Here is a 144,179-nt window from a genome sequence, read left to right as displayed (position 1 = left end):
TAGTAGTAGTAGTATTTATTACATACATATTTATGTTTGATTTATTAAAAGCTTAGATTTGTCCACCTGTTAGGGTTTGGCCCATGTAGAGCACAGCACATGTGTTTAGATATAACAGTTTTTTTGACCACATTTCATTATTATTGTTTATTTACTCATTTGCTGGAAATTAGAACTGAATTTAGAAATAGTTTTGGAACAAATCTTTGCGCTTAAACTAAATTAAATATGTAGGCTGATGTATGTCTTCAGTGGAACAATGTTTCATTACTCCATGATAGAGAGAAAAAAAATGAAAGTAAAGAGGCTAAATGTAGGAGACTCATTAAGAGAATTAGCACAATAAGTCACTGCGGCGCAGAGCGTATTTTTGCATAAATAGCAAAAGTGGATTTGGACATGCCCTTAATGCTTTTGCGCCCTGCCCTTTAGACTTTGCGCCTAGATCATTAAAAGGGAGCCCACAGTCTTTGTTTTTGTTTACTCCATGTAGTTCTGAGAGCTGAGATGCATGTTTTGATTTTCTCAGACACAACAAGGTAAGTGCATAAAGGTCACTCTCACACACTCACATACACACGCTTTAACTTGCTGTTATATTCCATATAAAATCCAGAAACTCACAATTTTTTTGCACAGGCCTATCTAAAGGGTCAGTGGTGCCAACTGATGATCAACAGTAAAAATTACAAATTTGACGTCTTCCCTACAGGGAAAACCACTAATATCACAAATGCCTGATTCAATGGTGTCATGGTTTTGTAATCAAAATATGTGGTTATAAAGGAAGTCAATGTGGCAAAAACAGCCACCAACAGTAAATTAGGGAGAAAAAAAGCGAAAATTAATCAAAAACAATATATCAAAGGCAATGTTGTTTCACAATGTCCAAGACTTTGATAAAAGGTTAAAACAACTCCAGTCCTCAATTACTTTTTATATTGAAAATACACCAGTTTGTGTGTTTTTCACCATATCAGTGACAACATTTATGAATATTGCAGTTAAGGAGTTAAAATCCTGTACATATCTATGCAATTTAGTAGTTTTGATCAATTAACAGATTTATGCAAAAAAAAAATTGAAAGAAATGTTTATCTAATGCATTTTTACAGCAGTTTAATTCAGTGGATGTTTCAATCCCGAACATAACAAAAGGTTAGTACATTTGCCCAGAGTGTATTGTTGAGTTTTAAAAAAAATCAAAGCATTTTCTCTAAAATATCTGTCTGAATAAGATTTGTTACTAAAAATCATTCTGCTAGCTAAAACGCAGAAAGTGTTGGTGCCAAATTAAGACACAAAATCACCCCAGAGTGGATGAAAACATCCCCCACAGCACATAAGGGTTAATGAGAATTATGAATATTATTTATTAAATTACCTATCAAATTGTATTTTATTAACATCTACCCCTACCCCAACCCTAAACCCAATCATGACAGTAATAATAATAATCATTGTGCAGTGTCCCAAAAGTTTTGCTACAGTATATGTTGTGCGCATCTGCAGCTGTATCCTATCTAGACTTTACCCCATTAGGCACCTGTTTACTGGGCCTGACAGAAGGGTGAATGCGCAGTTCGATGATGGCCGCTTTTCCACCGCCATCAAGCAATCTGCTGCGAGAGACGCATTTATCCAGGTTCCACACTGACAGGCTAATCAGAGAGATCAAATCAGCAGCAGCGTGATGAACATACAGCTCAAGGCAACCGCCTCGGGGAGCAACTATTATAGCCATTAGCGGAGCTTTACCTCACTAGCTAAATCTAGGATCGCTACATAGCACGCTAACCTTCAGACTAGCATCAAGCATAAGCGTGATTGGTATCGACGTAAGAGATGTGATGTGTGTGTGTGTTTGCAGTTTTCTCTGCTGCTCGTATGAATGAGGCTGTTGTAAAATGTCAGAGCTGCACATTACCTCATGCGTTTCAAAAACAGCCCCTTTAATGATGTTATGATGAAGTTCGACAACTAATTCAAGTGCGTTTGTGAGCTAATCTCTTTATGATTATGGCTTTTGGCAGAAGAGTCATGTCTTTTTAAGATGAGGGGGCACGTGCCAGATCTGAGTCATTAACTTTACAAACTTAACAAACATGAGTGTCTCTGACAATTAAACCAAGTTATTGTTAATTCACATTAAATAAGATAATTTCACTTGGAAAAAAAAGACTTTTGCTGCTTGTTCAAAGAACTTCTTTAAAATAAGCTGAATCAACACAATTATTAAGATTTTTTTTGGCACAACTTATTTGCTTTATGTTTTTTCCACTTTACTTTGTAATTTAATTGGTTTGTGTTGGGACAACAAGAAATTGTGTGGAAAAAGTATCAATTCTGTGATTTAAAATGGGCAAAATCAATGTGATTCATGATTAGAATTATGCCTTAATCCTGTAAGATTCTTGTGTTTTGTGTTTGAATAAGGAAGTTTCAATGCAATTAATGTTGTCAACATACTGGAATTCGATACCAATCGATACTGAATTTGTAAAAATGTTAATTTCCCACTAACATTTAAGAACTGTTGAACGCGTTCCTAAACAGCGCTGATTTACCATTGGGTTCGCATGCTCAACAGAAATGACCATGATTGGTCGTGAAGGTCATCAGTTCGCCGAACTTACCGCTGTTTACTGAGTGTAACCACAGATACAGGGACTCCGGAGTGTTTTAAAGCTGCTTATAGACAAACTAGCCCATCCAAGTGACTTTGAAACGCTCCAGTGTCCCTGTATCTGTGGTCACACTCAGTAAACTGCAGTGAGTTTGGTGAACTGATGATCTTCACGGCCAATTGAAAAATATTACAAGGAAGTTCCATCCCCTCTCTCATATTTTAAAAATTAAATTAAATTAAATTAAATTAAATTAAATTGGAAGGACATCCACTGTGTAAAACAAATGCCAGAATAGTTAGTGGTTCATTCTGCTGTGGCGACCCCTGATAAATAAGGGACTAAACCGAAAGAAAAGAAAATTTTGTATAGTTTATTAAATAGAATTATTACAAGGAAGTTCCAACCCTTCTCTCATATTTTCAAGAACGATAAAAAAAAAATCAAATAAAAAGTACAAAAAAAAACATAAAAAAATATAAAATAAATTTGGATGGGCATCGGCTGTGTAAAACATATGCCAGAATAGTTGGCGGTTCATTCCGCTGTGGTGACCCCTGATAAATAAGGGACTAAGCCAAAGGAAAATTAATGAATAAAATAAAATAAAATAAAATAAATAAAATAAAATAAAATAAAATTAAATTAAATTAAATTAAATTAAATTAAATAGAAAGGGAATTCTGCTTTAAACATATGCCTGAATATTTGGCAGTTCATTCCGCAATGTCGATTTCTGATAAACAAGGGATTAAGCCAAAGGAAAATGAATTAATAAAATAAAATAAGTTCCAAAGTGTATCCGCTGCATAAAACATATGCCGAAATGGTTGGCGGTTCATTCTGCTGTGGCGACTGCTGATAAATAAGACAAAGTCAAAGAAAAATTAATAAATATTATAAAATAAAATAAAATAAATAAAATAAAATTGAAAAGGCATTCGCTGCATAAAACATATGCTGGAATAGTTGGTGGTTCATTCCCCTGTGGCGACACCTGATAAAAGGACTAAGCCGAAGGAAAATAAATGAATATATTTTTTTAAATAAATAGAAAGGGAATCCTGCGTAAAACATATGCCGGACTAATTGGTGATTCATTCCACTGTAAAGATCCCTGATTAATAAGGGACTAAGCCAAAGGAAAATTAATAAAATAAAATAAAATAAAATAAAATTGAAAGGGCATCCACTGCATAAAATCATGTGCCGGAAAAGTTGGCGGTTCATTCCGCTGTGGCGACACCTTATAAAGGGACTAAGGGACTAAGTCGAAGGAAAATTAATAAAACAATATACTGTATTTTATTTAAATAGAATCTTTACAAGGAAACTCCTCTGTCATATTTTCAACAATAGGGTATTATGACAAATATTGAAAATAAAAATAAACAGAAAGAAAATTGGTTATAAACATCAAAACACGACTCCCGTCTGAAGCAGTGAATCTCCTAACATGACACAGTGGTGTGTGTTTATAGAAGCCCGAAGCCCACAACCCATCGCAGGCGTCCTGTGAGCTCCTGGGAACGGTGCCATGCTCTCCGCCTCAAATCTCCACACCAGCTCATAATTACCTTGAGGATTTCTCTTTTTCTGTCCAACTTCTTGCTCTTTGCCTGGTTGCCAGCTCCTCAGATGTCGCTGCAGAAGCATGTCATTAGCTCAGTAGTGTGTGGACGGGCCTGAGGAGAGAGTGTCTACGGCCTGTTGTCTGTCTGCCGCATGCTTCTGGAGATGCTTCTTCCTATTTTCTGTTTTTATTTGTGTGTGGAGAAATTTATGTCTTCTGTTCATTCATTTACTTTTCTTCACCTTTATCAGCGGTCGCCACAGTGGAATGAACCGGCAATTATTCCTGCATATGTTTTTTGCAGTAGATGCACTTAATATTTATTTTATTTTATTCATTTTCCTTCAACTTAGTCCCTTATTTATCAGGGGTCGCCACAATTGAATGAACCGGCAACTATTCCTGCATTTGTTTTATGCCGTGAGTGCCTTTCCTATTGTTTTTTTAATTTGTTTCATTTTATTTTATTCATTCATTTTCCTTCGGCTTAGTCCCTTATTATCAGGGGTCGCCACAGTGTAATGAACCACCAACTATTCCAGCATTTGTTTTGTGCAGTGAATGCCTTTCCTATATTATTGTGCTTTATTTTATTTTATAATATTCATTAATTTTTCTTCAGCTTAGTCCCTTATTTATTAGGGGTTGCCACAGCAGAATGAACCGCCAACTTTTTCAGCATATGTTTTACGCAGCCGATGCCCTTCACATTTAATTTTATTTTATTTATAAATTTTCCTTCGGCTTAATCCCTAATTTATCAAGGGTCGCCACAATGGAATGAACCACCAACTATTCCAGCATTTGTCCAATCCTTTTCCTATTTTATCTTTTACTTTAATTTACATTACTTTATTTTACTTTATTTTATTCAGTCATTTTTCTTCAGCTTTGTCCCTTTATCAGGAGTCGCCACAGCAGAATGAACCGCCAGCTATTCTGGCATATGTTTTACACAGCAGATACCGTTTGTATTTTTCTTAAAATTTTATTTCATTTCATTTCATTTTATTTTAATTATTAAGTACCTTATTTATCAGGGATCGCCACTGCAGAATGAACCGCCAACTATCCCGGTATATGTTTCACGCAGCGGATGCCCTTAGTATTTTTTATTTTTATTTATTTTATTTATTAATTTTCCTTTTGGCTTAATTCCTTATTTATCAGGGGTTGTTACAGCGGAATGAACCGCCAACTATTCCAGTATATGTATTATGCAGTGAATGCCTTTCCTTTATTATTTTACTTTATTTTATTTGATATTATTTATTATCTTTCCTTCTGCTTAATCCTTAATTTATAAGGGGTCATGACAGCAGAATGAACCGCCAACTATTCCGGCACGTTTTACGCAGCGGATGCCCTTTGTATTTTATTTTATTTTATTTATTAATTTTCCTTTGGCTTAATTCCTTATTTATCAGGGGTTGCCACAGTGGAATGAACCACCAACTATTCTGGCATATGTTTTATGCAGTAAATGCTTATCCTACTTCATTTCAATTTATTCACTAATTTTCCTTTAGCTTAGTACCTTATTTATCAGGGGTCGTCACCGCAGAATGAACCACTAACTATTCCAGCACAGGTTTTATGCAGCAGATGCACTTTGTATATATTTTATTTTATTTTAATTTCCTTTGGCTTGGTCCCATTATTTATCAGGGGTCGCCACAGCAGAATGGACTGGCAACTATTCCGTCAAATGTTTTACGCAGCGGATGCCCTTCCAGCAGCAACCCAGTACTGGGAAACACCCATACACTCTCACATTCTCGCACACATACACACACACACACACACAAACACACACACACACACACACTATTGTGTATTTGGCTACATCGTAGTTGTTTAAATGCCTAAAAGACTTTACTGATTGTTTAGTCATCGGAAGTTACTTCCATAATTCCCGCAAAGCATCATGGGATGTTGAAAAAAGGCAGATGAGGACACATGCCAGAGTCATTCAGCTTTTTTGCATGGTCAGATTATAGAATCTCTCATTGTCTTCATGTTTCTCTCACATTTGGGCTGAAACGTAACTCTCTTTCATGTCTGTCCTGTGTCTGTGTGTGTGTGTGTCCTCTCCCGGCCTTTATCTATTAACTATGGAGCTATCAAGTTCAGCTTTCCGCCCAAGGGAGGGCTGTTGTGGTTAATCTCAGTGGTCGTCACTCGTGGGCTCAGGTTGAGATGATGAGACCATGGCATTGTGCTGATGATGATGTATGGAGCGGTAATCCAGTGTTGAGGAAGCTACTTTGAAACCGTAGCTTGCCAGTTTATCCGTCATTTAAAGCTGCGTAATTTAAACCTTTAAAGTTCAAATGAAATTAAAACTAGCCATATTGAGTTTGTTAGCTCACATTGCTAGTTTTGTGGTGAACAATTTATCTGTGCATTTCATTAAGAAAGACAAAATTACTTTGCTCTGTTTGTTTTAAGTTAAACTCTCAGATTAGGTTTGTCTAAGACGAACTACCAACCTACGTCACACATGATGTCACACGGGTTCCCAGTTGCAAAAAGAGACCGCTGAAAATGGTAAACATGTCATGTTGTGTGGTAGGATACCAAATTCGAGGCCAAAAATAGAAAACTTAACATTTACCGTACACCACACTGATTTTACAGCCTACCGCAGACATCTTTGGCTAAAAAGGAGCTGATTGAAATGATGACTTAATTAAAAATGCTGCAGTTCTCATGTTAAATCAGGTAAGTTCACGCTATGCTGAATCATACACATTACTCGTGTTAGATTGCAGCAATGATTTCAGCAAAAACAGTTAAATATGGTGAATTAAACTGCGCACACTGCATGCTAAGAATGAAACGTGAAAGTGTAGGTTATTAAGGTAAACTTGGTTTTATATTCACAAATTCATTCAGTGACAACTTGTGACACACTCCCTATGTTGTTTACCACGGCACTTTGAATATTCGGTCTGAAATAACCTGCGAGCAGTGTTGGGCAAGCTACTTGAAAATGTAGTGAGCTAAGCTATTAGCTACTCTACTTAAAATGTAGCTTAACTACACTAAAAGCTACCCCCTGGGAAATGTAGCGAGCTAAGCTAAAAGCTACATGGCAAAAGTAGCTTAGCTACATCTATTTGTACAATTTTAATTTTTAAATCGAAGTAACTGAAATCCAAGTCAATCATATCTTAGTGATTGATAAAACTGTCAATGAAACATAGAGTCAGAATAGTTCAGTTCAGTTATTTACAGTAAATAATATGCTGGACCAAACAGAAACACACTATAGTATATAACAGCTAAAACTTAAAATCCAGTAAAACCAGGTGTCACATTTAAAATACTATAGTCATTTATAGTAAAGGGAAATATGGATTAAGCATTATAGTGTATATATATATATATATATATATATATATATATATATATATATATATATATATATATATATATATATATATATACAGTAGTGTATATATATATATACAGTAAAGTAATTGTATTTTTTGAGCACAGCATCAGAAATCACGTTATTGCATTGTAATGTACTTCTCGAGGTATGGTCATGAGGAATCCTGCTTCATAAATAACTCCTCTCCCTCAGTCATCTTTCCATCAAGCAAGTTTCACCAGCGGTGGCAGTAACGCACCAAAAACTTTGTTGTTGAACGCTGTAAAACAGGGAGAAGAAGAAATCCTCCTTGTCGCCATCGTATGGATTTACTGTCATCAGCTAGACACCGGCCTCACAGCTCCGTATATGTCAGTGCCGTCACTTATTGATCCGCGATCACTAAATGTAGCTTGTGTGGATGCTACTGCGCTACTTGCCTAATAAAATAGCTTCGCTACTGAAAAGCTATTTGATTTAGAAAGTAGCGATGCTACCACCACGCTACTGAAAAATGTAGTTAAGTTAGTAGCGTCACTACTTGTAGTGAAAACAACATTCCCACTGTTTATTTGATTGTGAACAAGGTTGTACTTTGATAGTCATTGGCTGCTAATATGATTTCGCTATTTAGAGTTTACAAATAATACTTTTATGAAATTATATGATTAAGGAAAAAGTCTGAATGTGCGAATATAAAGTCAACTTTACCTCTCTGTGTAAGTTCACATAACCTGCAGTACAGGTGCAGTTCGCTGTCAGAATGCAGAAGTTTTGCTTGTTGATGATTACCCAGGCCTTGTATAACGTTAGCTCTGTCTTTTTTCCTTGTCTTTGGCTAGGCAGAACCTCGGTTTTTAGCACTACAAAGTTTTGAATCTGGTAATCATGGAAAATGATTTCTTGCACACGACTACACAGAACAACATTGTAGGCATCGAAAGACTTGTAGGCCTCTAACTTCTCTCTTAAAATCACTTGAAGCTTCAATGAGATTGTTTATTTGGGGCTGGATGCTTGGCCATTTTGTCTTATCTAATATTCATTGGGGGTTGCTATCGCAAATGGACCTGTCAGATGAACGTCGCTCACTTTAACGTTAATTTTGCTGAATTACTGTGCTTATCACTGGGTGACAAGCTGTTATAATATGGTGAAAGCATTATGTTTATATAATACATATAGTATGTTATCAATATAACTTATTTCTAACAACAAACTCTGTACCGCAGCGGATGTCATTCACTCTCTGTAAATGCTACCCCTTCCGTTTTTTCTGCCACCTTGCTGCACGCATCCCTAATGTTTACAAACATGGTAATTTGTCTATTGGGTGTGGCTAACATACTTAACCACACCCCTCCAACTGTAACTAACCGCACCAAGAGGGAAAACCAACTCTAGTGCAATTCAAACTAACTAAATAAGGCCCTTAGTTGTTTTTACAAATTTAAGTTGTCCTAAAAAACAAAAAAAATGTGTTTATTCAGCTAATTTTAAATAAGTAGTTTGAACAAGCAGCAAAAATATTTTTGTAGTGTAAATATTAAGACTTCCACATATTTTTTTCAAGTTCTATGACTGACAGAAGCACAGAATCTCTGCCTGTTTGTCCGTACAGCATTCCTCCAGAAGCGCAATATCAAAGGCTCGTGGAGAGTCTTGGATGAGTGAAACAGACAAGCTTTCATATATGCCATCTGACTGGGGACTCTAAGTCCGTCATTTTTCTGTCATGATCCGTGGGATTATGGAGCGAGGGGGAGGTGGGCTTCTCCATGCGGGGGTCTAAGATATCAAAGCCGGAAGGGTGTATGGAGAAGAGGGGAGCAGGGGGAGACGGAGGCCTTTGTTCCAGCTCCACCCCAGGATTCCATGAAAAGATCACCAAGCAGCCTGATTCGTCACGGCCTCGGGCTCTGCACTCTGATTGGCTGATCCGAGCGGGCAGATGTTCCGGCTGCAGCAGGGGGTTCGGAGGATTCCAACTCTACACTCTCACCCCACAGGCAGCCACATACACACACACGCACACACACACACACACGATGGACAACTACTGCATATTCTCTCACACACTTTAAAAATGACTTTTGCTGCTTGTTTAAACTACTTATTTAAAATGAGTTGAAACTTTTTTAGGACAATTTAATGATTTTATGTTTCATTCACTTAAATAAAAAAAAAAGTAACTGATTTGTGTTCAGACATCATGAAGGAATTGTGTAGAACCCAACATTTTTTACAGTGCACACACACACACACACACACACTGAAAAAAATGCTGGGTTCGACACAATTCTGTTACTGTAAAACAGTGAAAATCACTAAATGAAATAAGTTTGTTTAACTTATAATTTTTATTAAAAGGTTACTTTGACTCCATGAAAAATAAATTATTGTAACTCATGAACGGATCGTATTAAGCAGAACTCAAATCGAACGAGTAATGAATGAAATAATTATATGTTTGTGTTAACTCTAATGCTAAAAGCAATACTAAAGCGTTTGAGTTGCTAAATAGTTGTTTGGATTTAATTCGTTGCATACATAAAAAAATTAGGTTGCCCCCCAAAAACAAACAAACTCATCCATTCATTATCCTTTGGCTTAGTCTCTTTATTTATCAGGGGTCACCACAGCGGAATGAACCACCAACTATTCCAGCATATGTTTTAAGCAGTGCATGTCCCTCCAGCCACAAGCTTTTAATGGGAAACAACCTCACACTCTGACATTTACATACTTATACACTACAACCTTTTTTGTTACCCCCATTTCACCCTGGTCAATTTTAGGATTTTAATTTTAGGGGGGCTCAGCTCTTTATAAGGTAAAAAATAAATAAATAAAAAATACATACATATATATATAAAGCCTAAAATTTCATTTATAAGTAGTAATTTAATAGTGATATGGTATATAATAATGGTATTATAATAGTTTAATATGGTAGGGTTGTATACTTGTATTTCACTGTATTACATAGACAGGCACAGCCATTTGAGTTCTGACTAAGCCAAATATGCTCTTCCCACCTGTTTACTGTAGTAAAAACCACTTTCTATATTCAAGTTCCTTTTTTTGTTTCCATGTATTAAATAAATAAACTTCCACTTTTCTAATTAAATGACATAAAAATAAATATATATTTTTAAGCTTACAGGCTAATTCCAACCCGGGCTCATTGTGGAAACGTAGCCCCGCGGACGTTTCTGCGGACCGCAATTTACGTCCCGGGAGGTACGTATTCGAGCGGTTTTTTGTTTTCGCGGATCCGCGAGAGGCCGCTGTGCGCGCTTTTCCGTGTCTCGGGCACCTCTCGGGAGCCGTTCTCGTGCGAAAAGCCGCCGGATCAAAAAGCCCTTGATTTCGACCACGTTTTCGAATCCCGCCACGTTCTCGCCCTTATTTTTCGGATTCCGTTTTTCGTCTTACCTGATTTCCGGAACCTGCTGTTCCCCGGACTCGATCACGGTCATCGTCCACCGCGGCCGGCTCCGGCTCCTCCTCCGGGGCCTCCGCTCCGCCGACGCAACGCTGTAAGCTAAGCGAACAAACTGATTGCATCGGGAAAGCCCTCCACTCGGAGGCGAGCCGTTGGCCGGCGAGCGCGAAGAGGAGGGACGGAGCGGCGCTACGTCGCCCGCAGCGTTCGCTCGAAAAAAAACAAACGCGGCCTTCACGTACCTCCGGCCATGTAAATCGCGGTCTCCAGAAACGTCCGCGGGGCTACGTTTCCAGAATGAGCTTGGGTTGGCTAATTCACATATTTCACGATCTGAAAGATAATAATAAATAAGAAGTATTTTTTTAATTTTAGACAACACTTGATGTTTCTGTCTTTGTCAGTGACTCAGTGACAGTGAAATTGAGTGGTTCTGTCACTGTTTAATCCTTTCTGTGCAAGACTGTATGGTATAGTTAATGTCACACTAAGTGTTTAATATTGGTAGTTCATTTTAAAATAAAATAGTGAAATGTTCGTTAAGAGTTACATTTCTCGCTGGAGGAAATAGCTGTGCTGATGAGGTGAATGCCAAGAAAACCAGACCGATCCTTCATGACATTGGGATACAGGTGATATAAGTTTATCTATATCAAAGAACTGAAAATTAGCAGATATTATAACAATTTATCAATAAACACACACCTCGTTCTCTCGCTGTCCACAGCTGTGGTTTGCTGATCAAATGAAAAACAAGAAACGGAGAGGAGCCGAATTCTGCTGCTGTTTTCTTATCAAATTTAAAGGGGAATGAGGCGATAATGTAGTGTACAGTTTATGAGCTGATCGCAAAAGTTTTTCAAGAGTTCAAACTTAGCTGATAATCAAAGAGCGTAATTGGCATGCTGTCCCGGGACAGAGCCCTGAGTTCATAATATCGTCGAGCCCGGGGCTCCCTCGCGTTAGAAGGGCAAGAGGGGACTTCGAGCTCAGGTAGGTAATAATAATAATTTATAATTCCTTACACTTTCTGGGCACTCAAAGTGCTTTACACATAGGGGGGAATCTCCTCATCTACCACCAGTGTGCAGCATCCACCTGGATGACGCGATGGCAGCCATTTTGCACCAGACCGCACACCACACACCAGCTGATTGGTGGAGAGGAGACAGAGTGATTAAGCCAATTATGATATGGGGATGGTTACGATGCCATGATGTACAGAGGCCAGTAGGCAGATTTGGCCACGGTGCCGGGGTTAAACCCCTACTCTTTTTCGAAGGACATCCTGGGATTTTTAATGACCACAGAGAGTCCGGACCTCGGTTTAACATCTTAACCAAAAGACGGCGCTCACTGAGCAGTTTAGAGTCCCTGTCACTATACTGGGGCATTAGGACCCACACAGACCGCAGGTTGGGCACCCCCTGCTGGCCTCACTAACACCACCTCCGGCAGCAACCCAGCTTTCCCATGTGGTCTTCCATCCAGGTACTGACCGGGCGCAGCCCTGCTTAGCTTCAGTGGGCGACCACTCGAGAACTCCCCTGCTTGTCGCCATGTGAGAAGTGTAAATAAAGGTTCTCTTGAGTGATAATTTGGTTTAGTCGATTGACTGTGGTGTATGTTTTTAGACAGTGGGAGGAACTCGGCGGAAACCCACAAGAACACGGGGAGAACATAGAAAACTCCGCACAGAAACGACAGGGGGAACTTCAAAACGAACATAACTGGAGTAAAAAACTTTGGTTATTTAACAATTACAATTATTACAATTTATTATATAATTGTTATTTATAATCCATAATCATCTGATAGAGCAGATTACAGAACTAATGAGGTGCCAGCCGTGTTGATCATAAGCACGTGATCCTCTCGAAATTAGTATATAAATAAACCACACTAGGGGGGCTGAGTAGAAATACTCAGGCCTAGCAACTCTCATGCTTTGGACTGGTGGGTGGGGGAAACCTGAGAACAGGGAGGAAACCCACACAAACACGGGGAGAACATGCAAACTGCTAAGTTAAATTTTCAAACTAAATAAAATATAACCCAACTTTACTCCATATTTGTCAACATTTTGTCTAGAAATAACTCATTTTACGCTGCACAGTTTAAGATTTCAGTCAGATGAGAACATGTCACTTCTTCATGAAGTCCTAGAGAAGTCTAATAGCTCACAGGACAGCTAATTATGCAACTCTGACAAACAAAATGAAGCATCAGATGAAAAACAAAAGCAGATTTGTCTACCCTACATGTCCCGTGTTCACAGTGTCTGTGTTGTGTTGTTTGTAAATCAGATTGTTTACGTAGGCTATTATTAAGTGCACTTTCCTGTGTTCCAAAAAGCACACTCGCATGAGACAGGAACATTAAGCAGATGTCCGCGGACAGACACACAGAGCAATTTGCCGGGACAAAATCACAGAAGAGAGATACAGAGTCATTGAAGCCAGGGAAATCTGCGTAATTGTGGTAGGCCTGATTAAAGCCTGGGGTCTAATGGGGAACATGGGGAGCTCTGGCAGGGTAAGTGGAGATACCTTATCTCAGCAGATCGCAGCCGGTCACTATTTTAAAGAATTCCCACAATGCAACTCTTCTTTCGGCTATGTAAAAAACACTGGAGTTATCACACACATGCACATGCCACTGAAGTCATACACTGCTGGCATCTGTATTACTATCCCACCCACCCAACCAACCACACTTAACTTAATGTTAGCGGCGCACCCGCTACGCATGCAATGACTCCAAAAAGTACACTGAATAGAACCATTTGCAGTGCCAACGGGGCTTTATAAATGAGCGTTCTTGTAAGAATTATGGATCATTTTATAGCATTTGTGTTGTTTTCTTATTGAGAAACAAAACAGATGTAGGATGCACTCATGGTGGCAAGTCAATTCATAATCAGAAGCAGGCTGCCTAGTTATGTGAAATATACAGTTGAAGTCTAAATGAGTAGCCCTCCTGTGAATTTTCTTTTTCAAATATTTCCCTAATGATGTTTAACAGAGCAAGGGATTTTTCAAAGTATATCCTATAATGTTTTTTTTCTTCTGGGGAAAGTCTTATTTGTTTTATTTCAGCTAGAATAAAAGCATTAAAAATAAAACAATTTAAGGTCAATATTATTAGCCCCCTTAAGCAATATTTTTTCAGATTGTCTACAGCAGTGGTTCTCAAACTGTGGTACGTGTACCACTAGTGGTACGCGAGCTTCCTTCTAGTGGTACGTGAAGGAATTAAATATGTCGTATGCTACATACATTTAAAAAATTATCAAAAATGATTTATACATCAATGTGATGACATATAGTTTATGAGGTCCAGGCAACATCCCCAGGTTTTAATGAATTGGCTACTATATGTTAATACTTTACATTTAAGTACAACAGATTTTTTTTTTTACTTTTTAAGAACAGTAATCTACCATTTTTTACTTTTAAAAGCACATTTTAATTTTAAATATTAACGTTTTTAGTTTGTTTGTTTTACCTATAAGCACAGTACAGTGTTAATGTTTAGACTATTTATAATGTTTAAAGTGGCTGACAATAATAAATATTCTTAATATTAGAAATTAATTTGCCACGTTTTTGAACTGTGCAGAGTTGTAGCTGCTTTACCGGGCCTACTACGCTACTGTATTTCAATACTGCTCATTATGGTGGTACTTGGAGAGACAATTTTTTTCTGAGGTGGTACTTGATGAAAAAGGTTTGAGAACCACTGGTCTACAGAATAAATTATTATGTTTGAAAATGTGTTGAAAAAATCATCATCGTCACCCATCGTTAAACAGAAACTGGGGAAAAATATACAGAAAGGGCTAATAATTCAGAAGGGCTAATAATTCTGATTTCAACTGTATATATGGCAGAATATTGATGGAATATACACTCACCGGCCACCTTTTTAGGTACACTTGTCTAACTGCTTGTTAACACAGATTTCTTATCAGCCAATCACATGGCAGCAACTCAATGCATTTAGGCATGTAGACGTGGCCAAGAAAATCTGCTGCTGTTTAAATTGAGCATCAGAATGGGAAAGAAATGGGATTTAAGTGACTTTAAACGTGGCATGGTTGTTGGTGCAAGATGGGCTGGTCTGGGTATTTCAGAAACTGCTGATCTACTGGGATTTTCACGCTCAACCAACTCTAGGGTTTACAGAGAATGGTCTGAACATGAGAAAATATCCAGCGAGCGGCAGCTCTTTGGGCGCAAATGTCTTGTTGATGCCAGAGGTCAGAGGAGAATGGCCAGACTGGTTCCAGCTGATGGAAAGACAACAGTAACTCAAATAACCATTCAATACAACCGAGGTAAGCAGAAGAGGATCTCTGAACGCACAACATGTCAACCCTTGAGGCGGATGGGCTACAGCAGCAGAAGACCAGCTCCTCCTGTCTGCTAAGAACAGGAAACTGTGGATACAATTCACACAGTCTCATCAAAATTGGACAATAGAGTGGAAAAACGTTGCCTGGTCTAATGAGTCTCGATTTCTGCTTAGACATTCAGAATTTGGCATCAACAATATGAAAGCATAGATCTATCCTGCCTTGTATCAACAGTTCAGGCTGGTGGTGGTGGTGGTGTAATGCTGTTGGGGTTATTTTCTTGGCACATTTTGGGCCCATTAGTATCATTTGAGCATCATGTCAACACCACAGCCTACCTGAGTAATGTTGCTGAACATGTCCATCCCTTCATGACCACAGTGTACCCATCTTCTGATGGACACTTTCAGCAGGATAATGCGCCATGTCATAAAGCACGAATCGACTTAGACTGATTTCTTTAACTTGACAATGTGTTCACTGTACTCAAATGGCCTCCACAGTCACAAGATCTCAACCCAGTAGAGCACCTTTGGCATGTAGTGGAACGGGGGATTCGCATCATGCATGCGCAGCCGACAAATCTGCAGCGACTGCGGGATACTATCATGTCAATATAAAATAACTTGAAGTGTTTAAAATTAGATTCACATTGATACTCTTATATGATGTTTTTACAAATCAGTTTCTTTTAAGTCCTTTTTTTCCATGTTGTGATGGTTAAAAACAGGCCGTTCCTGTTGTCAGCCGCAGGTCAGAGGTCAGTAATTGCAGGGAGCAGAGAAGACTTGTCTCAACCATTCACAATCAACCAGCAACACACAAACACAGTCTTTCAGAGCAGGAACGGCATGGCGTGACTAACTTTGCCGATAAAAAGAGAGCAAAAGAAGAAAGATGTTCTGGATGTGGTTATCGGGCATCAGGTTTGAGAGATAACAAGCCCCAGAGAGCCCGTCCACCTCCTAATGGCACATGACCAGAGCTCCACCCAGGGTCGCCAGCAATTGAAGTCCGAGCCAGGAAGGCACATCTGGCCCTTATTTTATTGGTGTTCAATTTTGCGTCGGTATGTGGAGAGGGCAACAAACAAAGCTCCAGTCCCACCCTGTTCCCATATTCCTGCCTGCCTGCCGCCACCAGCCCCCTACTTTCCCCCCCTGGGCCTAAGATTCATTTTAACACACATAGGCTCGGCGCACATTAGCCTGTATAGGTACAGATCTTATATTGAAGTGGAATTCCGGAGTAGCCCCCACAGGGTAGATGACAGGGTTTATTTAAAAGAAAAAAGGCAAGGAGGAGACTTCAAGTCTGAAGAGGATATTAAAAAAATACACAGGAGGAAAAAAGCACCCCTCCGGCAGGAACAATTTTGTACCTTTCCAGCGAGACGCAGTATGTGCTTGACTGTGCAAAGACCTGCAAAAAGAGCTACAATGCAAACTATTATTGTCACCTGCCAAATTTAAGCAAAAAAAAACTGAAACTAAACTAGAGTGAAAGTGAGAGGGAGTGTGTGTGAAACGTGAATGCAAAAAAACACCTAATGAAAACCAAATGCCAGCCTGTCACCTATATATCACCCATCTATTCCGCTACAGGATGCCATGAACGTGAATAACAGCCTTCCCTTCTTATCCAATCTCCACTCAACTCCCTCTCACTTTCCTTCTTTTTCCTCCAGTCTTCCTTTCCCGTACTTTGATTACATTTTTATGAAGTAAAAACATCCCCTGCTAGCGAGAGTCTTGAAATTGTACTGCACGTTTCGGTTACCTTCCATTTCTAATGGCACTTCAGTGAATACTGGATGGCAGTCAGTTTTGGATGTGTGTTAACATGTTGCTGACTCCTCCTGTAGAGGCTGTACGCCCTTCATAGTAACTACTGTGTGATTCAACATTCAATTCTTCTTTATTTCCATAGCGCTTTTACGATGAAGATTGTGTCAAAACAGCATAACATAGAAGATTATAGTGAGTTGGAACTGTGTCAGTACAGTTTTCAGAGGTGTTCTATTCAATTCAGAGGTGTTCTAAGTTCAATTTAGTTCCGTTCAGTGTAAATTTCACTGCTGAAAGTCTAAACACCAGTGATGGGTCGTTCATGAACGATTCGTTCTTTTTGAACAAATCTTCAATATGATTTGGGAACTACGAGTCCTCTCAGGGAGTGATTCGTTCATCCGCACATTTGTGCAGGTAGTATCGTTAATTTCAAGTCTTCATCACATTGGCAGAAGCCAATAATATGCGTTTAGAGCTGGAAAAAGAATTGATCCGCTCACCTCTCGAGTCCTCTATCGGGTCTGAGTCACTCGTTCATCACGGGCCAATCATACGCGTTTAAAGCCAGGAAAAAGAATTGAACAGTTCATCTCTCGAGTCCTCGGGTTTGAGTCATTCTGTCACGTGATGAACGAAGGATCATGGCTCCTATCGGCTTAGATTGTGCATTGATTAAGATTGTATGTGACTGTCAGTGTAATGTGAATGAACCCCTGACATTTGAAGACATGAAGAGTTGAGCTGAGCAAAGTGACAAAAATGCCTTCATAGACAAAAGAGCAGGTAAACATTGAATTATTATTTTCTCCTTGTTATATTCTACTTATGACTTATTCGTCGTGAGATCAACCTTTTGGGCTAGTTGTAGATGTGTTTGGAACCAATTCGTAACATTTTAATAATATTTTGGCAAATTGAACCAAATGAACGAAATGACTCGAAAAAAGATTCGTTCATTTTGATGAACGATACTCAAAGATCTGAGTCAGTAAAATGATCCGAACTTCCCATCACTACTAAACACTGAAGAGTAAATCCATTGATGTGCTGCTCCACAAGTCCCAAACCAAGCAATCCAGTGATGACAGCGGCGAGAAACAAACTTCACCGATTGACGAAAGTGAAGGAAAAAACCTCAAGAGAATTCAGGCTCAGTTGGGATTAAAAGAGCTGAAAACTACTAAATTTAACAATAGTTTTATTTCTTTGTTGTTGTTGTTGAAGAGGGGCACCTCAATAATTGTGATTATAATAAGTTCAAGACAGAAGGGAAGTTTATTGTAAAGTAATAATAAATCAATTTATATTATGCAAAGCAACATACACGGATGAGATTACAGTCACCCAAATGGTGAGAATGATTGAATGAAATGAATCGTTTGGTTGTTAATAAACGTGCATTATTTAGTTCATAAAGTAGACTTCTTTTAATTGATCGTCGTTTAGACGATGCAGCAAAAAGGCACTGGAAAAAAAAAGAATGATGTGACACTTCTAAAATAATTGATTCCTCCAAATTTTAAAGAGCCCATATTATTGTTTTTTGAAAATGACCCTTTATGCAGTGTGTAACACAGCTCTAGGTGAAGTTAAATATCCAGTTTAAATCTGAAGTGCGCCCTATTTAAAACTATTGATTCATCTTTAAAAGAGTCAACTCAGAGTGGTTCGAATGAATCGCTGCTGTAACGAGTCTTTAGCCACGTTGACGTGACATCGATGCAGAACTCAAGCCTCGCCCATTTGTTGCGTGTGCAGACCCAGGAAAATTTAAACCCCTGGCCCCGCCCACAAACACTGTAGAAAGAAAAAGAGGAAGACAAACACTAGCAGATCCCTGCTGAATCATGTCACGAAGAGGCTGTGCTCTGAAGTGTGAGGGGAAGTTAGTTTTATTTTCCCTACTCAAAGATGAGGCTGTGAAGAGTCAGTGGTTGAAGTTTATTTTTGCAAAAATACCTCAGCATTATAGCCCCAGCCTTGTGCTGTGTTCCCGTCATTTTTCTCACGAGTGCTTCAGCAATCTACACACATATAACGGAGGACTCAACGGCCATTACCTAAAGGAAGGATCAGAAAGTCTATTGATGTATGGGACTTTGTCAGAGCTTGACAGGAACTTTGTAGTACACAGTTCATGGACCAGTTTCTTCCTCCACTTCACAAGTTTAAGTAACCAATTAAAATGGTTGCCTCATTGTTTTCTCTAGCTTGCAAATGATGTATTTAATTGTGTTTTCTTACTTGTAACCACTTGTGCTGTATCTGGTTAAGTCTTTATATTCTCATATCGCGTCTAAACCACGTTGAAAACGCAGAGTGTGCCGCTTTTTTACAGATTTAAACCTGTTGCTATGGCCACCGTCAGCTGTTCCTACACTTGTGCGGCGGTCAAGTTTCAAAATAGTTCAGGTTTTGCCGCTGTGTGGATTTATACTGATGGTTACAAATAGAGTAATATGCTGGTGTTAACCTGCATTGCTTTAATGCACTCCTGCATTGGGCTCACACACACACTCTGACTACTTCAACAGTGTTGATAGTGTGTCAACAGACCAATCAGCGCAGATTTGCATCACGCCAAGGAGGTGTTTGGGAATATATGAATTGCTAAATGAATCAATTGGGAGTCGCTGGGATAATTAGGTACAAAATAAATGCATATTATAAGACAATGACAGTGTTTTGTTTTTTTACCTTGCATGCATATCGGCCTGTTGTTGGAGACCCTCAAAACCAATATATGACCTTTTATAATGCAAAATAGGGGCTCTTTAACTTTCTGAACTAAGAGGTCATCTTGATCTTCTGTTGGTCTCACGCATTCATATGATGTGAATCTGCAGTTCAAAGTTCACTAGACTTTAACTTTACTTCGCAGTGAAATGTGAAATATCTTTGAACAGGCTTGCAATTTTGATATGGTACATTCCCGTGTGCATGAATAGAAATCAATGGGACAAATAGGGGCTTTAAAATTGTTAACCAAAAATGGCGCAATTAAACTTTTGTTGGGCAGCACAGTGGCTCAGTTGTTAGGACTGTCACCTCACAGCAAAAAGGTCGCTGGTTCGAGTCGCATCTAGGGTCAGTTGGTATTTCTGTATGAAGTTTGCATGTTTTCCCCGGTTTCCCCCATTGAATGAACTAAATTGGCCATAGTGTATGAATGTGTGTGTAAATGTGAGAATGTATGGCTGTTTCCCAATACAGTCATCTGCTGTGTAAAACATATGCCAGAATAGTTGGTGGTTCATTCCACTTTAGTTACCCCTGATAAATAAGGGACTAAGCCGAAGGAAAATGAATAAATGAATGAATAAACTTCTGTTTGATGTAAATTGAAGTAGCTTTTTTCACAATAGTAGATAGTAGAACAGACAATGCCCAATCATAATGCCTAACCTGTCCACAGACCCCCAGATTATTTATTGACCCAAAAAGTCCAAAAGTAAAAGAGTGTACAATAACGACTGATTGAAACAACAAGTGTGAAATACAACAAACCTCCCTTATTTACTTGTGATCTACTTGTGATCTTAATTACTGTTGTAAACAGGAACCAAATGATGACAAAAGTTCTTGAAGAACTCTTATCCCACCAGCATTTATATCTCCAGAGATCTTTTTTTTCCGGAGATCTCCTCTCCACCATGGCTAAACACATCAAATATCTTCTGTAAATCTGGCAGATTACATCACAACTGAGGTTATCAGTCAGTCTCTAGTCCTGGTGCCACCAGCCAGCATGCAGGAAAGACAGGAAGTGAAAACTGTGGAAATCAGAGACCCTCAGGCTGAGGGTGGAATTGCTCAAGAGGGGAGGAAGGATACAGACTTCATACCTTTCTTCTTTCATCCTTTTTCTCCAAACTTCTTTCACTCTCCGTTGGGTGAAAGCAGTCTTTTTGTCCGGCCTGATCCCTGAGGTTGGATAGTAGGCACAGATAAGGTTGGAAAGACTGGATTTCTTTCACACTTTTCTCTAGTTGCTAATCTGCTCCAGCACAGCCAAACCACACAGTCCAGTATTAGCTTTCCTGCTGAGACCAGCGCTACGCAGCCAATGAATATTAGCATGTTTGTTTTATTGTCCGTGTAGGTGAAATATCCTGAATTTTAATAGGAAACTCATCGTTGAGGTTTTGGCCAGTGCACTGCACTTGACCTAGGAAAATATGTACACTGTAAAACCCAAAATGTCAAGGTATTCAAACCATTTGAGGAAACCGATTGCAACAAACCATTTAAAGGGCCATGAAACCCCCTCGTTTCAGCAGGGTGTTTTCACACCTCTACTTTGGAAAAAGTCAGAAAAGTGGGCGTGTCCAGCTCTGTTTAGGGGGGAGTGTCGGAGGAACTAAAGTGGGATGGTGTGGGAGTGTCTATTTGTGCACGCGCGAGTTTCAGAGTCAAAATACAAACTCCACACAGAAAGGAGAAAGTGATGGTGTTTAACCTACATGGACATCTTTAGTCGAATTATTTGCCGAATTATTAAATGTTGGACTTTAACTGCAGTTTGGCTCTTTCATTCAGGGAATTCATTCATGCCCCTCGCGACAAACGAGATATTTGATTCGAGGAACTGCTGCAAGCGTGTATTTTTCATGCAATGTTTGATACCGCACAGCGAATGAGAGAAAAAAACCTCAGCATTTCCCGGAAACTTAGATGCGCACAGCAGGTAGCATCAGAAAGCCGCGTGTGTTATTCCGGTCACAAAATGCGGTGCTATCATTTCTGCACTCAGTGCAATAGTTAACTTAATTCGATACGAACAAACTGAATAAACAAAGAGCACTGGTCACTCACTTACCAAATCTGTAGAGACAGGACAATCACCAGCAACTAGAGCCGCGTCTTTATGAAGAGAATACTACAAGCAAATCCAGATTTCAGCGTTTGCAGATGAGAACAGCTCTCAGGTAAACAATAAACCTCCTTAGACACGTAAGTTATTGTTGTCGAGCGTCGCGTACACTGTTAATCCACACGTGATCCAGCTGAGCTCTCACAGAGAGAAAATGAAAACGAAACTTAACAGCAGCAAACTATAAAAGCAACACTTCACGCTTGTTTTGCCAACACAACGTGGCGTCTTTGTGGTGTAAACACGGTGACACAAATGAATATTAATGAAGTTGCACAATAGAGCGCGCTGATTGGTTTAAACCAAGCCTTACTCATGCATTAATGCATCACACTGTAAGACGTAATAAGACTCACTCAGGCACAGACGCCCAGTCTGCACGCTGGAATACACGCTATTATGTCATGACCGTGACGCAGCTTCAAAAATTCGTTTCAAACAGGAAGTACGAATTTGCTTGAAATAACGCAAAAACAACCAATTTACACTTTTTAGTGAAATATAGGTGTCCTAATAGTGTTTTTAGCAGTGTGGGACACATATACGACTGTCAACAGCTCAAAAAATGTGTTTTGGTGTTTCGTGACCCTTTAAGTTCAAAAACTAATCCTAATGAGTGCTGTGATCTTAATCCATTTAAGTAAATTAAGCAATTTAAGCACAGTAAACCCCGATAAATAAAAAGAACTTAAATCAAAACCCAATAAGTTTTGTTTTAAAAATTTTATATTTAATTTGTAAAACCCAATTAGTTAAGGCAACTCAAACCTTTTGAGGTAACAGATTACAACAAACCATTTGAGCTAAAAACTAATCTACATGAGTACTGTGAACCATTTAAGTTGAAGTAATGAGGTATTTAATTCACTCATTACCTTTAACATTGAGTTCAAAACTCTTTTTAATTGAGTAGAATTAACTTTCAGTAAATTTTGAGGTTAACTACACTCATTTCTTTTGATAAAGTTGACTGTTGGGTTTTACAGTGTACTATATCATTGCAGATTTATCAACAAGCACTTACTTGAAGCTAATCATTATGTTCCACTGCTCATTTGGGTGTGCCAGCAGTTTTAAAGAATGAAGAATGACGCCTGAACTGATGGAAAAACAAGCAAACCACAGTAAACTTAAAACATTATCTAATGCCATACTGTAGCTCCATGACACAGCACACAGTTCTGACACAATGTATGAAGTCATATGAATGATATGAAAGTCTCTCTGTGCAGTTTGGCCAGAAGAGAAATGGTTTTGCCCAACTGAGCCTGGTTTCTCTTAAGGTTCTTTTCCTTCACTTTCGTCAATTGGTGAAGTTTGTTCCTCGCCACTGTCATCAATGGCTTGCTTGGTTGGAACTTGTGGAGTAGCGCATCGATGGATTTTCTCTTCAGTGTTTGAACTTTCAGCAGTGAAATTTAAACTAAACTGAACTGAGCTGAACTTCAACTCAAAAAAACTGGACTGACACAGTTTCAATTTACTTAAACTTCTATGTTAAGCTGCTTTGACACAATCTACATTGTAAAAGCGTTATATAAATAAACATGAATTAAATTGAATCGTTCAGCATTACCTCAGGCTAATAGGCTACGGTGCAGTCTTACCTGCATATCTGCTACCACTCTTTAGCTTCCGTTGCACTAGCCACCAAACATCATTCTCTCTCCATTTATTACCTTAATTTAATGAGGGTTTTCCCTTCGTAACCTTTCCAGACTGATTTACTGCCCGCCAAGCTGAGATCAGAGAACCAGGCACTATAGGGCACTCTAGGACACCCCGCTGCCCCTTCCTGAATCCAAGCACTGGGCCGATAGAGGCTAAATGCAGTGTAATTCACAGCTGGGCCCAACATGGTGAGAGGTGTGAACACTCGCGTCTTAATGAGGCAAGAGGACAAGCGGTTTAAAACACAGGTCAGAGGTGGTGGGAGTGGGGCCAGAGAGACTGGCTCTAATACAGGGGAAGTGGATTAATGGAAGAAAGGAGATTAGGACTATGTGCTGTAACTCTTAAGAGAAACACATCGTAGGCATGGAACGGAACTTTTGATGGTGATGATATGGGGCAAACTGCGAACCAATTTATTTTTCAGTTGCAGCAGCTACACCTCAAGAGTTTCTGCAGGTCCATGATGGTCTAATGCTGACGATACACACAGAAACCTTTTGACCAATGTTGCTGGGCAACTTTGTCCTGGTTGCCCATTTATGGCATCATTTCCCAGACACTATGAAATTAATTAGGCTAATGGGTTACAAAAATATTAATAGAAAAGTAAAAAAGCAACATTACTTTGCAAAATTGCATAACAAGATTGCACAGAAAGGTGCTGTATGTATCATCAGCACAAATCATCTATATTTTGGTGATTCAAAGAGCCACTGATCTAAAACAAGAACCTACGGTGTAGACTTTAATACCCTTTATTGTGAATATCCACCAGCTCAGAAAAGAAAGGCCTGAAATGGGAAACAATTGATCATACCTGGATTCTGGTCAGATACTTTTGGGATTGTATTCACCAACCAAATGACTACATTGCGATAAATGGGAATACGTACATTCTTAAGATCCTGATATACTCACATGCATCTTAGCTTTGAGTCTTTGTTTAGGGGAGAGCAGTCGTACCCAACTTCCTTCGACTTACCTGGCTAGAAGTTACTAGTATACCTAGAAAGAGCTTGATTAGCTGGCTGAGGTGTGTTTAATTGGGGTTGGAACTAAAATATGCAGGACACTGGCCCTCCAGGACCAAGTTTTGGATCCTCTGAGGTAAAGGTTTGAAGCAGGGGTAATGTTAACCCATAATCAAATTTGGCCTACTGCTTTTGACCCATATTAGTGCACACACTCATTATGAGTGAGGAGTGAGAGCACATACAAACACACTCTGTGAGCAGACAACCAGACAACCCAGGTTCATTCAGAAAACGTACCCCTATATACATTGCTGGAGAGGGCGAAATACGTCCCATGAGCTATGTTTTTTGTAGTTTTTGTTTTTGTGAATCCTCCAGAGGCCACTGTGGATGATTTTTGAGATCTCGCAAGTGCCATTCACGCCTTCGCATAAATCCACGAGAGGCCATTGTTGACTGACTGACTGACTGATTGTCTGACAGACTGACCAATCGACCGACAAATGCTCGTCCTTCCCTAAACTCAACCAATAGTAATTTCAAAAGCACTGATTGACCTGCCCACCCCCTTACCTAAAACCAACTGACAGTTTTAAATAGCAATCCAGTAAAAGAAAAAGCCCTCACCTGATTTTTACCATGTTTTCAGATTTTACCACATTGTCACCCTGTTATTGTTTATTTTATTTTTTGGCTTCTGTTTTTGTTGTACCCGCTTTCTGGAACTGTTATTCACCGGTCTTGAACCCCATCGTCATGGTCAGCTCCTCTCTGCATCTCAAGTCCGCCGAATTACATAGCGAGCTACTGGACAAACTGGTAACAGTGGAAAAGTCGTCCATATGGAGGTAAACTAGTAAAATCAGCTGGTAAGTGTGAAAATGGACTGCTTCATATTGTCCTGCAGCATTCGTTTTAAAGACATACTTCTGGCTACATAATTCGCAATCTCCAGAAATGTATATAGGGGTACATTTTCAGAATGAGCCTATGTTGCAACCAGAGCAGTAGTCAGCTATTGCTTCCAGCGCCCAGGGCAAAATTAGGTGTGAGATGCTCAAGAGCAGCTCAGCTGGGTGTCAAAAATGGGAGAGGGTGTGATTCATTCACTCATCCCACCTTCACCTCCTGTTTGGACCAGGAGTCAAACTTTCAACTTTTGGATTACAAGTGTCCTAACCATTAGGCCTCAACTGCCATGTTAGTTAAGTAAACATCCCAATGCCAACCAAGCTACTGATATCAGTTAGGATCAGGTCTCAAACTCAATTCCTGGAGGGCCGCAGCTCTGCATAGTCTTGCTCCAATCCTGATCAAACACAGCTCATCCAACAAATAAAGGTGTTTATGACTCTTTTGAACACCTCGATTATTTGGATCCGCTGTGTTTGATAGGGTTGGAGCAAAACTGTGCAGAGCTGCGGCCCTCCAGAAATTGAGTTTAAGACCTATGGTTTAGATCAATATGTAAACACATTCTGCATGTTTTCCTCTCAATCACAAAATAATGTACAACTAAAATTACAACAATTAGATAACAGCAGATAAGAAAGCATCTGATAATAGTATTGTGGGTGTTTGTAAAAGCTCTGCATTTCAGCACTCCAGGCAAAAACAAGTCATGTTACGTTGAAAGCAAGTTTCAAACTCGTGTTAGCAAACTCTTATATTTGACCTGCTTTTGTTCATAAATGGTCACAACAGCTTCCTCTTTGATTTTACAATACATCCAAATCTAAATTCAAGAAATTATTTGGGGAAAACTCTGCAGAAGTTAACCAGATGTCATTCTAGAGGACAAACCGATATCTCTGAAAACAAAAACCATTGTAAAGCTGTCTTAAAGATGTTCTTCATCAGTTCCCTAAAGGTTAAGTATGCGATCAGGTTCAATTCTGCTTATTTATGGGGGCTGTAAGCTGGTCGTGTTTCTAGAAGAGGGGGGCATGTGAGAAATGTGTTGTTTTTATGGTGAAAGCTTTGGGTTCATGGCTGTACGATGACCAGCAGGGTTGCCAGGGTGAACTCATTTGGACAGTCACACTCCCTACAACAAAACTGAGCCAATGGAATCAATTTTACACTTGAGGAATGTCTGGATAGCTCCTCCATGAAAAGACGGCAAACATTTCCCATGATGCACTGCGGCAGACCATTATCAAAGACTGATAATTGTGAAAGTCATAACCAGACTTTAGGGCACATTAAGGATGAACTTGCAGTTTCTGTATTCACCATTTGATGTTGTGAAACAACAACTGGAAAACAGGGATGAGACAGAACTATGTCAAGGGGCCATGATTCCCTGATTTGTGGGTGCCTGTTAGCCTTTTCACCCAGAATGCTTACCCTCTCGCCCTGGATCATCTCAATAACTCCCTTTCCCCTGACGACTCCCAGCAGCACCATCAATCTGTCCTACGCCAGGATAAGAGACCGTCCTGTCTCCTGCCTTACCTCGTCTCTATTTCACCCGATTTGCGTCGGGGGTCAAATTTCCAATGTGAAAGTCAAAACAACAACCTCGAAACTGCAAAAGAAACATGCCTCATATCCATTTTAGAACCAAGTCAGTTTCATGGCTTGTGCTTACCACAATATGTTTGATTTGAAATTTGGGACTCTATGTGACCCAGGACCAATAGTTACAGATAGACTTTTTGGGTCAAATTGTTAGATTTTTTTTTTTTTACTTTTATGTCAAAAATAAAAATCATGTTCCAGAAATAAATAAATAAAAAATAGGGCGAATAATGACTTCAACTGTATACATGATTAGTCCTTGAGTGCATTCTTATTTTATCATAAATACAGCTAGGATATTAACTTTAGTATGTTAAGGATGTGACCTTGCTGGGTTGTACAAAGTTGTGTTCAGGCAGTCACCTGACCTGACTCTGTAGTAGCTTTACAGAGACGTCAGGACAGCACTGTTTTCGAGCAGAGCAGGGTTACAGCAATATACACACTGGGTGGGCTATGAAATACTGTGAATGAAAGCGAAGGCACGAGAGAGAGAGAAAACGAGAGCGTGGTACTGAAGGCCGTGAAATACGTGCCTCAGTGGAAAGCGCTCTTTATTTACTTTTAACAGGCCTGTAAACTTACTTTCAATGCCCCAATCAGGACACCATATAAGCCTGGGCTACCCAAGCCAGCAGTACAAGAGAGTCCGGTCAGTGTTCAGTCTGTACTTGCATTCGACCAATGGGCAGTTTATAATAACTACAAAGGATAAATAGTCCTCACTTTAGATTAGGTCACAAAACTGGATGAAGTTGAGTTAATAAAGCATTTATTAACATACAAAGTAACTATTATTATATGCCTGAGTAATAAGATACATTGGGTGTACTAATTTTGGACCGTTATCACAAGTTATTATGTTTAGCTCCAGATTTGATTTTTATCTAATGTATATTTGTAACCCTTACCGGTCCTACAACACCCAACCCACTCCAAGCTAGGATCGAACCGGTGACTCTTATCAAAGGAATCGGTTGCTTTAACAAGAAGGCTAAAGACCATGGCCTTTAGCATTTGTTGCTAGAGCACCTTCTCGGGTTCAGAGAAGTGATGTTTACCTGAACAGCACTTCACTAGCTGGCCTCTGTTACACTCACCCTCCCTATACCCCACTCCTATCCGGTTCAAGGCACCAATGTAACCAACCGATAACTTTCCGCATGGCAATCGGTTGCTTTAACAAGAAGGCTAAAGACCATGGCCTCTAGCGTTGTTGCTAAAGCACCTTTTCGGGTTCAGAGAAGTGAGGTTTACCTGCACAGCACTTCATTAGCAGGCCTCTGTTACACTCACCGTCCCCTATGCCCCACTCTCATCCGGGTCAAAGCACCAATTTAACCAACCGGTGATTTTGTGCATGGGAGACATCTGCTCTAAATAGGAGGCTAAAAACCATGGTCCCTAGTGTTTGTTGCTAGAGCACCTTTTCAGGTTTAGAGGAGTGAGGTTTACCTGCACAGAGCTTTACTAGCTGTTTTCTCTTACACCCCCCCCCCCCCCCATACCCCACTCCCATCCAGGTCACGGCACCAATGTAACCAACCGGTGACTCTCCGCATGGGAGTCGTTTACTCTAACAAGAAGGCTAAAGACCATGCCCCCTAGTGTTTGTTGCTAGAGCTCCTTTTCGGGTTCAGAGGAGTGAGGTTTACCTGCACAGCACTTTACTAGCTAGCCTTTGTTACACTCAGCCTCTATACCTCACTCCCATACAGATAACAGAACCATAGTAACCAACCGGTGACTCTCCGCATGGGAGTTGGTTCCTCTAACAAGGAAGCTAAAGACCATGGTCCCTAGCAATTGTTGCTAGAGCACCTTTTCGGGTTCAGAGGATTGAGGTTTACCTGCACAGCACTTCACTAGTTGGCCTCTGTTACAATCACGCCCTTAAACCTCACTCCAATCCCGGTCACGGCACTAATGTAATCAACCGATGACTTTTCGCATGGGAGTCTGTCTCTTTAACAAGAGGGATAAACACCATGACCTCTAGTGTTTGTCGCTAAAGCACCTTATCGGGTTCAGAGAAGTGATGTTTACCTGCACAGCACTTCACTAGCTGGCCTCTGTTACACACTCAAAAAAAATTTGTTGTATGAACATGATTTAATCGTGGCACCCTTTATGCATCTAATCCAATCAAGTAAACCTGAACTGCTTTGAACATGTTGTATGAACACAAAGCACATTTGTAGATAAAACATGGTTTCAATATGTCAGTCTAACTTCTTTGCAACTAATTGACTCAAAATGTTTGTATTGTGTTATTCTAATTAAAATGATTCTAATTTACTCAATGTAACACTAAAGCTTTACTTTAACAAAATTATGTCTTGTTAAATCAGCTAGTAAATTTCTTGTTCAATATTGTTGTTTAAATTACATTTTTTAAATGACAATACTATGAAGCAAGATTTAAAATTAAGTAATTCAACACAAAAAGGACAGAAAACATGTTTTATATATATATATATATATATATATATATATATATATATATATATATATATATATATATATATATATCTTATCTTTTATATATATCTATATATCTATATATATATATATATATATATATATATATATATATATATATATATATATATATATATATATATATATACATATCTTTTATTATAGCCTTTAGCAGGCACCAATCACATTTAAACAAATTTCTTCTTTAATATTCTGATACAAAATGTTACATAATATCCAAAATTGTAATATGTAATATAAAATGTATAAGAAACATTTAGCCAATAAAATAACCTTGGCTCTTAAGAAAACTGATCCCCAAGCAATATCTGTAGGACGTTAACATATATTTTTTTTACCAATTGAGTTTAAACAGCTTTCTTCACTTTGGTACTCCTATTCAAAATGTAAAAGTATAAAATGTATGGGAAACATATAGCCAACAACATAACATGCATAACATTCAAGCTTTTGGGAAAACCAATTCCCAAACTGTGCCGAAAACACGCGGTGATACTTCTTCTTGTTGTTTTTGTATGGTGACATCCAAACGCACTACCACCACCTACTGATATGCGCGAAGTGACTCTGCAGAGTGAGAGTTGTCGATTTGAAGCGTCTCAGTCTCATTGAATCAACATCTTCTGGTCAAATTAATTTGATTATTTCTTGATTCAGTTTCAAATAACATGAATTAATCATTCAACATACGTAAACTTGATTTGTTCTTTTCAATCTGACAAATTTTTATTTTGTAAATCCAATACATGCCTAGTTGATTTTTTTGAGTGCACTCACCCCCCTATACCTCACTTCCATCCGGTTCAGGGCACCAATGTAACCAACCGATAACTTTCCGCATAGGAGTTGGTTATTCTAACAAGGAGTCTAAAGATCATGGCCTCTAGCGTTTGTTGCTAGAGCACCCTTTCGGGTTCAGAGGAGTCAAGTTTACCTGTACAGCACTTCACTAGCTGGCCTCTGTTACATATGCGCCAATATATTATTGTAAAGCTTCCTATAGAAAGTATTCACTTAAATGAGAGATCTGTGAGTTGTGTACTCGTATATGTTGAGCAGCTTATATAAAGGTTAAATTGAATAGCTTATGAATCATTTTACTCGGGCATTCTGAAGGATTTAAAAAAAAACCTCCAACTATTCCTGAATAACTGGTTCGTAAATACGGCAATACTTAATTTAGTAATGAAAAATGAATCAATAACAAAGTATGAAAACAAATTATACATGTGCTTTTGAGTCAACAATACAGCATTTCTAGCTGTATTTGTAAACTATTAATGTAGAGTTAATGCTTAACAAATAATGAATTAAATATTTGCTAATGCTTAATAAACGGTTTATAGTGTGTAGTTAGTATCACTTGCCCAGTTACCACTTTATAATCTCTCATATACAGAGATATCACTCAAATACACAGATATCATGGGCCTTTTGAGTTGGTGACCTTCTGTCCCGCAAAACTAATTTGAAACAGAAGCTTCTTCAGACAGTTTCATCTCTTTTTTTTTTTCTACGACCGGCTGTCTCTCTATCCACCCCCAGGGAGCTGCAATTTATGCCCAAGGAACAGGCACAGAGAATGGGGCCGAAAAAGTCCTGGAAGGCTGGAAGCGATTGTCCACGGGTTGAGAGAGAGAAAGAGAGGGAGAGAGAAAGGACGGATGAGACCATTATAGAGAGACAGTGAGAGAGTAAATGGAGATTATTATGAAGACATCAGTGCAGGTCTCCGGTTTCCCATCTGCCAAAGATTCCTGCCTCACATCCTGTTGAAGGGAATCTTTCGTCGCCACCATGTTCTGACCTCTCTCGCCTTACATTTCCTCACGCTCATAACCCTGACAGAAATACCATGGTAATACCATGTTACTTAATACTCTGGACAATGATGTCCGGTGATACTGTGGGCATGCAATTTTTTTAAAGATTTACAACCTAAATCAGATAAAGTTGGGACAGTATTGAAAACACAAATAAAAAAAGAAATGATTTACACTTTAAAATGCACCACGCATTCTCTATTGGAGACAGGTCGGGAAAAAAAAGTCACCAAAATCCAACGTCGGGCCAACATCTTAAAGGAACATTATATTGACGTTAAATACTGACATTTATTCGTCAGTTAAGGCAACCAAAATCCAACATCTGATAGACGTCATAGCAGTAACGTCATGCTATAACATCATTAGACAGTGATATTTGATTGCTTTTAGGTTGGATGTTGGATTCTGACGTTGACGTTAGGTTCTGACGTCAACTCGATTTTCATTTACAAACAAAATGCAACGCGTCCACGATGATGGGGTACAACGTCAAATCTGATGTCATGTTGCCTGCACTGCAAAAACTGCTTTTCTTACTTAGTGTTGACTCGGAGAACTTGCATTAAACTGATAGAGAAACAGGGTTCAAACTAATCAGTGTTTATTAACAGTGGGCACAGAAGGCACACAGCAGCTTCACTTAGTATCGACGCACATACATACTGAATGACTGTGTGACTGAGTGAGAGCGAGGTAGAGGGGGAGGAGCTACACAGAACAATACAGATCCCATATACGCACTGTCATAAGGATCAATGCACAACACTTACATTTTTTTGTCTTGTTTCTTGTCCAAATATCTAAAAATTCTTATATCAAGAAGCATTTTCTAGGCAAGCAAAACATATTGTCTTGTTTTCAGAAATAATAATGCCAATATTAAGTGAGTTTTTTCTTAAAACAACCAAAATAATCTGCCAATGGGATAAGCAAAATAATCTTGTTTTTCCTTTTGACATAAGATTATTTTGCTTACCCCATTGGCAGATTATTTAACTTGTTTTAAGGAAAAACTCATTTAATTTTGGCATATTATATCTTAAAACAAGACAGTATGTTTTTCTTGTCTAGAAAATTCTGCTCGATTTAAGAGTTTTTAGATATTTGGACTAGAAACAAGACAAAAAATCTAAGTAAGAAAGGCATTTTTTCAGTGTGTTGGCTCACTATCGAGTCTCCTCAAAAGGCTTAGTAATTTTGTATAACACTGTTCTTCTATGGTAAAAGTTCCCTCAATTTTTAAAGAATGAAGAATACTTTATTTCTGAAATTTCTATAAAATAAAAGTCATAGAAATGTGGCATGTGAAATTTTCTTCTTAAATGAGAATATTAGTCACAGGCTCCTGTGTGTAGGTTCCAATAAAGTAGGTTATTTTCATTACTTCAAATGCGAAATAACTGAACAATAACAGCAGACTGAGAATGCTCATTTCAGAGAGCGCTTAAAGGCACTTGATCAACTCTTTAATTGTTCTTTAAATTTGATCTCCACTGTTTATACCAGGGGTGTCAAACTCAATTCCTGGAGGGCCGAAGCTCTGCACAGTTTAGTTCCAACCCTGCTCCAAGACACTTACCTGTAGGTTTCAAACAAGCCTGAAGGACTCAATTAGTTTGATCAGGTGTGTTTAATTAGGGTTGGAACTAAATTGTGCAGAGCTGCGGCCCTTTTGGAACTGAGTTTGACACCTGTGGTTTATACACTCAACATTTTTTTCTTGCATTGCAACAGTAAAGCAATTACACTTTCATTCTTATATTTTTTTTTCTTTTACATACTGATATTTGATTCATTCATTCATTTTCTTTTCGGCTTAGTCCCTTTTTTAATCTGGGATCACCACAACGGAATGAACCGCCAACTTATCCAGCATATGCTTTACGCAGCGGATGCACTTCCAGCTGCCACCCATCTCTCTGATACAACCATACACACTCATTTACACTCATACACTATGGACAATTTAGCCTAACCAATTCACCTGTCCCACATGTTTTTGGACTGTAGGGGAAACCGAAGCACGCGGAGGAAACCCATGCAAACATGGAGAGAACATGAAAACTCCACACTGAAACGCCAACTGACCCAGTCGAGGCTCAAACCAGTGACCTTCTTGCTGTGAAGCGACAGCACTACCTACTGCGCCCCCGCGTCGCCCCTTATATTTGATATTTCTGCATTTTAGTTAATATTAATAATAGCAATTTCTATGTAATTAAATTGAAAAAGTAACACCCTGTTGCTGTTTTCAATGTTATGTTGCGCTTTCTATTTGTGTCTGCATATGCACGTGTTCATGTCTGTATCCAGGGGCATTTCAACGCTTGCATGTTTGCATATGTTATTGCTTCTCCACTCCATCTGACGTGCGACATCCCTGCCCAACCAAAACTCCAAGCAACAGGCTAGCAGCATAACACTGAGTAAACACGCATGACATTCACTCAGCAGCTGGGAAAACTGCTACCAATGGCAAGGACTATATTTAATTGGCAGAGAAAAAAAATTTGGTCTCATTCCCTGGCAAGCTGGGTGTGTAATATATGAGAAGATGTCTGTTCGTTATGAAAATATTTCCGTGTAGAAATGCATGACAAAATATTTTAAGGATTTATTAAGAACGTCAAAGTATATTATAATCTGCAGACTCTATACATGCAATGGAAAGTACCTATATCTTCTAGCTCCAAGCTTCAAGCATGGCAAAGTTGCTTTAGTCAATGTTCTGTGTCTCGCAGCATTTGAATCACATCCAGATAAGTTAGTTCAAACGTGAGGTTACAAGTTAATCGAAAGCCACACCGCTTGACAAAACAAATGACTTTATCAACCCAAGCTCATTCTGAAAACGTAGTCCTGTGGACATTTCTGGAGACCGCGAAATACGTCCCGGGAGGTACGTATGGCTGCATTTCATTTTTTTAAGCGAACGCTACGGGGCGGTGTGACGCCGTTCCCTTTCGCGCTTGCCGGCTGACCGCTTACCTCTGTGTGGAGGGCTTTCCCGCTGCAGTCAGCGGACTTCAGATGCAGAGAGGAGGAGTTGACAAAGGCGTCTGGGTTCGAGTCCGGGGAACAGCGGTTCCAGAAACCAAGTAAGACAAAAACAGAATCCAAACAATAAAGCGAACAAGTTCATAACAGGGTGAGAACATGGTGAAATCCGAAAACGTGGTAAAAAAAAAAACAGACGAGGGTTTTTCTACATTGTTGCTCGGGTTTAGGGAAGTGAGCGGGCGGGCGGGTCAATCGGTAAAACTGGTTGGGTTCAGGAAAGGAGGGTGGGTCAGCCGATTGGCCGGTTGCATAGTCAATTAATTGTCAGTCAGATAGCAGCCACTGGTGCGTTGACGCGAGAACAGCGTGGGCGCGAACGGCACTCGCCAGATACGTTCGAGATACGAAAAAGCGAACACAGCGGCCTCTCGCGGATTCGCGAAAACAAAAACTGCACAAATACGTACCTCCCGGGACGTATTTCGCGGTCTCCAGAAACGTCCGCTGGACTACGTTTTCAGAATGAGCCTGGGTTGGACTTTATATATCGAAAACACATTATTTCACACAAATATGAGCACACATTTAACACATTTATTAAACCAATGATGCAGCATGGGGAGATTTCGGAGTTTGCAGTAGCTGAAATGCCAACACAACAGCACTGGTCTGCAGTGGTGTAAAGTAACTAATTACAAATACTTAAACTACTGTAATTGAGTAGTTTTTCTCAGGAATTGTAATTTACTAAGTAGTTTTAAAAATGTGGAGCTTTACTTTCCCTTTAGGACATTTTTAGTGCAGTATTTGTACTCTTACTCCACTACTTTCCTTCAGCCTGCAGTCATTACTTTATTTGATCTTGTCTATGGGGATTAGAAACATCAGTGGTCACACTTTACAATAAGGTTCACTATTTAATGTTAATTAATGCATTTACTAACATGAACAAACAATGAACAATACATTTACCACAGTGAAAATACAGTTGTTCATTGTTAGTTCATGTTAATTCATGGTGCATAAACTAATATTAACAAGCATGGACTTGAATGTTAATAATGCATTTGTAAATGTTCAATTATGATTAATAAATGCTGTACATGTGTTGTTCATGATTAGTTCATGTTAGTAAATGCATTAACTAATGAACCTTATTGTAAAGTGTTACCAAATCAGTCCTGGGATTCCTGCCCAATCCAAGGTAGATCATATCATAATTACCTACCTCAAGACATTGAGATTTATAGTTGCAGCAAACTGTTTGGAAACATTAAAAGTGTCCAAGAAAATGTCCAAAACCTTTACACGCATTGACCCAGAGACTGTTTAGATGCATGTCACTGCGAGATGCATGTACCACAGTTTGAGAACCACTGCCTTAAGGAATCACCAAAATATGAACATTTTGAGAAAATGCAAAAAGATAGTATTTAGCCATTTAATTATAATTATTTTTTAATAAATTATTTTCATTCACTATATCATAGTTAAGTTAAAGTGTCCTATCCATGAAACCTAAAGCTATGCACATTGTAGTGATGGGTCATTCATGAAACTTCAATATGATTCGGGAACTACGAGTCCTCTCAGGGAGTGATTCCTTCATCGGCACGTGTGCACATTTGTGCAGGTGGTATCGTTCATTTCAAGTTTTTCAGTAATTTATTGCGGAAAGGCAGAAGCCAATCATATGCGTTTAGAGCCGGAAAAATAATTGATCAGTTCATCTCTCGAGTCCTCTCTCGGGTTTGAGTCATTCGTTCCTCACGAGGCAATCATATGCGTTTAGAGCCGGAAAAAAGAATTGATCCATTCATCTCTAGAGTCCTCTATCGGGTTTGAGTCATTCGTTCCTCATGGGCCAGTAATATGCATTTAGAGCTGGAAAAAGAATTAAACCATTCAACTCTCGAGTCCTCGGGTTTGAATCATTCTGTCAAGTGATGAACGAACAACTCAAGAACCAGAAGGCTCGAAAGGTGAACTAATTATCATGACTCCTATCAACTTAGACTGTGTACATTGGTTAAGATTATACGTGACTATCAGTGTAACGTGAACGAACCACTGACATTTGAAGACATGAAGAGGTGAGCTGAGCAAAGTGATAAAAATACTTTTATAGACAAAAAGAGCAGGTAAACATTGAATTATAATTTTCTCCTTCTTATAGTATTTTATTTACGACTTATTTGTCGTGAGATCAACCTTTTGGGCTAGTTGTAGATGTGTTTGGAAGCAATTCGTAATATTTTAATAATATTTTGCCAAATTAAACCAAATGAACGAAATGACTCAAAAAAAGATTCGTTCATCTCAATGAACGAGACTCAAAGATCCGAGTCAGTAAAATGATCCGGGCTTCCCATCACTAGCACATTGCAGTAAACGAGAGTTGACTGAACTCTTTCTCCCCCCTCGGTCCTGCTCTACGACCTGATTGAGGCCCGATGGGAAAGCCATTGTTTGTTTAACTACTGTTTTATGGAATACCTAGTGACAGGAAGTTCTTAAAACAGCAGCAGTTACTATTTATATAGTGTCCCTTTTGGAGTAAATACTCACTAAAAATCGCCTCCTCCCCCCTCAGCCACACACAGAACCCCACGGGACGTCCCAACACAGAGGAATGCACCCATTCACAAGCTGGTGACCATCCCGAAGGCTTGCCCCGCACTTCCTATTACCAGGACAACACCCAGCCACTCCGTCGGGTGTGAATGAGGGCCCATAAGCGCTGTTTTCTGAGTGCGCGAGCGCTAATCCCTCTCATCCAGCTCATTTTCTAAATCTGTTCAGCCCATTCAGAGTCACAACCACGACGCCATTTAGCCGTGTCTGCCTCCTTTATTGCTTTTATTAGTTGGCCGCTCGTCTGCTTGCCTGACAGCTAGTAACCGATGTCATCTAATTACTTGGCTCTCTCTGCGTGCCCTTCGAATGCACTCTTATTTTGGGTTCATGCAGAGATCACGACTAGAGTAAAGCACTACAAAAGTAAAGTATTACAGTGGGGTAAATAAATATTGAACACGCCACAATTTTTCTTTTAGAAAACATATTTCTAAAGGTGCTGTTGACTTGAATTTTTCATTGGATCTTGTTAACAACCAAATATATCCAAATGTGCAAAGAAAACAAAACTAATTGGTTTACAAATTAAGTTATGTGTAATAAAATGAACGGACGCAGGGGAAGTATTGAACACATGAAGAAAGGGGGTGTAGAAAGGCAGTGAAAGCACAGACAGCAGCTGAAATCTGTCAGTAGTTCTTCAGCAACCCTCTGCCCTTCATCAGTGAAATGAATATTAGCTGCTTCAGTTCAACATCTAGCAGATGATGAAGATAAAACCAGGGTGGACATTTCAGCAAGACAATGATTCAAAACACAGACATGGAAACTCTCAAATGCTTTCAGAGAAGGAAAATCAAGCTGTAGCATGGCCCAGCCAATCACCTGACTTAAATCCAATAGAAAATACAAAATTTAAATCAGATTTGATAGACGAGACCCACAGAATTTTTTGGGTTTTTAACAAAATCTGGTTCAATTCCATGTCAACAACTCTTTTATAAATATTATTTAACCCAGGCTCATTCTGGAAACGTAGCCCCGCAGACATTTCTGGAGACCGCGAAATAAGTCCCAGGAGGTATATATATGTGCAGTTTTTGTTATCGGGAATCTGAAAGAGGCCGCTGTGAGCACTTTTTTGCGTCTCGAACGCCTTTCGCGAGCTAGCGTGCGCCGTTCGCGCTCTCGCTGTTCTCGCATAAAAAGCCGCCGGAGGCTGCTGTCGAGTGACCATCTGTCCGACTGGCTGAATGACTGAATGATTGACTGGGCGGTCGGCCAATCAGCCGACCCGGCCACCCTCCTCCTCCTCCTTCTTCCCTAAACCCGAGCGACGGTTTACGAAAGCCGTGCAGAAAAAGAAAAGCCCTCATCCGATTTTGACCACGTTTTCGGATTTCACCGCATTCTTGGCCCGTTATGAACTTTTTCGATTTATTATTATTATTATTATTTTTGGATTCTGTTTTTTGTCTTACCTGATTTCTGGAACCGCTCTTCCCCGGAACGAACCCGGTCGTTCCCGGTCCTTCCCCGGAACGAACCCGGTCGTTGAACACTGCTGGCTCCTCCTCCTCCGGGCCTCCGCTCCACCGTCCTAACATGACAAGCTAACAGGACAAACTGGTTGCGTCGTGAAAACCCTCCACACGGATGAGGTGAGCCGTCAGCCCAGCCGTCACACCGCCCCATAGCTTTCGCGTAAAAAAAATAAAATGTGGCAATACGTACCTCCAGGCACGTAAATCGTGGTCTCCAGAAACGTCCGCGGGGCTACATTTTCAGAATGAGCTTGGGTTGAAATTATTCCCAGGAACATGCCACAACGAATACTTATCTCCCCCACTGTATGTGACCCTGGATCGCAAAGCCAGTCTTAGGGGTACATTTTTGGAAATTGGGATTTATAATTTAAATGAACGCTCAATAAATAAGTAATAAGCTCATTTTAAATAAGTAGTTTCAACAAACAACAAATGACTATTTTTTGTATAGTTAGTAAGGTAGTAGTTGTGTTTTAGGTATTGGGTAGGATTATGGATGTAAAATAAGATCATACTTTATAAGTACTAATAAATAGTTAATATCTCATTAGTAATAAGCCAGTAGTAAATGATGCAAACTGTTATTTAAACTAAAGTGTTGCTGTTTTTTTCCATAAATCAATAATAAATCATTTTTACCCATTCAATGTATTGTTGGATATTGCCAAAAATATACCCATGCAACATTTAACTAGTCTTGTGTGTTCCCGGGACACATTTCATGACTTGCTCTAATGCAGTAGTGGAAATTGATATAAAATTACATCATAGTGTCATCGGCTGACGGCTGTGATGAAAAGAAGCCAATGCTTGGGTTTCAAGGATTAGAGGTTCCATTAGAATTGGGAGTGTCTGAAACAGAGTATTAGCATATGTATGTGTGAGAGTGTTTGCTTATGTGATTTGCACTCTATTCATTTGCAAAAACAAGTAATTGCCTGGCAAAAGGAATTTTGAGGTTTTAGGGGTAGTGTATTAGCATGGCCTTTGAGAAATATGTCTGGAGTGTTGCTGGGTTCAGACTAGAGGTCTTCATTGAGCTGAGAACCGGAGGTCTGAACTGATATCTAATTGGATTTGGCTTCAAAACTTCAACTAGTGCTTCAAACACTGGTTTTGTAAATGGTAAACCACTGTAAAAATGTATGATAATAAGTACATTTGGTTATAAAAATACATCCCCAAATAAAAAAAAAACAAAAACGTATGGGACCATATGGAAAACGCAAATAAAAAAAAGAAAGATTTCTAAATTTACTGACGTATTTCATTACAGACAATACAACTTGTTTATCAGAGGTCCCCACAGTGGAATGAACCAACAACTATTCCAGTAGCGTGTTTACTCAATCCCGTCTGCAGTGCTTTTGCGAATCTCCATGTGTATCTGCTCATGTTCTCACACACACATGTAGCCGTGTGAGTGAATGTGCTGTGATGTTCTCAGCCGGACCTCGCTATAAATCAGCCCTGGTGCACTGAAGGAGACATTACTGCAGCCTGTGACTGATCACTCTCTTTACCTGCTTCCTTCCCCTCTGATTCCCTCGCTCCACATTCACTCACTCACTCACTCCATCGCGTGTCATCCTTCCAGCTTATCTTCAATGACACCCCATCTACAATAGCCATGCAACGCTCCAGAGGGGGAAAAGATAGCAAACAATATAAAGCGGCCTCATGGATGCTATGTACTGTGTGTTACACAGTTGCATTCTGGGAAACGTCCTCATCAGACAAAGAATATGTTTGTGGTTAAAGTTCACATGTGTGTTACATCTGTCCTTCTTTACAGAGAAGACAATGCAAGAATGCATTGCGACAGGCTAACTCTGAAAACGTAGTCCCATGGGCATTTCTGAAGACCGCAAAATATGTCCTGGGAGGTACTTTTTTTGCAGTTTTTGTTTTTAGCGAATCCACGAGAGGCCGATGTGTGCGCTTTTTCGTATCTCAAATTTTTCTCGCGAGTGCCATTCGTGCCTGCGATGTTCTCGTGTAAACCCACCAGAGGCCGTTGTTGACTAACTGTCTGTCTGACTGGCTGAATGACCGACTGGGCAACCGGCCAAACGACTGACCCACCCTCCTCCTTCCCTAAACCCAACCAGTTTTATCGACACGCCCACCCACTTACTTCCCTAAACCTGACCAACGATTTACAAAAGCCGTCCAGAAAAAGAAAAGCCCTCGTCTGATTTTCACCATGTTTTCAGATTCTACCACATTCTCACCCTGTTATTCGCTTGCTCGTTTTATTTTTTGGATTCGGTTTTTGTCTTACCTGATTTCTGAAACCACTCTTCCCCCGACAACCCGGTCGTTGTAGTCGTGGTCAACTCCTTTCTGCGTCTCAAGTCCACTGACATACACGTCGAGCTAACTAGACAAACTTTGCAGCGGGAAAGCCCTCCACACGGAGGTAAGCAGTTAGCTGGTAAGCGAGACAAGGAACGGTATCATACTGCCTCGAATTGTTCGCTTAAAAAATGAAATGCAGCCATACGTACTTCTGGCTACATAATTCGTGGTCTCCAGAAAATCCACGGGACTACGTTTTCAGAATGAGCAGGAGCAGAAAGGGTTGTAAAGAACTATCAGTGGGTAGCACGATCACCTCACAGCAAGGTCGCTGGTTCGAGCCCCGGCTGGGCCAGTTGGCATTTCTGTGTAGAGTTTGCATGTTCTCCCCATGTTGGCGTGGGTTTCCTCTTGCTGCTTCGGTTTCCCCTACAGTACAAAGACATGCACTATAGGTGAATTGAATTAGCTAAAATTGTACATACTTTTGGCAGAATTCATGGAACGAAAGTCAACTCTTGTGGGTTGTCTGTGACAAGCGCAATAGATGCAAATCATTTGCTCTTAGGCCCCGTTTACACTAGTGTGTTTTAGTTTTAAAATGGCGTTTTAGATCAAAAATCATTTAGTTGTTACTAAATGTAACAAATGAATAACTGCACAATGGCGCCTAAAACAGACAATAGTGCAAACAACGCTCCTATTTCTGTGTCCATGTTGTTGTTTACAGTGAAGGCTGGTCTGCTGCCTTCCGGTAGCGTTAAAGCCATGTGTTATGGTCATGTGATAGGGGCTTGACGAATAAGGGAAGGATACGCAATGACACAAAAGCCCCAATCAGGTAGCGAATATCGGCAGCCCCGCTTCCGTTTTCAGATGTCTCCGTTTTCCATCATCCACACTGAGACGAAGCAGCAGTGTTTCAGAATGAAAACGGCCTCTCCAGCGTTTCCAAAACGCTATGTTTATGGCACTCGAAAACTCCGGCGTAGTGTGAACGGATGGCGTAACCATAGGAAAACTTATGCGTTTTCAAACTAAAACGCATTAGTGTAAACGGGGCCTTAGTTTTCTACAAGCAGAATTTTAAAAAACGTGCTGTATTTACTTGTAATTTATCAAAAGTATGAATGACACCATCTTGTGCTGACGAAAGTGACTTGAACTCACACAACGTCATTTTTGTGACTTGTTGACTCAAGTAGGAACTTCAGGACAGACATCATGCAGCACTAACAAAAGTTAACACAACAAGTTAGCATAGCAGGTTAGAACAATAACCTACCAGAAGCACACTTTTGATGCCTTAACTCGCTGTTTAGGGAAGCTTACTACATTTGGAGACCGAACCCGAACTGTTGTTGTCATTTTCACACAGCGTAACTGTTTCTGCAGTGAGCATAAAGATAGCATGAGGGGAGTAAATAAGACAAACACTCTGCAGACTCTCCAGAGAAACAAGCAGGGTTCAGAGTGTGTGGATGTGTGTGAATGACTTATGTTTGAGGCTGAAAGAATGTATGCGAGTGTATGTGTGTGTGTGAGAGAAAGAGCAGAGCGCAGAGAGATGAGTGAATAAGTGAGATGTAACATACTGATGAAATTCCCAGAGAGGCCAGAATGGATCATACAATCTCAGCACAGTGATGCACAAACCAGATGGGTGGAGGGTCGTAGTGCTCAAATCACACACACGCACACACACACACACACACACACACACACACACACACACACACACACACACACGCACACACACACACACACACACACACACCTGTCCGGGTGAAGAGATATATAGCCTTCCTGAGGGATATTGGTTACGTGTGTTGTACAACAGTAAAGGGAGTTTCTTTACATACTAGTAACTGCTTTGCGGGTTTCACAAAATGGGGTTTCATGCCTGAACACTGAGCTTAGTAATTGTATATGCATCAAATGTATACATTTTTATATACAGTTGAAGTCAAAATGATTCGCCCTCCTGTGAATTTTTATTTTCTTTTTCTTATATTTCCCAAATTATGTTTAGTTAAGCAAGGACTGTTTCACAGCATTTCCTATAATATATTATTTTCCGGAAAAAGTCTGATTTGTTTTATTTTGGCTAGAATTAAAGCAGTTTTTAATTTCTTTCAAACCATTTTATGGTCAATATTATTTGCTCGCTCAAGCAATATTTTTTCCTGACTGTCTACAGAACAAACCACTGTTATACAATGACTCTCTGCAGACTGCCCATTCCTCTTTGCAGTATCTCTCAAGGTCTATCAGGTTTGAGGGGAAGTGACGGTGTACAGACATTTTCAGATCTTTCCGGAGATGTTTAGTTGGATTTAGGTCTGGACTCTGGCTGGGCCACTCAAGGACATTCACAGAGTTGTTGTAAAGTCACTCCATTTATATTTTGGCGGTGTGCTTTGGATCATCGAAGAGCAGAAAGCTGAACCGTCGCCCCACTCTGAGGTCAAGAGCACTCTGAAGCAGATTTCATTCAGGATGTCTCTGTACATTGCTGTATTCATCTTTCCCTCTAACCTGACTAGTCTTCCAGTTCCTGCTGCTGAAAAACATCCCCACAGCATGATGCTGCCACCACCATGCTTCACTGTAGGGATGGTATTAGGCTGGTGATGAGCGGTGCCTGGTTTTCTCAAAATGTAATGCCTGGCATTCACTCCAAAGAGTCCAATTTTAGTCTCATCAGACCAGAGAATTTAGTTTCTTATAGTCTGAGAGTCCTTCAGATGCCTTTGGCAAATTTCAGGGGGGCTGCTATGTGCCCTTTACTAAGGAGTGGCTTCCATCTGGCCACTCTACCATACAGGCCTGATTGGTGGATTTCTGCACAGATGGTTGTCCTTTTGTAAGGTTCTCCTCTCTCCACAGAAGAACGCTGGAGCTCAGACAGAGTGACCATTGAGTTATTGATCACCTACCTGACTAACGCCCTTCTCCCCCGATCACTCAGCTTAGATGGCCGGTCAGCTCTAGGAAGAGTCCTGGTGATTCCAAACATCTTCCACTTACAAATAATGGAGGCCACTGTGCTCATTGTAACTTTCAGAGCTGCAGACATTTTTCTGTAACCTTCCCCAGCCTTGTGCCTCGAGACAATCCTGTCTCGGAGGTCTACAGACAATTCCTTCATCTTCATGCTTGGTTTGTGCTTTGACATGCACTGTCAACCCTGGGGCCTTATATAGACAGGTGTATGCCTTTTCAAATCATTTCCAATCAACTGAATTGACCACAGGTGAACTCAATTAAGCTGCTGAAACATCTGAAGAATGATTAGTGGAAACAGAATGTACCTGAGCTCAATTTAGAGCTGTGAATACTGATGTACATGTGATTTTTCATGTTTTTTATTTTTAATAAATTTGTAACAATTAAAAAAATATACTTATTCACATTGTCATTATGGGGTATTGTGTGTAGAATTTTGAGGAAATAAATGAATATAATCTATTTTGGAATAAAGCTGTAACATATAAAACATGGAAAAAAAAGAAGCGCTATGAATACTTTTCGGATGCACTGTTTGTTTAGAAATGTGTTGAAAAATATCTTCTTTCCGTTAAACAGAAATTAGGGGAAAAATATACAGAGGGGTTATTTATTCAGGAGGTACGATAAGCTGTTGACTTCTTTACGTTTATCAAAGTAAATGTCAAAATATGGGTTTAATAATGTAGAATTTTTATTCAGAGTTGCAAATGTATATCTATAAAAATGAAACAACATATTCTCACCTGCACTGAAAAAAGGTTCATTGCAAACTGCAAACAATTTATATAAGCTGAATTTAAACAAACAAATTAAGTTGATCATTACTCAATTTAATTAGTTTGTTTAAATTCAGCTCATATAAATTGTTTGCAACTACTTACCTTAAAATATGCAGTAAATCCAATGAAGCGTATTTTTTTCAGTGTGTGCTATAAAATGAATAAGTGATCATGCTGAACTTTAATCAATTCTAAAATTATTAAAAGCATTGCTGACAAATGGGTAAAACAGTAAATCTGAAAGGGGCAAAACAAAGATTTCAAATGACAATTCATTTGTATTTGTGGGCTGCATTGTAATGCTTTAATAACCTTTTAATAGGGATTTTAAAAAGTAATTTTTGAGACATAAACTATTGTTAGGCTGAATGATATTTTAGCTGGTGTAAACTCATCAAAAAATATTAAATCAACAAAATAAAAATCAGGTAAAATATTACAATTATATTATATTATATTATATTATATTATATTATATTATATTATATTATATTATATTATTCATTCATTCATTTTCTTTTCGGCTTAATCCCTTTATTAACCTGGGGTTGCCACAGCGGAATGAACCGCCAACTTATATACATATGCATAGTCAGCGGATGCCCTTCCGGCTGCCACCCAGTACTGGGAAACTATATTATATTATATTATATTATATTATATTATATTATATTATATTATATTATATTATATTATATTATATTATATTATATTATATTATATTATGGGCGAAGCAGTGGAGCAGTAGGTAGTGCTGTCGCCTCACAGCAAGAAGGTCGCTGGGTCACTGGTTCGAACCTCGGCTCAGTTGGCGTTTCTGTGTGGAGTTTGCATGTTCTCCCTGCCTTCGTGTGGGTTTTCTCCGGGTGCTCCGGTTTCCCCCACAGTCCAAAGACATGCGGTACAGGTGAATTGGGTAGGCTAAATTGTCCGTAGTGTATGAGTGTGTGTGTGAATGTGTGTGGGGATGTTTCCCAGAGATGGGTTGTGGCTGGAAGGGCATCCACTGCGTAAAAACTTGCTGGATAAGTTGGCGGTTCATTCCGCTGTGGCGACCCTGGATTAATAAAGCGACTCAGCCGACAAGAAAATGAACGAATGAATATTATATTATATTTTATTAAATAATATGATATTATATTTTATTACATTATATTGTATTATTTTATATTATATTATATTGTATTTGAACTAATACAAATATACCATTCAAAACTAGTTAGAAGAATATTTAATTGTGAATATATCTACTTTTGCATGCAACATATTGACACTTAGGACATTATTTTCTGGTTTTGAAATTTTGTGTTTGTGTAAATTATCAAAGAAATTGTTATTAATATTCAACAATACATTTACTTACATTTCTGGGGTGCTCCTGTGCACAATTCATTATTCCCCTAGAAAATACTCTGTCAATACTTATCATGTAAATCAAAAGGTAGCAACTTTCTCTGCCTCTATCCCTTTTAATGTTTCAAATACGAAAACAAAAATAATAATAAATTGGTTGCAAATAAAAAAACTACAATACTACTGACTTAAAAATGTCAAATTTAATTCAATGTATTTTTGTTGCATTGTAATTACTTGAATCATATCTGTGTAAAAAAATATTACTGCAGCACTTAATTGTGTTTCTGTAAGGACTAATTATTACATCTCAATCAATTCCTTCAAAGTAATATATCACCTTATGATGCTAAATATGTTAAATACAACAAATAAAGTGTAATTTTGCATTAAACAAAGCATATTCAAAGTAGCTGCCTTTATTTCACTGTGTCAGAAACTGATAAACAGTGAGTTCAGGACTCATACGCTATAGGCTGAGATCTTCCAGGCAGGATTTAATAAGCTGACCTTTGACACGAGGACACACATTTCTGCGTGAGGTTGAGGATTGTCCAGGTTTGATTTAGCACTGTATTTTGACCTCTGAGCCCTGATGGCACTCCTGCAATCTCTAATGACCTTCTGATAGTGGGAGAGAAAGAGGATTGCGGCCCCCGCTGGAAGAGTCAACAACGGCCTGTCCAGCTTTACAGCTCGTAAACACTGTGCGGACGCTGATCAGATCCTGATTATTCTCACACACACTCACACAAAACACACAATAAACAGGAGTGTGGGCTCAGCACCTGACAGTAGGGAGCTGCGATACACTGGAGAATTGTAAAAGGCCACAAGTGGAAAGGGAAGGAGCTTTTTCATTTTAAAAATAAAAGATTTTATTTTGGGGGCTGTGCGCATTTTATTAGTCCACTAAAAAAAAGCAGATTGGTAAATCTCAAGTGTCTTGAAAAATATCTAGTCAAATATTATTTACTGTCATCAAAGATAAAATAAATATATACATATATATATATATAAATAAATATATATATATACACACACATATATATATATACACACACATATATATATATACATATATATATATATATATATATATATATATATATATATATATATATACATATATATATACATACATATATATATACATATATACATATATATATATATATATATATATATATATATATATATATATATATATATATATGTATATATATATATATATATATGTATATATATATGTATATATGTATATATATATGTATGTATATATATATGTATATATATATATATATATATATATATATATATATATATGTATATATATATATGTGTGTGTATATATATATATATATATATATATATATATATATATATATATATATATATATATATATATATATATATATATATATATATATATATATATATGCAAACAGGGAAAACAATAAACATAAATAATTGTTGTTATGTACTGTAACATTTAAATAATTTCCCATTAAAAATGCTTGAAGGTCATGCGACCATCAGGAAGAACGCAGCATCACATTTCTCAGAGGATGCGTTCTGTGTTCTCTCCTGAGTTCGTTCTTCTGAGGTAACCTGCCAAGACCGCTCTTCGCAAGAACACAAGTCCATTCTTTGTGTTCTTGGAATTGAGAAACTGCCTCACTGATAAGAAGATGACGGATGTTTACTGTAGTACGTCATGATTTTGCCAAGTACGATGCAATTCTGGATTGACATCTATGTCCTGAAACATAATTTTTGTTCTCCTTGTACCCCTTTACCCAATCCTAAATGCAAATTATTCCTGAAAATCAGAGAGGAATGTTATAAAATAATTGTGCATAAACCTAACTGTAAGCCTAAACTTCACATAAAATATAAACAAATTCTTTAATTCTGATTGGCTTATTAAAATTTTGTTTTAGGCTTAAGATACTTAGTGATGGGAAGTTCGGATCATTTCACTGACTCGGATCTTTGAGTTTTGTTCATTGAGATGAACGAATCTTTTTTCGAGTCATTTCGTTCATTTGGTTCAATTTGCCAAAATATTATTAAAATGTTACGAATTGCTTCCAAACACATCTAAAACTACCCCAAAAGGTTGATCTCATGACAAATAAGTCATAAATAGAATACTAAAAGAAGGAGAAAATAATAATTCAATGTTTACCTGCTCTTTTGTCGATGAAGGTATTGTTGTCTCTTTGCTCAGCTCACCTCTTTGTGTCTTCAAATGTCAGTGATTCATTCACGTTACACTGACAGTCACATATAATCTTAACCAATGTACACAGTCTGAGTCGATTGGAGTCATAATAATTAGTTCACCTTTCAAGTCTTCTGGTTGTTGAGTTGTTCGTTCATCACGTGATATAATGACTGAAACCCGAACGATGATGAAGATGAACGATTCAATTCTTTTTCCGGCTCTAAACGCATATGATTGGCCCATGATGAACGAATGACTCAAACCCAATAGAGGACTCGAGAGATGAACGGATCAATTCTTTTTCCGGCTCTAAACGCAAATGATTGGCTTCTGCCTTTCCGCGATGAACGACTTTAAAGACTTGAAATGAACGATACCACCTGCACAAATGTGCGCACGCGCGGATGAACGAATCACTCCCTGAGAGGACTCGTAGTTACCAAGTCATATTGAAGACTCATTCAAAATGAACGAATCATTCATGAATGACCCATCACTAATACTTAGTGAAATCAGGTTGGTGGTTAAACTGTATGATGACCGAAATGGCCTTAAACAATAACTAAATGCACTACAGAATGTTACGTTTACACACATCCACAAATTAGATGTAAGTGCATCAATCAGCTTTTTACAGCGTAATACTCATTACTCATAACTCTTGAGTACTTTAAAAAGGTCTGCTTCTTGCTATTATTGTGAGTAATATTCACAACAGATATTTTTACTCTACTTGCACTACATTTTTGGGCAAGTAATTGTACTTTTACTTGAGCATGATTTTTTTTAGTATTCTTTTCACCACTGTGCAGATCTAAAACTTCTACACTATATTAAATTTCAGATTCATTTCTTTTTTTATTTTGCATTACACTTTTCATTTATTTTTGTTTACACTTTCTCATTTTAAGCTAAATCTAATTTCTTTATTTTTGATGTGAGGCAAAATACGCACTAGTCAAATCCAAACACTAGCATTACCTCTTAACTCATAGCTGATGTTGAAACTGAAAAGCAAATGCTGTTCAGAAGCGCGCACAGCCATCAGAATGCTTTCTCATTTTTGAAGTGACATGTTGGTATGAGAAGCAGAGTCTGCAGGGCCGAGAGGAATCTGCGCAGCCGGCTTCACTTCCCAGCATGGCTCCGGCCTCTCCAAGTCTCTCGCTGCTGTGCCTGACCCCCTCCAAACTCTTTTGTGCGAAGACCCCTGGCCGCTTTCTGGCCTTTCACATGAGACTGTGTCAAATTATTCCCCTCGAGCCCCCCTCCACGACTCAGTAGCTCCTTCTCACGTGCATCAGTCTGAAACACAAAGCCAGAGGAAAAGAGGGCCAAACAGAGGTAATGAACTGGATGGGGAAAGATCTCAGGTCTTAAAACGGAGCGATGTAACATACATGACCTGTGTTTTGAAGAGGTCTGTATGTAGCCTCCTGGAGTCAGGTTCATGCTAGCACCTTTGATTTCAGGCCAGGACCTGTTGAGTCCATGCAGCTCAAAAACAGAGGCCTTTAGAGCCGGAGCGGGGCTCACGGGACGGCCTGCTGCTCTTGGCTTGGGCTGAGCTGTTTTTCCTTGACAAAATCTCATTGAAGAAGACCAAAAGCTCAATGTATTGAGGTACAGAGAGGTCAGAGGAATGGAGGACTTGGGGCAAAAATAAAAATTTAAAGTCACCATGAAATCAAAATGTACTCTTCTTATTTAAATATTTATATTGTGGTTCTTATTATAAATGTTTTATCTGCGCACTTCATTATTGTGTAAACTTTATTATTAACTGTAATCGAATATCATAACTTTTCCTTCTTCTTTAAACGCCTTTCTTCACTTCCTGGTCACATGAAATTCCTTTAGTGTCGGGCTATCAGTCCTTTAGAGCGGGGCTATCAGTCTTTTAGGGCGGGGCTATCAGTGCACGTCTTGTATCTGCTCTGAATTCACCATTCATCCATCTTTCTTCAATTCCTGGTCACATGGAATTTCTTTAGGGCGGGGCTGTCAGTCCTTTAGAGTGGGGCTTTTAGTTCTTTAGGGCAGGGCTATCAGTCCTTTAGGGTGAGGCTATCAGTAATTTAGGGTGGGGCTATCAGACATTTAGGGTGGGGCTATCAGTCCTTTAGGGTGAGGCTATCAGTAATTTAGGGTGGGGCTATCAGACATTTAGGGTGGGGCTATCAGTCCTTTAGGGTGAGGCTATCAGTAATTTAGGGTGGGGCTATCAGACGTTTAGGGTGGGGCTATCAGTCCTTAAGGGTGAGGCTATCAGTAATTTAGGGTGGGGCTATCAGTCGTTTAGGGTGGGGCTATCAGTCCTTTAGGGAATGGATATCAGTACTTTAGAGAGGGGACATCAGTCCTTTAGGACAGGGCTATCAGTCCTTTGGGGTGAGGCTATCAGTAATTTAGGGTGGGGCTATCAGTCCTTTAGGGTGGGGAAATCAGTCCTTTAGGGAGGGGATATCAGTACTTTAGAGAGGGGATATCAGTCCTTTAGGGTGGGGCTATCAGTCCTTTAGGGGGGGGGATATCAGTACTTTAGAGAGGGGATATCAGTCCTTTAGGGCGGGGCTATCAGTCCTTTGGGGTGAGGCTATCAGTAATTTAGGGTGGGGCTATCAGTCCTTTAGGGTGAGGCTATCAGTAATTTAGGGTGGGGCTATCAGTCCTTTAGGGAGGGGATGTCAGTACTTTAGAGAGGGGATATCAGTCCTTTAGGGTGGGGCTATCAGTCGTTTTATGGTGGGGCTATCATTGCACGTCTTGTATCTGCTCTGAATTCACCATTCATCAATTTTTCTTTAATTCCTGGTCACATGGAATTTCTTTAGGGCAGGGCTATCAGTCATTTAGGGAGGGGATATCAGGGTGAGGCTATCAGTGGGTTTCTCATTGCTCTGAATTAATCCATTCATTAATCTTGCTTCATTCTGTTAGCAACGCCTGTCTTTCAACAAACCAATCGCTTCCCAAAGAACAAACATGTTTTTTTTTTTCTAATTTCAGGAACATTTCAAGTGGATCTACATCATGATAGTGGAAAAAAAGGATAATCTTAACTTTGGTTTCATGGCGACTTTAAAATGGGCCAAAAACTTTTTTGGGGATAATTAACACTACACTCTTAAAGGGATACTTCACCCCAAAAAATGTGGCGTTAAAAGAATAGCTCACCCAAACAAATAAAAACTTTCTCTATTATGTTGAACACAAAAGGAGATATTTTGAAGAAAGCTGACAACCTGTAACCGTTTATATCCAAAGTAGGAAAAAACTAATTCTATGAAAGTCAAAATAAAAATAATTTGAATGGTGTTTTAGGTAAGTTAGCTTAATTACAACAAAGGCTCATTCTGAAAACATAGCCCCATATACATTTCTGGAGATCACGAATTAGGTAGCCAGAGGTATACGTATGGCTGCATGTCATCTTTTAAAATGAACGATATGGGCCGGTATGACGACGATCCTTTTTGCACTTACCAGCTGACCGATTACCTCCATATTGATGGCTTTCACACTGATATCAGTTTGCTCAATAGCTTGCCATGTCATCGGCAGACTTGAGAAAAAAAATCAAATAAGTAAATAACAGGGTGAGAATGTGGTAAAATCTGAAAACATGGTAAAAATCAGGCGAGGGCTTTTCTTCTTCTGGATTGCTTTTAAAAACTGTCCGTTTGGTTTAGGAAAGGGGGTGGGCGGGTCAATCGGTGCTTTTGAAAACACTATTGGTTGGGTTTAGGGAAAGAGGAGGGTGGGTCAGTCGATTGCTCACTCCGTCAGTCAGTCAGTCAGTCAGTCAGTCAGTCAGTCAGTCGACAGCGGCCTCTGGTGGTTCATGTGAGAAGAGCTGGCGTGAATGGCACTCACAAGAGTTATTTGAGATCTCAAAAAGAATACACAGTGGGGATCAAAACCTTTATTCAAAGATGTCCTAAAACTATTCAAACAAAACCTGTTCGTATCATAGGACAATTTTGAAAAACTTCCACTTTAAATGTTAACTTATGTGTCTGTGTATAGTCATGTTGTGACCAATCATGTGCCAAACTGTAATACTGGCCTTAATATTATTAGCAATAATGATAGTGAGGCAAAATTGCTAAAAATGTAAGCTTTTGATTATTTCACAGTGTTTTTATATTCAGAACAGCTGTAAATCTGTTTCCAATTAAAATCAAAAGAGGGAAATGAGGAGCACCTATTGAGGGCATGTTGGCAGAAGCAGAAGAGAAAGCAGCAGCTGTCAGATAAGAGCAACTCCACTCTCTAGCAGCTTCTCTCTCTCTCTCTCTCTCTCTCTCTCTCTCTCTCTCTCTCTCTCTCTCTCTCTCTCTCTCTCTCTCTCTCTCTCTGTGGCATCAGGAATATACTCTTCATACCTGGGAGAAACTGAATCACAACTTCCACTGGAACGGGCTGTCAAAGAGCCAGCAGCACCTGCTGTCCTCCGGTCCGGGTGGGCCGTCACATCACCAGCCCAGTCCAATGATTACATGCGAAAAGATGATTATGTTATTTACACATGCCCAAACACAGAACAGTTGACTGCTTCACGCAAGCTCTGGCCTTGCACACTCGCACATTAACCAGTCAGACATTTCTTCCACACCTAAATTTCTCCACACACACACACACACACACACACACACACACACACACACACACACACACACACATACACAAGTGTTGAGGAAATAGCCCTGGCCAAACAACATAAGCTGCATCCAATCAAAAATGAGCCACAGAATGAAGCTTCTCAAAGAAGACACAAAGTACTTCAAAAGCAGAAACACCAATCGTCTTTTAAAACTCTATCCTTTTTTTTTTCTTGTAGCTGTCCTTGTCAGTGAATGACTGAGGAATGTGCTCTGTGCAAATATATCACATTCTTCCTGAAAACTCCGTTGCTGAGGATTATGGAGGCATGCAAACAGGGACACCACCTGCCAACCGGAGCAACATCTGTCTCAGAAACGCTGAGGAAAATCCACCTTTTTAAGATTTAGAGCAATGGGGGAAAAGTTGAATTCAATTCATTTATCCACTGAAAGATTTAAACGATCAATTTAAAACTTTTTGTTGCAAGCTGCGTTTTTCGTTATACTTTTTTTGTACAAAATCTAAACTTTTGGACAAATGTTTCTCACTGTTAAAGAGATTTTTATATTTTTTCCTATTAAAAAATGCACTCATGGAGTTTTGTTGATTTATATGCTTGATCTATCTATCTATCTATCTATCTGTCTATCTATCTATCTATCTATCTGTCTGTCTGTCTGTCTGTCTATCTATATATCTATATGTCTGTCTGTCTGTCTGTCTGTCTATCTATCTATCTATCTATCTATCATAATTGACTTTTTACAGTGTGATAAGAGTAAGGTCTTATAATTCATTATAGTGTAATTATAATAATTGGTACATAGTTATAAATAATGACTATTTATGCAAAACAATGCACAAACTAATGATTCGAATTATATTAAGCATACAAGATTTAAAAAATGTATTGGTAAACTTTAAAATTGAAACATGATAAATACAAATACATTATTTGGATTTCTTTGATTTTTTATTTATTTATAAGGCAACAAGTTTACTTTCTTTTTTTAAGTAATCAACTAATCACTTTTACAGTTTTACAGTGTAGATAGATAGATAGATAGATAGATAGATAGATAGATAGATAGATAGATAGATAGATAGATTTTACTTAAAATTCACTTTAAAGTTAGTTTAAAAGCCAGTAAACCAATTTACTTCATTTAACTGTTATAAGTATGCATAGTTTGTTTACTTAATTATATGCGATTACTTTCTTTTTTAAGTAAGATCAACTAATCAATTTTACAGGGATAAATAGATTATATAGATAGATAGATAGATAGATAGATAGATAGATAGATAGATAGATAGATAGATAGATAGATAGATAGATAGATAGATAGATAGATAGATAGATAGATAGATAGATGAGTGTAACTAAATCCATACTGATGTGAACATAATTTGAGTCAGGTACAAAAACAGAATGATTGGGGTGATAGGGGTGCAGGCGGCTGGCATGTTGGTAATATTCATTCATACACACACACACATACACACACACACACACGCACACAGTCAGTAGGGCAACCCCCTGCATACTGAAGCTCTGCCCTGCTGCTGAAAGGCTGGAACATTCCTGCTCTGACGAGCTGCTGAGCAATATGATCCTCTCTCTCTCTCCGAGTGTGTAGAAAAAGACAGTAGTAGTAGTAGAGAGAGAGAGAGAGAGAGAGAGAGAGAGAGAGAGAGAGAGAGAGAGAGAGAGAGAGAGAGAGAGAGAGAGAGAGAGAGTGTGTGTGTGTGGGAGAGAGAGAGAGAGTGAACGTGTGCAGGGAAAAAAAGACTGAGTGAAACAGTTAGACGAGTAGGGTTCACTTACTACGAACTTCACGGGGAACTGAAGGCTTGAGTACGTACTTTGACTCCGCGGCGTTCACGCGTCTGCGCGCCTGGAACAGAGAGCGAGCAAAGCGGCATATCTTTCCTCTTTTCCCCGTTGTTTTGCACTTTGAGCCCGCGTCTAATGGAGGGCCCCGTACGGATCTGCCATCGGGAGAATGTGTTTCGCTGCTAGTGTGTCCGGCTGCCCGCAGCTTTTGCCCTCCTGTGAAAGGTAAGAAACTTCGGAGAGTGTTCGCAGACATGCCAAGGGAAGAGATTCTTCCGCTGAACAGTGTGAAGAGTTCATGTATTCTCTTTATTTATTCTTCGCGAGACGCAGCGGTCTGCAAACACCATAGCTGAGGAGAAAGTGTAAATCACTTTTGTTTTGTTCTGGAATGTATGGAAATCGTTGTACCGTCATACTGAAGTGAGCAGAACTTTTAGATTTGAGGGTTGTAATTTACTCTACTTACTTGTAACTCGTCTAAATGTCAAAATGTAAGGTGTAAACAAATGAATAGTTTTGTTTTGCTTGCATAAAACAATAACTTTCCTCCCAAAAATATATAAACAAATCAAAACATTTCGATTGTTACAGGGCGTAATAAGAGAAGTGTGTAGAGTTTAACGACTTTAAATATATTTATAATGTTATTTTATAATGTTTTAACGATTTTTAGTGTATCAGTTTATGGAAAAAAAGTTTATCAAAGTTTTTTTTATTGCAGAAAGTTGACTTTTCATTAGTTTTAAAGTGTTTGAAGTGTAGAAACTACACTAAAAAATGCAGGGTTCCACACAATTCATTCACGTTGTCCCAGCACAAATTGATAACTTGACACTTTTAACAAATTTATGTGGCTTGAACATAAAAAATTAAGTTGTCCCTATGAAATCTCAAGAATTATGTTATTTCAGCTCATTTTAAATAAGTTTGAGGGGGCGAATATATATATATATATATATATATATATATATATATATATATATATATATATATATATATATATATATATATATATATATAGAGTGTAGGCTTCAGGGTGAAGTTTTACAGAGTAAGTGTATAATATGTGATAATTTTCCTTGGAGTGTAAAAGTGTGCTGAATAAAAGTTTCTACAGTATAAAACATAAAAAAAGTGGTTAGCATAAAAAAAAATAAAAATCAGCCTTATAAAAAAAAAGCCATTACACTTTTTTTCTGAGTGGATTTGATGTATTGTTCATTTTTCCTGACAGTGTTTTTAATCATAAATCTAACCCTAAGAACAAAACATGATGTTCTTGTTGGCCTAAGGGGCTTATAGAGTCATGTCAGAAAACATATAAAGATTAAACTATTTAAAATTGAGAGTGTTTTGTGTTGTTAGTGTGATCGTAAGCTCCTATAGTAAATTTAGGTGTTGAATGCAAAGACAACAGATTAAATAATCAGTCAAAACATAATATTCATTTTAGTAGCACTCATTTGAAGTGTCTTAGTTGACATCCACCCCATGGATTTTTAATCGTATGTGTTTATTAAGATGAAGTGATGATGATTACTTTAGCGCTGTTGGAACTTGATTATAGACATTTTTTTGTGATGAAAACAAACCCGACAATATGTGTTAGCGAGACCCCAAACACTCAGCTCTTTGAAATGAGATACCTGTGAGACAGAAGAGTTTCTTTTCATTTTTTTTCTACTGGAAATTAAATAGTTCTAGAAATAATTAAAGTTATAACAAAAATAGAACATTGAATGCAATGAAGGTTTTAATGTTGCATTTTAAATGATCTAAAATGAGCATTTGATCTCATTATTACACACTAGTTATTAGTATTTAGAGATAAAAGGTTTAGATTTAGCCTTAGCCACATTTGATAGACATGCTTATTTTATTTTAAATACACTGTAAAATTGCTAAGTTTTGTATTTGGACAACATAAAGCAATTAAGTTAACTTAGTTTTTACACATTTAAGTGGATTGAACATAAAATAATTAGGTCGCCCCCCAAAAAACCCAAAAATTGTGTTGTTTTACCTTATTTTGAATAAGTAGTTTGAACAAACATCACTTGCACTTTAAATGCACTGATTCGTGTTTTCAAACATAGACTGACAAAAATGTCTTAGAATTGTTGCAAACAATTTATTTGGGATGAATTTAAACAAACAAATTAAGTTAGCAGTGCTTAATTTATTCGTTTAAACGCAGCCCAAATAAATTCTTTACAGCCACTTGACTTAAAATTGTTTGTAAGTCCAAGAATCATCTCTGAATCATTTTTTCAGTGACAAAAACTCATATTTGTATATTATTTCAATTATTTAAATATATATCCCAAGAGTTAATAAGTCTTAGAATTTAAATAAACCCATTTGCATGTTAAACATCTCAAAATACTCAAGAATTCTTCAGAATATATTTAATTTTGGTTGACGATTTCTTCTATATTGCATGCATTCTTGTTAACTCTATATGCTTTTGGAGATGATTACTTTTTTGTGTTGCTTATTTGTATACTGATGTTTATGATCCCACGAGCTGATAGAGTTTTGTATCTGTGTATTGTTCCTCCCGTGGGCGTAATGACTCTTTTGATGTTCCGCTTCTAAAGAGGCGTAAATGGATGCCTACATGTGGCATGTGAGTGGCTTTTGTGCGATCAGAGAGGTTAGGACAACATGACTGCTGGGTAACAAAGCCCTCATGCTTTTCTGCTCGGGAGAGACTGAAAGATCGTCTCAAGATACCAGCACAATAAAAAAAAAAAGGTTTTAAAAAGTGATTTCCAGGAAAAGGCAAGTGTAATGAATGAACGTTTTAATTTTTCAGCACATTCACAGCTTTTTACCAAACCATGCATTTAGCTGGAGATTGCTATGCAGTTATGTTGTGGTTTTTTTATGGGATGTGTGAAAGACATAGAGGATGAGCTACTGTAGGACAGCAGTGTCAACTTTTATCATCATGTCTTATTTTTGTCTGGGCTGGAATGTTCAACTCGGTCACGTATAATCCACCTGTTGGCTCTCATTTTTTGATGATCGTTTTAGAATAAACAACAGTGCTGATGGGATAAACGTATGCTTATCGTCGAATCGTAATCACTACACAACAAAGTCTTGCTTTGCGCAGTTGGAGCTGTCTAATTTGTTTCCTGTCGCACTGGTTGGTTACAGATAAAACAATGTTTAGAGTTCATAACCGCAGTAATATTGGAGATGCACAACTGGGGTTGTGCTTAAAATGTTCTGCTGTGGTTAAAGTTTTCAGTTTTGCTCTTTCGGTTGTATTTTTGGTTTGGTTTTCAAGTGCCATGTTGAGTGTGTATTACTCCCCTTCTTCAGAAGAATTTTTAGCCTTAAGTGATATCAGAGTTAGCAGACGAGTAGAAACGTAATGTTTCAGTATCTTGACAGTAGCTGTAATGTTTTCAAAACATGAGTTATTTTGCACTGCACACATAGTTTTAGAGTAGACTGATGTCATAATAATTGTAACTAATGATTAAATGTGATGTTTAGCATTGGAAGTTAATTTAAATAATCAGTTTATTCATGTTAAGTTGTCTCACTGACTCTGTATGTGGGTCTGTATGTTTGTGTGTGAAATAACTTATTCAGTTTTGCAGTCGCTGCATTTGTTGATCTTTATTAAGACTTGTCTTAAACCTTTTTTTAAAATATACATTTAAAGTCAGAATTATAAGCCCCCTGTTTATTTTTTCCCCCAATTTCTGTTTAACGGAGAGAAACTAATTTCTAGAAACTGATTTATTTTATCTTTGTCAAGATGACAGTACATAATATTTTACTAGATATGTTCTAAGACACTTCTATACAGCTTAAAGTGACATTTAAAGGCTTGACTAGGTTAATTAGGCTAACTTGGCTGGTTAGGGTAATTAGGCAAGTTATTGAATAACGAAAGTTTGTTTTGTAGACGATAGAAAAAATATATCGCTTAAGGGGGCTAATAATTTTGACCTTAAAATGTTTTTAAAAAAATTAAAAACTGCTTTTATTCTAGCCGAAATAAAACTTTATCAGACATAGCCTACTGTGAACATTTTTTTGCTCTGTTAAACATAATTTGGGAAATATTTAAAAACGAAAACAAAATCAAAAGGGGGCTAATAATTCTGACTTCAACTGTATATTTGTGTGTATTCAAGAGCTGCACAATATTGTTTTAGCATCAATATGGTATGTGTGGATTTGCAGTAGTCACATCACTAGATATGCAATGTTGAGTCTGAATTATTGTTGACCAGCAGCTAAAGAATTTATTTAATTACTTTATTTATATAGAATTAATATAAGATTTTCTCACTTAGATTCTCACTTCATTTTAAATCAAAAACACGATTATTTTACTCCATTACTCCAATAAGGAAAAACTTTTAATTGTGCCTTATTTCTACTGGATTTAAAACAAAACAGTATTCTTACTTGATCTTTTTTAGATGTTTTTTTTTTTTTTTTTTTATAGATATTTGGACTTGAAACAAGACAAAACAAAGTAAAAAAAGCATTTTTGCATTGAAAGGATTTAATTTCTGTACCTGAACACTTAAACTCCCCAGAAAACGTCTATAGTGCTATTCAAGCTATCTTGTGAAACTGTATTCATATCGTTTTTAAATTTATATGTACTTTTTAAAGCAAAAACAAGATTTTTTTACTCCACTGGCAGATAATTTTGCTTGTTAGATTTTTTTTTTTTTAGATATGTGGACTAGAAACAAGACAAGCATGATAGAGATGATTCAATTTCTGTACCTCAACACTGTTAGACTTCCCCAAAAAACCATATATTTATAATATAACAATTAATTTATATAGCGCTTTTAAATTTATTTGTATGTTTTAAAGCAAAAACAAGATTATTTTACTCCACTAGCAGATAAGTTAGCTTGTTTTAAGGAAAAACTCTTAATTTTGCTTTATTTCTCCTGAATTTGATTTTATTTATTTATTTTTTTTAGATTTATTTTTTAGGTTTTATTTTAGATGGAATAGAAACAAGACAAAACATGATTGAGATGATTCGATTTCTTGAACACTAGTTAGACTCCCCAAAAAACCATCAAATTGAGCTATTCAAGCAATCTTGTGAAACTATGCATATCACAATATATATCACAGAAAAATAAAGAGTATTCTATTATTTATTTCTATTTAGTGTCATTTTAGTGCTATTTTCAAAGTTAAATAGTTGGAATTGATCTTTATACAAACTTTCATGATGACGTTTTCACCATCCCACTTTTTTTGGTAAGTTTTTAGTAATAAAAAGTAAGGTTTTCTGGGCCATCTTCCTTTGATGCTTTTACTTATAGTGGTTATTAAGCTCCCACATCTCAGATGAGATCTCCGCTTTTTTCTGCTAGTCGGATGTAATGATGCCCGTATGCATCCAGTGTTTCAAAAAGACTTTCCTTACATAGGGGCTGCACTTAGAATCGAGAAAAAGCGACGTTCCAGAAAGAAGTACCCTGAATATTTTCGGTCTCCAGGTGGGCACCCTGAGAAAACCCATACTCAGGCTGTATTTTGTACTGGAGGAGGAGGACAGATATTAATTTCCTCTTCATATCCTTTAGTTGAATGAAAACATGTTTCGGTCACTCTTTATTGTAAGGTATAATTCCTGCTATATTAACAAACCATTAACTAAGACTTTCAGATCAGAAAAGTATTAATGCGCTGCTTTTTAATATTAAGGAAGTCGATGGGTTTAGGTATTGCGTATACTGTAAAAAGCAATTAGATACTTTACTTTAAAAAAAGTGAGTAAACCTGTTGCTTTTAAAGCAACAAGTTGATTTTACTTAAATAAAGTCAGTAAACGTATTAACCTAACCTTAATAATTATAAGGCAATGAGTTTACTCTCATTTAGGTAAAGGCTTAGTCCCTTTATTAATCTGTGGTCGCCACAGCGGAATGAACTGCCAACTTATCCGGCATATGTTTTACAGCAGATGGCCTTCCAGCTGCAACCTAACACTCATTCACACACATACACTATGGAAAATTTTGCTTACCCAATTTAGTAAAGTGTAAAGTGTTAAAATTACAGAGTTAGATTTTGATAAATGAACACAATCAGAGTCCAAAGCTGGCAACGCAGTGGCGTAGTAGGTGGTGCTGTCACCTCACAGCAAGAAGGTTGCTGGTTCGAGTCTTGGCTGGGTCAGTTGGCGTTTCTGTGTGGAGTTTGCATGTTCTCCCCATGTTCGCAAGGGTTTCCTCCGGGTGCTCCGGCACAGTCCAAAGACTGAGGTGAATTGGGTAGGGAAAATTGTCCGTATTGTCAATGAGTTTGTATGGATGTTACCCAGAGATGGGTTGCGGCTGGAAAGGCATCTGCTGTGTAAAACATATGCCGGATAAGTTGGCGGTTCATTCCGCTGTAGTGACCCCAAATTAATAAAGGGACCAAGCCGAAAAGAAACGAATTAATTAATGAGAGTCCAAAGCTGCTTTGATCCAGTGTAAAATCAAAGAGTTACAGGTATTCAACACTTGATGGTGTTATTTCCAACATTCACTTGACCCAACACCTTAATAGAACATGAAAGTCATGCCATTTTTAAAGTCTTAAAAAGTGTTAATTTGTAAAAAAGTGTAAGTTTGTGATGATGGCTGTCCAGTGTTAATATCTTTTTGTTGATAAAAATGATTAATAACATAATTGTGATTTTATTTTTCTGTCTTTTTTTCATTCTTGGAGAATTGTCCTATGTAAGTAACTATCAATCGGGAGAATTATAATGTTTACTAGGTAGACTAGAGTTAAATTCTCTCTGTTAAAGTGTTGAATTTTCACTTTTTACACTAGAGTCGGAGAACAATCAACTCCCAGGAGAGTAGACCAGAGTTATTTTTTTAACTCTATACAGTGTAAATATAACTCATTTACAGTGTGGTACAGGTAACTCTCTCAAGAGTGTTAATTTAACTCTGAAAATATTGTGACGATCGGGTAACATGATTGCCTCACAGCAAGTAGGTCTCCGGTTCGAGCATGGCTGGATCAGTTGGCATTTCTGTGTGGAGTTTGCATGTTCTCCCCATGTTGGCACTTGTTTCCTCCTGGTGCTCCGGTTTTCCCCCACAGTCCAAAGACATGCAGTACAAGTTAATTGGGTAAGCTAAATTGGCCGTACTCTATGTGATTGGGTATGTAATTGTGATTGAGTGTGTATGGGTGTTTCCTAGTGATGGGTTGCAGCTAGAAGGGAATCCGCTGCATAAAACATATGCTAGATAAATTGGCAGTTCATTCCTCTGTGGTGACCCCTAATAAGGGACTAAGCCAAAAAGAAAATTAATGAATGAATGAATGTTCACTTATTTGACGTTGATTTTAACTCAAAACATTGTTATAGTTTTGAATATTGTTAGCAGTAGGAATTGGTACGTAAACTAAAGTGTTACCCAAGATTCTAAGGTCATCTTTTTGCATAACTTGCTAGACAGAGAGGTACTGATCTTCAAGTGCTTTTGCGATTTAGTTTCTTTCATGTTTCGATCAAGATCCTTAATGAAATGACTCGATGACATTTTGTGATTGCAAAGTCATGACCCATCAGTGTTCTTGCGCTAATTACAAGCATTTCTAAATCATTAGCAGGGCATCGGTTATCCAGTACAGACTGGAGCTAAACGCTGCAGTTCTATTTAGAGCGCTAGAATAATGTTTGGCCGTTTAGAGGGTTCTGGGTAATGATAAACACATGGGGCTGTTGAAAAGGTATGCTAAGTGGCCAATTTGAATGTAAGCATGTGTAATGATTCGGACCCAGTGATGGCCTTTCCAGTCGTTTTGGTGGTCTGTTGTAGTTTGTCGCAGTTTGTGGGCTGGAAATGCAACTTCGAATCAATACATGGCCAAGCACAAACCCTGTCTCGCGAGTGAGGACTATGCTTGTTGTGGGAGATCATTCCGGGCGGAAGAGACAGGCAAGTAAAAGTGGATTGAGCAATCGAGATGACGTTTTCTGCTGTTTTTTTTTTAATTCCATCCGTGTGTGTTTGGGCTGCGGGCAGGATAGAATGTAAATGCACATTAAAAATGAGTGATGAATATGTTTTAGTAGCTTTGAGCTGCAGTCTGGGCGTGTTAGCGTGGGAGACTTGAGCGAATGAGAGAAAGTTGGAGAGTCAATGAGGAGGCACTCTGGGTATATTTATGGAGTCATTCACTGCCCTGCCTCGATTGCCCAACAGATGTTGGGCAGCTCTTCGTTTTACCCCCACCCTGGACAGGGAGGGATAAGAGTGATTTTGTAGGGTAGTGTGGTTGATTTAGCTTGGGGCTATAATCTTTGCTCCCAACATCATTCCTAGATTAGCTGTTGAACATAGGTGGTTATTTGGATTAAACTATGTTTACATAGGGGAGTGTGCAATAATCGCTAAATAAATGTATATTGTGATCTAACTTTATATATATACAGTATTTCATCTTTTGCAACCTCTCTGTTGCTTAATTTTTAATACACGGAAAATATATGTTGGTTCCCTAATTCCGTGCGGAAAATACAGATGTGGTCACGCAGTGTGGCAAGCGTACCATTTCTCTGCATGCTTAATCAGCCCCATTCTGATTAGAGAAACCACCAAACAGATTTGCGGGTCATTTTAATTGGGACCATGACATCCGACTTCCAACGAGATAAAGAATGTTTCATAGAGCTGGAAGACTTCAGGATGGCACATCACACATACCATAACTGCACTGATAATGAGTTGGTCCACCACCCGGAATAATTGACTTTAATCCCTGAAGTGCAGGTCTCATTAGTTCGGGTTAGCTGACAGCCGTCGTCCTTCTGGAGTGCCGTAGGAACTGGAGAGGGATTACGGCTGGCTGCCAAAGCTTTGCTGTGCTTTAGGGCCCTGGTGGTGGTGATGGATAGCGTCCAGCAGCTATGTACATTGGGTGAATGGTACATCACACAGGTTTTGCTTCTCGCTCAACAGATTGTAGTAAATATTACTCTGAATAGATGATCCTAATACAATGGAATTCACTAGACGCCAAGGTCATCTCCCACTGGTCTGAGGCAACAATAAGTGCTCGTGATTTATAACCCATCATACTTTTAATGTCCTTGGAGTTGAACTAAATTATAGACGCATCCTTAAAATCTACTCCTTAGATTTTAAGCTAAATTAATTGTCACACTAAACCCTAAAGTTATGCTTCTGACATATTTATTAGCCAGATATAGAAATATTTTCCTCTTTTGCTTTTTCATTACACATTTCTCCAAAAACTATTGCAGGTTTTATCAAGACCATAGGAGGTAAAAGTTAGGTACAGTCGAGTGTACCAAAGCTGTTTTATAATATAAAAATTCCTTATATTTATATAAGCTTTTATGGACACTCAAAGTGCTTTACACATTTTTGAGGGGGAATCTCCTCATCCCCCACTAGTGTGCAGCATCCATCTGGATGACCCGACAGCAGCCATATTGCCAGACTCCACACCACACACACCAGCTGATTGGTGGAGAGGATTCAAAGCCAATTATGATATGGAGATGGTTAGGAAGCCATGATGGACAGAGGCCAATGGGCAAATTTGGCCAGGATGCCTGGCTTAAACCCCTACTATAGGGACATCCTGGGATTTTTAACGACCACAGAGAGTCAGGACCTCGGCTTCACATCTAATTTGAAAGATGCCACTGAGTAGTATAGAGTCCCCATTAAAATGCAAGGGGCGTTAGGACCCACACAGATCGCAGGTTGAGCGGTACCTGCTGGTCTAACTAACACCACTTCCTAGCAACCTAGTGTTCCCATGTGGTCTCCCATCCAGGTGCTTACCACACACAGCATTGCAAAGCTTTAGTGGGCGACAATGTCAAAGTTACAGAGAGCTAGCTATGTAATAGCTATGTAATATGTAAATTAATTAATTTCTTGTGATGGGGATTGTCGTTTAAAGAAGTTATGTTTTTCTTTGTGTCACACTGCAGATTTGTGACCTAAGAAGGAGTATACTTACATTATCATTAAATATTTAATTATTTAAAAAAATACCCCCTTCCCCCACTGACGTTTTTGCAATATGTGGGACAATTAGAGCACATTGCTTTCCCTGGGGCCATGTTTGTGGTGAACTTTTGAACTTTACTCACTGCTGACAGTTCCCACATTATAAAAAAGTAAAGCAAAGCCTGACCTTGTGCAGAATGTAGGAGGGTTTTCTGCATCCTCGGCACCTTCCTGTTTTTTAAGATTCATTTCTCGGAGAGTTCCTGTGCTGACTCTTCTTCACCAGATCCTGTTCTCTGTCCAGCCCTGAGAGCAGCCACTCCTCTTGTATGTTTTTTTTTCTTTTTCTACTTGTTTAGTACCAGCCCAGCTACACCACAGCTTTCTATTTCAAATGCTGCAGCTCAAAGGCGACATCTGACATGGGTTTTCTCTGCAGCCCAATGCCCAAGCCAGGCAACAGATCAGCAGGACTATATTAAGGCAAAAGTGGCCACGACTGGCTCCCCCTTGCTCCTGACAAACAGACTGTTTGTGTGGAAGGGCTGCACAACTGGCGGATCAGAGCCTGAGGCACTGTGGGTACTACTGCTGTGAGGCCTGTGGTTGCAAGTGCCATTTTGAGCTTCGCAATGCGGGAAGAGGCAGCCCCTCTGGGGAACGAAGTTAAATGGTCATTTATAGAGTCTTTTTCAACTGCTTCAGGAAACAGGAATTAATTACAGGGGTTAGCCCGAAGAAGGCCCTGCATTGTTATGCCTCTGACCCATCTCTTTAGAACGGCCCAGATTAGATTAAGATACAGGATGGGAGATGCATAATATTTATGATTGTGGGACAGACAAGCATCCTGGTCTGTGTCCGTAAAACCTCATCCAATGGCGCTTTGAATGAGGCCTTTTATAAATGTTCCCCAGCTGTTAAAACCAATGAGCCACTACTAGTAGATCCTGCGGTGGAAAGGTCTATCGGAGATGTTCTAAATGCAGGGTGCATTATTATTTGTAATTTTTAAGGTTATCTTAGTGTTATGCTGCATTCACACCAGACGCAGAACGCGTGTCAAGCGCAAGTGATTTACATGTTAAGTCAATGCAAACGCGCGAACAGACATCCTGCGGCGCGATATGTGCGAATGACGCAAAGTGCGGGAATGGCGCGGTGCGAATGGCGCTATACACGCGAATCACTTGAGTTCGAAAATCTGAACTTCAGCGGACATTCGTCCTGCGTTAGCCAATAAGAAGCTTGCTCTTGTGGGGGCGTGATTGTGACGTATCGCCTGTTGTCAGTGTTCAGTCCATCAAACTGGGCTAGCTCAGTCAGAAGCACCGCTGAAAGCCTCCGTCATCCAGGTTCAATTTCTGGAGGAGTTTATGAGTTCACAGAGCTGGATGCACCTCTTAAAGGATGTAGTGGACTCAGACACGACCCTAAACGTATCGAAGCTGTTTTTCAGTCTTCATAAAGCACATAAGCACTGTTATTTTCTTCGTAAAATCCATGTTAGCCATTTTGCTATGAAGCTAGAGTCACCGGGCAGACAGAAGCCCTGCCCATCATGTGAATCCGCGTCTGTTCTGAAGTGAATTTGACGCGCAAATGAAGCAGGGTTTGATGCGCGAATAAAGCGAGTAACCTCAAATGTTCACGCGGCTATTTACGAGCGAATAGCGTGATTTATCCGCGCGTTCCGCGTCTAGTGTGAACACAGCATGAAGGTTATTATTGTCATCATCTTATGCTACTGTTTTGAGCCTGCTCACACCATCAGCAGATGGCTAAAGCTTGAACTTGACTGAAAGTTTAACATGTTAACGTAATCTGACATGAAGCCAGTGATAGCAATTCAGACAAGCATGTTTGTTGAACTCACACCACACAATTTGTTTTGTTATTTTGGAAGCACTGGAAAACATGACCTCTTGGCTTGCAGAGGACTGCAAGACAAGACAGATAAACATTTAGACAACCTAAATAGATTCAGTCAGAGGCGGCGTTTGGAGTGGATATTTATTTCAGAGCCCTCAAGCTTGAACATACAAGGCAGAGAGTTGGCCTTATGCTTTTGAGGGGTTTTCAACACACTCAAAACGAATAATTCAGCCTTTACAGCCTCTTAGTACTTGTTTGTTTTTGTTCTGTGAGACTAATTTTTCAATTGTGAAAACCAATGCTTGAAAAGGCAGGTTAAAAAATAACTGAAGATGTACTTTGAAACTTGATACCATATTAATTTATCTTGGGTGAGTTTGAAGCATGTATCTAAGTGTAAATTTTATGTTTTATAATCTTTTTTTTGTGGTAGCATGAAAGTTTAAACGTTGTTTCTGGTCCTTATTATTTGCAAGTGATGATTTCAAGTTCTGCTGTCTTCTTGTTTTTGTTTTGTGCATGCTTTGAATTGCAGCTTCTGATATATATCCCTGCCCTGTGAGGGCTTTTGGTCACAGGCCAAAGACCTATCGTAGGGATACTAAGCAGGACCTGTTGTGTAGCTGTATGTCCAGCTTAGTTTCCATAGAGATGGAGAGGTGATGGAATCCAGGAGGGTGAGGGAGGACTGTATCTGAGCTGAAGCAGAGAGAGAGAGAAAGCAGAGATATGCAGACATTAGGTGGAAAAACACTAACTGCCTCTAACTTTTATGCAGCACTGAATTATCAGAAACTTGAGTCTGTTTTTATGTTTGCAAGACTTATTAGTGTGGACAGAGTGAAGAACAGGTCAAATTCAAACCGGCGTTTCCTGCACAAGCAACAAAGCTTAATATGTCTGGAACTTGTGCAAACAGCTAGGTCACAGCTCTGACATGTTACTCTTTTCTCCAGTTAAAGGTTTTGGAATTTGAGTGTGTAGCATGCATCGTAGATGTCACCCAATGCTCTGCTGACTGTAACCCCCGCACATACAGACTTGCTCTCATCCACCACTGCTTGCCTGATGAATCAGACACTCTTGGCAAAGCCTGCCTATCAACTTTGTCTCTCAGCACACCCTCTGGACAGACAGAACCGCTGTCTCTCCTGTCTCTAACATTCCTCCTCTCCATTAGAATTACCCTTCCTGTGTGAAAACGTCCCCTCGAGGGTTCTGAGTAACTGTGAACTCAGCTGGAAGGATATTCTGTAGCTTCCACAATGCTGTGGGTGTTGTTAGTTATGCGTGTTGCTTTGCCACAGTTTTGGCTGCTGCCCTTTGCAGCAGGATACCCTGAGATCCATTTCCAGTGTCCGAGACGACCCTATTGAGTTTCAGTCCTCTGCCTAATCCCTGTTGTTGAAAACCTTGGGAAACAGCCCCCTTACCTCTGCACCCCTCCTTTCTCACTACCTCCCCTTCCACACCATCTCCTCCTCCTATTCCCAGGCAAACAAGACGCCACAGAACAAACTCTAATTAAGAGGGTTCTTCTGTACTGTACTGGGGCTAAGGGTCTCCCTCCCACCCTGTCTTACCGAGCGATCTGTGTGTGGAGTGTTTGTGACCAAGGCCAAGCTGCCTGGGGCAGGAATTAGCACAGTCTTCCTGGTCTGAGGCCTGGCACTCATGGGAAGGAGGCGGAGGTAGACAGGGTTGCTGCTGAAACCCCCCCGGGATGAGAGTGGAGGGAAAGAGATGTGTGTGTTCTTGGTAAACAGTGCTTTGTTAGAAGTGACTGTCTGATCCCTGGGGCCTCTGTTCTCATTCCTCTCTACTCTCCTCCTCTCCCATCTTTCCTTTTACTGTTAACCACACTGCGGTCACCCAGGCTGTGCCCCGTCAACCTCGCGAGCATCTCACCCCAAGGTCACCTACACTCTGTAGACTCTGATATGATTTCCTGCAAACAGAGGCAAGTTGCGTTCTATGGCAGAGAAGGCCAGTCCTGGAAAGTAGAATCAAACTTTTGATGTAATTCCTCTCCAGACATGCTTATAGTTGATGGTTAACCTCTGTTGTGTTTTATTCTGAATAGCGGCTGATAAGGCACAACTGTAGTTTGATTTTCATCTCTGCTCATGGTAAAAGAAGTGCAGTTTTATGCTAGGTACTTCACAGATGTGTCTGACTATTTCTATCCCAGCCACCCCCCCCACCCTCTCTCTCTTTAATAATGTCTGCACCCTTTAATCACTGCTCAGTTCAGAGGCCCAGTATTTCCATTCATTAGTCCCATCTGCATGGCCTGGAGCTGCCCTCATTCCTGCCATTTGGACCAAAAGTAGCCTGTTATATTCCCAGTCCTACCATCCATACAGGCCTTGGTTCCCACTCCTTTAACTCTTCTCCCTTTCCTGAATTGCCAGGTCTTTCTGATTGCACCAAGTCAAGACATTGTACTGTCAGTTGACTTTGAGGATTACAAGCAAGGTTCACACAGTTTGAGTTTGTCTGTCAGGCATTATCTGGGGAAATGAGCTGAGGTTTGGCAAGCATCCATCTCGCTATGAATCCCTTTTTTCCACTGGCTTTTTCTTTCTCATACTATCTGCCTCCTGTCCTTCCTGTCTCACTTATCTTGTCTTTCTTTTATTGTTGGGAGGGGGGCTTACTACATCTACCTCTCTCTTTGCGTCTGTCATATTTGTCTTGCTTTTTTATTTTTGTAACCTATGCACTGCTATATTTGTTTTCCTTCACCTCTCTCTCTGTGGAATGTGTGGAGAGCAGCTTCTCTGTCAGCATTTGTGGGGGACGAGTGTGGACAGGTTTAAAATACTGAATATCAATCTCACTACACAGGGTCAGATCAGACTATCAGAAAAGACTTTCACTCTACCTTTTCACCATGTTTAATTGTGTCTTCCGTTCTGTTTTTTTTACATATTTCTTATTATGGTAGCCCCTCATGTTGTTAGTGCTTTGTATGCTGGTAATTTATTTGTGGGGTCTTTTTTCCATGTTTGTTCAGTATGATATTAAACTGGGAAGAAGGCAGGTGACTCTCAAAATATTGCCATTCATAGGAATGCATGTAACACTACCTGTCAGTAGGTTTCTAGTCGGAATGTTTATTTTTCCTACTGTCATCCTGTGTCATTTTCTGCTAATACTTCATCTGTCTTAGTTCAAATGTGTGCCAAAGAATTTAAGAAGAGGGTGTTTTTGTAAGCTATGTGCCACATATAGATTTGATGGTATCAGAGGCACCTTTATTCATCATTGATACTCCTTTCTGCACATTAAATAATTGCTGGAGTAGTTGGGACAGCATATTGCAGAACGTATTAATTGTAAGGACAGATGCTTATTGACATTTAACGGAAATCAGGTCTTCCTTCACTGCACTTTGGCAAAATCTTAGGTATGACCTTGATCTTGGAGAAGAAATAGAAAAGAAAAACAGTTTTTTGCTCTGACAACTGATAAGGATAGATTTATTATCATCAACTGCCTGTGGGTTTGTTTGACTGCTTGTGATCAAGCTATTTGGAAGCCTCTCTGTAAAACACTCAGTGTGTGTATCTTCTCTTCTGGCTTGATAAAATCTTCACTCAAACTTGTAAATGCAATACCAGAAATGAATGAGGCACGTAGAAGTCTTCCATACCAGTTGGAGGCTCTGGAGTAGTAAACTGGTCTAAGATTCATGCATGCCAATAAAATAAACTTTCTGATCTGCAAAATTAGTTTGGGATGGAAAGTGCCAAAGTTCCAACCAGGATCCATAACATGTTAAGCAAGAACTTTATTGTTTTACCATTTTCACCATCTAAAGTTTGAGAATGATTTGCTTGACTGATTCCTGAAAGACCTCTGTGACAAACGAGTCCCCGCATTGATCCTGTGGGCCAGCCTGACCTCCCGCCGGTGCCATACTCACACCTGCAGTTCTCCACGATGGACATCCAGCTTCACCAGCCTCCGGCACCTAGACTGCAGCCCTACACAGAAAGTTTGGCCAGAAGAATAATGGTCATGTCCATTGTTTTTCCCCATTACTTCATCAATTGGTGAAGTTTTTTTCCTCGCCACTGTCACCACTGGCTTGCTCAGATCGGGAATTGTGGAGCTGTGCTTCGCTGCATTTGCTCTGCAGTTTTGAACTTTCAGCAGTGAAATTTAAACCACACTGAACTAAACTAAACTAAACTTAACCTCTGAAATCTGTACTTTACTAGAACTATGTTAAGCTGCTTTGACACAATCTATATTGTGAAAAGCGCTATAAAAATAAACCTGAATTGAATTGACTTGCACACTAGCTTGACTAACAGCTAGCTAGCCTCAACCATCATAGAAATAAATGCTTGTCTAGGCTGGTCTTAGACAGGTAAAAACAGTGAAAATCCTCTGTCAATGATTTACTAAAATAACACTACAAAGACCATTAAATGTCAAATTTGAGAGTTCCAAACATCGGGCCCTATCATACACCTGGCGCAGTGTGGCGCAAGGCACGGCGCAGTAGTCTTTTGGTAGTTTCAGCTTGGCGCAAGAGTCGTTTTGAGGCGTTGCGCTACGCTGTTTAAATAGCAAATGTATTAGCGCTCATTTGTATGCTCATAGGCGTTCTGGTCTAAAAAGGAAGGCGTTCTGAGGCGGACCGCTGGGGCGTTGCTATTTTGAGAAACTATAATAGATTTTTCATTAGACCAAAACTAACCCGGTCTAAACTCCGGCGCAGAGTTGCGCCTCGCTTACACACTGCTTAATACGCACAGTCATTATTGTTAATTTATTCGTTTGCTAGAAATTAGAACTGAATTTAGAAATAGTTTTGAAACAAATCTTTGCGCTTAACAAACGAAATTAATTATTTATAGGCTAATTGATGTCTGTGCTTAAAGATTTCCCTATCCAAGAGCGAAAGTGAAAGTAGATCATTTATCTCTCATTCTCACGCAGTAGATGCTCTGTTTAAAAGTTTTCTGTTAAAAAACTGTTAACTGTTTACTGTTCGCTTGTGAAATGCTTATTTTTTTCCACTTAGACTTACTTTGCATCCTGTAAATAGCGAATGCGCTCTTGGCGTGACGCAGCTGACTCTTAAAGGGAATGGGAGATAAGACTCTAATTGGTTTATTCTCAAAACACACCTATAACTCATTAAGAAAATAAACTCAACCCTTTTAGACCATGCGCCATGGCGCAAGGCAGATTTCCCGTCCTTAAATTAGCAGAAACGCGTCCTGACACTCCCTGAAAGCGTTTGCGCCCTGCGTTTTGCGCTCTGTGCATGGACCGTCAAAATAGAGCCCATCAACTTAAAGTAGACTGATCTGGTTTCTATCTGGTTCTATCTACAAAGCTTGTAATTTATGGTCATTGGATGTTCCATACTCAAGCGTTCTTGTTTATACCATAAGTAGTTCAGCAATAGTCTGTCAACTTAATGTATGTTATTGCTTTTAGTTTGTTATCTTCTCTTTTGATGTAGCCTGTATGATGGAGATCTTCTTGAGGTATACGGGACTTCCCTTCTGCCATCAGACATGTCTCGGCACTTTGCTACCCACTCTGTCTTTCTCTATACTTATATCTCTGTTATTGAAGGCTTAAGACTGCTCGAATTCTCGGCTGTCTCTCCTACCTGCATGTAGTAGTAGCTACCTGTCTCTCTCTCTCTCTCAGATGGAGGACAGCAGATATCCTACAAAGTGTCTCTCTGCCCTGAGCCTGGCACATCTAGGCGGATGTCAAAAGAAAGGCACAGAGATAAAACACAGGAATGATGCTTGTGTTTCCTCGTCATGCCAGATCTGTTGTAGAGATAGCAAGGGATGCAGCGTCACTCCTCACACCCGATATCTCGAGCCAAGCTTACACCCCCTCAAGGGTACATACTATAATCTTCTAAGCACAGTCTTGTACACCGAGGATGGTGTTGCCTATCTTTGTCTGTGGGTCTTATTCAAGACTCTTGTTATTGTTGTAATTATATATTATTATTCTGGGAGTGAGAAGACTGTTTCCACCGATGGCATACGGGCACTGCGGAGGGCTTGTTGGGACTCGTGGACAAAGACATGCTACCCTTAGAATCCTTGGATTGATGAACCATACACTCACATATGGTTATAGCCATTGCATACACATTTGCTATGTTTATGATTTTAAAAAAATATATGACATTGAGCTCTAAAGGTGTATAGATTGATCCAATTATTAATTTGACTTGCTTTCTGGCTTGTTGGGCTGTTTTTGTGCTTATCAAGAGCAGACGATGTCAGCCTTTTCATACCCTTTTTTTGGGGTGACCCCAATGGGTGGGGCCATGGCTGACAGACACCCGCTGACTTTCTGCTCTCTGGTGACCCTTGACCTTTGAGTTTAGAGGGGGCGTGAGCAGGAGGATGGGAGAGTTTATTATTTCCTGTGTTTCCTACTTCGTCTTCCTCTTGAGTAGTCTCTCGGGGGCGGGTGAGATGATATTTATGCATGTGTATGTTTGATGCTTGCAGGGAGTGTTTTTGGGGCCTCTTTTAGCTAAAATGAATGATTGGCTCCTTTAAAAAGAAAGTTTACTAGATTTCTTTGTCCTAACCTTGGACATGCATCAACTGTCCCAGTCACAAAACTCTGTTACTCCATGAGGAAAGTTTTTTTGGGATTCTATAATTGTTAACATTTAATGAAGGAAATCATGGTAAATACTGTATACATTTAGTATTCCTAATAAAATAAAACAGGTGCACTTTTAAATGTTGCACAATATTTACCCCTGTAATGCACTCTTGTCCAAATATTGGGATGTTACTGATATTTGCACCTTTTGTAAAAACAAATGTGAAGACATTTGACACTTGTTTTTTTTCATGCAATGTATCATTATTGTTTTGGAATGATTTAAGTTCACATTGCTTTTCCAAGGTTAATATGAGTTGTAACAAAGTCCCTTTAAGGCAAGTCATTTCACTCAGCGGTCATCTTTGAAACGCCTCCCGGGCATTCTGTTTGAATAGGGAAACATCAAATCCTCCAAAACTACTAGCCAAGCTTATGAATAAATTTCATGATATAAATAACCAATAAAATAAAACAACAACTGACTCTACGGTTTCTTTTCTAAATGTTCATATCACACAAAACCTGCAGAATCTCACGTTTGGTTTGAGCCCCTCCCTCAGAGAATTGACATTCTATGGTGATCGCTGATTGGCTCCTTTACTAGAAGGCGAACTTTATTCACCATATAGCGATCGCTGATTGGCTCCTGTACTAGAAGGCGGACTCTATTCGCCATATAGCGATCACTGATTGGCTCCTGTACTAGAAGGCAGGCTTTATTCGCCATATAGTGATCACTGATTGGCTCCTGTACTAGAAGGCAGGCTTTATTCGCCATATAGCGATCGCAGATTGGCTCCTGTACTAGAAGGCGGACTTTATTCGCCATATAGCGATCACTAATTGGCTCCTGTACTAGAAGGCAGGCTTTATTCGCCATATAGTGATCACTGATTGGCTCCTGTACTAGAAGGCAGGCTTTATTCGCCATATAGCGATCACTAATTGGCTCCTGTACTAGAAGGCAGGCTTTATTCGCCATATAGCGATCACTAATTGGCTCCTGTACTAGAAGGCAGGCTTTATTCGCCATATAGCGATGTGTCACAATGCTATGGTGTCAAGGGTAGTTGACTGGGCATTTCAGTATGGTTGCTAGTTTGCTCTTTGTTTATTTAGCATAATGCTATCAGGTGTCTGAGGTTCTATGAGTTGTTGTGATTGACAAAAAAGGCCAATTCCAAGTTTGGTCCCAAGATATAAATCACACCCCATCTTCAGTGTCATTTTGCAGAAACATTAAAAATAGCATTAAACAGAATAAAAACACTGTAGAAGGAATTGGTATGCTTGAGTATGACTAACACTGAGCATGTGTGTCCTGTCACAGACCGGTTCAGCTCTAGTGGTCCCACCCAGACATCACCTCTTTAATTTAACCCAGTCGAGTGGCATGTCCTTTGGGTTGATGTTGGGCCGGGCACAGAGCCCCATGGCACCCTCAGTGTGAATATCACAGCTGGGCGGCCATTGTCCGCCAACCCCCGGCCCAAACTACACTCACAGACCAGGAGCCTGTGATCAAAGGCCCTCCGGATTAACGCAGCCCAGATACACAGGACTGGCGCTAGGGGAGGGATGGGTTCAAAAGCAAAGAGGAATGCTCCTAATTACGCTCCTTTCACTCTTTTCCGTGTCTCACCCTTTGGGCGCTCCCCTTGTCTTTCTTTTAGGGCGGTTGAGACTGTGTGTGAGTGTGTGAACGCCATGTGGAGGCTCTTCAGGCTACAGTGAGCCTGTGAGAAAGCAGTGCACTGTGACAGGATAGTGATATTAAGAGTAGACCACAAGCAGACCCTACGAATGCAGTCCATCACAGATGGGCAGAAATGAAGGGAGCAAGGGAGAAGAGGGGTTGTTGGTTGAGGGTGGGTGAGGGGGCGTAGAGGTTCAGGAATTTCTGTTTCACTGGAGAAGCACTCTGTGGGAATGGGTCGTAGATCAGCAGAAATAAATTTCTCCTGGGTGGAAGGCTCTGGGAGATCAATGCGTGTTTAATGGATGTCTTAAAGATTATTAAAAATAATGTTTAGGATGTTGTTTATATTCCTAGGATTTAACTGTAAATATGTAAATTATCCTATAAACTGAGCTCAACTAGCTACAGAGAGAAAACAGTGCAACTTTGTAGAAAGAATGGGTCTGTGTAAGACAGGGGTGTCCAAACTTGGTCCAGTAGGGCCGGTGTCCTGGAGAGTTTAGCTCCAACCCTAATCAAACACACCTGAACCAGCTAATTAAGCTCTAATTAGATATGCTAGAAACTTCCTGGCAGGTGTGTTGAAGCAAGTTGGAGCTAAACTTAGCAGGAAACCGGCCCTCCAGGACTGAGTTTGAACACCCCCCGTGTAAGAGCACTTTAATGATTCGTGTTTGTTCAAGTAGTCCAGCTTCTCTACAAATGTCTTATACCAAGAATGACACTTCTGTACAAATTTTAATTGTCATCTTATGTATTATGGTCGTTAATTCTCGATGCAACTGTCAAAGAGAAGTGACCTATCTATGACCTATTTAAGAGACCAGATTTGGAATTTTTCACCTGGGAATGATAGTATAAGCTAAGACCTTAAAGACTGTTGAACTGAGCTCAACTAGCTACAGACAGAAAACAGTGCAACTTTGTAGAAAGAATGGGTCTGTGTAAGACAGGGGTGTCCTAACTTGGTCCTGGAGGGCCAGTGTCCTGGAGAGTTTAGCTCCAACCTTAATCAAACACACCTGAACCAGCTAATCAAGCTCTTATTAGATATGCTAGAAACTTCCTCCTGGCAGGTGTGTTGAAGCAAGTTGGAGCTAAACTCAGCAGGATACCGGCCCTCCAGGACTGAGTTTGGACACCTCTGGTGTAAGAGCACTTTAATGACTCGTGCTTGTTCAAGTAGTCCAGCTTCTCTACAAACGTCTTATACCAGGGGTGTCCAAACTCGGTCCTGGAGGGCCAGTGTCATAGAGAGTTTAGCTCCAACCTTAATCAAACACACCTAAATCAGCTAATCAAGCTCTTACTTCACATACTAGAAACTTTCTGGCAGGTGTGTTGAAGCAAGTTGGAGCTAAACTCAGCAGGACACTGGCCCTCCAGGGCTGAGTTTGGACATCCCTGTCTTATACTAATAATGACACTTTTGTACAAGTATCATATGTACTATGGTCATTAATTCTCGATGCAGCTTTCAAAGAGAAGTGACTTATCTATGAACTTTTTAAGAGTCTAAAACCTTAAAGACTGTTATTGTTGGAGTAATTAAAACCATATCTTGCTACCAAAATATTAGAGGCGGTAACCTACACTGGTCTCACAGTTCCGTTCAGTTACCATTATCATATCATCGATTGGGTTCAGTTCTGTATCATGGTGCATTGATGATGCTTTCTATACACAGTTAGATTTTTTTCTTCACACACAAGAATTCTTCAATTAAATTTTTTTAAATACATTTATATTTATACAGTATATAATTCGTAATGCAATTTTGTCCTTTAATAAAGCAGTTAGATATATGTACTGTACCTTCAATAATTAAATGTGTTCTTACATCCCTATGATTGGTCATTGTATTCACACGCTCAACTGAAAGAGCGATTGGCTCTAAAATTGTTAGCGCTGTTCACCAATAAGTGACGTGGACACTGAAGAATGCACGGTAACAGTCTATATGTGTGTAACAAAGCATACATTGCACAGAAATCACAGCTGATCTGGGATAGACGGCATGGAAAACACTTGCTCTACAAGGCAAATTGTGTCAGGGTCCACAAGTATTGCTTTAACAGCAATAGAGGAGAGGAAAAGTTACCTTACAAACATGCCAACAGTTCAAAGGTCCAAAGTGAGAGAGAGAGACAGAGAGAGAGCTTTCATTTTCTCTCCAGCATTGAATTAAGGCTGATTTTTACTTCTGCGTCAAACGTGTTGACGTTCACCTCTCAAAAAATGTAACTACACGTTGCAATGAGCGTAGTGCAAGCTCTGTGATTAGTCGGCTTGGTAGCGCTGATGAGTCTGGGCAGGACCTAGAGCCGCGTGAATGATGCGAGCCCGATGAAGCAATTGTTTACAAGTGTGGAGTCCCGTGAAGGAGCTCCGGATGGAAAGTTTTGTTTTGTGTTTACCTCATAGTTAAAGTTGTTGCACGTCCGCCCGTTTCTCCCTTAAAATGAGCAAGTTTGAGCCACTTGTACATCCCGGAAGTGTTCAGGAAAAGCAAAACAGCAGCGAAGAAACTCGACACAGAGGAACATTTACACCTCACTGCCAACTAGCGTTTCGGAAGTGTTAATGCAGACCAACAGAGACAGCGCGCAGAAGTATAAATGCACAGCTACGCGCGTTGCATGCGCCGTGGGTTACGCCGGTCGCTTGACGCAGAAGTATAAACCAGGTATACGTGTCTCCTGGTTCTGCTGTACTTTAGTGTTGGTGAAAGACTGTCCAGCACATGCAGTGAATTGTGCAGTTGTCTGCTTTTCAAGTAGTTGGAGCATTTTAAATACTCGCCCTTGCCTCATTCGAATAGTCTACCGTGACAGCGCATATAAGATAAATGACGTAGTACGTAATAATCGGTAATGATCTAATAATGAACCAATAACGAATTGTCCACTTCTGCATTGTGGTACATCGAAGAAACAATTGATTTTGACACCCCTACAAAATATCAATATTGTATCGCCCATGAGCGTTTTTTAATGAATGTGTTTGACTATGTTTCAGGTGTGGAGTTTATGTGGAGGGGGTGTGTGTGAGGCCCCAGGTTAGTGCACAGACGTGAAACAGCGTCATGGAGGACGGTGGCCTGAGATTATTGTCCGCTGTGCTTTGTGTGTGCCATACTCTGCTCCTCAACTGCCCAAGTGAGTATCACACTCAAAAAAAGTCATTGCAATTGAAACACTTACTAAGAAGCAGCATTCAGCCATCAAAGTTATTCTTCCTAGCAGGCTGAAGAATGTAGATGAAATGTTTTTAATTTACTTCATTTTATTTTTCAGCTGTTCTTTCTCTCTCTTTCCGTGCGGAGCCTTTCTCAGCGATACTGAAGCAAGGTTCTTCAGTCCACCTACATTGCACAACACATCCAGCCACTGCCAGAATCAGCTGGCTGTTTCAAGGGCAACCACTAGATCCCAGTCACCATTCTGGAGTGGAACTAAGTCCAGACTCCCTCTCACTGTCAAACCTCCAACCGGCTCTCACAGGCTCCTACCAGTGCTCGGCTCGCTCCGAGACAGGCTCCATCATCAGCAGGCATGCACGAGTTACCATTGCAGGTAAGCACATCTGATCACATGTATATTGTGCCAACAAGTACACTTTGAACTGTAAGAACAATTTTACAAACAACAATGAACTTCAAAGAGATTGCCGGAGAAGAAAGACAGGAAGTATCAGAAGGCAGATTTCTCGAACCATTAACACTGTTAGAATGGTCAACCATAGATGAGTGTCGCAGGGGAAGGAAATGGTTCTTTTTTTTTTCAGTCTGGCACTTATCCAGACACCTCTTCAGCAGTATCCTTAATGAGCCTGGGGGCTTCCTGTGTCGTACCATGAGCTGATGCCGAAAGGGCGCCCTATCGGACACAGTACCCCCGACGCTCGACCCAGGGCGTGATCAGGGTTGCAGATAAGGCTGCATTATTCAGTGGAAAGCACATGTTCTCCGCCACTCACAATCCAATATAAACACCACATTGACAGAAGGTCTTTGTGTGAAGTGCCGCAGCTACGAATGAATATACCAGTTTATTGCACAGCTCTTGCAAATGTCTGATTGGTCCCCTGCCACATTCTTTGGTCAGATGATTTGTGTAATGACTGTTGTACTGCATAATTGAACGTCTTTGCTAGTTTAATGTTTCTAACTACAGTCCCTGACAAAAGTCTTGTCGCTTGTGTACAAATTGACCTAAAGTGCTGCTGAAATATATTTCTGATCAAGATTGTTTTATAAGAAATGGCTCATTTTAATCCCAACAGCTTTTGTAACAATGTTTCAGTGCAAAACGAAACTGTTAAAAAGTGTTCTAATACTCGCAGCTTGGTAAAGCTCATTGAGTCAATTTTTGCAAAGACATGAATGTTGTTGCCTTGTCATATGAACTTCACTTGTGACTAATAATGGATTAATTGGGTCTCAGGTGTGCATTAAAAGAACCCCAGTACACTAGACCTTCACATCAAACTGCAACTAGACCTCTGCAAACATGCCTAAGATTCACCCTGAGACCAAGGGCGCACTCACACTATGCTGTCCGAATCGTGCCCAGGCACGTTTCCTTGTTTGTTTGAGAAGTGTGAGTGCTCTGAATCGGGCTCAGGCGTGGTTCAATTGGCCGACTCTGGCCCGGTAGGAAGATGTGTGCCAAAGCGTAGTTAGGTTGGGCTTTGGTGTGATACGCTTATAGTGTGAGTGCAAAGTGTGCCTAAACCCGAAACTGAAGATGAGACGTGACTTTTAAGGGTCTGCTTTATATGGATTTATTAATCATTTTTACTGTTCAATGAATGCAAACTGTTGTAGATTATTAAAGACGCAAACTCCTCACTGCACGACAGCTGTACCTTCAGCAAACCTTCTAATACTGGCAGCACGACGACTTTTATTATTATTGATGAGCTTTAAAAGTGTCTTATCTGTTCAATGAAATATCTGACTGTGTGTCACTGCATCCCAAATGACTAAAATTATATAACTAAAGAAATCTCCACTGTGCTGAGCGAGTGTGCTTCTTTTCTGTTAAACTCAACAGCGCATCATCAGACCTCGCAAGATAACTGCTTGAGTGGACCATTTGTTGGCTCAAATCAATGTTCCACTTCAGCATACCCATACCTGCCAACATTTGTCCCTGAAAATCCGGGAGACCAGGGGGGTGAAGTTCGGGAGGAATTGTCTGAATAACACTATTGAGAGCCGTTTACTGTGGCCAACTGTACTATGTAGCGTGTTTCGGGCAGCCGCCGCCATTGAATCTTATACCAAAGTTGGCGACCTGGGGGTTTCACAGACTGTACCATAAAGCTTTTTTTGGGGTGGGGGGCAATTTTTCGGTTTCCTGGGGGGGGTTGGGTGGCTCTGAAATATGGGAGACTCCTGGGATAAACAGGAGTGTTGGCAGGTATGAGCATAGCTTCACGAGACCTGGTTACCTGAAGTCCCTGTAGAGCGTGTTTTGGGCAGCCACTGCGATTGGATCTTATACCAAATTTGGTGACCTGGGGGTTTCACAGACTGTGCCAAAATGCTAAGGGCCGGAGGTGTGTGGGGGGGAGGGGGGTGCGGTGAAACTGCAGGAGTTTTTGGGAGAAATAACACAACGGGAGGCTGGCGGGAGATGAGTCTGATATACGGGAGACTCCTGTTGGCAGGTATGAGCATAGCTCCACAAGACCTGGTCACATGAAGTGCCTGTGTCAACCAGAACAGTTTGTTGGATTCTGTTTCGAAATGGCTTCCATGTCCGAATCAATTTCTAATGCTAATTGATTAATTAAAAGTTAGGTAATAGCAGGTTTTTCTACAAAAATAGATTTTTGTCAGACTTTTGTCAGGGACTGTACAATCCAAATCAATACTGCATTTTCAATGATTTGTTTACATCATAGATTGACTAAAACTTTAGTCTGCCTATTTCTGTTTTGCTATGAAGTGATTGATCACTCTTTGATTTATTCCTTCAGATATTGAGGAGTTTGCGGAAACCCATCGGAGGTCATTTACTGTAAATAAGGGCGACACTGCTGTTATTGAATGTCCACTTCCGCGCAGCAATCCACCTGCTCTTCCACGCTTCCGGATACGGGGGAAATGGCTGGAACAGTCTACAGGTAGATCAGATGATCTGCAATGCCAAACCCTCCAGAAATGCATGAAGATACATTTGAACGCTTTGTCTCTTTTGTATTTCTTTCAGACGAGTATTTAATCCTGCCCTCTGGGAACCTTCAGATTGTGTCTGTGTCTTCAGAACATCAGGGAATGTATAAATGTGGAGCTTATAATCCTTTAACTCGAGAGACTCGAGTAGAGGCTCATGGCACTAAACTCTTAGTCAAAGGTTGGTTGAACAAACTGACTTGTCTTTCTCTAAGTTTCAATTAAGTATATTCTATTATTTCTTTGGTATGCTAGATTTTCTGTGTACTGTAAATATAAATTGTACTGTTATAAACTCTAATAAAGCCATTGCTTCATTTCTTTGACGTAGATTCAGAAAGCTCTTCACCTGTAAGGATTGTCTATCCCATCACACCTCGCAGTCTTACAGTGGACCAGTCTAGATCTCTAACCCTTGAGTGTGTTGTATCAGGAAGTCTTTCTTCAAAGGTCAAATGGATTAAAAATGGGGCGGAGCTATCACTGAGCTCCAAAAGGATGTTGTCGCATAGCAACCTGGTGTTGAATGACATTCAGCCGGGTGATGGAGGACATTATAGCTGCTCTGTTCCTACTGACCGTGGAGCTGTGGTCAGTGTCAACTACACTGTGAATGTACTTGGTGAGGAGTCAATATTTATACCTTCACTTTGGTAATTTTAGCAATGTTTAGGGCAGTTTGATGCTAGGAGATCAGGGTTTTCTCAGGTTTCTTAAAGGTGTAGTAGGTGATCTGCCTAAATGCTAACTGGCTATTGTAATATGTTCAAAACACGATAAATAAGTAGACTGAACAAACAGCAATTTGAGTGTACTTTCCAACCAACAATCAACTAAATGATCAGATGCTAAAATATTATTAGCCATAAGCAACAGTTCACTTCATATTTGAAGTAGTTGCATCATTATGGTGTAAAATAACTCTAGCATGCTTCTCTACTTTACAGCACATGTATCCATCCTGCGAGGTTTGTCAGATCAGGCTGCAGTTGTTGGATCCTCTGTGAGATTTACCTGTGCTGCCAGTGGCAATCCAACCCCCAACATCACATGGCTCCTCAACTCTGCCCCTTTATCTTCTTCACCCCGCCTCAAAATCTCTGGCACCTCCCTTCTCATCTCTTCAACAACGCTTCAAGATCAGGGAATCTACCAGTGCATGTTTGATAATGGCATTAGCTCTGCACAATCCACAGGAAGACTCAGTATGCAATCAGGTAAGACACCCAAAACACTCATGTACAGTATATGTGTATGAGCTTCACAGGGGGCTTCAGTCACTAGATCTTGAATCGGGTCCTTCACCTAATTAAAGTTTAAAGGGCCATGTCACCCCTTCGTTTCAGCAGGGTGTTTTCACACCTCTACTTTGGAAAAAGTCAGAAAATTGGGCGTGTTCAGGTCTGTTTAGAGGGGAGTGTCGGAGGAACTAAAGTGGGAGGGTGTGGGAGTGTCTATTTGGGCACGCGCGAGTTTCAGTCAAAATACTCACACACAGGAGAAAGTGATGGTGTTTAACCTACATGGACATGTGTTGTCAAATTATTTGCCAAATTATTAAATGGTGGACTTTAGCTGCAGTTTGGCTCTTTTATTCAGGGAATTCATTCATCCCCCTCGCGACAAACGAGATATTTGATTCGAGGATCTGCTCTAAGCGTGTATTTTTCATGCACTGTTTGATACCGCACGGCGAATGAGAAAAAAACCTTCCGCATTTCCCGGAAACTTGGATGCAAACGGCAGGTAGTGTCAGAAAGTCGCGTGTGTTATTCCGGTCACAAAATGCGGTAAAAACCCTACACGAGGTTAAAGTTTGGTTGTGGTGCTAACATGTTTACACTCGGTGCTATAGTTAACTTAGTTCGATACGAACAAACTGAATAAACAAAGAGCACTAGTCACTCACTTACCAAATCTGTAGAGACAGGACAATCACCAGCAACTAGAGCCGCGTCTTTATGAAGAGAATACTACAAGCGAATCCGGATCTCAGCGTTTGCAGATGAGAACAGCTCTCAGGTAAACAATGTTCCTCCTTAGACACGTAAGTTATTGTTGTCGAGCGTCGCGTACACTGTTAATCCACACGTGATCCAGCTGAGCTCTCACAGAGAGAAAATGAAAACGAAACTTAACGGCAGCAAACTATAAAAGCAACACTTTACGCTTTTTTTGCCAATACAACGTGGCGTCTCTGTCAGTGTAAACACTGTGACACTAATGAATATTAATGAAGTTGCACAATAGAGCGCGCTGATTGGTTTGAACCAAGCCTTACTCATGCATTAATGCATCACACTGTAAGACGTAATAAGACAGACTCTGGCACAGACACCCAGTCTGCACGCTGGAATACAACGCTATTATATCATGACCATGACGCAGCTTCAAAAATTCGTTTCAAACCGGAAGTACGAATTTACTTGAAATAACGCAAAAACAACCAATTTACACTTTTTAGTGAAATATAGGTGTCCTAATAGTGTTTTTAGCAGTGTGGGACACATATACGACTGTCAACAGCTCAAAAAATGTGTTTTGGTGTTTCGTGACCCTTTAACTGGAATTGCTTATTAAAAGTTAGCATATACACACATGTCACATGGCAGCAGCTCAGTGCATTTAAGCATGTAGACATGGTCAAGACGATCTGCTGCAGTTCATCAGAATGGGGAAGAAAGGTGATTTAAGTGGTTAGCGGTTAGTGGTTAACTGGTTCGAGCTGAATGAAAGGCAACAGTAACTCAAATAGCCAATCGTTACAACCAAGGTATGCAGATTTCATCTTTGAATGCACAACATATCGCAATATATATTGCAAAAAAACTGAATATTGCAATGTCAGATTTTTCCCAATATCGTGCAGCCCTAATACTGGGCTTTATCCATTGTGCGCCCCAAATTGTGGAATCGTCTACCTTTTTCTATTAGAATAATCTCTACAGAATCTGTGCTCAAGGGGAAATTGAAACTTTTAGAAAAGGCTTTTATTACCCGAGTTATCTGAGCTTTCTTTTCTTTTCCTTTTTTTGTGACAGTGAAAATGCAACCTCTTATCAACCCATACCTGTCTCTAAACAACTAAACATGACTTTATTAACAGACATATCAGAAAAGACAGGTTTCACATACAGTGAGAGTTGAGACAGTATGTCCTTCCAGCAGGGCAGAGAGTTTAGCTGGAGTTTGGCTGGAGAAGGGGGAGTCGGGTTGGGTGTATTTGGCTGGCAATGAGAAGGCTGTGAGTGTGAGCTTTGTGCGTGCTGTTGGGGATAAGCTCTTGGACAGCGGAATGTAAGGAGTAACTACACAAGGTTATGACGAGGACCAGACCACCCAGCTGTCAACATCACACACAACTAGCCCTATATTTATTAATACACATCTCACAGTCCTCCCCTGCCCTCCTCTGAGGCTGTTCCTCCTCGGCCTTGCTCTCCAAACGTGATTGATAAGCTTAGAGATATGCAGACTTCAGAATAGATAAAACATGACGGAGGAGGTCTTTTCCAAATGTTGGCTTGTATCGCTTTTTTCCTGGCTCGTCTACTAGGGTGATTTATTTTGCACCGATAAAATGCAGGTCAGTATAAAAGCAGAGTTGTTTATGTGTAACTGCAACATTTTAGACAGATGTGTGATCTGTGGGATGCTGGAGAAAGCAGAAATGGCATTAGGTGGTGATGTTTTTGGAATGCTTTAGATTTTGCTGAGGATGTTGGCTGGACTTGTTCTCGAAGACCCTGTAAAATGTCCCAATGAGTCCAGTTTCATTTCCTGTCCTTGATGCAGTTTCATTTCCTTGCATTTTTAATTCTGTTTAGTTTGACTCAACCATGAATTGCAGTTTGCTATATTTCACTTTTCTACAATGTATATTTCGATATGAACACAATTTCACCACATGATTGAAAATCTCTGTTTTAAAAGGACTCATTCTTTAATGGAATTATTAGTCTTAATCAGAATAAGACAATAATATGATTTAGGTGTTTACATGAGTTGCTTTTTGAATGTTCCTTTCATGATCCCGTTTTACATGTTATTGCACATAATTCGATATCACGCTATCCAATTTTCCTCTTGAGTTTCATGTAATTTCGAGTGTTTCATTCTTAATTTGTCGACTGTAACTGCAGTTTGGCACTTTCACTTTCACTCAGGAACATTTCCTGCATGCCTCCTTGACAAACGAGATATTGGATGCGAGGAACTGTTGGAAGAGAGAATGAACAGTTGTTTCTGCTTTACAGTACTAAATTAGTTTTTTTCGGGGCTTATTGTGATATTACTATTTCAGTGTATGAATCTTGTGGACTAAATAAGCAAGTGACCAAAGCTCATAGACATGAACGAATGGTCAAATTTAAATGAAAGTCCTTGTGAACTGAAAGTTGCTGACACTTCAGTTTTTCAGTATGTTGATGTACTTACAATTGAAATGGAATATTGAGTAGGGACGGGGCTTTATTACTGCACATCATTCCCTCAAAGCAAACTAAGGTTAAGGGGGGTTAAAGACAACCCGGGCTCATTGTGGAAACGTAGCCCCGCGGACGTTTCTGCGGACCGCGATTTACGTCCCGAGAGGTACGTATTCAATCGTTTTTTTGTTTTCGCGGATCCGCGAGAGGCCGCTGTGCGCGCTTTTTCGCGTCTCAAGCTCGCGTCAAAAGCCCTCGTCTTCGATTTCGACCGCGTTTTCGGATCCTGCCGCGTTCTCGCCCTTATTTTTCGGATTCCGTTTTTCGTCTCACCTGATTTCCGGAACCCGCTGTTCCCTGGACTCGATCCCGGTCTTCGTCCACCGTGGCCGGCACCGCTCCGCAGCGTTCGCTCGAAAAAAACCCAAACGCGGCCTTCACGTACCTCCGGCCACGTAAATCGCGGTCTCCAGAAACGTCCGCGGGGCTACGTTTCCAGAATGAGCTTGGGTTGGTTAAAGAATATTGTGGCTGAAGCTGTCAAGCTGACATCAAAAAAAGAATGACTGCCAGTCCAAATGTGGAAGCTAATGATCAGACTTTGATTGAAGATTACCAAAAACATTTTTTAGAATTGAATGGATTAATTGTACACCTAGAGCAGGGGTGTCAAACTCAATTCCTGGAGGGCCGAAGCCCTGCACAGTTTAGTTCCAACCCTGCTCCAACACACTTACCTGTAGGTTTCAAACAAGCCTGAAGGACTCAATTAGTTTGATCAGGTGTGTTTAATTAGGGTTGGAACTAAACTGTGCAGAGCTGCGGCCCTTTTGGAACTGAGTTTGACACCTGTGCCCTAAAGAATAGTAACATACTTTTTTAGAGAAAGTTTTAAACCCATGACCCTGTTCCCTCGTAAGAGTTGTATTTACACTACCTGGCAAAAGTCTTGTCACCTATCCAAGTTTTCGGAATAACATATAATAACTTGACTTCTAGTTGATCATTTGGTATCAAAAATGGTTTATATGAAAGACAAATGCCTCTAGATTATGCTGATTTTACCAAAATAAAATATGATCATGCCTTGAGTTTTAATGATTTAATTAGGACAGTAAGGTCTGACTTTGCTTAGACAAAAGACTTGTCACCTGTCACAACAGAAATAATGTCCAGTATAGAATATAAAGTCATGCAATGACTCAAATAATTTATTAATAAAGTCATCTGGAATGGCAAAGAAAGCATTCTTGCAGGACTCCCAGAGTTCATCAAGATTCATTGGATTTATCTTCAGTGCCTCCTCCTTCATCTTAACCCAGCCATGCTTAATAATGTTTATGTCTTAAGACTGGGCTGGCCAATCCTGGAGCACTTGGACCGTTTTTGCTTTCAGGAACTTTTATGTGGAGGCTGAAGTATGAGAAGGAGCGCTATCCTGTTGAAGAATTTGCCCTCTCCTGTGGTTTGTAATGTAATGGGCAGCACAAATGTCTTGATACCTCAGGCTGTTGATGTTGCCATTTACTCTGCAGATCTCTTGCATGCCCCATACTTAATGTAACCCCAAACCACTTTTTTTTCCTTCACCAAACTTGACTGATTTCTACAACTGGAATTGATGACAAGACTTTTGTTAGGTAGTGTACATGGAGGGTGACTGTGGAATTCTCGCATGCAATGTTAATGGGTGGCCACATTCTGTTGTCAACTAAAACTCTGCCAGTCCAATTGCACATTCCTCCTTGCGAATTCATCCCCCATAGGTGGCAGCCAGGGTGCCACTTTACAACCCAGGCCAGCTGTCCTTATACATTCAGACAGAGGATGTAATTGTGGCTTATATAAAGCCTCATAAATGTGACTATTTCAATGAGCTCAGCTCTTCCCAGGCAGAGATCTAATGGCAGTGAGTGAGTGAGTCAAGATTATTTAAAACCCAAACACCATCAAAATTTATTTTATTGTCTCATGTCTTTGTCCCTTCTTTTGCAATATTTATATTACATTCACCAGACCAATTATTAATGATCATACATGAAATTTGTGCACGCATGAGTCACAAAGAAGAAAGTCTTTCTGAATAGAGACACAAGAGAAGATCAAAGCATCAGAATCATATTTTATGTAATATTTGTCTGTAATTAGTGGTGTTTACCAAGCCAAGCTTAGTCATTATTACTATTGCTCATACTTACGATTAGGGATTTGTACAAACCTGTAACTTGAGTACGTTTAATCTAATAGTTGGCCCTAGTACTGTTTGTGCTGCATGTTGTAATACCTCAAATCACCAGGTGGGTTAAAGAATAAATGACTGCCCATAGATGTGGTCTTGCATTTGACCACTTGTTTACTTACATGACGTATCCCCAGTATTTGGTTTAAGTAAAGACCACAAGTGTGTGTAGAATATGACGAATGATGGGAAACATTTAGCCTTAAATACATATCCAAAAAGATTTGAAAGTGTGGATTTCGTGTGCACTGAGTTCTGGCCCCTTTCTAATCTGAACTCTTCATTTATTCATTTTCTTTTCGGCTTAGTCCCTTTATTAATCTGGGGTCGCCCAGCGGAATAAACCGCCAACTTATCCAGCATATGTTTTATGCAGCGAATGCCCTTCCAGATGCAACCCAACACTGGGAAACATCCATACACTCTTATACACTATGGACAACTTAGACTACCGAATGCACCTGTACCGCATGTCTTTAGACTATGGGGGAAACCGGAGCACCCGGAGGAAACCCACGCGAACACAGGGAGAACATGCAAACTCTACACAGAAACACCAACTGACCCAGCCGAGGCTTCGAAGCAGTGATCTTGCTGTGAGGCAACAGCACTACCTACTGCACCACTGCGTTGCCAATCTGAACTCTTAAAAATAAAAGTTATTTATTAGCATTGATGCTGTCATCAAGAACCTTTACCATATATTGAGCCATTCCACAAAAGTTTGCTTAAAGTAGAAAAGGTTTTTAGATAATTCAAATGTTCTGCACATTAATAAAAAAATTAAAACAGGTTAATTATGAAAACATACTCCCGAAACATTTCTGGAGAGTGCTAATTATGTAGCCAGAGCTACCTATGGCTGTGTTTAGTCTTTAAAACGAACACCACGGCGCGGTATGACACCAACAACAGCTTTTGTTTCTACCAGTTGACTGCTTACCTCCATCTGGAGAAAAAAAGTTGAACGCAATGATGGGGTTCAATTCTGGCAAAAAAACGTTCCAGAATGCAGGTAAAACAAATACAAAAGGCAAAAAATAAAATAAACAAGTAGGGATGTAACGGTCAGTGTCAACGACATACAAATTAGCCATCTATCTGTAAGCTTTGAAACGGAACTCAATTTTAATAACAAAAAAATATTAAACCATGTAAAAAAATTAAGTTTCAATTTAGTAGTGTTGAAAACTCATCACATTCAACATTTAATCACTCACTCACTTAGTTAGAGATGGGTTTAAAGGAAAATTATCATATAAATATAATCTGGTAAAAGCTGGTATCTCTGGGTATTTACAATGTCCCCTGCAACAGAAAAACACCCTCTCATTTGGGACTGAGGTTTCTGGGACAAGAGAGATATGACTTGGCCCAGGTTGACAGCAGTGGGTAACGTTGTGCATTGTCTTTCCCCCACTTGAGAGGACAAACCATGAGTGAGATAGAGATCTCATGTCTGCATCAATCTGAACAGTGTGCTGTGTTTCTGCAGTCCCCATGACTGATTAATAGTCGTATTCCCCAACTTGCAGGCACGTGCACACACAGGGCTCAACCTGTGCAGTGCACATGCCCTTTTTAGTCTTGGATAGAAAGTTCCCTTCCAAAATGATCAAAAGTGCCCCCGCGACGCGACACACCCTCCGTCCCGCTTTACAGTACGCGCGCGACAACACAGCTGATAAGAACTCGCGCGACAACACCACTATTCAGTACACGCGGCGACAACACCCGCTTTAGGGTTTTCCAGCTCTTTTTCATCCCGCTTCTAGCAGCACACTCCATTTCCGCATTACTGGATCTGTAGCGACAACAGACCGCAAGGGATTATGGCCACGCCTGGGCTGATGGGAATTGTAGTTTCCGGTACCTCCCGTTCGCTTCATTCGCCTGAGCAAATTTTCTTAGAAGACCTATAGTTTTACCGAGTCATGCGACTACGGTAATTTCGGAAAAAATTGATATTGCGGTATGACGGTATTTACAATACCGTTACATCCCTATAAACAAGTGAATAACTGGGTGAGAACATGGTAAGATTCAGGAAAGGGCTTTTCTTCTTTTGGATTGCTTTTGAAAACACTATTGGTTGAGTTTAGGGAAGGGTGGGGGTCTCAGTCTGGCTGTCAATCAGTCAATCGACAGTCAAGCGACAGTGGCTTCTGGTGGATTTACACAAGAAGAGCAAGCACGAATGGCACTCGCAAAAGAAATCTGAAATCTGAGAAAGCATACACGGCAGCCTCTGGTGAATTCGCGAAAACAAAAACGGCAAAGAAAGTACCTCCTGGGACGTATTTCACAATCTCCAGAAATGTATACCGGGGTAGGTATCAGTTATGAGTTGAAAAAAAATATTTTAAGAACTGTTTACTCAAAGGTTCTTTGGGCAACCAAAAATGATTCTTCTATAGCATCATAGCAAAGACCCTGTTTCATAAAGTGACTCATAATCTTGTCCAATGCAGCAATGATTGACATTTGGACACACCGAGAAGTTTTAATTAAGGAACTGGAGTCATTCTGGTCCAGAATATCCTAGAAACGTGGTGGGTTGGGTGACTTATCATATTACCATGTCCTAGGAACCACCCTACCAAGAGCCTGGCAAACTGAAAGGAAGTCTTAGCTTTGTTACATGAAAGTTTTCTCCTATTTGTTGTCTAGTTCTGTTCACATTACATTTCTATCCATTAGCTCCTAAGATAAAGCCTTCAAGACTCGAGACAGGAGTGAAGGTGGATATGTGAGCTGGTGAAGGGCTCTGATTCGCTTTGGTATTTTAATGGCCGATGGGTGGAATGTGTGGCGACTGGCGGCAGGCCCAGTTTGAGCTCTAGTGTTACTGACTCTGGGGCTGTTTGTTTTGTAAGGTAAACCAGTGCCACACACCCATCAACTGAGAATGAGAGACCCCGAAGAACCAGCAACAAACCTCACCTCTCCTACAACTGCATTTCAACTGTTTCAGCTGTTAGCATACATAAATAAAAACACACAGTCGATTTGATAACATGGACAAACCCTGAAACATTAAAGCCAGCTTCACTTTGAATAAAGTTGACATCAGAATGATTTTGAGGGGAAAAAAAATTTCAAGATCAAGGGTCTCCAAACTCAATCCTGCAGGGCCGTTGTCCTGCATAGTTGCATCGATAGCTCCAACTTTCTTCAACACACCTCCCTGGAAGTTTCTAGTATACCTAGAAGGAGCTTGATTAGCTGGTTCAGGTGTGTTTAATTGTGGTTGGAACCAAAATATGCAGGAAACCAGCCCTCCAAGACCAAGTTTGGACACCCCCGACTAAATTTTTACTTGCTTTCTGCAGTTAAGGTTTTAGAGTAAAACCAGTTGTACACTGTATTTGCTTGCCATTTGTGTTTGTAATCGGCGGCACAGTGGCTCAGTGGTTGGCACTGACAGCAAGAAGGTCACTGGTTCGAGTCCTGGCTGGGCCAATTGGCATTTCTGTGTGGAGTTTGCATGTTCTTCCCATGTTCACGTGGGTTTCCTCCACAGTTCAAAGAAATGCGCTCTAGTTAAATTGGATGAAATAAACTGGCCATAGTGTATGAGTGCGTGTGTGAATGTGAGAGTGTATGGGTGTTTATCAGTGCTGGGGTGTGGCTGGAAGGGCATCCACTGCGTAAAGCATATGCAGGAACAGTTTCTAGTTCATTCCGCTTTGACGACCTCTGATAAATAAGGGACTAAGCCGAAGGAAAATGAATGAATGTTTTTGTAAACAGTTACAGATAAGATTTATAATTATCAGCCTATATCATATATTGGCTTCCAAATATCTGTATCGAGCAAAATGGCTATACTTAAGTACACTTTGGAGTTTGCATTGAATATTATATGTATTATTAAACACTTGTTACAAAATTAATACTAGTACAGTGCATGATTACTCACACCTAAACGAAATCTACTTGAACGCAAGGTTAAGTTGAGTTTCACGTTCACACCAATTCTGTTAAGATGAATGTCTGCCAAGCCACCCTCAAAAGTAATGATTCTTTTAAATTACATCGATTCCCAAGTGGATCATTCTGGTGGGGCCTAATAAAAAATAAATGAATTAATAATAATACAGCTTTATTATATGTTCCCCTTGCAGGTTCCCTGTGTTTTATCTGAACATTTTTACAACCTTGCATTTAGCCAGTCTGAGTACCAGAGCCTTGTATACTATAGTAATAAAATAAAATCATCCATAATTACTAGTGACTAACCCTAAACCTAAGCTATAGTTAGGATATGCAATTAACATTACTCATTACTAAGTATGTAATTGCACGGTAATATCTTGCGTTTTAAATAGTCTATTGTGTTAAGCTTTCTATTATTTAAGATAACATGCATATGCAGCGCTCAGCTCATATGAGTAGACCCCTCACAAATCTCTCATTTAAATTAATATTTTTTTATAGGAAGCTTTACAATAATATAGTTGTGCATACACTGTAAAAAAAAAAGCAGGGTTCCACACAATTCATTGATGTTGTCCCAACACAAATCGATTAAGTTAATTTAACACTTAACAAATTTATGTGGATTGACCTTAATAAAATCAAGTAGTCCCAATGAAATCTCTAGAATTTACCTCATTTTAATTAAGTAGTTAGAACAATATTTTTTTAAGTGTATACATTTGATTAGTCTGTACTTAAGCCAAATCTGATGCTAATCTAACTTATAATAACGGTCCAAAATTAGTGCACCCAAATTTATATGTTACAGAAAAATATTAAATACAAAATTTAAAAAAAGAAACCAAAAATATATACTATTTTGTTGAAATTTTGAAATTTGTAATTTTTTCCCCCAATATTTGTCATGCATTTAAATGTATTTTCTTTCTATTTCTAAAGATGTTCAGCGACTAAAATATTATTTTAATAAATATATCCATTTAATAAATCTGTTTTGTTTAAATGCACCAAAATATATGACCTATATTCAGTAAAAAATGGAAAAAAAATATTCATTTTCCTGAATCATTTATGTTGAGCACTGTATGTCATGAAACCTGTCAAAATACATGTATAAACTGAATGTATATAGTCATATTAATGTGATTTTTGAATAAAATGATATTTCCCTCCCACAGAACCACAGTCTAGTTCCATATCTGCAGTTCCAGTGAAGACGCAACCTTCTGTTCACCCAATCCAGAGTGATGAGGGTGATGAACTGTTCCTCTCCATGGGGGAGGCGGCGCTTGGAGAAACTGTAGGACCGCCCACCGAGAGAATCGGCGACAGACCCACACCAGAAGCACCAATCATAATCAGCCCTCCTCAAACACACAAACCCAACATGTACGATCTGGAGTGGAGAGCAGGCCGAGACTGGGGCATCGCTATCATCGCATACTTTGTCAAATATCGCAAGGTGAGAAGAGTTCATACAGTGCTTATAAACTTTCTGCTTCACCTATGTACTTTGGAGCCTTAATGTCAAAGTTTTTTTGATTTTTTACTAATATTTCTCAAATGATTAACAGAGCAAGGCATTTTTCTGTACTGCAGGGCTAATAATTAAAAAGGATTAATAATTCTGACTTCAATTGTAGACTATTATTACCTCTTCAAGAAGGACTGAATCTCGCTCCACCCTCTTCTATTCCCCCGGCGTTAGTTCTCAGGTCAGATTTATAGCTATTAGATTTGCGAATGAGCACATACTCATAACAACGCCCTGTGGCGTTTACTGCAAAATCAGTGCTAACACAATTCAGCAGTATCTGCCAGCCAAGAGCGTTTTGGTAAGAAGTTGGTCATTTCCTCTTTAAAAGCCTGTGTTTTCTTCAATAATAAGCTCCCTTGGCTAATAAAACTGCTCGGGTTCTTTTCAAGATTGCATTGGCAGCGTTTGTCACATTGGCCCAGGAAAAAGTGACACAGCGTGCTCTCTCAGGAATCGTTGAGTGGGTTGATCTTTTGTCATGATTCAGAGTAGGAGAATGAGAAAGGAGTTACTGTTCTTTGTTGAACTTTACGTGCAAAGTCAAACAGAAAATGAGGGTTTAACGCTACGCATATGTGCATGAGATCAGCACATACGGTAAGACTGTTACCTGACTGTGCATAAGCTGTAAAAAATGCAGGGTTCCACATAATACCTTCATATTGTCCCAACACAAATCGATTTAGTTAACTCAAACATTATTACAAATTTAGGTGGACTAAACATAAAAGAGATTTTATGTGCAGTTTTGCCAGATTTGTGCAGTGCTCCCAGTACAAATGTCATTCAACTGCACTAGTCAAGACTAAAGCCAATCTGAAAATGCTGGACTTTTGCGTGGCTTACGGGTGTAATAATGAGCAAACAAAGAAAACAAAGCACAAAGGCAGAACATTTCATAGGTAAGATTTCTTTTTTAACGTTTTCATATAATACGAACTTTTGTGCTTAAAAAGCATTGGTAATAATACAGTCTCTTCCTGCATTGACCATAAGGCAAAGTAGCACCAACTTGCACTAAATACCAGGCTTATGCTAGTTTGATTGAATAAAATCAGCAAACAACGTAATCTAAATATAGAAACTTGAGTCGTTCATAACGGAGATTCATTCACAAACGTATCGCTCCGCGTTCACACCAGACGCGGAAGAAGCGTCAAGCCTGAGCGATATACGGGTTAAGTTGATGCAAAGACGCGAATAGATCTGTGGCACGATACGCGCGAATGAGGCAGCGCGAATAGTGTTATTTCGCGCAAAATGCTAAAGTTTGAAAAACTGAACTTCAGCGGACATTAGCATTAACCAATCAGGAGCTTTTTTCTTGTAAGGGTGGGATTATGATGAAGCGCCTGTTGTTGGTGTCCTGGGGGGAAATCGTCCAGCCGACACCGGACAGCAGTTGATCAAACTGGGCTCGGCTTAGTCTGAAGCACCGCTGAAGGCTTCCATCATCCAGGTTAAGTTTGTGAAGGAGTTTATGAACTTGCAGAGCTGGTACACCTCTGAAAGGATCTAGTGGACTTTGACACTACTCCAAATGAATCAATGCTGTTTTTAAGCTTTCATAATGCACATAAGCACTGTTATTCTCTCAATAAAATCCATTTTAGCCATTTAGCAACAAAGCTACAGTCACTGGCAGACAGAAGCCCCGCCTATGACACGAATCCGCGTCTATTGCTCAGTGAATTTGACACACGAATGAAGCGGATTTGACGAGCAAATGAAGCGGATTTGATATTCGAATGACTCGAGTAAACTCAAAATGTTCACACGTCTATTTACACGCGAAAAGCGTCTGATGTGAACACAGCATTAGAAGTGATTGCAGGAGAGGGGGTGTGCTTCAGGACATGGATTAGATCAATTTAACAAGGTGGGAGGATAATACATTTCTGTTCGCACAAACACATGCTCTTTGTCTGTAATGTCCGTGCGGTCACTTATCGATGTAGAAAAGTGAGGTAAAATTCTAATCTTCGTAATTTAAACAAATATTTGCAAACTAACTCCCCATCACAGATATATGTGTATATGTGTAAATATCTCCTGCTCTGGATGACCACAGTCCTCCACTGCACCTTGGTCCCCCATTCATTTCAGTGGAGCGCTACCCCTGTACTAATATAGCGGCTCTATTGATGCATTCCTGCCAATAGACAACAACAGGGTAGGCGACATCGAATGTAAATATCTATGAGTTGTCCCAAAGAAAACATACAAATTGTGTTGCTTTAACTCAAATAAGTCCAGTAGTTTGAACAAGCAGATAAAGTCGATTTGCTGTGTCTGTAGGTGGATGATATGGGAAATGTGGTGGGGAGCTGGCACACGGTGCGGGTACCCGGCAGCGAGAAGTCCCTGCCCTTGTCAGAGCTGGAGCCGTCCAGCCTGTATGAGGTCCTGATGGTGGCTCGCAGCGCTGCAGGAGAGGGACAGCCGGCCATGCTGACCTTCCGGACCGGAAAAGGTGAGAACACAATGTGCAGTTCACCCAGCTGAAGCATATTTTCACTGATGATGCTGTATTACAGCGAATGGTAACAATGAGTACAATTACATGGACACCAATACTCTGATTTTAATACGATTAAGACAATACTCTGATTAAGAGTCGACCATGTAAACAAAGAGTTCTTAACCTTAATCCGATCAAAGTCATAATCAGCTAAACAGAAATTGAATTAAGACATGTAAAGTATGCCGATTTTAGTCGCATTATTGAATTATTTCCATCGTGTAGGATTTTCGCCACAATTTGCCCCAGGATATTCCATATACACACGGCTGTTTGACACTATTCACTATTGAATAGTACCTACCAATTCAGTGAAGGACAACAGACATCTGCATCGTGAAATGCGGAGGGTTTTTTCCCATTCGGCGTGCGAATACTCAATGATTACAATGATTAATGATACAATACTCTGATTAAGAGTCTACCATGTGAACTGAGGTTTTTGATGGCCTTAATCTGACTAAAGTCATAATCTGACTTAACAGAAACTGAATTAAGACTTGGAGTATTCTTGTTTTAAGCACATTATTAAAGTGCAGTACAGACATGTAAACACTTCACTCAAACTATTACCGTTTTGTGGTACTTTTCGCTCATATTGCGACAGGACACACACACAGCAGTTGTCAGACGTTTGACGACAAACAAATGAGAATGGCTTGAAGTAAAACAGCACATTTTTGGTGCGAGCAGAAAATGATGACTATGCTGAGATTTCTGGAAGAAATGTACATTTATGAAGTGCGTTCATGAGTTTGTTGTAGAGCCATGAATAAAAAGTGAGTAAATGAAATGGCAGAGATAACCTGTTGCTTGATAATTTGTATCTGCAGTCATCTGTTTGCACACATAGTGTGAGAAATTAACTTCAGTTGAACTCGTTGCAAAATTAAAAATGAAAGACCAGAAAATCACATACGGTGCCATATGGAGTAAGAACTGTTGATGCAAAAAACCAAAGAAAACTAGCGTATGTAAAAACGGGAATATGAAAGGAACTTTTAAAATGCATCTCATGTAAACACCTTAATCATATTATTGTCTCATTCAGATTAGGAAAAATAATTTGATTACTGATGTCCATGTAAACAAAGTCATTGAGAACAGCTCAAGAATGGAATTAGGTATAGGAAATTAATGTATTTTATGTACATAGGTACCAATTCTCATTATGAAATAATAGTTTATTGTCTGGGTATTATTAAGATATTGACTGTTTATAAGTACACAATCTGAATGACCCATGACCTGGAATGATACTATTAAGTAGCAAACTAGGAGTCTTAGGTAATGTTTTGTTAACAGCAAGATGTGTACCTTAATATAAAGTGTGACCAAAGAATTCACTATTTTTGTTCAGCAAGGATGAATTGAAATGATTAAATGTTACAATTAAGATGTATAATGTTTTGATTAATACATTTAATTTCATAAATGTTATTTTTTGATAACTGTGTTCATTAAAGACTCTTAAAGAAATCATGAAAATGTTTAAGAGATTTGAAACTATTTTGAAAACAAATGTTAAAAAGAAAATAGCATTAAAGGCTTTTTAGCCAACCCCAACTTTTAAAGGATATTATATTATATTATATTATATTATATTATATTATATTATATTATATTATATTATATTATATTATATTATATTATATTATATTATATATTATATTATATTATATATTATATTATATTAATGATATTATATTATATTATATTATATTATATTATATTATACTATATTATATTATATTATATTCACTTTTTTTTCTCTCCTTCTCAGAGCGGGCGTCCCCCAATAAGAATCCCTCCAAAGCTCCAATTGTGTCTCTACCAGAGAAAACTCCAGAAGATAAAACTACTAACACTTATTATGGAGTCGTCATACATGACAGAGGTAAGAGGACTGCTCTCCATACTAGTGTACCCTCTTTAAAATAGTTCATTAAAAAATCTAATTCATACAGCTATAAACAGAATTGAGACCACTAGATAATACTGTTTCTCCTTGTTTACAGTTTATCGTTATGTGCTTGAATAGATAATTGTTTTTGTTCTACAAACTACTGATGACATTTCTTCTAAATTTAAAATAAGAATGTTGTCCGTTAAATTATAGAATGACAATTGGGAAAAAATGGGTTTCAGAAATGTTTACAATGTTTTAACTTTGGTGAACATTAGTTATATTGACCAATTGTCATTTTCTTTCCCCCAAAAATAAAATAATAATAATAATAATAAATTAATTAAAATAATAAAATTAAAAAATGCAAATAAATAAATTAACCAATTGTCATTCCCCCCAAAATATAATAATAATAAAGAAAATAAAATAAAGAAAAATTTAATTTAAATTAAATTAAAATAATTTAAATAAATTATATAAAAAATATAATTAAAATAAATTGATTTAAATAATCAGTTGTCATTTTCTTCCTCCCAAAAAATTCAATAATAATAATAATAATAACAATTATAATTAAATTAATTTAAATAAATAAAAATAATTTAATTTAATTTAATTTAATTTAATTTAATTTAATTTAATTTAATTTAATTTAATTTAATTTAATTTAATTTAATTTAATTTAATTCATTCATTTTCTTTTCGGCTTAGTCCCTTTATTAATCTGGGGTCGCCACATCGGAATGAACCGCCATTAATTTAATTTAATTTATCAATTGTCATTTCATTGTCATTTTCTTCCTCTAAAAAGCTCTAAATATTTTTATTTGATATATGGAAGAACTATTTTAAGGCCTTAATAGAACAAAATGAATATTAGCACAGAATAAATATAGACTTAAATTAATATTACCATTTGAATTTTCAAGTGATCTCTTAATTCTCTTCATAGCTGTATGCCATGTGTGAAACACAAAAGGAGATCATCTGAAGCTGCTTGTTTTTATACATTTTAGTCTACGAAAGTGCTCTAAAATCATATTTTAGCTTTCATGTATGAAAAACTTGTAGGATTGTACCGATACCAATACTCACCAATACTGCAAAAATTCTGGCATCAGTATGGGCAAGTAGTTGAAACCATAAACCGATAGGATGCCATCTGTTTAAATGAGACATATGCCTGCTATCTTTGCTTGACACGGCAAACCTGAAGTCAGTTCTTCACTGCTCAGAATGCAAACACAGGAGGTTGTGCTGTACCACTGTTAAAGCAGCAACTTTGAAAGAGGTTATTTTTCTATATTATTCATATTCATGTTTTATAATTCTTTGTTTTTTGCACAGATTTTAAAAATATTTTTAAAGATTTTATTTTGGGGTTTCAGTAAAGTAAAGTTAATAATATTATTGTTGAATGTCTGATAATAAACATGTCAGATCATAAAAATACTCTAGTTCACTGTATGTATTTGTATATTTTTTATTAATCGGTAAGTCTGAAGCACACCGTAAATAAATTCTGTCAATTCATCCAGGACTTGTAGTATACACAACTGTTTCTACAGATACATACTCGGGTATCAGTTCAGTACTCTCTATCGGCCTATACCAGGGGTCAGCAACCCCCGGCTCTAGAGCGCATGCGGCTCTTTAGCGCTGCCCTTGTGGCTCCCTGGAGCTTTTTCAAAAATGTTCAAAAAGATGGAGAAGGTTAGTATATATTTTTGTTTTAATATGATTTATATAGGAGGACAAACAATTTTAACGTTTTCAAATGCTGTAAAAGTGTGTAGAATTAATATTTAATTTCAACATTTTTGTCAACGAAGATTTGCGTCATAGCTTGCGACACAGGTTTCCATCAGCAGGGCGGGATACCAGGCAGGTGGCTGTTGTAAACAAACCGGGAGATATTAAAGCATGGAAAACCGTTCACAGATGGTGACTACATGAAGGAGTCTCATTATCATATTAGAACACCTATTTGCAGACTTCAAAACCAAAATAATACAAAAATTAAAGATATACCCCTCTCCGCTAAGACAGTGAAGGAAAGGGCAGGTAACATCACAGATCAGCAAACCAAGGACATTAATTCAGTGCCAGCATACTCAATTGCCTGTGATGTGACCGATATTCAATGCGCTTTTATGCAGGTATGTGAACTCTGATGGGCTGAAAGAAGAAATGATCAAATTAATACCGCTGAAAGACCAGAGGCTGTGCTGAAGTGTTTAAATGACAACAAAATAAACACCAACCACCTGATTTCAGTGGCTATTTAATCATGAAGACTCATTATGTATTTGTAGCCAACTTAGTCATTTTTATAGTAGGCTAATATAGCTACTATAGATACATACAGCATGTGTTTCCTTCATTATAAGGCTTATATAAGGCTTTACATTTTTTATCTAGACATATTTGTTTTTTGTTTGTTTTGGTCCAATATGGCTCTTTCAACATTTTGGGTTGCCGACCCCTGGCCTATACCCTAAGCTCAGGTGTTGGTATCTGTATCTGGAATGGGAACATATTGGAACATCCCTAAAAACGTATATGAAAAAGCTATTTCAAATGTCTTCTTTTGTGTTTCTCATAAGAAAACAACACAGGGTTGAGCGAACGTTCATATTTTGCGTTGAAGTTTTCTTATAACACGTTTAGGCATTGACAAATGTGCACATTTAGCTCCTAATGGGTCCAGGCCTGCTCTTATTTGCCACATAAATTTTGCTCTGTCTTTCTCTCTCTGCTTGCGTCTCTGTGTCTGTGGCTCAGAGCCCAATCAGTAAGTACTCCATTGACTCTGGCATGCCGTCGCTCTGTTGTGTTTGTGTTGGTTTATTTTATCTTTGTCTGCTCTTTTGGTTCACTGATGGATGTTGAGGTTACACTTGAAAACATGAAAGACACTTCTTATTTTTGGGAAAACTGAATAATTAGGGTGTAGTTTGTTTTAGGGCTGCATGATATTGGATATATCATGATAAATTTTGATATATTAATACAGTTTCACTAAATAGCTTGAATAGCACGATTTGATGGTTTTCTGGGAAGTATATCCAACAGCTATCCAATTAGAGAAATTAAATAATCACAATGCAAAACATACTTTTCTTACTTTGCCTTGTTTCTACTCTGCCTGACAAAAGTCTTGTCGCTTTGTATGTAAAAAGTCTTTAGCACAACAAATATTAACTTGACTTCTAGTTGATCATTTGGTATCAGAAGTGGCTTATATGAAAGGCAAAGGCCTCTAGATTACGCTTATTTTGCACACCTGATACATTCTATACATATACAGACATGATACATTCCATACATATGCACACATGATACATTTTATACATATACACACATTATACATTCCATGATACATACCGTCCTGTCAGTGTCTGGGATAGAACCTGGGTCTCTGGCTTGAGAGGTGAGTGACATTACCACTTAGTTACGGGAGGTTGATGAAGACAGCCATGCATATAGAGACCTGATACATACTACACATATACAGACTTGATGCACTTTATACAGTCTATACATATGCACACCTGATACATTCTATAGATATACAGACATGGTACACTTTATACATATGCACACATGATACATTTCATACATATACAGACATGGTACACTTTATACATATGCACACATAATACTTTCTATACATATACAGACATGGTACACTTTATACATATGCACACATGATACATTCATACATATACAGACATGGTACACTTTATACATATGCACACATTATACATTCTATACATATGCACACATGATACATTATATACATATACACACTATATACATATGAACACATGATACATTCTATACATGATACAGTCCTGTCAGGGTCTGGGATAGAACCCGGGTCTCTGGCTTGAGAAGTGAGTGACATTACCACTGAGCTACTGGAGGTTGATGAAGACAGCCATGCATATACAGACCTGATACATACTACACATATACAGACATGATACACTTTATACATATGGACACATTATACATTCTATACATATGCACACATGATACATTCTATACATATACACACTTTATACATATGCACACATGATACATTCTATATATATACACACAATTTATACATATGCATATTACCACTGAGCTACTGGAGGTTGATGTAGACAGCCATGCATATACACACACCTGATACATTCTATACATATACAGCCATGATACATTTTATACATATGCAGACATGATTCACTTTATACATATGCACACATGATGCATTTCATACATGATACACTTTATACATATACACACATGATACATTCCATATATATACATACATGATACACCTTATACATAAACACACCTGATACATTCTATACATATACAGACATGATACAATTTATACATATGCACACCTGATACATTCTATACATATACAGTCATGATACACTTTATACATATGCACACATGATACACTTTATACATATGCACACATGTCAATGTAGACAGCCATGCATATACACACCTGATACATTCTATACATATACAGCCATGATACACTTTATACATATGCACACATGATACATTCTATACATATGCACACATGATACATTCTATACATATACAGCCATGATATACTTTATACATGTGCACACATGATACACTTTATACAAATGCACACATGATACATTCTATACATATACAGACATGATACAATTTATACATATGTACACATGATACATTCCATACATCATACACATGCACACATGACATTCCATACATATACAGACATGATACACTTTATACATATGCACACATGATACACTTTATACATATGCACACATGATACATTCTATACATATACAGACATGATACACTTTATACATATGCAGACATGATACATTCTATACATGATACAGTCCTGTCAGTGTCTGGGATAGAACCCGGGTCTCTGGTTTGAGAGGTGAGTGACATTACCACTGAGCTACTGGAGGTTGATGAAGACAGCCATGCATATACAGACCTGATACATTCCATACATATACAGACATGATACACTTTATACATATACAGACACGATTCACTTTATACATGTGCACACATGATGCATTTCATACATGATACACTTTATACATATACACACATGATACATTCCATATATATACATACATGATACACCTTATACATAAACACACCTGATACATTCTATACATATACAGACATGATACACTTTATACATATGCACACCTGATACATTCTATACATATACAGACATGATACATTCTATACATATGCACACCTGATACATTCTATACATATACAGACATGGTACACTTTATACATATGCACACATTATAGATTCTATACATATGCACACATGATACATTATATACATATACACACTATATACACATGATACATTCCTGTCAGTGTCGGAACCCGGGTCTCTGGCTGGAGAAGTGAGTGACATTACCATTGAGGTACTGGAGGTTGATGAAGACAGCCATGCATATACAGACCTGATACATTCTATACATATACAGACATGATACACTTTATACATATGGACACATTATACATTCTATTGATATGCACACATGATACATTCTATACATATACAGCCATGATATACTTTATACATATGCACACATGATACACTTTATACAAATGCACACATGATACATTCTATACATAAACACACCTGATACATTCTATACATATACAGACATGATACAATTTATACATATGTACACATGATACATTCTATAGATACAGTATACAGACATGGTACTCTTTATACATATGCACTCATGATACATTCCATACATATACAGACATCATACACTTTATACATATGCACACATGACATTCCATACATATACAGGAATGATACACTTTATACATTCTATACATAAACACACCTGATACACTTTATACATATGCACACGATACATTCCATACTTATACAGACATGATACACTTTATACATATGCACACATGATACACTTTATACATATGCACACATGATACATTCATACATATACAGACATGGTACACTTTATACATATGCACACATTATACATTCTATACATATGCACACTATATACATATGAACACATGATACATTCTATACATGATACAGTCCTGTCAGGGTCTTTGAGAGGTGAGTGACATTACCACTGAGCTACTGGAGGTTGATGAAGACAGCCATACATATACAGACCTGATACATTCCATACATATACAGACATGATACACTTTATACATATACAGACACGATTCACTTTATACATGTGCACACATGATGCATTTCATACATGATACACTTTATACATATACACACATGATACATTCCATATATATACATACATGATACACCTTATACATAAACACACCTGATACATTCTATACATATACAGACATGATACACTTTATACATATGCACACCTGATACATTCTATACATATACAGACATGATACATTCTATACATATGCACACCTGATACATTCTATACATATACAGACATGGTACACTTTATACATATGCACACATTATAGATTCTATACATATGCACACATGATACATTATATACATATACACACTATATACATATGAACACATGATACATTCTATACATGATACAGTCCTGTCAGTGTCTGGGATGGAACCCGGGTCTCTGGCTGGAGAAGTGAGTGACATTACCATTGAGGTACTGGAGGTTGATGAAGACAGCCATGCATATACACACCTGATACATTCTATACATATACAGACATGATATACTTTATACATATGCACACATGATACAAATGCACACATGATACATTCTATACATAAACACACCTGATACATTCTATACATATACAGACATGATACAATTTATACATATGTACACATGATACATTCTATAGATACAGTATTCAGACATGGTACTCTTTATACATATGCACTCATGATACATTCCATACATATACAGACATCATACACTTTATACATATGCACACATGACATTCCATACATATACAGGAATGATACACTTTATACATTCTATACATAAACACACCTGATACACTTTATACATATGCACACGATACATTCCATACATATACAGACATGATACACTTTATACATATGCACACATGATACACTTTATACATATGCACACATGATACATTCTATACATATACAGACATGATACACTTTATACATATGCACACATGATACATTCTATACATGATACAGTCCTGTCAGTGTCTGACCCGGGATAGAACCCGGGTCTCTGGTTTTGGACATGATACATTCTATACATAAACACACCTGATACAGTCCATACATGATACACTTTATACATATGCACACATACATTCTATACATATACACACATGATACATTTTATACTTATGCACACCTAATACATGCATATACACATATACAGACATAATACAATCTATACATATACAGGCATGACACAATTTATTCACTGAGTTACTGGAGGTTAATGAAGACCTCATTTGTGCATGTGTATTAAGTGTATCATGTCTTTAAATGTATCAGGAATGTATCAGGTGTGAATATGTAAAGAATGTATCAGGTCTGTATATGCATGGCTGTCGTCATCAACCTCCAGTAGCTCAGTGGTAATGTCACTCATTTCTCAATCCAGAGACCTTGGTTCTATCCCAGACACATAAATACAGTAATTCAATATAATACTTTAGTTCCTGGTCCAACTATAGATGTGCACGTTGCGATAATGATGCTGAAACAATATGTTGTTTTTATTTTTTTCCTAACTTCTTATTGGTTGGATTCATTCTCTAGTTCCTGAGGCTCCAGACCGCCCCACAATCTCAATGGCGACAGAAAGTTCTGTTTACGTCACATGGATACCTCGGGCCAATGGTGGCTCTCCGATCACTGCATTTCGCGTGGAGTACAGAAAACAGGGGCGTAATGGAGACTGGATCATTGCAGCTGATAACATCTCACCGCTTAAACTGTCAGTGGAAGTGCGCAACCTTGAGCCAGGTGAGGTTACTGCAGTATGTTTTAAAATTTTTATAGAAAAACTTGAGGAACTTAGAGCTGCATGATTTAAAGCAGGGATCTCAAACTCGCGGCCCGCAGGCCATTTGCGGCCCTCAGTGCAATATTTTGTGGCCCGCGCCGACCACTGTACACTGACAGAATCTGACAGCGCTCTCTCTCCCCGCTCCGCTGATTCTATCCGTACACAGCGGTCACTGGCATTCCCCGCCCGCCGTGTAAACAAAGGGGCGGGGATGCCGGTGACGTCACCACGCACCCCGCCCCTTTGTTAGACGCTGTGACGGGCGGGAAGTGTTAGGAGGGAACTCACGCCGGCCAGAACCAAGGTAAGCTGTTCCCGCCCCTGCCTGCCACTTAGCTACCTATCTGCAGCCTGCATCTTATATATATTATAGGTAGATACAGACTGATGTGACTGGAGTGGGGTGGGGGTGTTTTATTTATACATATATACGCCTTTTTTTTTAGGTGAGGGCAGGCACGTGCACACATACGGCTCAACCTGTGCAGTGCACATGCCCTTTAGTCTTGGATAGAAAGTGCCCTTCCAAAATGATCAAAAGTGCCCCCGCGACGCAGCACACCTTCGGTCCTGCCCTTCAGTAGGCGCGCGACAACACCGCTCTTGAGTACCAAAGATGCCATGTTCAGAAGAACTGTTCACTCAATGTTCTATTAATGTTCAGGACACTTCATGTTCAGAAGAAATAATTAAAACTGTTAATAATGACATTTGAGGACTTTTTTTGTGAAATCCCTTATGCGGCCCAGCCTCACCCAGACTTTGCCTCCTGCGGCCCCCAGGTAAATTGAGTTTGAGACCCCTGATTTAAAGTAAACAAATCTAATTCAGATTTATCTGACCAACAGTTTACTAACATTTCATAAAAGAGCTACAGGTTTGACGAGGTAGTATTAACAGCATCAAAAAAAGACCAACCATAATCACAAAGTGCACTACAATACTGTTTATTTAAAGGGCCACGAACCCCCTACCCCCTTCCCCCCCTGTCTCAGCAGGGTGTTTTCACACTTCTAGTTTGAAAAAAGTCAGGAAAGAGGGCGAGTCTAGCTCTGTTTACGTGGGAGTGTCGGCGGAGGAAAAGAAGGAAGGTTTTGCAAAAAATGTGAGTTTCGATTCGACAATAACACAGACACAGGGGAAAAAGATAGTGACTGAGTGTACATGGACATCAGTGATCAAATTATTTGCCAAAATCTTAATTTGTCGACTGTAACTGCAGTTTGGCACTTTCACTTTCATTCAGGAACATTTCATGCATGCCCCCTATGACAAACAAAATATTGAATGGGGGAAACTGCTGGAAGAGTGTTGTTTTAATTGAATGTTTGATACCACATGGCGAATCGGAGAAAGAAAAAAAAACCTTTTAGTTTCTTTGTAACTTAGATGCACATGGTAGGTAGCGTCAGAAAGCCGTGTTTGTATAGACTATAATGTCACAAAATGTGGCGAAAATCCTACCCGACGATAAATAGTTTTATATATTGTATATAAAACAATTGTATATTGTAGTGTGGTATGGCTGAATAACCAAACTGTATTTCTATATTATTTATTTATTTAATTTTTTCATAGGTCATGTGCTGCTGACCTCCTGGCCATGTCACCCTTGTGAATAATATTTCGATCTCTATGTTTTTTTTTTACCTTGTTAAATAAAGGAACATAAAAATGTGCTTGCAAACTGTCAAAACCCTCAGAAACGGTATGCTTGTTACCATATTTGATAGCGCATCATAATAATTACAGCTTTTTGGTTTAAAAGCAATTAATCATGCAGGCCTACCTGGTATTATTCATACATTCATTGTTCACTTATAAAATTACTAATGATGAAATATTAAAGAGGAAAGCAACCATACATTTGTGTTAAATTTTAGTTAGCTTATTTATTAATGTTTATCTTTTAACCATATACTCTTTAGACATTTATATTATTAGGTTTTTGTTATTTATATAATGTCATGGTTAATTATTTAATAATTTATTTAATGCTAACTTATTTACTGGTAAATTCATTGTCATTTTTAAAAATATATACTTTATTATTATATCTCTTATTACTTTCTTGGTAACACTTCACAATAATGTTCCATTAGTTAATGATAGCAAATTAATTTATTAACATGAAAAAGGATATACATGAAAAACACATTTATTACAGTATTTATTAAACTGGTAATCCATTAGTTAATGTTAGTTAATGTATTTATTAACAAAAAATTGATGAAAAATATACATTTAATACAGTATTTATTCATCTTTATTAACGTTAGCTATTGAAAATATAGTTCTTTATTAGATCATGCTAACAAGCACAACTTTAGATTTTTTAGTAATGAATTAAATGTTGAATATCTACATAATATATAACTGAATGTTAAATTATGAATAATACGTGCTATTGTAAAATACATTACTAAAAATCATACATGCTAATACAAGTATTTATCATTCATAGTTCATTATTAATTTTTACCCATTTTTAGAAATTCGAAAACTTTGTCTGTAAATCCTGTACATAAAATTAAAACATGGTGTATAAAAGCATATAAAAAGTCTTATGTGGTCAAATATGTTTTTTCAAACAGGTTCCACTTACCGTTTCCGTGTCATTGCCATGAATAACTATGGTGAAAGCCCAGCTAGCGCCACCTCCAGGCCATACCAGGTCTCCATGTCAAGTTCACCTGTCTCGAACCGTCCAGTCACTGGGCCTCACATCTCTTCCACTGATGCTGTTAGTGATACTCAGATTCTGTTACGCTGGACCGTGAGTACACTTCACCAATACACTACATTCACACACTTTACCGTATACTAACTGCCAATTAATCTAAAATGACTGACATGGTTTGGGTTAGATTCTGAGTAGGTCTGTCACAATATTGACTTATCGTGCAATATCTGTACCTCAATCATTTTTGGTGTTGCAATATACATTCACCGGCCACTTTATTAGGTACACCTTACTAGTACAGGGTTGGCCTTCAGAACTGCCTTAATCCTTCATGGCATAGATTCAACAAGGTACTGGAAATATACCTCAGAGATTTTGCTCCATGTTAGCATCATGTAGTTGCTGCAGATTTTTTGGTTGTGCATTTATGATGCGAATCTTTCGTTCCGCCACATCCCAAAGATGCTCTATTAGATTAAGCTCTGGTGACTGTGGAGGCCATTTGAGTACTGTGAACTTATTGTCATGTTCAAGAAACCAGTCTGAGATGATTCATGCCTTATGACATGGCGCAGTATCCTCCTGAAAGTAGTCATCATAAGATGGGTACACTGTGCTCATAAAGGGTTGGACATGGTCAGCAACAACAGGTGTACCTAATAAAGTGGCCGATGAGTGTACTTTCTAATTGGGCCACATCGGGCTACCATAAACCGAAGAGTGCCTGCCATAAAGTCTACTAGGGATTTAGAAATTATACAAGCTCTGGGTTCATTCAATAAAAATACCCAACTTTACTCCTATAATAGTAGGAAAAAAAAATCTCAAACGAAGGCAGTTGGCTATAGAGGCAGCAGACAGCGAGGCAGCAGCCTTCTGTCAGGCACTCAATAACTCATCACTGAATAAACTGTGAGTTTTTCTATCATTCCGTGCTTCTGTAAGTGTATTATTAGCACATTAATCTTATAAAGGGTCTCGCCACTTGTACAAACAAATGTTGTTTCTGTTTCTGGCCTGTTGAAGGAATAACGCTGGAACCTCACATTAGCAGCTCTGAGCTTTAAACCTAATGTGTGTGTGCTAATGTTTTAGGCATATGCCTTTTATATCTAATGGCCAATTTAATTACACTCACATTTCATGCTTAATTCGAAAATGAGAGTGTAAAAACTGTCCAGAACTAACCACATAACAAGCTCTCTCGCAACGGACCTCTCTGCGTTTTTTTGTTCTTCTCTGCTTTGCCAGTTGCTCTCAAGTGTTTTCAGCACATTAGCAGTGTTTGTGTGTAGTTTTCCAGGCACAATGTAGTCGTTTTTCCACATCAGCCTCCGAGAGCCATCCTAAAATGACCAGTCAGATTGGTAATTGGCAGAGATATGGTCACTGGGGCAGTTTTTGCTGGAAAAAAGTATGTGTGTGAGATCAGTGTTAGCAGATTAAGAGGCTTTATCCTGCTCTAACTAGTGGAACGGAGAGAGATGAGCTATTTTTAGAAGACATGCATGAGAAGAAAAAGCTCTGACGGGTCTCTATAGAGTTCATCCAGAAATGTTGCACGTAAATGCTTTTCCAAACCTTTATGATTGTTTTTGTGTAAAATTAAATATTTTAAATGTACTATTTGTTATTACAAGCATCAGAAATGGAATTAAAACATTATAAAAGTATCCTGTACAAATTTCCCAAGCCTTCTCATGTCACACCATCAGTTTGGGTATTGACTGAATTTAATACTAAATAAATTCAGAAACTTTTAGCAATTAATTTAGTTGTTTAGCAGTTAATTTAACAATTTATCAATTGGCTGTTAAATAGTTGAATTAACATCTTAAATTTTCATTTGATACTTTATTTGAATGAAAAATACATTTACTTTCAGGAGGTCAAAGTGAAGCAGGATTCTTTGCACATTAACAATTCAGATAGTCATGATGTCTTGATTCTAGTTCAACTTTAGCTATCTTATCTTTTCCATTTGCTTTTTCCTGCCCTCTCTTTCATAGTACACTCCCTCCAGCAATAACAACACTCCTATCCAGGGCTTCTACATCTACTATCGGCCAACAGACAGCGACAATGACAGCGACTACAAGAAAGATGTGGTGGAAGGTGAGAGCATGCTGTCTGTCTTTATTCGGTTGTTGCTCATATTACACATGCTACTTGCACAAATATAAATAAACAGGCAATAGATATTGACTTATTTATGTGAAAATATTCACCAAAGCGTTGAAGATCGGCAATCGTTTACGTTGAACATATAATTTCGATGTCAAAAAGTGAAGGGGACATTTAAGGAGCTAAAATAAATCAAATCTCACAGTAGGGCTAATCATTTTGACGTCAGCTGTAAGTGCTGTGTCCAATCAGATTGAAGCATTCCAGATCGGCGTGTAGTATGAGTGTGTAATGTATATTCAGTCTCAGAGGGGGGCGGGACAAGGAAAGCGTAATCTGTTGATTGATGTGTAGTGAGTCCTGGGCTCCAAGTAATGAGCCAGTGTAAAATGTGTTTTTAATAAATGGCTGTCGCACTAATGGTCCTAAACTGAAACCCAACACTGGCCGCTCGGAGAGGGACTCAAGTTTCTTCTGAGAGGAATGTTAACTGCCGTCGCCTCCTATTTTTACCTTTTACCCCCCGATTCCATTCATTCATATTGGCTCCTCAATCCTCAAACAGCATGTTGTCAGAAAGACGCTGAGCTGATAAGATGACCTCATACGTCTCAGCATGTACAGACATACTGTAGGTCAGGAGTGTGTTCTGCTAATTTTACTTAGGAAATTATGTTTGTGAGCCATTTAACTTGCAATATGGAATTTTAAAGGGCAACATAAAAGTGTTTCCATCGCAGTTTATGCTCATCTTTTGTTATCGAATAAACTTAGTTATACACACATTTTCAAAACTAGTGCGCATCTTGGAGATGCGCACATCCAAAATGCACATAAAAATAGGTGGATGGAAACGCTATAGACATAGTGTGTGTGTGTGCAGGACATAACTGCACTAAACAGCCTGTGATGCATTTTTCATGTATGTGTGAGTTTGTAAGTGTGTGTGATTTCAGTTTTTCCTCCTCTCTCTCAGGCCGTACTCACACTATGTACAGTTGCCTCGAACCGGGCCAAAGCACGCTTGTCCCCCCTCCCGTCTCCTCCGACGGCCCGCGCTCACACCATATCGGGCCTCGGCACGCTTACGTCATCGCTGCTGCTCTGTTCAGTGAAGCGCTCTCTATGGCAAGCCTTTTTAGCATTTAAATCTTTGTTCTGACTCCATAAATATATTTCGAGATATCTCTAATTATATTTTGACTAGTCATAATTATAATTCCACTAGTCAGAATGACAATTAGAGATATCTGCAATTACAATTGTACTAGTACAAAATCAGATTGGAGATATCTGCAAATATATTATGACTAGTCATATTCCTCCATTGACTTCCATTGAAAAATATTTGCAGATATCTCTAAATGAGGTTTGATTAGTCACAATTGTAATTAGAGATATCTCTAACTGAGTTTTTACTAGTCATACATTTGGAGATCTTTAATTCGTCATATTTAGAAATATTTACAAATATATTTGAAGATATCTCTAATTAATTTACAAATAGTCGAATTACAGTTGTAGATATCTTGAATTGGATTTTTGACTAGTCAAAATTCATTTGGAGATATCTCTAATTACAATTATGACTAGTCAAAACTCATTTAGAGATATCTGCAAATATTTTTCAATGGAAGTCAATGGAGGAATATGATTAGTCAGTCATAATATATTTGCAGATATCTCCAATCTGACTAGTCGAATTATAATTATGACTAGTCAAAATATAATTATAGATATCTCTAAATATATTTATGGATAGTCAGAACAAATGCTAAAATGGCTTGCCATACACTGAATATGCGGGGACACGCAGTCAGATATTTCTTCAGACACTTTTGGCGCTCATAAACAATCATAAAGTCGGGCTTTGGCGCGTTTTGCGCTCACACACAAGCGTACCGCGTCAAAGCCCAAGTGTACCGCGCTCAGGCACACCTCTTCCAACCGGGCCAGGGCCGGCCAAGTGAACCGTGCTTGAGCCCGATTCAGCGCACTCACACTTCTCCAACGATCCGGGAAACGGGCCTGGGCACGGTACGGATGGCATAGTGTGAGTAGGCCCTCATTCTGCAGTGCAGCAGCTGGTCATTTAGTTTACACAAGCACGCTCTAACTGTATTAAATAAAGCCAAGCGAACTGCACAAATAAAATATTGTGGCACAAATTGTAATTAGAGAGTTGGCTCTTGGCTTATGTGTGTGTGAGACTGCGGCGAGCTGCTGCTACGAGCTGTGAGTGTGTGTAGGTGTGTGTGTGTGTGTGTGTGTGTGTACACAGGGCTTTGAGTGTGTTCAGTGGGAATACTGGAGCCAGGCCAGAACAAACGTTAAGCTGCCTTATAAGGAGCCTGTCTGCAGCAAAGCAACTGTCTGAATCCTTTTGGGACACTGTGAGATTGAGAGCATGAGTGTGTGTGTGTGTGTGTGTGTGTGTGTGCGCGCTTGCACGTGTGTCTGTATGTATGTGTGTATGCATGTATGTGTGTTTGTGTGTGTGAGAGAGAGATATATAGAGAGGAAATGTTTGTGAATATGTGTGTGCGCGCATAGGTGTGTATGTGTGTTAACGTGTGTGCGTGTGTTTATGTCTGTGTGTGTGTGTGTGAATGTGTATGTTTTCAAATAGGTGTGTGTGTGTGTGTGTGTGTGTGTGTTTGTGTGTGTGTTTGTGTCTGTGTTTGTCTGTATGTTTGGTTGTACGTGAATATGTGTGTGTCTGTATGTGTGTGTTTGTCTGTATGTTTGTGTGTATGTGAATATTTGTGTGTCTGTATGTGTGTGTTTGTCTGTATGTATGTATATGTGTGTTTCAATAGGTGTGTATGTGTGTAAATAGGTGTTTGTGTGTGTGTGTGTGTGTGTGTGTGCGTGCGTGTGTGTGTGTGTGTTTGTGTGTGTCTGTCTGTATGTTTGTGTGTATGTGAATATGTGTGTGTCTGTGTGTTTGTCTGTATGTATATGTTTGTTTAAATAGTTGTGTATATGTGTAAATAGGTTTGTGAGTGTGTGTGTGTGTGTGTGTGTGTGTGTGTGTGTGTGTGTGTGTGTGTGTGTGTGTGTGTGTGTGTGTTTGTGTGTGTGTGTGTATGTTTGTGTGTATGTGAATATGTGTGTGTCTGTTTGTGTGTTTGTTTATGTATATGTGTGTTAAAATAGGTGTGTATGTGTGTTAATAGGTGTGTGTGCATGTATGTTTGTGTATATGTGAATATATGTGTGTCTGTATGTGTGTTTGTCTGTATGTATATGTGTGTGTGAATAGGTGTGTATTTGTGTAAATAGGTGTGTGTGTGTGTGTGTGTGTCTGTGTTTGTGTGTATGTGCGTTTGTGCGTGCGTGTCTGTGTGCGTGTCTTTCTTTATGTTTGTGTGTATGTGAATATGTGTATGCATATGTGTGTTTAAATAGGTGTGTATGTGTGTAAATAGGTGTGTGTGTGTGTGTGTGTGTCTGTGTTTGTGTCTGTGTTTGTGTGTATGTGCGTTTGTGCGTGCGTGTCTGTGTGCGTGTCTTTCTCTATGTTTGTGTGTATGTGAATATGTGTATGTATATGTGTGTTTAAATAGGTGTGTGTGTGTGTAAATAGGTGTGTGTGTGTGTGTGTGTGTTTGTGTGTGTCTGCCTGTATGTTTGTGTATATGTGAATATGTGTGTGTCTGTATGTATATGTGTGTTTAAATAGGTGTGTATGTGTGTAAATAGGTGTGTGTGTGTGTGTGTGTGTGTGTGTGTGTGATTGTGTGTGTCTGCCTGTATGTTTGTGTATATGTGAATATGTGTGTGTCTGTATGTATATGTGTGTTTAAATAGGTGTGTATGTGTGTAAATAGGTGTGTGTGTGTGTGTGTGTGTGTGTGTGTGATTGTGTGTGTCTGCCTGTATGTTTGTGTATATGTGAATATGTGTGTCTGTATGTATATGTGTGTTTAAATAGGTGTGTATGTGTGTAAATGATAGAGAAAACTGAGACAAAGCAAATGAATTGTGGTTAGGATTTATCAACACATGCTTTGAAAGAAGAAGTCCATGTCCTTCAGTACAGCCGCTCTCATTGCATCCTGTCACTTCCTCCCCTCAGGCTTCAAATTCTGGCACATGATTGGTGAACTCCAACCCGAGACATCTTATGACATCAAGATGCAGTGCTATAATGACGGCGGCGAGAGCGAATACAGTAACGTCATGATCTGCGAGACCAAAGGTGAGAGTCTGAAGTACCGTCACAGGAATGCTATACTTAACATGCAGACAGGAACCCATAAAGCCCCGGTGCTAATGACAGAGGACAGCGAGCAATGGTTTTATTATCGGGTAGACAAAGAGAGACATTGTGCTGCGTCTCCTTGACATCATTCACTGATAACTGGCCTTAATGCAACACTGTTGAAATCCAAGCAGAGTGTCATTCACAGCCAGAGCAAATAAAAACATCGGACTTGCTGCTACAACAGGCTTTAAGACTGACAACAGATGCATTGTTGTATGCTAGCACTTGTTAGGGTTCTGGATTATTGCTAATACTTGGGGATAGACATTTCAACAAATCCATGATCCTAAGAATTAAAGCATTAGTATTAAACGCTGCATAATTAATCCTGTTTAATTAGTTCTACAGTGCATCAAATCAAGCACTTTATAAGCAACAGATCTTTAAAGGTGCTATATGTACGTGTTGACTCTTCTAAAGCATGAAAATACCATAATACAGGGGCAAACTCCAAGTCCTGGAAGGCCGGTGTCCTGCATAGTTTAACTCAAACTTCCTTTAACATACCCGCCTGGAAGTTTTTGTATACCTAGAAAGAGCTTGATTAGCTGGTTCAGGTGTGTTTAATTTGGGTTGGACCTAAAATATGCAGGACACAAGCCCTCCAGGACCGGATTTGAGCACCTCTGTCATAATATGTTTGCAGATATGCAAGAAGTCAACATTCTTGTTTATCTAAAAACAATGCTAAAGTCAGATATTCTGCTTCGAAATTGCACATTATGTGTCGGCATGTCTTTGTTTTGGTCTCTTTAACCCGCCGCAATGCCAGTTTAGCCAATTATATTTCAGCACCTGGAGTTGCCTTGGTGGAAAACAGCGTATTTCATTCAATCTGTCAGGAAGGATTTTGAAGTATGTGTCCGTGACCGAAACGCGACCTCCGGTGGACAGTAGCAGACTCCGAAATGAGACACAGATTCAGAGTTCCACATGAGGTGGTTTTTAATTAGCAAATAGTACAAATATTGTGAACGTAAACATTAGGTGAGCAGGTTACATTGTAACCCCGTGTCCTAACAACACAGTACGTGACAAGATTTGCAGTGATTTGGCTGTTTGCACCAGACAAAACACGATAGAAGTTTAAATAAGGTCATTTAGAAGCACAAAATAGTGCACTCACTGCATGAAATGCTTATAATTTAATTGTGTAGAGTTGCTGAAGTTTACCCTGTGCGTTTGTGGTTTTAAAGAAACTTCTTTGGTACGTGAATCTTGTCAATGCTATTATTCAAAAAGTTAATGATTCGCACTCAAGTAATTGCTCTGTACTGTTTTTATAATATTTTCCCAGAGATGGGTTTCGGCTGGAAGGGCATCTACTGCGTAAAAATGTGCTGGATAAGTTGGCGGTTCATTCCGCTGTGGCGACCCCGGATTAATAAAGGGACTAAGCTGACAAGAAAAGATGATGATGTCTTTATATTATAATTTAATTACCACATATTAAACCTCTTAAACATTATTAAATGTAGATGCTGAATCACTGATATGTGTTCACTTGCAGAGTCACAGTTCTAACGTTCAGTTTCAAGCGGTTTATTTTATTTTCAAGATCTTAGGGGAACGATCTATTGCTGCTTTCAGTAGTATGGCAATAAATGTCATGTAAAAAAGCATTCAAACTCAAATTATTAGCATTTAACACTGAATAAAGCACATGAGGTCTGTTTGAGGTGACCATTGTCAGTTTTCTGTTGTTCAGTTGTAAGCAATAGATAACGTTTCTAAAGTATAAATTTCAGGTGCTGTTAGAAAAAAAAAAGATTAATATTTCTTCTATCACGAGCCATTTCTTTCATTTAGAACATGGCCTAAATCAGCCTTTAGACTCGATAGTCAGGCTCGCTCCTGATGGTGTCTCCAATCTGGCAACCTGCACTTGCGTGTGTTTCAAACCAGGCATGCAATACCTAGTTCAACCATTAGGTGTCAAACTTACATACTGCACCTTTAATGATCGAAAATAGTTGAAATCTGATAGTATTTGCGCCTAAAGTCGGTCGGAACACCCTAGTAAGCACTTCTAAACTCAGCCTAAACATTACATTTTGTAATTTTTTTTTGCCATCAATTTTTGATGTTTTAAGTTAAAAGATTTTAACCCTTATATGCTGTTGGGGATGTCTTCATCCAGTCTGGGGTGATCTCGAGTCTTAATTCAGTCACAGCTTTCTCTGTTTTTCATCAAATAGAAAGATTTATGGTGACAAATCTTATTTTGACACATATTTTGGGAAATGCTTTGAAAACATAAAAAATTCAACAATACAATCTGGGAAAATTGACAACCATTTCGTTATGTTCAGGGCTGTTTTTGCCCCATTGACTTCCATTATAAACACATTTTTTGATTGCAAAGCCATGACACCATATAATCATGCATTCTTGATTGTTGGTGGATTTCCTTATTGGGAAGAGGTGAAATGTTTTATTTTAACCGTTGATCATCAGTTGTAGTGCAAAAAAAAAAACTTTCTGACCTAAAATTATATGGCTGTATGGCTTATAGTGTGTGTGTGTGTGAGAGAGAGAGTGTGTGAGAGAGACCTTTGCGCACTTACTTTAATATGTCTGAGAAAATCTAAATAAGTAGCTCAGCTCTCAGAACATAGTAAACATAGTAAGTGTATTTATGCACACACAAAATAAATAGTCGTTTTAATCCATAGAACTCCATATAGAAGTTGGAAACTTTTGTTGCTCAGACCCATCTTAAGGGTTAATGCTGTCAACTCATAATCAACAGTATAAATGACAAATTTGACCTCTTCATAACAGGGAAAACACCATCAAACATAACAAAAACAGCCCCGAACATAACGAAAGGGTAGGCTGTTTGAACAGTACATAAGAGTTAAGTGATTTCTTTCCTAAGCCATGGACAAAAACAACTGGCAACAACGAGAATCAATACATTAGACAGTATTAAACCAAAGCTATTGAGTTTTGTGCACACCGGGACTATTAATGATTGACTCTTTTTGTCTGCTCTGTTCCTCCAGCCCGGCAGCCTCCAGGTGTGCCTAGCCTGCGTCCTATCACTCCTCCAGGCTTCTATCCTGCTGATACACCCAGCCAGCCAGGCGGCCTGCTCTACCTGATCGTGGGCTGTGTTCTGGGCGTCATGGTGCTCATTCTGCTTGTCTTCATCGTCATGTGCTTATGGAGGAATAGACAGCAGAACAGTATGCATAGTAAGTCTCAAGCTTTCAGGTCTATTTTTTATTCAAACGCTTGTTGGGGGTTGACGAATGATTATCATGCTTTATACCAGGAGTGTTCCTGAAGGATCTACCTTCCTACAGAGCTCCAACCATGATCAAACACACCTGAACCAATTAATTAGGATCCGAACAGCAATTGTTAATTACAGGCACGCGTGTTTGATATGGGTTGCAACTGAAATCTGCAGGAAGACACATCTCCAGGAACACCCTGCTTTATACATACAGTATATTTCATTTATGCTGTTTGAGCAAGAAAACTAATTTGCAAAGTTGCACTCCAAAGTCACTCCAAACAGGGTACTTTTGACCCTTTTTAAAACGGGTTACTTAAAGAATCAATTTCTTCTTCAGCCACTGTTATTATTATATTTAGATACGTAGTAATGAGACCAGCAGTGCTCTGTTGTTTTAGTTTATGTAGTAGGTCTGTAAGGTTAAGAGAGGTTATGTTGTGTCAATAATGCCTTTATGAATTTGAGTTGGAATCCACCTCCTGATCTATGCCTGGTTTTCATTGCCTCTCGCCGACAGCCGGCCCTTTGAAGTTTTCTTTCTTTCTCTCTTTTTTCCCTCTCTCTTCCACTCTCAATGAGATTGAATAACAGAGTAAACAGTGCTGGCCGCAGCGGTGTGTATAAGTAGTAACACAGACACACCTCCCCCTGAAATAGGCCACAAATGGCCCTGCTAACTTTCATCACACACACTCTGGTTTGCTGCTACTCCACTTTTCAACTGCACTTGGCAAAAGCATCATAATTTCATATTCATGCTTCCTTTCTTTTTTTATTATTTTTTATTTTTTTGCTATTTTTAGTGCAATATAGACAATTAGACAAATTTCCAAAACATAAAATATACAGTGCTCAGCAAAAATCCCTCTAAAATTCATATTTCTATAGGATGTTTTACAATATTTGTATGCATATAAATTAGATTAGTCAGTGCCAAAACTAAATCTGGATTTAATCTAACCAAAATGAAGAGCATAGTGCAAAAATGAGTACACACAAATGAATATATTGGGGAAAACTATTGAATAAAATATTAATAAACAGGGAAAATCAATTAAATTTTTTGCAATAACACATTTGAATTTAAATGGATTAGTTATCTAATTTTAGATATCCAAGATATGTTGTAATTTAGGCAATTTTAAAAATACATTGATTTTAAGACAACGATACAATTTACTTTAGAAGAGTTAAGAAATTTATAATACTGATGTTTAGACAATATTTAATATTTGGCAGAATATCAGTTTCCTCAAAAGATTTAGAAACTCTTATTGGTTCATAAAAACAGTTATTAATGATTGAACACTAATACAAATGATCATAACATAGAATCAGATCATCATAGTAGAATTAAAGTGGTTGTAGAAGGATCACATGACACTAAAAACTGGAGTACTGACTGCTTTGAATCAAAGAAGTAGATTTTATTTTATTATTATTTAAGTTAGATTTTATTTAGAGATTATTTATTTAGTTTAATAAATTTTAAAAATACTGAAATAGAAAAAAATATACATTTAAAAAAAAAATTGGATGTAAAAGCATCACGACACAAAAAAACTGGACTGCTTTGAATCACAGTAGTAGATTTTATTATTATTAATATTATTATTATTATTATTATTATATGATTTAGATAATATTTAGAGATTATGTATTTATTTAAATAGATTTATTTATTTTAAAAAGTACTGAAAAAGAAAAAAAATGATTTTTTTAAATTGAAAAGTGGTTGTAGAGGGATCATGTAACACTAAAATCTGGAGTAATGACTGCTTTTAATCACAAAAAATAAATTGTATTTTATTATTATAAACATTTAATTTTATTTAGAGATTTTTTTATTTACTTTAATACATTTTGAAAGTACTGAAATAGAAAAAACTGAAATTTTAAATCGAAAAGTGGTTGTAGAATGACACAAAAAATTAAAGCAACGACTGCTTTGTATCAGAGAAGCACATTTTATTTTACTATTATATAATTTCGATTTTACTTTGAGATTATTCATCTATTTGAATAGACTTAATTTCCTTTTAAAAGTACTGAAATAGGAAAAAAATATCATTTTAAATGAAAAAATTGGATGTAAAAGCATCACGACACAAACTGGAGTAATGACTGCTTTGAATCACAGAAGTAGATTTTATTATTATTATTATTATTATTATTATTATTTTTATATAATTTAGATCATATTTAGAGATGATTTTTATTTTAATAGATTTTATTTATTTTAAAAAGTACTGAAATAGAAAAAGATTTAAAAAAAAAAACTTAAATTGAAAATTGGTTGTAGAGGGATCACGTGACACAAAAATTGGAGCAATGACTGCTTTGAAGCACCGGAGTAGATTTTATATTATTAATATTATTATTATATAAATTTTAAAATATGAATTTTAAATTGAAATAATATTTCCTAATATTGCTGTTTTTACTGTCTATTTGAAAAAAAAAATCTATGCACCTTTATCTAAGCAAAAAATACATTTGAACTCCGCTCATAATAATTACAGAAAATAAATTGCAAGTAATTTGAGCATGCACTAGCTATTAATTCTATACTAAAAATATACTAATGGAATAAAAATATATCTTCTTCATAGAATACGACCCTCCAAATTACATCTACCAGTCAGCGGAGATGAGCGGCCATGTTCTGGATTATTCTGCTCTGCCCGGCTCCAGTCATGTGAATGGCAGTGTGCACACGGGGTGCGGACACACGGCTCCCATGATGCCCCAGACCTGCCATCATCTCCATCACAAACTGCCCAACGGACTGGCTCTGCTGAACGGATCAGGAGGCCTGTACCCTGCTGGACACCCTCACGCACACGACACCTCGCTACACCAAAATAACATGGAGTATGAGCACCCATCCCCTCATCACCTACACAACGTGAGTACACGTGGATGGATTTCATTTCTGTTTGATGAACTTTTAACTTTTTCCTGTGCCTTATGATGCTTAGTGTGAATTGTGGGACTTACTCTGACTGTAAACCATCAGATAAATGTTTTAAAAGACTATGGGAGGAGTTCAGATGGAAAAACATCTAAAAGTGCCGTCTGAAATTTTCTTCTAAAAGGATTTTTTTCTCAACCTCCTATACACTTACCTGACAAAAGTCTTGTCGTTGATTCCAGTTTTAAGAGCCATAATAACTTGACTTCTAGTTGATTATTTGGAAAAATGGCAGAATGTCGATTTTTCTGATGAATCATCCGTTACTGTAGAAGACCTATTGGATCCTGCATAAATCCAAGATTCTCATAGAAATCAGTCAAGTTTGGTGAAGGAAAAATCATGGTTTGGGGTTACATTCAGTATGGGGGTGTACGAGAGATCCGCAGAGTGGATGGCAACATCAACAGCCTGAGGTATCAAGACATTTGTGCTGCCCATTACAAACCACAGGAGAGGGCAAATTCTTCAGCAGGATAGCGCTTCTTCTCATACTTCATCCTCCACATCAGTTCCTGAAAGCAAAGAAGGTGAAGGTGCTCCAGGATTGGCCAGCCCAGTCACCAGATATGAAGATTATTGAGGCATTGAAGATGAATCCATAGAAGTCCTGCAAGAATGCTTTCTTTGCCATTTCAGATGACTTCATTAATAATTTATTAGATGCAGTCCTCCAAGCTCATGGGAGTCATGCAAAATATTAATTCTTTCTCCACGGCAGCATGATTTATATTCTATACTGGACATTATTTCTGTTTAGTGAAAAGACTTTTGTCTACACAAAGTCAGACCTTACTGTCCTAATTAAATCCTTAAAAATCAAGGCATGATCATATTTTATTTTGGTAAAATAAGCGTAATTTAGAGGCCTTTGCCTTTCATTTAAGCCACTTGTGATACCAAATGATCACAAAAGTCAAGTTATTATATGCTGTTCCTAAAACTTGGATTGGCGTCAAAACTTGTCAGATTGTATAGTTTGTGTGTTTTTTGACTTTAAAAGGAAAGAAAAGAACATATTCTTTGCCATAAGTTTTAAAATACTGAACATACACAGAGGAGGCTAAGAAAAATGCTAATTTTAGAGGTTTTTGCATCTTTTTTTGTTGTTGCTCAATTCTCATTTTTTAGATGTTTTTGAACTTTCATGTACAATGACGTGGTATTTAGTTGGGTGACTAAATTATGATATATTTTTAAGTGAACTATTCCTTTAAGCATCAAAAAAAGACACACGTGCCCACACATTTATTTATTTTTGTCCTATTACTGAGTCTAGTTATTTATCAATGTATCAATGGTGGATTTACACAAGAAGAGCAGATGGGAATTGCACTCGCGAAAGACATTTGAGATCTGAAAAATCGTACACAGCGGCCTCAGGTGGATTTACGAGAGAACAGCAGGTGCGAATGGCACTCGCGAGAGAAATTTGAGATCTGAAAAATTGTACACAGCGGCCTCTGGTGGATTTACGCGAGAAGGGCAGGTGCGAATGGTACTCGCGAGAAGAATTTGAGATCTGAAAAAGCAGACACAGCGACCTCTGGTGGATTTACGTGAGAAGAGCAGGTGCGAATGTCACTCGCGAAAGAAATCTGATATCTGAAAAAGCGTACAAAGCGACCTCTGGTGGATTTACACAAGAAGAGCAGGTGCAAATGGTACTCGCGAGAAAAATTTGAGATCTGAAAAATCGCACACAGCAGTCTTTGGTGAATTTACATGAGAAGAGGAGGTGCGAATGGCACTCGCGAGAGAAATTTGAAATCTGAAAAAGCGTACACAGCGGCCTCTGTTGAATTTATGCAAGAACAGCAGGTGCGAATGGCACTTGCCAAAGCCATTTGAGATCTGAAAAAGCTTACACAGCGACCTCTGGTGGATTTATGTGAGAAGAGCAGGTGCGAATGGCACTCGTTAGAGAAATTTGAGATCTGAAAAAAACAAAAACTGCCAAAAACGTACCTCCTGGGATGTATTTTGCGCTCTCCAGAATTGTATATACTGGGTTATGTATCCATAATAAGCCTGGGTTGGATTTTTAACAAAATTCTCCATAGAAATAACCCAAATTCCCCACACCCACCACAGTGTATTACAATGTAGCGACTGTTCTATAGCAGAAGCCAAATCCAGCTTGTGCTAAATGTGTGTTTATTTATTTGTTTATATCAGGGTGGAGGAATATACACGGCTCTGCCCCAGAACGACTCGTCCGACTGCATGAGCTGTCAGAACTTCTGCAACAACAACAGGTGAGAGAATGAGAAATGGGATACTGCAAAAGCCAAGCCCAGTAGCTTGTTAATGATTGCTGTTTACATGCCTGCAGAATTATGTTTTGCTCAGCGCGCCTCCAAGTCAGCAAACCAATCATCTGTTCCATCTGCTTCTCATTTCACCCCTGACCTGAGCTTATTCTAAACACACACACACACACACACAAATACACGACGGGCTTGTTTGTGTACACTAGTGTATCCGGCAGTCACAGATTACACTGAACGCAACCTCGCTACAGTCTTAATGAGCGCAGTGTTTATTTAGCCACAGCCAGCAGGAGAGCTGAGGGAAATGCTTCTGAATGCAGCTCATATTAGTCTAAGGCTGCGTTTATAATAGCGCATTACAACTTTTGGTAAATGCCTTGCATTTCGAGCCTTGAAAATAGAGCGCTTTTATATAAAACTATAGATGGATGGATTTATGATTTATAATTACAGTTGAAGTCAGAATTTTTAGCCCTCCTCTGTATATTTTTGTCACCTGATTTCTGTTTAACAGAAATATTTTTTCAACACATTTTTAAACATGATAGTTTTAATAACTCATTTCTAATAACTGATTTCTTTTATCTTTGCCATGATGACAGCACGTAATATTTGACTATATATTTTTCAAGATGCTAGTATTCAGCTTAAATGACATTTAAAGGCTTAACTAGGTTAATTAGGCAAGTTAGGGTTATCGGGCCAATCATTGTATAACGATGGTTAGTTATGAAGACAATCAAAAAATATTGCTTAATCCATTGACTGCCGCTCTACCAAATGGTTGACAAGTAATGACTGTTAAAATCATTTAAAGAATGACTGTATTAAATAATGGTTTACACACAGCATTGTTGGTTTACAAAACAAATCAAATTTATTTATTTATTTATTTGTTTATTTGGCAGGGACAGTGTACATTAATAAGCATTTCTGCCAATGCACCAGAATTAGCCCGAAGGCTATTTTTCATCTGTTGTCCTTGAACAACCTAGAAAAAACAATCCAAAAATTATACAATCAATCAAACATAGTAAAATAGACATGGTCATATAGATGTTAAAAGAGAATATTTACAAGTTAAGCTAAAAAAATTTGTAATAGAGATAAAAATAGTTGAAACACTTTAACACAACAGATCATTAAGATGGTGGGCACAAATGGAAACAATCAACAATCCTGTTGCACTACTACACTTGATTTTCGTTTTATTGTAAAAAAAACCAACAACAACAAAACATGTTAAATGAGAATCTGAAATATTTTATGGTATACTTCACAAAAATAAAGGTGATTTAATGTTTAAAAATGTTTCATTTTTAATATTTTTTACAAATAAATTGGTCTTACACCTCATATTTTTAGATTTTCATAGTATATGTATTAATTCCAGTATTTTACCATAAACCAGCAACCATTTGTTAGAGGATGATATTTTAGAAATTATGGGATGTGTTAACTAGCGACATTAGGAGTGAAATCCAAATGCAATCCAAATTTTTGTTTCTTAGTGGTGTAGTTAAAGGGTCAAGAGGACTAATAATATTGAATTAAAACCTAAAATGTTTTGCAAAAAAAATAAAAAACGGTGGTTCTCCTAGCCAAATCAAAGCAGATAAGACTCTCTCTTAAAGAAAAAAATATAATAGGAAATACTGTGTAAAATTCCTTGCTTTGTTAATTATAATTTGGGAAATATTTTAAAAAGAAACAAATTAATTTTGTCTTTAACTGTATGTGCTTGAGCAAAAAGCTTTTTTTTTTTAAATTATGTAACTTACTGATTACAGTTCTTCCAAGTTTGGAATAATTGCCATTAGAGATTTTTTATGAAATGACAAAAAGATGTCATTCAGGCATACTTATTTTAATTTTTAGACATTAGCCCCTTTCAAACAATGATGCTGTAAATATCTGGATAATTTCCGAGACGACTTTACCGGTAAATTCAAAAAAGCGCTGTTCACACAGGCGAGGACGTTACGTAATTTTTCCAGAAAAGACCGTTCACGCATCCATTCCAAAATACCAGTAAATTCTGACATCATTAACCAGAAATGAGCTTTAAACGGCTGCGCTTGTATTTGTAAACATTTGACAACATTACAAACTCTGTGGATGGATCAGTATTGTGAACAACTTCGAAGAAAACATAGAGATACACTTTCGCATGTCGAGATGTACATATTATGTGTGTGTGCTGGCGCTCACGGGCTGTTTCACGGGCACACGCAAAGCTTGAAGGTAAACAAACAACGGCTTATCATAAGCCTTGTATCGATAATTATTTACACTGCATTAAGATGAACATATAAACGTTATCTGACTAACTTCTAGCAGCTAAATGTGTCTGGAAAAATATTCAAAGGCTTTTATTCTCATAAACCGCACAGACGTGAATGCGTCTGAGTGTTGTGATTGGCTTAAGCAGACGTCTCACGTCAGCACGTTCTAGACGTGCATGCGCTCTTTCCGGCAATCTTCCTTCTGCATTCACACAGCGCAGCATCCCAGCAAATTACCGATAATGTTACAACTTCTGTTTCCGGAAAATAGCCCGAATGAATTTACTGGTATTTTCAAAAAGAATCAGTTCACACATACACACCTTTCCGGAAAATTGCCGGTAATTTTCCGGAAAGGTCTGTATGTGTGAAAGGAGCTAATGTCAATCTAATGTTTGAACTTCAGAAGTGTTACTTGTTACTTGAAAAATGTTGGTGGAATAACCCTAAATTTCAATCGCAAAACATCAAAACATGATCATCATTTTCTTAAAAAAATATCGCTCTACATGACAATGTTTACTTACATATTCATATAGTTTTATAGTAATTTAGTTTTTAGATCTTTGTAGAGCTAAAAAAAATGAATATTTTACTCAAAAAACACACCAATAAATCCAACATTGGCTCATTCTGAAAATGTAGCCCTATATACATTTCTGGAGATCGAGAATTATGTAACCAGAAGTACATATGGCTGCGTTTGGTCTATAAAAACGAACGATATAGGGCGGTATGACACCGTTCCTTTTCTCGCTTAGCAGCTGACCGCTTACCTCCCTATTACCAGTTACCAGTTTGTCCAGTAGCTCACTATGTACATCGGCAGACTTTAGACACAGAGAGGAGCTGACAACGATGGCGGGGTTCGAGTCTGACGAAAAATGATTCCAGAAAGGGAGAAAGACAAAAACAGAAGCCAAAAAATAAAATAAACAAGCAAATAACAGAGTGAGAATGTGGTAAAATCTGAAAATGTGGCAAAAATCAGGTGAGGGCTTTTGTTTTACTGGATTGGTTTTCTAAATTGTCGGTTGAGTTTAGGGAAGTGGGTGGGCAGGTCCATCGATGCATTTTAAAACACTATTGGTTGAGTCTAGAGAAGGAGGAGGGTGGGTCAGTCAGTCAGTCAGTCAGTCAGTCGACAGTGGTCTCTGGTGGATTTATGCAAGAACAGCAGGCGCAAATGGCATTCGCAAGAGAAATTTGAGATCTGAAAAAGCGTACATAGCAGCCACTGGTGGATTCTCGAAAACAAAAACTGCAAAAAAACGTTCCTCCCGTATTTCGCTCTCCAGAAATGTATATAGGGGTACGTTTTCAGAATGAGCCGGGTTAAATCAATCAAATCCAATACCAATAAATAAACCAATAAAGTAAACCCAGAGAAATTTCAAGTGGTCTCGTAAAATTTCTAAATATTTTCAGAATGGCCTTGTGCATCTGTGTACACTTAATCTCCCTGATTACTTCTTGAGTGAGCATACAGTGATCTGTGTGTGTTTGTCTCTCAGGTATTGTTTGTTTATGTGTGTGTGTGCGTGTTTGTGTGTTATCGGCCTGTGCAAACACACAGAGACACAGGCTGTTGAGTCTGCTCATTCAGCGTAGAGGCTCGCGGAAATAAATCTGTGATCTGAGATGCGATCAGAGCTGGCACATAGCAGAGATGCTTGTTACAGCTGGCACACAGGCTTAAGATGGAGTAGAAAAGTGTAATCAAACAAACATTCACCAAAAAAAAAAAAAAAAAAAACACACACACACAGCATCATAGTTCAAATCTGCTAGACTTTAAGAAACAGGAGACATTCAAAACAATGTTCATGCTGCTGTTTTTAGTATATTATTATATTTTATTTGAAATTCTAAAGAAACGTTATCAAACATTTATCGAATGAACTAAATATTGACATGTATGTCAAATGCATACCTGAGAAATCCTGAGGAATGAGCTTGCGTTATTTAAGCTAATTGCTAACGTACCATTTGTCTTTTTACAATGTGTTCGCACAGTTCGCAGCATCATAACATCGAATGTAATCAAATGTATCTTTCCATGTTAAATTGAGTTTTTGTCGTAACCATGTGCTTTGTCGACTCACAAAATTAGTTTTTTTAAGAAATGGGTCATTTCTGTGACTTCACAGCAGAACAACAGCAAATACTACTATGACAATGCATATACAGTTGAAGTCAGAATTATTAGCCCCCCTGAATTATTAGCCTTCCTGTATATTTTTCCCCAATTTCTATTTAACGGAGAGAAGATTTTTTTCAACACATTTCTAAACATAATATAATAACTCATCTCTAAATAATAACTGATTTACTTTACTTTATTGACAGTAAATAATATTTTACTAGAAGTTTTTCAAGACACTTCTATGTGACATTTAAAGGCTTAACTACGTTAATTATATTAACTAGGCAGGTTAGGGTAAATAGGCAAGTTATTGTATAACGATGGTTTGTTCTGTAGACTATTGAAAAATAAATTAGCTTAGAGGCTAATAATTTCGTTCTTAAAATTGTTTTAAAAAATTTAAAAACTGCTTTTATTCTAGCCGAAATAACACAAATAAGACTTTCTCCAGAAGAAAAAATATTATCAGACATACTGTGAACATTTTCTTGCTCTGTTAAACATTGTTTGGGAAATAATTTAAAAAAAAGTATGTACTAACATGAACAAACAGTGAACAATACATTATTATATCTTTGTTAACATTAATTAATGAAAATACAGTTGTTAGTTGATGTTAACTCATAGTGCGTTAACTAATGTTAACAATCAATTTAGAATTGTAATAATGCATTTGTAAATGTTGAACTATGAATATTAATAAATGCTGTAGAAGTATTGTTCGTTTACATTATCATCTACATTAACTAACGAAACCTTATTGTAAAGATTGACCACTACATGGTTATCCCTGTTTTTAATACCTCAAAAAAGGTCAGCTTTAAGTTTTTGATTGAAGAAAGACTACGTTTAATCCTCGACACGTGCGGCGGCCATCATTTATGCTTTCCCTTTGTACTTCATCGACAGGTGTTACACAAAAACCAATGGCACTTTCTCCGGCGGCACTCTTCCACTAATGCACCGCGTGGCAGCTCGCCAACCCGATGGCCTGGAAATGATGCCCCTCAACCCCATCCTGTCCCGCTGCCATGGATGTGACAGTCCACAGCTCAACGGCTGCCAGGACAGAGACTCAGTCCAACAGGCGGAGGAGGGCAACGTGCCGCCCCTGTCTCACAATTCCCCCTGCTTGCCTGTGGAAACAAAGTCCAGCCTGGAGCAGCAGAGAGGTAAGAAAGTTACAAACAGCAAATTTGTACAAATCATAAAAAAAATTGGTAACACTTAATTCAGATCACGATTCATGTTATTAAGTGCTGGCTTATTATTAATAAGATATTAACTGTTCATTAGTAGTTATGAAGTATGATCTCATTATGTGTCACTAATCCTAACCTAAACCCAACTTCTACCTTATTAACTATTAATAAACAGCTAGTAGTTTATTAAGCTAGTAGTGTTAGTGAATGGTTTGTTCATACTAGAGATGTTCCGATCAGGTTTTTTTCCCCTTGAGTCAAGAGTCATTTGATTTAGAGTATGTATCGATACTAAAACCCGATCCGATACTTCAAAAATACATTCAAATATAAAGAGCGAAGAAACAGATCCAGGATGCTCCTTATCTTTTATGTAATTCACCTTATTTTAACATTCAACAACTCTGTTAACAGGGCACTTCTGTGAGGTAGCTTGATCAATCAAGTAATAAATAACATCAATTCTTCACTATTGAACTTTAGTGCAACAGTAAAATATGTAATATAAAAACAAATAGCTCCTCAATTTAAAACACCCGGCAAGCAATCCTAAGTTTACAAATCTCACAGTATTCTATGGCAATGTTGTCGTCATTGGGGATTGGGTATCGTTAGGTTTTTAACAGTATTACTACATTTATCGATACCACTTATCGGTTCGGTACTTTAATGGTTCTCTAAACGGTACTTTTTTATTTTATTATCTTGTTTTTAATGTAAAATAAAACGAAACCAATATTGTAAAACATTTAAATATTTTTTTTCCTTAAAAATGTACAATGGTTTGAAGGCAAATGACTTTATTATGTTTTTAACCATTATTCTGGAGAAAATCAACATGTTTGCCTTTTCTGGCAGAAGTCTTGATCTTTCTTGGTTTATTGTGCTCCCTGCAGTTGAAAATATCCTTTTTGAGTTCCAAAATGCATTTAAATGAGAACATTGTGTGAATCGGACGTTATACTTGACACGTTCGCCGGACACTCGAGCATTTCTCATGTGAGATGTGCAGAAGAATATTAAATATCGCAAATTAAAGGTTGGTCAGTTAAATCATGCTACTGTAAGTAATGTCTATTCAGCATTAATTCTCCAGTACCGATAGCAGAAACATTAACGTCAGAGCTTATCGATACTTCAGTGTTTTATAATGTAGCACCAATACCAATAAAGTACTGAGTTTCGGTACCCATCCCTAATCGTCATCAACTTCATAATACCTCCATTGGAGTTCGGTATGTTTAGCTAGTGTTAACGCTGTCTTCTAAACTCATGTGCGCACCCATGAACCGTACACAAGTAAGGCTGAAAGAGGGTCCGATTCACTTCTAGTATGAATGCAATCGTACTAAATTATGGAAGTGAACCGTCAACAGTACAAAAAAACTATCGCTCATTCCTGTGTGTTTGAGAAGTTTTTAGCTCAAAATACCATCATTACTATATACCACGTGTATGGCTCTTTAAATGCAAATTAGCTTTTTATTTTACCCCTTGCCTTACTGGAAGAGGGTGGTGCCTTTTATAAACCGAACTCTGGCTTGTGTTTTAAAGTCTTGTCAGTAGTGATGAGAGACACAAAGCTTTTCAAAGCTCAAAAACAATTGAACCAATTAGAGACACCTGCTGGTCAAAACCATGTAAATGCAATACAAACTCAGGCAAAACATGGACTAAAATTGTCTGTGTATCACATACTGTACCTTGCTAACAAGCGGGACTGAGCCAGGGCAAACACAGCAATAATGTCGGCTTGTCTCCTCCAAAAAGAGTCGCTTTCTGTATGTCCAAAACCAAAAGATTCATTAAAAGCAGAACGACTGCAGCTTGATGATTCAAGCGTACTGGGGTTCAGAAGGAAAAAAGACAGTGTGAACACAAACCAGCCGAGAAGGTGGCAATCAATCTTGGCTATGGTCTAGGCCAGGGGTTCTCAACTGGTTTGGCCATGGGACCCACATTTTTACATGGCCATCAAGCCGTGACCCAAATTTTTTAGGAACTATTAAACAATTTTAGGAATTATGCTTAATTTTTATTTATTTGTTAACATAAACAAGTAGTGACAGATAAATCATGAATAAAACAAAATGGATCAAATTATAGAAATATTACAAAGTAAAAACGACAAATACTGTTAATAATAAACTGTTAATAAAACGTGTGTTCTGGTTTCTAAATGTTGTTTTAATTTAGAAGGTTTAATGCTCTCATGAGAGCACCTCACTACATATGACACTGAGGCTTTAAGTCTTTTTTGTTGTCAATATATATCCATATTTTACATATTCAGGGTTGTACTTACGCTTGACATATTTGTTGCAATAATTAAATGAAATTTCTCATGTCAAACAGTAGGGTTGTCGCGCATGCATTTCAAAATAAAAGTCCGATATAAGCAAAAATAAGTAAAAATTTAACTTTTGTTGTTGTTTTTTTAACACACACTCCACGACCCACTAAAAATGTTAAGAAACACTGGTCTAGGCTATTGAACCAAGTGTAAAAGCATCCTAAAAAACCATAGCGTTATCTGAACCCTCAGACTTGTGATCCATTACACCACCAGACATTATCGTCAGCAGGTGAAAACCCTAATGGCGGACGACTGCTTCTTACTCAGGGCTGTTTACGGGCTAATGAGGGATTTTTGCATAAATGGTCACTTTTAAATTGGATTTAATATCATTCATTCATTTTCCTTTGGCTTAGTCCCTTTATTCATCAGGGGTTGCCACAGCGGAATGAACCGCCTACTTATTCCAGCTGCAACCCAATACTGGGAAACACCCATACACACACTTTCACACACATACACTACAGCCAATTTAGTTTATTCAATTAACCTATAGCACATGTGATTGGAATGTGAGGGAAACCGGAGCACCCAGAGAAAACCCACACCAACACAGGGAGAACATGCAAACTGACCCAGCCAGGACTCAAACCAACAATCTTCTTGCAGTAAGGCGACAGTGCCAACCACTGAGCCACTCTTGACTCAATATAAAGAGGTGAAAGTCTTGCCTTAGTGAAACCTGCAGTATAAAGAGCTCTCTGATTCACTCCGCATGAGGAAAGTCTGTGTTTCTTCTGGCTCTTCAGGAAATTACTGCATTGGCAAACTGTAAATTACCCATCATGCAATATTATTTGACCTGACTAGACTCCTGCGTACTGGTGTATAATTTAGTATTTTCTCTCTCGCTGCGTGTGTAACAGGAGTTCAGCAGGTACAGCATGAAGACTCGGAGGGTCCTGTGGTGTGTTGGGAGCGGCTGGGACTGGATCTAGACTGTAAGGAGAAAACAGCCTGGATCTCTACTGGAAGCCTGACTGGAGATCTCATCCAGCCCACCGTGCAGGAGATCTGAACACATTGTTAAACAACGCGCATAAACGCTGGAAAAAAAAAAGAGAAACAAGAGAGGCAGTCGATTAAATAAAGGATGCTCCCAGTGTTGGAATGGTCAGAGACATTGTTGTGACTTGAAGTGGACACTAACGGACTGCTGGAGATGAAACGAATGAAGATATTGGTGGAATCAAAGACTGAAACGATCCCGATCATGGGAGGACGTTAAAAAAAAAAGTCAACACAAAAAAACTCTTTAGATGACTTATTTATTTTTTGTAGTAGTAAAATATTATTTCATATGAATGTATCTGTTGTAAGAAAAAAAGTTTCTTTTATATTATTTATGCCTTTTTTTTTTTGGATGAGAAACCTTTATTTTCTTTGTTGTTTATTTTGTTGACTATATTTTTGTCTGTTTCTTCCACACAGTGTGGAGTTTAGCCATTGTACGTGTAAAGTTTTGTAATAATATAAAGAGAAGATTAAGTATTATTATGTCTGTCCATCAATATTGAGCTCTTTACCTCACTAAATGGCTGTTAAACTATCAATCATGGATGAATATTCTCATATGCTCAGTTTGCACTGTCAGGTCTTGATGCCCGATTCCGATTTGTTTCCAATAACTGATTATTTTGCCTGTCCGTTTACACGTTCTTTTAATTGTGACCAATATCCGATTCTTGTGTTTACACTTAGTATGCAATTTACAACGTCGAACATGAGTAAAAGCTGGTTCTAGCATCTGTGCCACACAATATGGAAGAAACTGCCTTGCTTTTAGCTCTGCGAAATATGTGAAATTGACCCAACTTTAAAATGATTTTGATACTTCAGTCTTTTATAATGTAGCACCGATACTGATAAAGTACAGAGTTTCAGTACACATCCCTAATCGTCATCAACTTCATAATACCTTCATTTTAGTTCGGTACATTTAGCTAGCGTGAACGCCGTCGTCTGAACTCAGGTGTGCAATCGCACAATCGTTAAGTATTATTATGCCTATCAATAAATATTGAGCTCTTTACCTCACTATATGGCTGTTAAATTATCAATCATGGATGAATATTCTCATAGGCCCCATTTACACTGTCAGGTCTTGATGCCCGATTACACTTGGTATACAATTTACAACGTCGCTCATACGTAAAGGTTGATTCTAGCATCCACACCACACTAGCCACGATGGAAGAAATTGTCTTGCTTTTAGCTCTGCGAAATATGTGGTTCACCCAACTTTGAAATGATTTTGATACTTCAGTCGATACCGATGAAGTACCGAATTTCGGTACCCATCCCTAGTCATATCAACTTCATAATACCTCCATTTTAGTTCGGTACGTTTAGCTGGTGTGAACGCCATCGTCTAAACTCAGGTGTGCAATCGCGCAATCATTAAGTATTATTATGTCTGTCCATAAATATTAAGCTCTTTACCTCACTAAATGGCTGTTAAACTATCAATCATGGATGAATATTCTCATAGGCTCCGTTTGCACTGTCAGGTCTTGATGCCCAATTTCGATTGGTTTCCTTAAGTGTGATTATTTTGCCTGTCCGTTTACACGTTCTTTTAATTGTGACCCATATCTGATTCTTGTGTTTACACTTGGTATACAATTTACAACGTCGAACATGAGTAAAGGCTGGATCTAGCATCTGCGCCACACAATATGGAAGTCTTGCTTTTAGCTCTGCGAAATATGTGAAGTTGACCCAACTTTAAAATGATTTTGATACTTCAGTCTTTTATAATGTAGCACCGATACTGATAAAGTACAGAGTTTCAGTACACATCCCTAATCGTCATCAACTTCATAATACCTTCATTTTAGTTCGGTACATTTAGCTAGCGTGAACGCTGTCTTCTGAACTCAGGTGTGCAATCGCAGGTCGCAGGTCTTGATCGATGAGGTCCTCCTCATCCACCAGTGTGCACCATCCATCTGGATGACCCGACAGCAGCCATATTGCGCCAGACTGCACACCACACACACCAGCTGATTGGTGGAGAGGATACATGATGATGAAGCCAATTAGGATAAGGGGAGGGTTAGGAGGCCATGATGGACAGAGGCCAATGGGTAAATTTGACCAGGATGCAAGGCCTAAAGCCCTACTCTTTTTTTTAAAGGACATCCTGGGATCTTTAACGACCACAGAGAGTCAGGATTAAACATCTCATCTGAAAGACAGCACTCACTGAGCAGTATAGAGTCCCCATCAATATACTGGGGCATTATGGCCCGGACAGACCACAGGTTAAGCGCCCTCTGCTGGCCTCACTAACACCACCTCCAGCAGCAAACTAGCTTTCCCATGTGGTCTCCCACCCAGGTACTGACCAGGTGCAGCCCTGCTTAGCTTCAGTGGGCAACCATGTGAGAGTTGCAGTGGGCTAGCAGCCGGCTTACAAGCAGGCTAACAAGCTCAGACGAGAGGCAACATGTGGAACACACTAAACCAAACTAGCCGGACAAACAAAGCCCAACGGCCGACCTTCCTAATAGGACGCTTCCAACCTTAGAAGCCGGCAAACTTGCATCCTTGAGAAACATTTGTTTTTTATGGCTTTAATCAAGCACAGAGTTAGATTTACTCCCACTCAATAATGCAATCCATGGTGTGCCTGAAGAGAGATCAGGATTACTGTATGTCCTCAAGTATTCAGTAAATGCAACAGATCTTTGAAGTCATCCCTGGGGATCTCTCAGCCATGTCTCCTCACTTCGTCTCTTTGTCAACCATAAACAAACATTAGAGTGCCTGAATGACCTTTGACCATCACAGACAGTGTTGAAGAGCGCTGGTCATGTTGAGGTGTTTTTGTTTGGCTGGAGCTCATCATAGTGGTCTCCATGTTTCCGCTTCAGATGTGGTTTGGACTCGACGTGACTGTCTACATAAGCAGATTGCCAAAAGGCTGGATGATGCATGGTCATGTTTTGTGGTCTTTTAACAGCTGATTTCAGACAGACGCTGCAGAATGGTTTAGATGTGTTGTTTTTGTAGATACAAACAAATATCATCCCCCGTCCATTTAAAGCATTTCATTAAATCTTTTCATCAATTTTCCTTCGGCTTGGTCCCTTATTTATCAGGTGTCGCCAAAGCGGAATGAACCGCCAACTATTCAAGCATATGTTTTACACAGCGGATGCTGTTCCATTACTGGGAAACAACCATACACTCTCAAATTCACACGTGCACTCACACACTACGTTCATTCAATTCACCTATACCGGAGAACCCAGAGGAAACCTACGTGGACAGTGAGCTTTCCCTTAATTGTTTTGATAAATTTTAATATTTGGTGTGCAAATTTCGTTTAGCAATAACAGAGTGTGGGAACTAGGATTTAGGGTGTAGGGTGTTGGTCAGGGGTGTCCAAACTCTGTCCTGGAGGGCCGGTGTCTTGAAGAGTTTTGCCTCAACCCTAATCAAGCACACCTGAACCAGCAAATCAAGCACACCTGAACCAGCAAATCAAGCAACTTCCTGGCAGGTGTGTTGAAGCAAGATGGAGCTAAACTCTGCCACATGGTTACTACCTCAGAAAGTGGTCAACAATTGACATTTTTGGACTTATTTTACGCTTTGATTGACAAAAACGCACCTTAAAGTAATCTGAAAAAGGTTATAGTGATTTCTTCCTGTAAAGTCACATAAAAACAAAATATTTGACATTTGATTGTTACTTTATCACACACTTTACACAGGGCATCAGCGTCAGCGCTTCCTGTTCACTTTAAACCGGTGACGCCAAGAATCGCCAGACTGAATTGTGATTGCGTTGGCGTTGCTTCAGATGGAGTTGCTCGCTGTAGAATTTGAGAATGTGTTAACTTTTTAAGCAACAATGGAAGTGTCCGCCAATCAGATCGATTTATGCAAAAAGTAGTTGATTGCAGACTAATTTCATTGGCTGATGCTGCTATGATGATCACGTCAGCCCTAACTTCAGACACACCCTCCGTCAAGGAGTGTGAATCTGGAGTAAGGTTTCTTGCTAACAGATGAATGCAAAGCATATTAAATAGGGCCGTGTCTTGACTAAGCACTTCTGTTTACATGTCTGTATGTAGTATATTGTATGTAGTATTGCCGGCAGTCAACTCTCTGCAACTCTCACATGGTCACCTCACTAAAGCTGTCAGTTCCTGGATGGGAGACCACATGGGAAAGCTAGGTTGCTGTCGGAAGTGGTGTTAGTGAAAGCAGCAGGGGATGCTCAACCTGCGGCCCTAACGCCCCAGTATATTGATGGGGACTCTATACTGCTCAGTGAGCGCTGTCTTTTGGATGAGATGTTACAAATCCCAGGAGTAGGGGTTTAATCCTGGCCAAATTTGCCCACTGGTCTCTGTCCATCTCCTTTTCACCACCTTTCGCACTGGTGTGTGGTGTGGTGCAATATGGCTGCCATCACATCATCCGGATGGATGCTGCACACTGGTGGTGAATGAGGAGATTCACCTTGAATATGTGTAAAGCCCTTTGAGTGTCCAGAAAAATGCTACATACATGTAAGGAATTATTATTATTATTATAAGAGGCCCTTTACACTGTTTTCAGCCAAAACAAGTCAACTTTTTATGTGTTTACATGACAATTACATTTTATTGACTGAAAACACATAACCTATATCTGAAATTGGGCTTCAAATCATGGGCACAGCAGCCGTGTAAACACCTAAAAACAAGAGTCTTTGCAAATGATGACATTATACACGGTAGGTGTAGATTAAACGCAATCACTAACAAACACAGCAATTGCAAGGTATGTAGCATTTGTTGTTGTTAAAGTGTTTGCTAATGTTCTATAAGCGAGTTTGGGGCTAAATCGTAGTCATCAAAATGTAGCAAAGCATCCAGATTTTTATCATATGAGCACTTAACACTGATTAAAGTTTGATTTCGCTCACAGTTGACCGACCTTTATGTAAAAAGCTATTAAAAGAGATGAAAAAGAGGGTGATGGTATGTGACCTAATTGTCATAAGTTATGCCTTTGCTATGATATGACATTATTATTTGCCCACGCATGACTTGAGTGATGTAGTTTGGGTGTTGTAGATGGTGTCTAAAGAGGCGTCAGCTTTTAATCTGACCAGTCTTAAGTAAATCCCATCACCATCCACCCATTACTGAGCCAACACTGCCACCAGACACCCAGGCCTGCTGGTTATTCCCCACAAAAACCCTTTGAAATCATGAAGCTTCCATCTGTCATTCTAGGTTGGAAAGGAAAAAAATGATGATGAGGGAAGACAGGAGGTTTTACTGTCGCCAAATTGTGGCAAACCGTTTAGCGCACAGTCTGGTCCACTTCAAGGTGGTTTCTTGAATCCTGGCTGAGCTTACGGTGTCTGGACTTTAAAAATTTCCCTTCTGTTCCACTAGGCTTCAGCTGAATAACCAAAGCCAGGATCTAAACAACAGGCATAGATAGGCCCAGAAACCATATCAGATCGCTCAGTGATTCTGGAACTTTTCCTTTAGGTCTTTACTGTAACATTGTAAAGATGTGTTTTAGAGGGGTGCCCTGTATAGCTTGAGCCACTAAGGTATTCCTGTACTACAAACAGGAAATACAAGAACTGATTAAAAAAAGTGTGTAAACGTGATCAAGACAATTGTATATTTTTGGCAAGGAACTAAAAACATTTGTTTTGATACTTAAGTTCTATCCCTTATCAAAAGTGGCTCTCAATGACCAGTTATTGGAACTCACGACGAAACTTAACTAGTATATGTTTTGTCAGTTAAGTTGCCAGTTCATACAAGTTCAGTCGTATGAAAATGTATGATTTTAAAAAAGAGGCGTGACATCCAACCGTCATTGGAGGAAGAGTGAATCATACTAAATTGTATGAATGGAATCGTACGAATTCATACAATTTAGCTACTAAATCAAAAAGTTAAGAACTTTACAATATTAAAGCAAAAACAATATTCAAGCAAACAGGAAACTACAAAATTATCCCCTACAGTCATTGTCCTATTTAGCCTGATCTCATGAGGAAACACTATTATACATTTTGTCAGTTTAGTGGCTAATTCGTACAAATTCATACAAGTTCAGTCGTACGAAAATGTACAATTTTAAAAAGGAGACGTGGCACCCAACCTCGCCCCTAAATCCAACCATCATTGGGGAAACAGCAAATCGCACTAAATTGTATAAATGAGATCTTATGAATTTACACGATTTAGCCACTAAATCAAAAAGTTAAGATTTTTACAATATTAAAGCAAATAGGAAACTACAAAATGTCTCCCTACAGTCATTGTCCTGTTTAGGCTGATCTCATGAGGAAACTTAATTATTATACTTTTTGTCAGTTTAGTGGCTAATTCATACAAATTCATACGAGTTCAGTCGTACGAAAATGTACAATTTTAAAAAGGAGGCGTGGCACCCAACCTCGCCCCTAAATCCAACTGTCATTGGGGGAACAGCAAATCGCACTAAATTGTACAATTGAGATCTTATGAATTTACATGATTTAGCCACTAAATCAAAAAGTTAAGATTTTTACAATATTAAAGCAAATAGGAAACTACAAAATTGTCCTCTACAGTCATTGTCCTGTTCAGCCTGATCTCATGAGGAAACATTACTATTATACGTTTTGTCAGTTTAGTGGCTAATTCGTACAAATTCATACAAGTTCAGTCGTACGAAAATGTACAATTTTAAAAAGGAGGCGTGGCACCCAACCTCGCCCCTAAATCCAACTGTCATTGGGGGAACAGCAAATCGCACTAAATTGTACAATTGAGATCTTATGAATTTACACGATTTAGCCACTAAATCAAAAAGTTACGATTTTTACAATATTAAAGCAAATAGAAAACTACAAAATGTCTCCCTACAGTCATTGTCCTGTTCAGGCTGATCTCATGAGGAAACTTAATTATTATACTTTTTGTCAGTTTAGTGGCTAATTCATACAAATTCATACGAGTTCAGTCGTACGAAAATGTACAATTTTAAAAAGGAGGCGTGGCACCCAACCTCGCCCCTAAATCCAACTGTCATTGGGGAAACAGCAAATCGCACTAAATTGTACAATTGAGATCTTATGAATTTACACGATTTAGCCACTAAATAAAAAAAAAAGTTACGATTTTTACAATATTAAAGCAAATAGGAAACTACAAAATGTCTCCCTACAGTTATTGTCCTGTTCAGGCTGATCTCATGAGGAAACTTAATTATTATACTTTTTGTCAGTTTAGTGGCTAATTCATACAAATTCATACAAGTTCAGTCGTACAATAATGTACAATTTTAAAAAGGAGGCGTGGCACCCAACCTCGCCCCTAAATCCAACCGCCATTGGGGGAACAGCAAATCGCACTAAATTGTACGAATGAGATCGTATGAATTTACAGGATTTTGCCACTAAATCAAAAAGTTACGATTTTTACAATATTAAAGCAAATAAGAAACTAGAAAATTGTCCCCTACAGTGAATATCCTGTTCAGCCTGAGTTCAGTCAAACAAAAATGTACAATTTTAAAAAGAAGACGTGGCACCCAACCTCGCCCCTGAATCCAACCGTCATTGGGGGAACAGCAAATCACACTAAATGTAAAATCCCTGCAGAGCTAACATTGGCCATCCCTGCACTACATAGAGTCTAGAAACAATTGATGGGAAAAGGACATTAAGAAAGAATAGGTTGTCTGTGACATAAAGAAAGAAAAGAAGAGATGCTGACAGGTCTCAGGTCATTTGATGAGATGAAGATAGGGTTGAGAACCTCCTGATAAAGACCTGCCTCTGTCTGAAGTCGATTTCTACTTACCCTGTCCTGTTGTCTTCTGCAAAGGACTCGGACCCCTTAATAAGGGCACTATGGGAACAAATGTGTCCATTGTCCGCCCTCAAAATTCCTCCCCCAGTCTTTGAGTGGACCTGTTAGCGCCCTCTTCAACCCCCTCCTCCGCCCACCATTCTTCGGCTGTCTCTTTGGCACACCCTGAATGAATGTAACACTCATGAATTAGGCTGCGTTTTCTTTCTCTTTCCGTGTCTCTTTTTTCTGAGAGTGGCCTGATTTGACTCGGCTTCCAGGCCGTTTATCCAAGAGAGGTTACAAAACCACACAAAGACTCCGGGACTCTGGCCCTGCCCCAGACCTCTATTATTTTAGGCAAATTTCAGCCTCATAATCAGTGTTGTACAAATAAATCTCCATTTTCTTGACCATGATCTTTTGGGCCAACAGGGAAATGTAAGTAGACTTCCCAAATCAGCTGATGATTGGGTTGTTTTTATATATGGGGTTTAAATTATGAACGGCTATCACAATATTCCGGTGACGTGGAAGGGATGAAGCCCTCGTAAAGTTAATTTACAAGCTTTCTGTCTTTCCTAAGGTCAGACTTCTGTGTTCCACATGTATATGCTCCTGTACATAATTAGACCAATGATGACAAGTCACTTATACATGCTGACAGAACTAGCTGTTACCTCAGTCAGCCTTCTCAAGATTTTCCAATCACAACTTGTTGCTGTTTCCAAGTGAAATCCATTATTCATTTACTTATTTTTAACATTAACCTTAGTAGCTTTAAGATTTATCAACCTATCATTTGCCTCTGATTGGGGGTTTAGGTTAGGGTTGTGGTTTGCCTATAGGATGGAAGTGTTTATTTTCCCAGGTCCATCTGCTGCAGTACCTGGTTAGTAGTAGAATCAATATGATGTAGTCATCAATATTAGTAACTAATCTGAAAAAATAAATAAGAACCCTTCCCCCAGTGAAATGTGTTGTTTATAATTTGTAGACATATCATTTTGGACGTGCTACAATTGCGGTGGATTCCCATTGCTTTAGCTATGGCCAAATCTGAATTCCCCACCATAAAAATAACTGAGTTATGTGACCAATATTTATATCGGTACTTCTGGTTTCCTGACTGATCTATTGCAGCATAGAAGCCCAGACATGGTGGTTTTATGGATCCATTACTCAAGGCCAAGAGCTGTTTATTTCCCACACTAAGGGATAGTTATTTTCTTGGTGGTGAACTACAAACAAAATATTTAGCTACACAGATATTCAGGGACAGATAAGACTGTCATTCATCAGATCGGAGAGATGTAAACATGGATGAGGTCTGTGTAAGTTATTGAGTTGAATGTGAGTAGGTTTCCATCATCCTAAGTTAATGCACATTTTGAAGTACTGTATGAGAAACGAGGGACATAAACACCACCTTTTGAGTAACAGTCAATTTGTAACAAAAAAAGTTTTTCCGTTCAATTAAAGTGATTTTGGACCACTTCCAATCTTCTATTGTTCAATTTTGGTGAGCCGTGCGAACTGTAGCCATTATGAGCCTTAACTGTTTCCTGTTCTTAGCTTACAGGAGAGGCACCCGGTGTGGTCTTCTTCTGCTGTAGCCCATCTGCCTCAAGGTTCGACGTGTTGTAGTTTCAAAGATGCTTTTGAAAACCTCAGTTGTAATAAGTGCTTATTTGAGTTACGGTTGCCTTTCTATCAGCTCAAACCTGTCCTCGAAGTCTGGCCATTCTCCTCTGACCTGTGGCATCAACAAGGTATTTGTGCCCATAGAACTAAGTTAATGCACATTTTGAAGTACTGTATGAGAAACGAGGACGTACATGTCAAATTTAAAATAACAGTCAGTTTGTAACAAAACAAAACAAAAAAAGTTTTTACGCTAAATTGAAGTGGTTTTGGACCACTTCCAATCTTCTATTGTTCAATTTTGGTGAGCCTGTGCAAACTGTAGCCTCAAATTCCTGTTCTTAGCTTACAGGAGTGGCACCCAGTGTTGTCTTTTGCGGCTGTAGCCCATCTGCCTCAAGGTAGGACGTGTAGTGCGTTCAGAGATGCTCTTCTGGATACCTCGGTTGTAACTTTGCCTTTCTCGCAGCTCGAACCTGTCCTCATAGTTTGGCCATTCTTCTCTGACCTCTGGCATCAACAAGGCATTTGCGCCTACAGAACTAAGTTAATGGATATTTTGAACTATTGTTTGAGTGACGAGGGATGTAAACACCACATTTTGAATAACAGTCAATTTATAACAAAAAAAAAAGTTTTTACGCTCAATTGAAGTGGTTTTGGACCACTTCTAATCTTCTATTATCCACTTTTGGTGAGCCTGTGCAAACTGTGGCCTCAGTTTCTTGTTCTTAGCTTACAGGAGTGGCACCCAGTGTTGTCTTTTGCGGCTGTAGCCCATCTGTCTCAAGGTTGGACGTGTAGTGCGTTCAGAGATGCTCTTCTGGATACCTCGGTTGTAACTTTGCCTTTCTCTCAGCTCGAACCTGTCCTCATAGTTTGGCCATTCTTCTCTGACCTCTGGCATCAACAAGGCATTTGCGCCCACAGAACTAAGTTAATGCACATTTTGAAGTATTGTATGAGTAACGAGAGACGTAAACACCACATTTTAAATAACAGTCAATTTTTAACAAAATTTTTTTTTTCTACGCTCAATTGAAGTGGTTTTGGACCACTTCCAATCTTCTATTGTCCAATTTTGGTGAGCCTGTGTGAACTGTAGCCTCAGTTTCCTGTTCTTAGCTTACAGAAGTGGCACCCGGTGTTGTTTTTTTTGCTGCTGTAGCCCATCTGCCTCAAGGTTGGACATGTTGTGCATTCAGAGATGCTCTTCTGGATACCTCGGTTGCAACGAGTGGTTTGAGTTACTGTTGCCTTTTTATCAACTCAAACCTGTCCTCGAAATCTGGCCATTCTCCTCTGACATCTAGCATCAACAAGGCACATTTTGAAGTACTAAATGAGAAACGAGGGATGTAAGCAGCAAATTTTAAATAACAGTCAATTTGTAACAAAAAAAAAAAAGTTTTTACGCTCAATTGAAGAGGTTTTGGACCACTTCCAATCTTCTATTGTCCAATTTAGGTGAGCCTGTGCTCTCACTGTGTATTCTCAATTGAAGTGGTTTTGGACTTGTGCAAAAAAAGGTTAATGCAAATAATGGGAGATGGAACACCATTTCTATTTATAACTGACCTAGCAAATATAACACCGTTGTGACTAATCAGATGTCTCCATTATGCTTGTCTTGTTTACAGTTGGTTAGTAGGTTACCAATACAACAGTCATCATGGGAACTCTTATTTGGAGATTTTTTCCTTTCTTTGCGAACTTCTAAAAAAATTCACGTCATGTTAGGATAAAAACCTGGCTAGTGTGATTGCAGAATATGATCTATAATTAAAAAGAAGTAAACAGATCACACAATGAACATCAGTTTATTTGTATTTATAACTCATTTCATATCTTAAAGGGTAAACACGTTACTTTAGGGATGTTACCTCTAAACGTAAATGAATTGCAGTGAATTTACCTTCACATAAATACTGTTTCACCAACATCGACCACACCACACTTTGAGGCAGTCTTTGTTGTGGGGATGTAGGGATGAAAAGGGATGGTAAGGAAGAGGGGGATGAAGAGGAATAAAAGTAACGCAATTATAAACGAGCAGATCCATTAATTTGGCAATCAACGCTGATGCCCAGAGACTCAGAGTGGGGGTAGCATCTCTGTAATGTTTTGGTAGGGTGATTAGGACTCCCCCAATTCAACCAAGGAGGGGAGAGAAGGTTATAAGGAAGGATGGAGAGTGGGTTTGAGAGAATGAGATGAACAGTGCTAGAGGGCTGATCTTTCTTAAATAAGTTTAAGCAGTAGATCAGGGGTCACCAATGTCGGTCCTGGAGGGCTAGTGTCCCTGCAGGGTTTAGCTCCAACTTGCCTCAACACACCTGCCTGGATGTTTCAAGTATACC

General features: G+C 38.7%; 2 protein-coding genes across 12 annotated transcripts in view; one reads left to right on the top strand and one right to left on the bottom strand.

Moving 5' to 3' along the window:
- Positions 1–54,873: 54,873 nt before the first annotated feature.
- On the top strand, positions 54,874–132,859 carry cdon (cell adhesion associated, oncogene regulated). The gene is given in 19 exon segments (NM_001081628.1): positions 54,874–55,015; positions 78,008–78,147; positions 78,286–78,564; positions 80,978–81,124; positions 81,211–81,354; positions 81,505–81,795; positions 82,121–82,390; positions 92,960–93,243; positions 95,617–95,791; positions 97,623–97,736; positions 105,556–105,762; positions 108,400–108,581; positions 110,498–110,603; positions 114,694–114,816; positions 117,891–118,082; positions 120,742–121,037; positions 123,282–123,361; positions 128,717–128,979; positions 132,232–132,859. Coding segments are annotated over 18 exon segments (3,378 nt in total). The 5' UTR covers positions 54,874–55,015; positions 78,008–78,074; the 3' UTR covers positions 132,384–132,859.
- Positions 132,860–143,623: 10,764 nt separating this feature from the next.
- LOC137488333 (V-set and immunoglobulin domain-containing protein 10-like 2) overlaps positions 143,624–144,179 on the bottom strand; it is a 26,194-nt gene continuing 25,638 nt past the window's right edge. For all 11 annotated transcript variants that reach the window (XM_087293624.1, XM_087293623.1, XM_087293626.1 and 8 more), the window contains one exon: positions 143,624–144,179. This exon is cut by the window's right edge and continues 623 nt beyond it. The gene's annotated coding sequence lies outside the window, so the exon portion shown is untranslated.

Source organism: Danio rerio, chromosome 18 (genome assembly GCF_052040795.2).
Source record: "Danio rerio strain M-AB ecotype USA chromosome 18, GRCz13ab, whole genome shotgun sequence".
NCBI classification, from domain to species: domain Eukaryota; kingdom Metazoa; phylum Chordata; class Actinopteri; order Cypriniformes; family Danionidae; genus Danio; species Danio rerio.
Note: the sequence above shows the minus strand (reverse complement) of the source record. Positions and strands in the feature narration are given on the sequence as shown.